The sequence below is a fragment of the Camelus dromedarius genome, chromosome 28, assembly GCF_036321535.1.
Source record: "Camelus dromedarius isolate mCamDro1 chromosome 28, mCamDro1.pat, whole genome shotgun sequence".
Taxonomy (NCBI): Eukaryota; Metazoa; Chordata; class Mammalia; order Artiodactyla; family Camelidae; genus Camelus; species Camelus dromedarius.
In genome coordinates this window covers 20423582-20567760 of record NC_087463.1, presented here as the reverse complement: position 1 = coordinate 20567760, position 144179 = coordinate 20423582, and the positions used below count along the sequence as shown (strand labels likewise).

Here is a 144179-nt window from a genome sequence, read left to right as displayed (position 1 = left end):
TGATCAGCACAGTATTTCCTTAATAACGCATTCCCTCAAGTCACCAGCACCGTAGCATTACAGAGATGTTACATTGATGGTGGTTCCCACCACCCCATCATCCATGCAACTGTACATCACTCCAGTCATGGGGAAGCTCATACGTCATTTGCTGCCACTTTAGTATAGAATATTAAATTAATGCTGCCATGAGGTAATTGAAGGAGTGGATTTTTCCCTCCTATTACTTACTGTTATTGAGGTGGAACACACTATATGTCTGGCTGCAGCTGAGGTACAGTGAGACTTCTGTTCAAGTGTGATAAACCCCCGGTACTTTTGAAACTTTTGAATTTGCATTGCCTCATCTATTGGTATTTGTATCTCAATCAACAAAATGATTTTTAATTTGACTAAAACCATTTAAAATAATTTACCAAACTAGAAGATGCAAATAGATGCAAGTAATATATAAATATTTTTATAGACAGATATTTCATAGGTGGTTAGATTCTACTGTAACTACACTTGTTTTCAGATTTATTGGTCTGCATGTTTGGTGTCTGATATTATTGCATTCCTATAAATATCCTTGAGCTCTCTCCTGGGATGAAGTTAAGTTGCTTGGAAATAGTTTGATGCTTTCAGTGCTTGTTTTTAAAGATTTATGAGGTGGGACTAGAGCTATGTTTAGGATGGGGCTAGTTGTAAACCTTTCTACCTGTTGCCTTATTAATTATGAGGTTTTACTGTCTGGCTGGGGGAAGGAAGGTCTGTGTGGACCCTGGACCTTGTTCCCTACGTTTATGAAAGGATGCTTCTGCCTCTCCAGATCTTAGGGGTTCTCTGTCCTCTGGGATACAGTCTCCTGTGAATCCTACTGACAGTCCAGGGCGTCCACGAAACTGCTTCTGGCTTTCCCCTCCCTGCACGTCTAACTGAAAATGCCCTTGAAGATGTAAGCTTGAGCATGGATAGGGCTCTCCTCATTTGCTTCCCACCTCTCAGGAATCACTGTCCATTACTGCCTGTTGACTAGTGTCTTGAAACCCATTATTTCAAAAAATATTTTGTCAATTTTTTTTCGGTTGTTTCAAGAATTTAAATCTCTTCTTTGTTGCTCCATTTTGCCCGAGCCTTAAGCAATTTAATTAATACCTCTGTGCCTGTACTTTCTGTCTGTAAATTAGAGACAAGGTTAACCTTTTCCTAAATGCTTTCTGAGATTACTAATTGGTTATTATGTGTAAAGCATGTGCAACTTTATCTGATGCTGAGGAAGGGCCAGATAAGTGTTAGTTTGTATTATCATGATGAAAGAAGTATGTATTGTTTGCATTTGTGGGGTTATGTGGACTATTATTTTGTTTCTTCTCGATCTATAACCTTAAAGAAAAAGACACCGCCATAGGAGTAGCGTGGATCTGTGCTACAGTGCTGTGGGTCATGGTGTCAATTATTTCAGCTTGCTAAGCTTCAGTTTCCTCATTTGTTACATAGACACTGAAGTAGCACCTAACTCATAAGAGCGTCCTGAGGGATACACGTGACATTCAGGGCAAAGCACTTGGCACGGTAACAGGCTTTTGAAAACTGGTCGTGATTCTAACGCTTATCCTTAGAAATGAGCTTGTCAAATAAACACTATGAAGGTGCAAAAAAATGACTAAGAAAATTATTTCATTTACTGCAAATTAAACCTGTTTTAAAAACACATTAGGATATCATCCTGTATGTAATTTTTTGTCAATGACTGTTTTAAACATAAATATGTTTTATCAATTCTTGAGTGTCCAAAACATGTAAGTATACTTATGTCCAGAAATTTCTGGTCCTGTCACCTCTTTTTATTATCTTTCAGTTAGTTTGAGCATCAGTCTTCCTGATAAAAGATAAAGAATGCTTCTGCTACCAGAATTCTACAGGTTGATCTATTATCTTAGAAGGGGTGCATCAACAATCTGTGTGGAGAAATCAGCTGAGAGCCTTATAGGGGTTCCCTTGTAACTTACTCTTTGCTTTTCTCTTGCTGATTTCTCTACACAAACACTACAGGCCAGAAGGGAGTGGCAAGATATATTCAAAGCCCTGAATGAAAAAAAGATGCAGCCTAGGATCCTTTATCCAGCAAGGCTATCCTTGAGGATAGAAGGAGAAATAAAGAGTTTCACAGACAAAAAAAAAGCTGCAGGAGTTTAGCAACACTAAACCCATGCTAAAAGAAATATTGAAAGGGCTATTCTAAATAGAAAAGCAGTAGGATGCTACAGAAATGAGAAACACACAACTGGAAAGGTGATAACTCATGAATTACAAATAAAGTAAACATGAAATTATAAAAGAAGACATACAAATCACTGAGAGTGGGAGAGGGAGGCAGGGAAATATAGAATATTTTTTTCTTTCTTTTTTAATTTTTTTAACAGTAGGATGGGTTTGAGATCATGTTACTATCAGTTTAATAAAAACAGTTATAGTAATGGGTTGATAGATTTACAAAAAAGGGTAACCACAAGCCAAAAATTTACAAAGGAGTCACAAAAATTAAATAAAATCCATGATAATACAAAGGAAAATTACCAAACCACAAAAGGAAGAAGAAAAGAACAAAGAGGATATACCAATTCAACTGCAAAGATAAGTTCAAAATGGCAATAAACACACATCTATCATTAATTACTGTAAATGTTAATGGACTAAATGCTCCAGTCAAAAGACACAGAGTGGCAGACTGGATAATAAAGCAAGAACCTTCAATATGCTGCATACAAGAGATCCACTTTAGGGAGAAGGACACATATAGATTGAGAGTGAAAGGATGGAAAAGGATATTCCATGCAAATGGAAAAGCCAAAAAAGCAGGTGTTGCAGTACTGATTTCAGACAAAATAGACTTTAAAACAAAGGCCATAAAGAAAGATAAAGGAGGACATTTTATAATGATTAAAGGAGTGATACATGATGAGGATATTACACTCGTTAATATATATGCACCCAATATAGGAGCACCTAAGTACATACAAGAATTACTAACAGACATAAAGGGGGATATTGATGGGAATACAATCATAGTTGGAGATTTTAACACTGCATTAACATCACTAGACAGATCTTCCAGACAGAAAATAAACAAGGCAACAGAGAAATTAAATACTACAATAGAAAAACTAGATTTGGTGGATATTTTCAGAGCATTACACCCCCAAAAAATAGGATATACATTCTTTTCAAGTGCACATGGGACATTTTCCAGGATCGATCATGTACTTGGGCACAAAAGAAACCTCAACAATTTTAAGAAGATAGAAATTATCTCAAGCATCTTTATTGACCACAAAGCCATGAAACTGGAAATCAATAACAGAGAAATAAAGGAGAAAAAAAGGAAAGCATGGAGATTAAACAATATGTTATTGAAAAAACAATGGATCAATGAGGAAATCAAAGCTGAAATTAAAAAATACCTTGAGACAAATGATAATGAAAGCACAACCACTCAAAACCTATGGGACACAGCAAAGGCAGTGCTAAGAGGGAAGTTTATAGTGATACAGGCCTTCCTCAAAAATGAAGAACAATCTCAAATAAACAATTTAACCCACCACCTGAATGAATTAGAAAAAGATGAACAAAAAGCCCCAAAAAGCAGCAGAAGGAAGGAAATAATAAAGATCAGAGAGGAATTAAATACAATAGAGATTAACAAGACCATAGAAAAAATCAACCAAACCAAAAGCTGGTTTTTTGAAAAAGTAAATAAAATCAACAAACCTCTGGCCAAACTCACAAAGAAGAAAAAAGAGAGAGCACAAATTAGCAAAATAAGAAAGGAAAATGGAGAAATTACAACAAACAAAATAGAAATACAGAATATCATACGAGAATATTATGAAAAACTATATGGAACCAAACTGGATAACCTAGAGGAGATGGACAAGTTTCTGGAAACATACTGTCCACCAAAACTGAATCAAGAAGAATCTGAACACTTGAACAATCCGATCACTAGAAAGGAAATAGAAATAGCAATTAAAAACCTCCCTACAAATAAAAGTCCAGGACCGGATGGCTTCACCGGGGAATTCTACCAAACATACAAAGAAGAACTCATACCAGTCCTTCTCAAACTCTTCCAGACGATTGAAAAGGAGGGAATACTCCCAAACTCATTCTATGAAGCCACCATCACCCTGATACCAAAACCAGGCAAAGACACTACAAAAAAAGAGAATTATAGGCCAATATCACTGATGAACATAGACGCCAAAATCCTCACCAAAATTTTAGCAAATAGAACCCAACAACACATAAAAAAGATTATACATCATGACCAAGTGGGGTTCATCCCAGGGACACAAGGCTGGTTCAACATATGCAAATCAATCAGTGTAATACATCACATCAACAAGAGAAAGGACAAAAACCACATGATCATCTCAATCGATGCAGAAAAAGCATTTGATAAAATTCAACACCCATTTATGATAAAAACTCTCGCCAAAGTGGGTATAGAGGGAACATATCTGAACATAATAAAAGCTATATATGACAAACCTACAGCCAGCATAGTACTCAACGGTGAAAAACTCAAAAGCTTCCCACTAAAATCTGGGACAAGACAAGGATGCCCACTATCACCACTCCTATTCAACATAGTCCTGGAAGTCCTAGCCACAGCAGTCAGGCAAGAGAAAGAAATAAAAGGGATCCAAATTGGAAAAGAAGAGGTAAAAGTGTCATTATATGCTGATGACATGTTACTATATATAGAAAACCCTAAAAGGTCCACACAAAAGCTACTAGAGCTGATTGAAGAATTCAGCAAGGTAGCAGGTTACAAAATTAACGTTCAAAAATCACTTGCATTTCTTTACACTAACGATAAATCAACAGAAGAAGAAAGTAAAGAAACAATCCCCTTTAAAACAGCACCCAAAGTAATAAAATATCTGGGAATAAATCTAACCAAGGAGGTGAAAGAATTATACACAGAAAACTATAAACCATTGATGAAGGAAATTAAAGAAGACTTTAAAAAATGGAAAGATATTCCATGCTCTTGGATTGGAAGAATCAATATTGTTAAAATGGTCACACTGCCCAAGGCAATCTACAGATTTAATGCAATCCCTATCCAATTACCCAGGACATATTTCACAGAACTAGAAAAAATCATAATAAAATTCATATGGAACCATCAAAGATCTAGAATTGCCAAAGCATTACTGAAGAGAAAGAAAGAGGCTGGAGGAATAACTCTCCCAGACTTCAGACAATAATATAGAGCTACAGTCATCAAGACAGCATGGTATTGGTACCAAAACAGACATACAGACCAATGGAACAGAATAGAGAGCCCAGAAATGAACCCACAAACTTTTGGTCAACTCATCTTTGACAAAGGAGGCAAGAATATACATTGGAATAAAGACAGTCTCTTCAGCAAATGGTGTTGGGAAAACTGGACAGCAGCATGTAAAATAATGAAGCTAGAACACTCCCTTACACCATATACAAAAATCAACTCAAAATGGATTAAAGACTTAAACATAAGACAAGATACAATAAACCTCCTAGAGGAAAACATAGGCAAAACATTATCTGACATACATGTCAAAAATTTTCTCCTAGAAGAAATAAAAGCAAGAATAAACAAATGGGACCTAATGAAACTTACAAGCTTCTGCACAGCAAAGGAAACCAGAAATAAAACAAGAAGAAAACCTATGGAATGGGAGAAAATTTTTGCAAGAGAAACCGACAAAGGCTTGATCTCCAGAATATATAAGCAGCTCATACGACTCAATAAGAAAAAAATAAACAACCCAATCCAAAAATGGGCAGAAGACCTAAACAAGCAATTCTCCAAGGAAGACATACAAATGATCAAAAAGCACATGAAAAAATGCTCCATATCACTAATTATCAGAGAAATGCAAATCAAAACTACAATGAGGTATCACCTCACACCAGTCAGAATGGCCGTCATTCAAAAATCCACAAATGACAAATGCTGGAGAGGCTGTGGAGAAAGGGGAACCCTCCTACACTGCTGGTGGGAATGCAGTTTGGTGCAGCCACTATGGAAAACAGTGTGGAGATTCCTCAAAAGACTAGGAATAGACTTACCATGTGACCCAGGAATCCCACTCCTGGGCTTGTATCCAGAAGGAAATCTACTTCAGGATGACACCTGCACCCCAATGTTCATAGCAGCCCTATTTACAATAGCCAAAACATGGAAACAGCCTAAATGTCCATCAACAGGTGACTGGATAAAGAAGAGGTGGTATATTTATACAATGGAATACTACTCAGCCATAAAAACCGACAACATAATGCCATTTGCAGCAACATGGATGCTCCTGGAGAATGTCATTCTAAGTGAAGTAAGCCAGAAAGAGAAAGAAAAATACCATATGAGATCGCTCATATATGGAATCTAAAAAACAAAAACAAAAACAAACAAACAAACAAAAACAAAGCGTAAATAAAGGACAGAAATAGACTCACAGACAGAGAATACAGACTTGTGGTTACCAGGGGGGTGGAGGGTGGGAAGGGATAGACTGGGATTTCAAAATTGTAGAATAGACTACACTGTATAGCACAGGGAAATATACACAAAATGTTATGATAACTCACAGAGAAAAAAATGTGACAATGAGTGTGTATATGTCCACGAATAACTTAAAAATTGTGCTGAACACTGGAATTTGACACAACATTGTAAAATGATTATAAATCAATAAAAAATGTTAAAAAAAAAACAATCTGTGTGATTTTATTGGCTTGAGTCTATCGCATCAGATATAAAGCATTTTAATTAAGGTATTTTGTTTAATTGGACCTTCAAATAATTGTGTGCAATATATCAGACATTGAAATTAATTATAAGTCAATCTATTAAATGTTTCTGACCAAGATTGAAATAGCAATGTTATTAAATGACTGAATCATTATTGCATTTAAATGCTTTATGGTTATGACCTACATATTTAAAAAAAAGTTTCAAATTAGCAAGTGCTGCCTTATTTCATCATTGATTAGCCCTTATAATTATTATGTTCTGAGCTTTCAGAAAAGAATAATGGACTGAAATGCACATCTCATAATTTTTACACTTCTTGTCATTAGGAAGCTTTTTAGGAAGTAATGCTCCCCTGTGGAGGACCTCAAAAATCAACCTGTGTAGTTAAAAAGACATTTTTTCTTTTTTTTGGCCAAAACATTAAAATTCTTGAAAGGGGAAGACCAAAAGTTTCAACTCATTTGATTTCAACAGAACGTTGGAAGTCCATCCCTATATAGTATAAAGCTCCTATATACAATCATTGCAATAATTTACTTGACATAAAAAATGTGCCTTGTATGGAAATATAAGATTGCATACATAATTAGAGACTATTCAGTCACAACTAGAGTTTCTCATAATAAGGCCGGTTGCTGATGATTCTAGTGTGTTCTGATTCCTTAACATCTTTTAAGCAGTCTTTGACTTAATCTTTCTTTTCTTTCTATAAATAAAGATGCCAGGAAAAAACTTTGAAAACTCAAAAATGACTGAAAACAAATGCTGAAAATCAAGTTATTACCAGACCTTGTGGAAATTTCCACTAAGTGAAATATTTGGAGTAAGACACTGGTGAGATATTAAATTAATTTGGTAAGACATAAAGAAAATCATAGAAAAATGGAGTTTATCCCAACAAAGCCATATTGTCTGAACATTCAATAATTGACCAATATAGTTCACTATTAAGCAAAAATGTAAGAAAAACTCCATATAAATTTCTCATTATATGGAAGGAAAAGAGTGACAAAATCCAACATCTATTCATACTGACTTTTAGTAAAATAGAGATAGGATGCAGCTGTTTATTCTAAGAGGACCTACACAAAATATATAGATTTAACTCATTTCTTCTGTGGTAAAAAGTGAATGTAAGAACATCCATTCACATGTCTTCCATTTAGCATTATATCAGAGGCTCTAAGTGGTCCAATAAGGCAAGGGGAAAAAGAAACTAAAATGAAAAAAAAGAAAAGGAAGAAACAGAAATTACATTATACATGGTTGACAAAATTGTGGACTGGAACAACAGAACATAGAAAAGATTATACAGGGTAAAAGTGAAATTAAAAATTTCTTGATACAATTTTGAAATAAAATTAAAATTAGTCTTGATATATTAACAAAAATTAGAAAATGCAATAAAATCTCTTAAAGACTGCCAAAATCTTCAAATACCTAGGCATAAATATAGTGCAAGATATAAAAGAGTATTTCCCAGAAAACTATAATAATATTGAAGAAATTATAGAAAACTCAAAATTTGTGAGTAGGAAGATTCAAAAGTGTGAAGACATTGTTTTTCTTTAATTTGGTCTCTATATGATGCAATCTCAAAAAATGTGAAAAGAAATTATTTTGTATAATTCAAGAATCTTATCTTAAAATTTGGAAGATTCAGCAGGTCAAGAATTGGGGGATATAAACAACAATATATCAAGCCATTACAAAGCTGAATATTTTAAAGAGTTGCAATGGCACAACAATAAATAAATAGATAAATGGAACAGATTTCTTAGCCAGACTGACATATATACGATTGAGTATATATAAGACATACTTTTAGTTATTTTTATTATTCAAATTTATTAAGGCATGTTTTATTGCCCAGATGTGATCTATCTTGGTGAATGTTCCACATGAAACCTTGAGAAGAATGTATGTTTAGCTCTTAGATGGAATATTTTTAAAAATTACTTCAGGATGATTGAAAGGGCTGTTGAGGTCAATTACATCACTACTGATTTTCTGCCCATTTGATATCCTTATTAGAGAACTGGTGTCATTTTCATTTTTTGAATAAAGAATTCTGAAAGGTATTCAAATTAATTAATCATGCAGCAAGAAAGTACTAAAACTTTTGGTTTTTCAAGCATGTATCCACAACCCCCCAAACCATTTTCTAGCCAGTGTTCCCTCTCAGTAGTCAGAAATACATAATCCTCAATAAAATAGCTAGAAAGTATAGTCCAACTTAAAAGCAATTCCACTTCTGGGTATATATCCAAAGGAAATGAAAATAAGATATTGAGAATATATCTGCACTCTCATGTTTATTGCAGCATTATTCACAAGTCAAGCTATGGAAATAACCTATGCATTTAGTAACAAATGAATGGATTACGAAGATGTACACGCCACACACACGCACTGGAGCATATTCAGCCATAAGAAAGGAAATCCTGCCATTTGTGACCACATGGATGGGTCTTGAGGCCATCATGCTAAGTGAGATAATTCAGACAGAGAAAGACACATACTGCATGATATCAGTTACATACAAAATCTGAAAAAGCCAAACAGCAAAGCAGAGGAGAACGGTGGTTTCTAGGGACAGAGGGCAGAGGAACTGGGGAGATGGTAAGAATACAAGCTTGTAACTTTCTCTCACTTCTTTGCATTCTAAAAATAATTTAATCCTGTTCTAGATTTAAAACCTCATCTTTATGTTAGTGATTCCAAAATTTACATTTCCCAATCATACATCATCCATGAAATTCATATTCTTATTTCATTTACATCCGGATTCTACAAGTTGCAGTGAACAAGACAGAACTTTTCTTCCAAACCTACTCATAGCTTCCAGATGTGTGCTGGGGCCAGCTTACAGTGACTTGCAAGAGGCAATTGTAAAAGTTCCAGGAATTTATGAACCATTTGTCATAAGCTGCTTGAAATAAGACATGGTAAGTATATTTACATCACAAAAATTGAGAAACAGTTTCCAGTCAGGGCTCTTTTCATAGAGGGCACGTTGGTAAACGTTTACCGTCAAACCTCGGCACCTCCTAGATTTGCCATTTAAAGAAATAACACATTCACCCTTTCTGCTAAAATTTGGGGAAAAAACAAAATAAAACAAAACAGGAGCCTTCTCTCTCATCATCTCTCACATCCATTCCATTTGCATGTCCTGACACTTCTCAGAGCACGACCCATCTGGGACTCGGCCCCTTCTCTCTACTCCCTGGGGGACGATCACACTGATCGAATCATCGTTACTAGTTAAGCAGTTCAACAGCCTCCAATCTGGTCTTCCAGTCTCCGCTCTGCTCTCTCCTGCAGCGTAATCCCTTTTCATATTGTAACTGGAATGATTTTTAAAAACTCAAATCAGGTAATAAAACCACCCACATCCCTCTCTCTGGTCTGCCATGGCTGGCGACTGTCCAGCTCTCCAGTTTCTTGTCATGCTCTGTCCTGACTTCCTGTTTCCTCACCAACCACAAAATAGCAACAACATGTGTGCCTGCCTCAGGGCATCCGCAGGAGTTGGGCACTGGCCTAGACGAGTCCCTCCACACTTCCCAGGATCGGCACCTTCCGCCCCCTCTGGTCGTGGCTCCAACATTAATCTCTTTGTAAACCCCTATCTTAATGCTGATCACCACCCAGTTCTCATTTACACTCAACCTATTTTACTTACTAACATCTGAGATAATCACGTGTATTACTTTGCATTACTTGTCTTCTCACCACAGAACAGAAGCTCAGTAAAAGCAGAGACAACATCTCCCCTGCTGTCTCACTCCCTGCTCTAACTTCACCTCCTAGAACGGACACTGGCTCTGTAGAGGGCAGCAAATATGCATTACTGAATGAAATCAAACAAAAAAGGTATTTAACATTCTCATTTATGACTACAGATTGAAGAACTCCTGTATTAAGGAATAGTATCGTGGATTCCACTAACCATGAAAAACAATTATTTGTCATACCACGTAAAGTTTATTTCAGGGCTTTCAAGATTATTAAAATTTGGGAAATCTATTTCTATAATATACTACATCAGTTGACCTAATCAAGAGAGATATTATTACAATAATAAATATCTATTAAATGTTACACTGTGATAGTCACTATCTTAAGAAATTTACATGAAATGTCCTATTTAGTCCTTTTTACTAGAATGGTATTCTTACCAACTTTATTTGAACAATACAGAAAGTTAGACATGGAGAGATTGTGTAACTTGTAATGAGGTCATTCAGCTGGTGCAGGTGGACCACCAAAACTTACAGCCTGTTCTTTAATGAATTTGCAACATCTCAATTGATCGAAAAATGTAATTGATAGAAACTAAACACAACTTCTTGCGTTTTTTTAAGTTTCTAAAAATTAGTATATAAGAAAGCTTTATTTATATTTTTATCCTGGCCAAAAACTTACAAAATACTTTTTGAATTTTAAAGGTTATTTTTTCTCTTTCCCATCTCTTGCACCTTTCTGTGCAAGCGTATGTGAAATAATGAACATCTGGATTTATACCAACCAGCTTGAGGAGTAAAACATAAGTGTTTGTCCCTGTCTTTTTATCTTTCCTTCCTCCCCACTCTCTGACTTGGTTCTGGTCATTCTCAGGCATGCATTTTTAGTTTTACTTTATAGTAGATGTATCTAAAAATCTATAGCTCTGTTTTAAACCTTTGGAACTTTGTGTAAATGAGTTAGTGTCACATGTATATGTCTGAAACTTTTTTTTTTGCAATCAGTGTCATGTGTGAGCTTTATTTATGTTAACATATAAAATGCAAGTCTCTTTAGTCTTATTGTTACGGTGCTTCATTAAATAACACAGCACTGTGTGTCTATTCTCTTGTTGGTGGTAATTTGTTTCTAAATTTTCCCTATTAAAAAGACACACCGAACACACAGACATAAATTTACTACATGTATGTTTTTTTCTCCTATATTTTCTTAACTTAAAAAATTTTCTTGGAGCATATCAGAATGTTTTGAATTGTTTTCCTCCCTGTTTTCTTCCACTTATTTTCTTGATTTTCTCCAGGGACTTATTTTGTTTATAGCATTAATAACATGGAATATGGTTGACCCCAACACTAAGCCACTTTATGAAATTTACAGCATAATTTAGTATATTCTATTCTAATTAGAAAATATTGTTTATCTTTCTACTTTGAGATGAAATGTAGTCCACATTATTATCATAACGGATCCTGTGTGGTGTGTATATATATATATACACACACACATACATATGTTATAGATACTGTTTTTAGGACATATATCCTAAAATCAATATCTGTAACATTATATGTGAGCTTTTTTTTTAAATGAAGGAGTTTTATGTTTTATAATTAAGAATAACATATACCTCTAGGGTTTATAACTGCCTTCTAAAATAATATGAAAACAATACACATTTATTTATTAAGTGTAAGTAAATCTTTCTTACATAGGATAATTCTTCACTTGTTTAAGGTAAATTTAAATATATTGACTAAGTCTTTTCCAGACTAAATATACTTTATTCTTTCACTCACTCTGCTTTACCATGATTTCTAGATCTGAAGCTCTCTTGTCGCTCTGCTGAAGTAATTCTTGAGCTCAATAATGTCTTGTCGACAGCAGAACACGGTGCTGGAGTTTTTGCAGTAAGTGTTTGCAATCCCCATGGAAAACAAGCATTGTCTGTGTTCTTAGTACCAGTTGTCTCACGGTCATATAGACTACAAATACATTTGCTTAAAAGTATTACTGAACTTATGGAAACCTTTGTCATTGTGCTTTTGCTTTTTGCTTTTGATACTGAAATTTTAACTATATACATGTTGATCCATAAAGTTATTTGAAGTGTATAAAGAATCTCTCTGCCTGAGATGATTGGGTATTTCAACTTTAAAAATCATGCCTGCTTTTGGGATTCCATAGTAGGATTTTCCTGGATGTAGAAAACATGGCCACTCTGACTCTGGCAACTGCCATGTATATCTCTTTTCCGGTCAGCAGAGGTTTGCTAAGAACACTGGGCTTAGGGTGGTAATTGCTGATAACATCTGGGCTTTTTAGTAATAGCTATCATACCACAAAAATAGCTATTTTTAACAAATGTGAACTAAATCAGACCACAAGGATCTCCTGTTTGAGAAATTAACCTAAGGTGCAGAACATAAAATAGAAAATAATGATTAAAATTGAATCATAAGTTCTATTGGTTAAAGCTTGAAACCATGCCACAATTAAATTATTTTTGCCAGAGACATAAAGGGATGTTTGTGACAGACCTTTTAGACTCATCATTTCAGGGTCTCTGATGACGTTTGGAAAACACGTTTTGCCTGTAACCACTGCTTCTCACTGAGGCATATTTGAAATGCAGCAGGATGTTATTTTTCCTTATTCAGTTCACCTGGTTTTCCAATTGCTTTTCATACCTTGTTCCCTGTAGCTTTTCATTTTTCCCCAGTTGAACCCGAGGATGTCTCAGCACGAGAGACGGCTGCTGATTTGCAGGTTCAGCTATTTTCCCTGTTGAAAGTGTTTTTCACTTTGTTTTGTGTTTGGTTCCTCTTGGCTTGATCTGTTGGACTAAGAAATGATGTGTGGCAAAATATTAACATTGCTTATACTGTTACAGCTTAGTTAACGCAATTCAAGTATTTTTAATAGCAGGCTTGATTAACAACCTGGATAATCACTTAAATTATCAGCATAAAGTTATAATTTAGATTACCGTAATATCGTTGTATCTTCTGAGAACTCAGAATATTACACTTAGATCCCCTGCTTTGCCCTTTTGTGTTATAGACAGTTAGTTAGGCATATAAAGCCTTGCTTAACTGAATGCAGAGCTCCGGAGCACATGGTCTGATTTGTATTTTTGTTAGAATATAAAGCATATTGACTGGCACATTGAAAGTCCTTGATTGAAAACATACACATACACACACAGGCACACACACACACACGCACACACACACATACACACACAGGCACACACACATACACACACACACACATGCACACAGGCACAAGACTTAACCATATGCTTCCTATTGGAGGCTTACTTCATATAACAAGACACAAAGAGACTAAAAGGTAAAAGACAGACTATAGTACAATGTGCCTCGTCTCCACGGCCACCCTACACGGCGTACAATGTACTGACACTAATCAGAAGCTCTTAAAATCAGACAAAGTAGGTTCAGAACAAAGAATATTACCAGGAGTAAAGTGGGCATTTCCTGATGATACAGGGGTTCATTCATGAGGAGGACGTAACTACTAGAAGCACTTGTGCACCTAAAAAACAGAGTTTCATTTCATGTGAAGCAAAGATACTGATATAATTTTTAATAAGAGAAATATACATATATAGTCAAAATTTTTAACATATCTCTTTCTCAATAATTGATAGAGCAGGTAGACAGAAAATCTGTGAGAATACAGAAGATTTGAGCAATGCTATCAAACAATTTGGCCAAATTGTTTTGGACAGAACTCTCTTAACAACGTCAGTAGAATAAATGCACATTTTTTCCCCAAGAGCGTATAGAATATTTATCAAAATGGATCATATTTTGGTCCACCAGTTGAGTCCAAATAAATCTAAAAGGAGTCAATTCATACACAATAGGACATCTGACTACAGTGGAATTAAATCACATGACAAAAGCAACATGGTATCATTTAGCACTAAAAGAAATGAGCCATCAATCCAAGAAGAGAAGTAGAAGAAACTTAAATGCATATTACTGAGTGAAAGAATCTGAAACAGCTACACATTGTATGATTTAACTGTATGTCATTCTGGAAAGGCAATACTATAGGGACAGTAAAAAGACAAGTGTTTGCCCGGGGTAGAGGGTGTGGGAGGAATAAACAGGCAAGCCACAGAAGATTTTGAGGGCAAAATACTCTGTATGTTATTATAATGATGGGTACATGTCTTTATACATTTGTCCAAATCCACAGAATGTGCAACACCAGGAGTGAAATGTAAGGGTAAACTATGGTCTCTGGGTGATGACAATGTGTCAGATTAGGTTCACCAGTTGTAACAAATGCACCGCTCTGATGGGGGATGTTGACAAGGGGGCAGGTATGCATGTGTAGGGCAGAGGATATACAGGGTATCATTGTACTTTGCCCTCATTTTGGTTGTCAACCTAACTAACCCAGCTCTAAAAAACAGAATATATACAAAATCCAACTCTGTGTGCATGTATAAACACACATGATATATAGGTATTCATTATACTCTTTTCATTTTTAAAAAATATTGAAATTTTTAAAAGAAATACTTCACATATTTTATTTTAATTTATGTATGGGTGATATTAGCATTGATTGCATATATTTATGTATTTGCTTTTCTACTTTTTCTGAAATAAATCCATTTTATTTTCATTACCAGAACAAATTTGAGTAATATAAAATTTGCCTAATATTATTTCCAAACTTAGAAGCATGCAAGTAGATAGTAAATAATAATATGGTGAAAAATTACTGAATAAATTACAGTATTAGATAAAAGTTAGGACTTTGGCCACTATAATTTTCAACATTGTTTCTATTTTTATTATTTATAAAAATATTTCTGTTAATTATCTGCAGTGATTTAGTTCATGGTTTAGTATAAAGTAAACATGGGAACTGAATCCAGTTTTAAGAATGATTATGGAAATTAAGAAAGTACAAATATCTTTGCAATTGAGGATGAATATTAGGGGGAATATAAATGCCGGTCAATGTGTGATTCAATTTTGAAAACATTTAGTGTTCATTACTAAACATCTATAATATAATAATACAGAGAAATTTTGTAACTAATTTGAAGTTCAATATTAGTATCAAAAAATAAAAAGTTAAATTACTGTATCCAGACAAAATTAGTTCCACAAAAAGGTTTTTAATGAGAGAATTGTTCTCTGTCTCAGAGTAGTTCTACATACAGTGTTTCACATAAGTGAGAATGGTAGATATCTTTTTATCCTAACTGAAATAGCGATTCTGTCAATGGTCTGATGAATCTTATCACATCTTCTCATTCCCAATAAAATAATTGAATTCATTCAACAGAAACTGACATAGCAATATAGGAAGTCGGGAAACTGGGTTTTCTTCTCTTTCTTTCCTTCTCTCTCTTTTTTTTTTTTTTTTTTTTTCTCTCTCAAGGAACAGAATCTCATCCCTGTCTTGCCACTAAGAAGCCTGTATGGCCCTGAGTCTCTACATTTCTTAGAAAATAAACAAACTAAATTTCACCATCTGTTCTACTGCTATATACCTGCTTTTGAAGGTAATGGGTGTTTTTTAATCAAGCTCCTCTGCTGATTTACGCTGATGACATAAAATAAAACAAACTGGAGAAAATACAAAACAGCTCTTTGAATGAAGTATAGAGCAATTGAGCTGGACAGAATGAAACAACCCACGATCCTTGAAGAAGGGACATGAATTCAGGCAACTCCAACATTCTCCACAAATTTGCCATTCGAGACAGCTGACCATCCACATGCAAGAAAGGGCTCAGGGTCACACTTTCTGCAGTCTTACAAAAATGGAAGAATGCTGCCGAGAGTTGCTAAGGACCTCTGAACTTGAGTAGCGAAGAATGCGGAGAAAGGGAATCAAAGGCAGGTCAGCCTGATGCTCCGCTTCACACTTCGTCTCAAAGCATCTTCAGGTACCTAACGTGTGTGGAGCAAGGGGCTGGGAAGAGAGCATCAGCTAAAAGGCTCAAGAGACAGGCAGGACTGTCCTCGGCCTCCTAGAGCTGAGAAGGGAAGGGAGCCGCGTAAAGCCAGAACCCGCGGAGGAAGTGGTGGCCTAGTTAACAGCCCAGGGCTTCAAAGGAGACCTCTTGAGGCTAAAACTTTACAGTGGGGCAAATTTAAAAATACTGTAACCAGGTTCAGGATAAAGTTTGATTTGGCCCTAGATTTACAAATTGCTAGAAGGTAATTTTATGCTTAAAGGAAGGAAATACCATTATACTAAACCTCTACAATTTTTCATACACCGTACAATTTTCATACAACATATTAAGCAATTTTCACCTTCTCCCTCAGCCAAAGAGCGTTAAAGCTCATTCTCAAACTCAAGTAAAGGAATAGTAGAGATTAGGAGAATGGTAGAGACTGAGGTAAACAATATTTATATTTACTTTGCAAAGGGCACACCTCTCTTTGTGCCAGGCTTCTCAGCAGGGCAGGGGTGGGGGGTAATTTAATCTGTTATGGCAGGAAGTGTTTTGACTCACACCTACCACACACAATGCTCATTACAATACACACCAGCCTTCACCCACCTTCAAAATCTTCTCCCATAGACATACAGTCATTTAGTTTTTCCTTTACTATTTTAAAAAATCTTACTTTTATTCTGCCTCTAAGAGCACACATACTATACTACCTATTATTAATTATTTGATTCAGAACATGAATTTTTTTAACCAAGGATAGTTGGAACAGTAGAACTGAAGTTTGAACTTTTCTCAGAGTAAAGGATTTAAGTTATGCCAAGGAAATGTCAAGAAATCTCCATTTACAGTGTGACTTACTTTGGCCATTTTATAAACTGGCATATTTTGTACCCTCCATTTGACAAAAAGAAAGCTGCAACTTAACTGGAGTGATGAAAGAGAGAGAAGAGAGAGAGTGAAAAAGAAGGAAGAACAGAACAATATTCTGGAAAAGTATTTTGTGACTTGAAGCATTATTGATACAGTGCCAGCAATTGTCAAATGGAATTATTTTGTGTCATCTTGGCAGTTAAGATGAGTGTTCTGACTTCCAAGGAGAAAATTAATTCCTTATCCTCAACTGAACAGTGACGTATAGGGAAAGTGTTGGGGAAAAATTGAAAGGGAAAAAATAATCCGTCTTTGGGAATCATATTTTACCATTTAGGATCCTGTGTCAGAGCGACAAGACAGACGGATGACCGATTAGGAGATAATAATACAGACACATGACCTAATAGCAAAGATGGACGTTTGCTCGATGAGCGATTTCTCTCCCACTAATGCTGACTTATTACAGGCAGAGGTCCCTCTGTGATTCGCTTCACGATGTTGCCAATTGCCCTGACTTTTCAGATATCATTTATAAATAACAGTTTGACCTTAATATTTCAGCAGCGCTAATGAGACTAAATCAAAGATAATACCAATTCACGAAAGGGTATACAACAGGGAATGTCAGAACAGGGAACTTTCTCTGACATATTCTGTTCAGGAAGAAAAAGTCATGACGAGTATAACAAAAAGTTTCAAGTTATATAAAGGGATGCTGAAAGCTTCTCTGGTGAGCTCTCCCAAGTCAACTTTCCTCAGAGATATGGAGGCTCTGGCTGGAGACACAGCATGATACACATGAACAGTGGTCCAAGGACAGGGTATGCACCAGGTGTCCCTCAGAGTTGGCAACCCGGGGCTGCATTCTCTTCCTCTTACTGCAACACATCCTTCACTTCAAATCTCTGTAGAGTCTTGCGAATCTTCTTAAAAATCTAACTTGGGGGAAAATGCACTAGATATTGTAAAGAAATTAAATATGTAATTAAACCTTTTCAAAAATATCCACGATGCCCAGAAAAGAAATGGACTGCAACAGGACTCCAGATCCAGAAAGATTTGCTTGTGTCGTCTTCCGTGTATGTAAGGAAGACATCATCTCAGTCTCTCTCTCAGAAAAGGGGAGAGAAGAGGAAGAACTTCCCGAATCATTTTCTCGATTCAGCATAACTGTTGTACTAAAACCCGACACAGATGCCAAGGTGCGGGAACCACAGATGTAAAACTCAATAAAAATGTCAACAAATCAAACCAAATCTATAAATATAAAAAACATAAAATACCAAAATATAAAAAAGGCGGCTCTTTTATAACCACATCATGATTATGTTTCGAACTGAAAGGTGAGTTAGCACTTACATTTATCAGCAATGTGATTTCTCACATTAGCAGGCAGTAGAAAAAGCATGAACAACTTAATGGATGCCGAAAAAATTTTTATATGAAACAAACTTTCTTACTGCGATAAAGTGTCTAAAGTAAAGAAACACCACTCATGATGGTAAACAACCGAGAACTTTTCTTCTGAACTAACGCTGTCTGTCTGTAGGAAGCGTTCTGTGTCCTTCGAAGTCGTGCCCACCACACAGCACATGCTCAATAGGTGTTAGCTCTGCAACTATTATTTCTGACGACATGAAGTGATTTTTATTACATGATGGAAGTCAAAATGCCCCATTTTGTGTTATTAGGTCCTTATTACTTCACTTCAGACTTCAATACGCAGGGATAATTCTCTATCTTACTACTCTTCCTGTTTACCAAAATGATCTTGTCCAGAAACTTCCTATGAAATAGAATTCCCTCCCCCCCCCCTTTTTTTTTTTTTTAGATTTTTGGATTTGGCAATCTTACAAAGTCTTCCCAATCAAATTTTACAAATTCTCTTATACTAATTCACTGCATGAACTTTCTGATCAATTTTTATTTACCCCAGCCCTCCTCCCAAACCCCACAAATTCTGGCCTTTAATGTCTCATGGTATGTCCCTGAAATGCAGTGTCCCCCTGGTCTCCTCTGTTTGATTCTTGTACATTCTTAAAGTTCCAGATCAGGCTCCGTCCACACAATGACACTAGCTCCTCTGACACACTCGGATCCTGCTATTGTTAGAACTAGAAAATAAATTGTATTTACATTGAACTTGCCACATGCTCGTCCTTACTGTGAATTTGCACACTAATAGTTTATGGACAAAATTTCATTGAAAATTTCTTAAGCCCAAGATCATGAGTCTGATTTTTATTAACCCCCAAGACGCCTATCTGACTTTTGCTTTGTAGATATTGACTGAGTGAATTGTACAGGGTTCTCTAACAACAAATGTCTTCCTCATTTACAGGGCTGGGTCTAGGATGCAGTGAATGTGATACTCACTTTGAGCACAAAATTAAGGGGAAAACCAGAAAAAACACTCCTGTGCCATCAAGAGAAATATGAGGGCAGTACATTTTAAAGGTCACAAGTAATGCAAAAATTCATGATGAACAAAATTCAAAATTTTAAATAAATATAGCATTAGTATAACTACTTTTGCCTTGCCTCAGGCCCCAGTATTGGTCAGCAAGACAATGCTTCTTAACAAGCCAAGAGAAACTTACATATCTGGGGTCTTTTCATCGTTCTTTTAGGCTACTGGTAACTATCAGCTCAAAACTGAAATGACAAAATGACACCAGAAATCCTATGGAACATCCAGATGAATTCAATTTGTAAATACTTTTATACTGTTAGAAAATGAGTTGCAGTGGCTGGAGCTCAGATATTGAAGTCATACAGGCTTAATGCATAATTGTGGCCCTTTTAAAAAGTATTATTAACTGGAAATGCTTGAGAAAATACCTAACATTTAAGATATAGTTTCCTGATTTATAAAAAGAAAAAGATATTAATGTCTTTGTAGGGCTATTAGGAAGATTAAGGGAAAGAAGTAATACATATAAAACAATTGCTGGAAGCATTGTAATAATCTCTAAATTATAGCTATTATGGTTACTATAAGCCATTTGTAAGATAAGTTAAAAGGAGTTCTTTTGTGATCTGTGATAAATCTCAAAGTGCAGACGACTCCTGAGGAGAGGGAGGAAAATTGATCTGTGCTTTTTGGAATTTATGAGCAGCTCAAGGTAAACAGAGAAGCCGGAATTCATCAAGAACCCAAGAATTCTCTAAATGGGTCATGGACATCTGTAGGACTCCTTTGTCCCTTTCTGACAAAACCCTTCAAAGTGACAGACTCACTCCTGGAAAGAACAAGCTGCAGTTTGGATAAGACAGGCTTGTGGGGCAGGAAGGACACTGATGCCTGTGGGCGCTGTGGAGAAAATCTGGGTGAGGAAATTCAATTTTACTCTCTGCAGACTTGGAAAAACAAAATACAACATTTTCAAATCCTTGAGGAATGGTGTGGTCTCTTAGGGAATAAATTTTATTTACAATCTTGTTTAACAAGCAATCACTTTTCAGTAAGCACTTATTATGGGTCAAAAATAAAACAAACAGTAACAAATTCAGTAATAAATTTTTTTAATTATAAAATTCTGATAAGAACGTGTCTATACCCAGGGGCTCACAATCCAATGCAGGAACATACAAACATTAATGACTATAACTCAAAGAACACGGCAAAATCATTTAAACTATCATGGGTGTATAAAGAAAGAACCTAAAAAGATGGAGGGTTCCTTTTCTTAATTTCAATAAGCAGAGTTCAGAATAATGTACTTAATATGTGAACATCTGTACTTTAAAAAAGAAAGGAAAGAAGAGGAGGTAGTAGATGTAGTCAGAATATATAAAAATTTACTTTTTTATATTCACATAGAAAACACAGTGACCCTATTATATAACCAAGAAACCAGTATCATTAGTTACCGTTAGTAGGTAACTACTGTAGGTGGTCACAAGTTCAAGGGTGAAGGTAAAACAAAATCTCCACATAGTCTTTGCCTTTGAACCAAGTAAATGCACTCATAATTCCAAACGATAACTACAAAAAATCTAAATTATAAAAAGGCCTATAAATGAACACAAATGGAAACAAATCAACCTAATCTTATATCAGCTTCACAGCAATAACACAGAAAAAATAATTTATGTCAAGTAATTTAAGGAAAGGTGTTGACTGCACTTTGCAATTGTACTTTCAGTTGATGCATTTGAAAGAAAAAAAAAGTACAAGGGAATTAAAAATTTCACACTGTAGTGTTATTTTTAGTTATATTTTGCAAGATAAAATGTAAGTAATTATTATGTTAATTACATTACAAATCAAGAATTTTGGGTTAGGAGAAAATATGTACAATTATAAAACGTGACAAAAGCACTAAAATGTTAAAATTAAACTGGAACTTTCAGTATGAATTCATGGACTTTAGATATATGTATATATAAGCATTTAGTAAATATAATGTATATAATTATATATATATAAATAAATACATGTTTAAATGTTTATATTATATGTTTATGTATAAAACTTAAATACATATATACATGTATATGTACATTTTTTGGCTCTGTCTACTGAAATTTCTGGGAAGCAACTTTACCTCAGTAATAATAAGAAATGCAAACATCAAGTGGAGATTTCTAATGCCATTCTACATGAAATAAAGTCAGGGATCCTTGAAGAATGGCTGATTCCAGGAGTAAAACAAGAAGCGCACAAAATGAGCCTGGGATATTATACGTGGTGGGAAAAAAGGGAACCTGGTAGCAATTTAGGGAGCTATATAAACAGGATATCTGCTTGAAGGGAATTCCACTATTAAAGTTTGCCAAATAATAATTATTTTATTGGATAAATATCATTGAATTATTAAAAATCCATTAACTCCTAATTATTAATCATGATAGGGAAAGCTAGACAAAACTCAAATGTTATCATTAAAGATAGCTATTAAACCTGTTTACTCCTTGAAAATAAAGAAATTAAACAGAGAAAATTAAACATTGATCCAACTGTCACAGTAGAAAGTCTGTGTCAGGATAACCAAAGGGTATCAGTCAATAAGGGAATAAACTACTTTGAAAATTCATAATTTTATAACTCCATAATTATACATATATGTATATGAGAAAAAGAAATTATTTCAAGTATCAGTAATTGCTTTCAGCAGTGTTAAGGCAATGGTTGATCTCAAAGAAATATCTACACTCCCATGTTCACTGCAGCATTTTTTACAGTAGCCACGATAGAAAAATAATGTACATGTTATTAACAAATGAATATATAAAGAAGATGTGATATATAGCCATAAAAATGAAAAAACATAGTCATAAAAAAGAAAAATCCTGCCATGTGTGACAACATGGATGGGACTTTGAGGGCATTATGCTAAGTGAAATAAACCAGACAGAGAAAGATAAACACTGTACGATCTCACTTACTGGAATCTAAAAAAAGCAAAACCCAGATAAACAGAGAGTAGATTGGTTGCTGCCAGGGGCTCGGCGGGTAGGAGAAATGAGGAAATATAAGTCAAAGGGCATAAACTTCCAGTTATAAAATGAATAAATTCTTGGGATCTAATATTCAGCGTGGTAACGACGGTAAAAAATATTGTATTATATACTTGAAAGTTGCTAAGAAATGCATCTTAAATGTTCTCACCATACAAAAAAAATTGTGGTTATGTGAAGTGATGCATGTGTTCACTAATCTTATTGTGATAATCATTTCACAAAATATATATGTATCAAATCATCACGTTGTATACCTTAAACTTATGAAATGCCATACATCAATTATATCCTCAAAAAAGCTGGAAAAAAACAATGACTATATTTTTGCATGGAGGTCATCCCTAGTGCATTCCAGCAGATGAAATGACTGCAAAACCAGATCCGGGGCCACTGTGTTCATACTCTGTTGTTTTACTCCTCACAGTGGCAGCCTTTGTTTGCATGCTGATTCTCCTACGAGCTGGTATCTTTTGAGTCTGTGTTCCCATCTTTACACCGTTGATTCCTGTACGCCTAGCACAATGTCTAGCTCATTCCAGGAATTCAGCAAGTACTTGCAGATTGCATTGAAGGATTCTGTAGCTAAGCTCCCAGCACTAAAGAGTCTGTTGTGATTAAATGATTGATAAGCTGAGGAGATGCAGGGACAGAAAAGGAGATTCCAGAATCACCACCGTGTGTGCTAGGCGATGCCACATTATTTCCTCTCGCTGGGTTGCCAGAAGGTTGTTTCAGTTGTGATAGAGCTTTGATTCTTCACCCAACTTAGAACCTCTAAATACACTCACTGTGATTATCGTTGAGGTATTAAAAAAATAATCCAAAATACATAAACCCTAACTTGCGCTTTCTCAGACAATTCAAAGAAGCATTGCATCTGCAGATAAAGGAGGCAGGGAATGATGAAGAAAATTCAGAGCACAAATAGAATGTTCTCTATTTTGTGCCTTTCAAATTTGCATATTTACGATTCATCCACTGTGATTTCAAGTGTCACATCTCTTCAAACAAATCTCCACTTCTCTTCGACTCTGATATTAAATTCAGTTCTAGATTTTTGCACGTGTTCCTGTTTGAATTCAGGTTAAAAGGGGAACTCCTATTTTTGTTCTTTTTTTTTTTTCCTCTATTTTGATACATAAAACACACCTGACAGAGCTATACCCTTTAACTGCGAAACAAAAGCATCAACTGCACCCTGTAAATATTTGGACAGATTTCTTAAATAAATATGCAATTTTATCTTTACATCTGGAGGCTTTATTTAATCCCTTAACTGGAAAAAAGTGAAATTGTCATTGTGTAATGCTGATCAGTATAACACTGACTTGTTAGCTATTTTTACAAGTTGTATTTTCTTCTCTCCTGTGCTCACTGGTGACTGGGAACTGAGATATACTAAAGTGTACAAGACAGAAAAACAAGGGTGTAAATCTTAAGTGCATTTCTGAAGCAGCAACAGAGATGATTCTGCAAGTGTGATACGCATAGAAACAGTAAAGGCCTCAATATGTTCAGAGCTCCTTCATCAAGCAGATACATTTACAAAGCATTGGAGCCAGCGGGTTGGCTCCTTCGATATGAGCTGTCTGAATTATGTTGACAATCTAATAATGCGGCTGAGTAGCTAACGGCTGATGCAGGCCTTCAGGAGTTAGTAATGTTGCTGCAACATTTTACAACATTAATGGCATCATGGAGATAAATGAGACTAATATAGTTTGAAAATGATCATCTCTCTTGTTTTAAAGAAAGATTTAAAATGTATAAATATTATATATTTATATGCCTAGGCCTCATCATTCACATCACGTGTCTTAGCAAACTGAGCATTGCATATAAAGTGGAAGACACCAACAGTGGTAGGGAGTCTCTGTGAAATTCAACTTAACATTTTCCTGAAAAGGGTAATTAAGGTACAATACATAATAAAGACTGATTTCAAATTCAAAGATGATTTCTAAGAGAGAAGAGCATGCACATTTTTTCTGAACATTGGCTATATCCTTGTTTTAAAAAAAACCTCATAAAATAATACATGAAAAAGTAATGAAATGTGGGTGAACATGTCGACAGAAATGATATACACGGTAAGACGCTTTATAACCATATGTGATGGCATTTTAAATACAGTCAAAATAATGCTCTGCATAGCACTTCAAACAAATGGTGGGTGATTTTATTTCATTCAATTTTAAACAGTAACATATTAAACTAAAGGAGACTTGGTATAACAGAAGCTCAAGATGATTTATTATGAACTGTTTTGTATTCAATATTACTTCCTTAACATACTTTTAATACATATTAAGAAAAACATCAGCTAGAAATGAACATAAGTATTTGTCATTTATTCTATTTTAATTAGTTTGTCATATATTCTTTTGCAGAAACAAGCATTTACTCTGAATAATCACTTTAACAATGCATTGGCTGCAAGTGAAAGATTCTAAGAAAAAAAAATAGAAAAACATTGTTCAGGCATGAGATAAAGTGACATTTTTGTCTTTCATTTGACACTTAAGAGTTAATGCGTCCATTCATTTTCAGAATCCCAAGTTTCTTTGTTTCAGAGGCTGGAAAAAATATATGTCCAAGGGAAAATAAAACAGTGAAAGTAATAAATCCCAGTGGTGATTTGATGCTGGTGAAGGAGTCTGTGAAGAGCGAGCAGGACTCCTAGCATAACTTCTCTGAACACCCGCTCACTGCAAGAGTCGGGAAGCAGTTCGCAGCACCTAGAGCTCCTTGCGCATTTTGTGAAAACTTGCCGAAATAGCAAGAGCCTTATGATTTACTTTGAGACAAACAGAAAGACATTTACAGGGTCTGGGTCAGCGAGCACTGTCTTATTATCCATGTATGTATCCACTCAGCAACAGGTATTTTGCACCTTCTGTTTGGAAAGCATTTTGATCAGATACAGTGGGGGATTCAGAGATGAATAAGATCAAGTTGATGTTTGAGACAAGCGTGCAAACACCGGCCAGTTCTGTAAGTCAGGCCAGTCCACCAAGCCGTGGCCATTCCATGAAAACAAATTAAAACTGAAATTAGTGGTGGTGTTGTTTTTTCCACATCAATCCCTCCCACCCTTTGCTTCTGCTTCACACCTTCTGGGCCTCATTGTCTTGGCACAGGACTCCTACTTTCTGCACTCTTTTTTAATCTACAGGCGACGTGGCTGTCCCTGTGGCTTACCCACCTTCCTCTGGAACACTTAGCATTCTTGCCTCATTTCTGACTTTGTGTGAACCTTAATTTCTGGTGTCCTTTGCTATTTTAATACTGACAAACACTTTGTCTGGATTCTTTTCGGCACTCGCGACCAGCCTGCCATCACCTAGTTAAAACACCGCCCTACCAACGACCCCCATCGTAAAAGAGGGAATTTGGATTTTTTTTTCAGATAGAATAAAAGTGGATTAAAATAAAATATAATTTGAGGACACAGATGAAAGAGAAACACAACTGTATGTGCACTAAAAGAAACTAAAGTGAATCTTCCAGAGCATAAACTATGTTTATTTATTTAAATTGGAATTACATGCCTTTGTTATGCCATGAATTTTTTATTCTTTACATTTTCTTAACCCTGGTCCATCTACATTAGCTTGGTCATATGGGGAAACTTATTATTTCATATGGAATATAAAAGCAGCATGAGAAATAAGTGGGGATTAAAACAGAGCTGAGTGTGTTTCGGGGAAACACATTTGAGGATTGACAATAAATATTCCAGGAATTTTAGGCAAGTATCAATAACCATAGGCCAAGTGTTTGGTTTTAGCATCCAAAAAATGGAAGATCAAATCTAGCAAAATACATATTTGCATCTTCCTAATTCTCTGGAGGATGGAGTTGTTTTTGAAATCTATGAAAACTTAAATAAACCTATAGTTACAGAATTACCACATTTCTTTTTAATTCCCAGGTGTTACTTTTTCCCCCTGACTGTTAACCATTTCCTGGGGGCCTTGATTCTGGCATCATCATTAAGATGTCTTTGTGTCACAGCACATTTTTATGGTGATAACTTGAGGCCGTCAAAAAAAGCCCCTCTCTATTATTTCCCGTGAAATTTTAAATCAGCATTTTTAATTTTATGCTGATATAGAAAAAAACTTGGGAACAGTGTATGAGTCATATAATAATCAACATTTAATTAGTTATCGAATAAATGACTCATCTGGAGAAATACGATATTCATGTTTAAATATATGCTTTTTATTACGACAGCATCTTGGCTGGTCTTATTTTTTCTTGGTAGAAAAATATGACTTGGTACAGTCATTTATCTCATTAACAAGACCCACAGTTTCTGTCTGTACCTTATCTTTCCATTCCGCATAATGAAACTGGCTTCGAGCAAAGTTGGTGACGGAAAATAAGTGAAAGCAACCAAGGAAGCAAACTGCCACTTCCCTCTCAGGCCCAGGCAGCACGTGGCCTCCAGCTGCACGGTGGCCTGTCCCACTGTGGCACCTCTCCCAAAGTTGACAGACTTTCCTCCTCCCCCGTGAATACACATGAAAGTTTTTTAGTGCTGCAGCCATGAGTAAAAAAGTAGTTGCTTCAATTTTCCCTTCCCATTTATTGATGTCATGGCTTCAAGCACAAAGAATCAGCAGGATAAGGAGAAGAAAATAAAATGAACGCAGCAAGGATTTAATCTCCCTAGAGTCCAGGCAAGTCTATCCTTTATTTCTGCCCTTCATTTCTGCATTCACATTTGAATTTTTTTTATTACCCATTACGTCTATTGATACAGTAAACATAAAGCCCATTAAGAAATATTTATGCACAAAATCTAGGAAGACTTTCTGCCTTGGCTTCTCTTGTTGAACATAAAGAATTTTCCAAGAGAAAAACGTTAGAATGCTATTATACTGCTCTGCAGACTGGGCCCCAAGCTTTGTATGGTATGAAATGTGTCAACGCCATCTATTTGGGAAAAAAGAGGAAGTATCTAGTAATTTTAGGAAAGTAAGCAAAAAATCATTTACTATTTGATATACATGCAAAGCGTATATTGTAAGTATAAATTTTAATAGTTCCAAAAGCTACTTTTTACTATGGATTACTTTAATAATCAGAGGCACTCACTTTGGAAATTTGAATTTCACAAAAAACACATCCTAGACATATGATACGTTCTTTTCACTAACTATCCTTTTGAAGTTTAAAAAAAAAAAGAAGGGAAGGAGAAGATAGTTTTCTTTTTTCTTTTTTTTAAAATTCTAACCACAATTCTGTTTATACCTCAATAGGGTTTACAACATCCAAGAAGACTTTCACCTTTTTCTGTAATAATGCTATTGTTTGTTTGCAACAACAAACCTCATTGTCTCTTAAGAACAAATATGGTATTGACTGACTGACTGACCTTTATGGGGGCAAGTGGAGTGGTTCAGGTTTATGATCCATGGTTGGGTTGGGTCCAGGTCTGCTCCATCTGTCTTTGTGATCTGGGACCCCCACTCATCTACAGGATCCCAGAGAGCGAGCAAAAACATGAGCTGTCTCCCAAGACCTACGCTGAGAACAGATACATCCTTCCCTAGTCTCTGGGCACAATGCAGCCATTAGGCAGCCCGAATCTGTAGGAAGAGGGAGAACATCCCGCCTGTTATGGAAGGAGACACAAAGTCAGTGCCAAAGGGCACAGATGCGTAGTTTCAAAAGACTGAAGGAGTGAAAATGTGGAAGCAAGCATCCAACTCACAACCGTTTTCTAGGGATTTCAGAAAGGCCATCATCACAGTGAGACAAATCCACACGGAGCTTATTCAACACATTTCAATCAACGGACTTCTCTTAAACACTCGTGTGAGGCAACGGTTTTCTAATACGTAGATGTTAGAGTTAGGAAGAAGCATATAAATAAGTTTTTTTTGACAGGTTTGTTCTGAGTTGCTTTTGAAAGTTGATATTCAGCTCCTTTCTAAGATTATCGAAATTTTAGCCATGGGCTCATCATTCAAACCAAATTCTCAGGTTGAGCAGATAAGAACTAAGTTCTTTCATATATGCTGAAAGAATTTTTTGTTATTCATCAATATACTTAAATGTTTCAAATGAATGAACTTACTTTCAATCAGAAGAATTATCTTTTTGTTCTTTTATATGGGTAACATTTATAATAGAATTCCCTATGCATAGCTGTTGCTTCATAAGTGTTTATTTAATCCATAACTATCTTCTTGCCAACAGATCAATACATATAAATTTATAATGTAGGGTATATTACAGTATATTTGAATTTAAATATGTGACATTTTATTATGCAAGACTGTTTATGTATATTTTCTTTTTAAATGATTTCAGAGCACAAAATTATATTTGTGTGTCATTATATTATATAATATACAACATAATTACACATTGTTCATATAACATGTATATTTACTGTGAAGAAATAATGTATATATTATACACAATGTATATAAATACTTATGTTTTGTATAGAAAAATTTTTTTTAATATGAAGAAAAAAACTTGATTTCTAACACTATTTCAATTGAAAAGTAACATAGGATGGTAATTGAAAGAGAAAGATATTTATCTGTTTTTTTCATTTTTGAATATCATGATTAAAACTAAGTTTATTAAAATACGCACTTTAATATTACCAGCAGTGTTTTAAAGCTTTGTGGAATTTTATATAAACTTTAAATGTATTCACATTCATGCATATAGTAGACACATTTTTGATTTGAAGTCTAACTTAAGAGGCTAAAATTTGACACTCTTATAACTGCGTTATAACTGAAACACTGTTCCGTGCATAAGTAAAGCTATTCTTTAGCTTTTGCTTACACTACTGTCCACAACTACTAAAGATTTCAGAGCAAATAGAAAAGTGAAAATTATCTCTTTTTTTTTTGTACATGATGTTAATTTTTTTGCTACCAGGCAAACATTAATGAATATTCAAAAATTAACTTTATACAGTAAAACAGATGTCTACATAATAGGGTAAGATATTATAATCAAATTTAGAATGAAATATTTGGATATATCTTTTATGAAGATGGTAAGAAAACCAAGAAAACACACATGGCCAACCTAGGGTTAAGAGTCAAAAACAGATCCACTTTTGATGGAGGAGGAGTTAAAGTTAGTTTTGGAATCTACCCTAGTCTTTGTCCTGTTGCACTCATCAGGTCTGAAAATGCAATCACTTCCATTCAAAGACTTCCAAAAGTATCATCTGATTATGACATCAAAATCCCAGATCACAATTTACATCGCACCCATCACATATATCAGGTTCAGATGGAAAGGAGACTCGTCCAGTGCACTTTTTCCAGTGTGGCACCTCTTAAACTCTTAATCTAAAATCCCCAGTCTTATAAACTAAGGAACAAATGATCTTTTCACACTTGTGAATAGCATGGTGAGACAATTTGTGGATAACTGTAATAAGTCCTCACATTTTAAGAGATGAAGAATGAGATGTACTTAGCAGTTGCTGGTTCACAAAAAAGTCTGAAATTCCACTGGGCATATGGCGCCAGGCCCATCTGGGGAAGCCGCAGTGTACGCCGCTTCACTGAGTTCTAATCTGTGGGACTCGGTCCCTAGTTCACTGTTTTCTTCTTATCTATTGACACCACCATATGGGATCTTTACTCGGCCTCCCAAGATGTGCCACTTTTTGCTTAAGAAATTGCCAACGTCTGTAGCTTAATAGCTTTCTCAGCAAACTTCCTGCTTGCAGAAAGTTGGCAATTCTGAGGGCCTTTTGAAATTTGATCAATCTTAACTCCTTTTGGTCAAAGCTATGCTGTACACCAGAAATTGACACAACATGGTAAACTGACTATATTTCAATAAATATATATATATAAACTTCTGTGATGATATTCTTTTTAACTTTATAATCCATTTATGACAAAGAAAAAGAACTACAATCCTTTCCGAGCCAGACCTCTCTACTCCCTATGTTTCAACTTTGTGTAATGCCTCTTATATTAGGCATTGTATGAGATATTTTGAAAATATTAATACAAAGCTCTATAGCCACATCTTTGAAATTAACTATGGTGTAAGTCTTCTTCAAGTCAGCCCTTTTACTTCAAGAATCTGTTACTGGGCTTAGAGACTAGAGGTAAGTAAGTTTATTTTCCAACCCAATAATTTATGCTTCCTATGTAACCCTTTTAAATTATTCTTGCAATCTTAACAGTTTCTTCCATAGTTCATCCTTCTCCTAAGGTTCTTCATCATACACAATTAGGAAGATCCAACTGACATTTTCAATATTCTGTCTGGAGATCTCTTTGGAAAACAATCATGTTTATTAGGTAGATTTTCTATCTAAAGAGTTATTGCAGGTTACAGTTCTGCCAACTGTTTTACGACGACATAAATACGTTGTCATTTTTTCCACCCTTCAGAAATAACTTCTGCACCATTTCTCCAGCCTTCTTCAACAGTGTGTTTGGTGATTTTTTATTTTCTGACTATCACCCAGTTCCAAAGCCAACGCCATATGCTTTAAGGTTTATAAAGACAACACCCTTTTATAGGTAATAATTTCTGTGCTGTGCAGGTTTTCTCTTTGTTAAAAAAAAAAACCTCAAAATTTAGTTACTTACAACAGCAATATTATATCACAATTTATTTGGATGAAACAGGCTGCAATGACTCTGGCTTGTCTGCTTTGTTGCTCTCTGCTGGGTTTGCTCATGCCTCCAAGGTGAGTGAGTTAGCTGGAAGCTACTGTCTGGTGTTTGGCAGACTGGCTGGTTGAACTGGGACAGCTCATTATCAGTTCCACGTGGTCCCTCAGTGTCTAGAAGTCTGGTCTGGCTTTATTAATGTGTTTGTCCTAAGATTTGACAGACCAGCAACTGAGTGAGCGCTCCTGTCCAAACACTTGTCAAGCCTCCGTGTGCATCGCAGCTGGGAAGGCTCTAATTGGCCTTTGAAAGTCATTGAGTGCAAGTCACTGCATGGCCAACCTAGACTCAAGGAGCGGAGCTGTAGGTCTCATGTTTTGATGGGAGGGGAAGAATTTATGATGATTTTTAACTCTAACAATGCGTCTTTCTGCTCTGCCTTGTGCTCCTGCCCTCAGGAGGAGGAAAGCTTCTCCCAGATAGTGACTGGTCAACAGGGTGATGGCAGTGGGCTGTTCCTGGCTCAGTCTTAACAGGGACTGTGGGTTTCCATTTGCCTTCTTGCACTTCTCTCATTACTATAAAAAAAAAAGCTTTCTCCAGGTAGTTTCTGCCCCCTTGGCTTGGACTCCAGAATATAAAATATGCACAGTATATTTATCCAACATGCAGTGGGAATCAGTCCAGCTGGGTCTGGAACATGAAGTAGAGAGCCCAGCCCAGCCCACTGTAGCTCAGCCAACTGCAACCAGACACACATACGTGTGAGTGAAAATAAATGAGATGCTATCCTACGCCACTGAGTTGGAGGGTTTTCTAATGAATCAGTGGGTGGCTAATACACACGCTTTCACTCTGATGACCTAGGAGAGGCACTGAAGACTCGGCCTGTACTGGTGGCTTTGTGTCCTTAGATGAACTGAGAATGTTCAGAATGCTGACCTAATTATTTATCTATATGAACTAATATATTTTCTTCTTCATGTTTCGATGATAAGAACTGTGTGTTATGTTAGGAACAAATGGAGTCAATCTGTTTTCATTGCTGCAACTCCCCATGATAAACGAGGAAGGAACCTGTGGCCAAATCATTTTTTTTTTCTTTTTCTGATGAGCAAGATATCTCCAATGAACTCTAGAAAATATCAGCATAGTATGTGTACAATCAGACACCTGCAATGAAAGCAAGGTCACATCTAAACAACAAAAGGGCAAGTTGGGCCAAGTTTTAAAAAGCTTTTATTTCTTATCCAATTTGTGCATGACGATTTTGCCTAAATAACTGCTCCAGTCTCCCTGTTTGGGTGTTTGTTAACACCGGTTGACAACAATCCTTGAAATCAGGGCTTTTTGATGCAACGAAAGTTTTGTTGAGAAAAAGTTAATGGGAACTATGGAATAAACAAGAATTACCTTCAGGATATGCGAAACAACCTCCTCCACACACACGTGCCACACACACACGTGCACACAGACCATGCACTCACACACCAAGACGTCTCTCCCTGGGCAGTGTTTAACCCCAGGAATTACCAAAGGGCGAGTCTCTGCATCAGCTCTTACGTCGCTTCACCATCTGCTGATTCCCATCTACGGTACAGGATTTTTCCCTTATATTTTTCTGTATCAAGTCACACAAAACTTGGTTACATTCCTGACTCAGTTGTTATATTTACTCAGTGCTCTCCATCCTCGTGTCTACATTTTCTCCAGATACGATCATTAAAACATAGGGAATACAAGATTTGCAATAATTATCTCCCTGTTTCCTACTGTAAGGATTGGCACATTTTAAAGGCACTAGGATGCAACCCTTTTCCAGTTTAAAAGGACTCCACTAACAAATTCAACAGACGTTGTTATACAAATTATACTAGACCACACTTGGTGGTGTGCTGAGATGGAGCTCATAAAAGTTGATGGCTTTTGGAACAGAAACGATGCTTTGGGGGTTTGGGCATTGCTAGAGGAACTCCCCACTGTCTTAGAATCAGGCCCTTCAGTGGCTGTTTACAGCTAAGCTTTTAGATTATCTGGCGACCTCAGCCAAATAGATGGTGACCTTTTAAGTATTTCATGGACAGATCGTGGATATGAGAACCCCCCCAAAATTATCCTGGATTCTGTCCATTTGCTTTGGTAGGAAATCCAGAGACTGATAGAGCACTGGGTAAATTTTATTTTCTTTGGATATTTTATTTCTATTTTTCACTTTATTCTTTAGGTCTTGCTCTAGCATTTATTTTTGTGAAATGGGGTGTCAAACTTCAAAAAAGTAGGAGGGAAGGCTAGACAGGCAAATCTCTGAGGTTTCCTAGATGGTCCATGATCCCTGCTGCGCCCTGTAATTCTTGCCTTCATGTAAGTAAAGCTGCAAGTTGCCTTGGTTTAAATATTTGGGTTCAGGAAACTCTCAGGCGTGAATATAAACTTATTGCTCCTGTTTTTCTTTGTGCTCCTCTGACCCACAAAAGGCATCTGGCTCAGCTGTACCATTAGGAATAAAGGGGAATAAAGATTGAACAATTGATTCAAATTGTAGTTTTAAAATTTTTTTATCAATCTTCTTCTCAACCGAGAAGAAATACAGGAACCTGGTGTTGATAGCTCTTAAGAGACATAACAGAAAGCCTAAAATAAAACATGTAACAATTCAAAATAACAATTTTAATTTTCAAAATAAAACAGTTACATACTTTTATAAGAAATAAAATGGCACTTTATATGATCTACATGGAATAGAGAGAAGTAACCAAAAATGAAATGAAATACTGAAGAATAATCAGAGTAGTAGATTCTTTTTTCTTCCTTTTTCTCCAAAATTGTTTGTAAAGCTGCTACATCAGCAATTTTCAGTTTTAAAAAAGAAAAATATGTTCTAAAGATGACTCTACTTTGAGGTTTGTTGAGTTGTTTATTCTGTATCCATGCCAGTGTTAAAATACACCTAAGAAGGCAGATTATATTTTCTGATGTTGTCAAATGTTCCATTTTTATTTTTAAAACAGCACTTTTTAATGCGATAGCTAACGGTTAATACGAGCAGATGGAAAATCATGTTTATTCTGCAGCAGGTTACTAGGATGGACTGTAATCTCAGATCCTGCATCCAACAATTCAGATATTTAGTATCATTTCCACGCTTTAAAAAACGTGCATTAATATGTTTACATGACTGGCTATCATGTGGCAGGTCTCACACATAGCTTATTGCTGGCTACTGACATAACTACAATTATCTATTTGTTTTGAAGCTTTTTAAACATCTCAATGACTCCCCAGCTTTACTCCATCCTATTATGCAACATACCCATCTAAACCATGTTATTTTGGGCATTCAGAGACAATTATAGAATGTTAACACAAACGGGATAAGATGATGAAGGAATGAGAAGCAATCTTTTGATACCCTGCACTTTGTAACTCTTTTTTCAACCTAACCTCAGGTAGACTATAATGGTTACTTCTGGAGGATTGTCAAGGGCTAAGAAGCAAATTACAAAGGATATAACTAGATGATAAAATTTTTTAGAGCAAGAACATTATTGCCATAAAGTAATAGTGAAAATTTTAGTTTTAATTATAGTTTTGTAAAGAAAATACAGACACACACAAACACAGATGGCTCTATTCCTATATTTGAATGGAACTATTTATCAAGGCAAGAAACTGTTAAAGAATTCAGTAGGCTTTCTGCCACTGTGGGAAGATGAATGATGAATCAGATGCAAGGCAGGATTCCTTAATAATTTATTGGGTCATGAGTTATAGTTTTGTTCAATTGAAAATTATTAGACGGGTTTGCCTCAGGCAAAGAGTATAGTGTATGGAAAAGGAAAACAGATTAAGCAAACATTCCATGGGTTTAATCATTTCAAACAGTGTACCGGATAAAGGCCCTGGTGCATTTGTCATTAATTCAGGGGACAATTTTACCTCCACACAACATAATCACAAGATGGGAGTTGTCAGCAAAGCTCTGTAAATGGGACATTCATAATGAATAGTCAGTACATGTCATTACTTTCATAAATGTTCTTCCTCATGAATTAGAGTAACAAACAGTTCCAAAGCCAAAGCTTGTGATTTTTTTTTTAAATTGCAAGGTTTTTTTTTTTTTAAACTCTAGTCACTCATTAAACATTGACTTTTCCATTCATCTAACATTTTTTGAGCCCCAACTTTGCGCCAGAGACACTGTACAGAGCTCATTATAAGAACCACTTTTAAATAAAGTCTTGGTGGCTGGCATTCTGAAGTGAAAACGCCTTTTTCTGGGTTTTCTTAGACTAAGACAGCTGTAAAGTTGCCTAATTTGGCCAAAATAATGAAACCGATGTAAAGGTAAAGTTATAACCCAGTCTTTAACTCATACCCTCTTAATTTTTTGAGAAGTTAGGATATGCGTTTTCTTATATACGACAAAGCAATGCTTTGTTAAACAACTTGGTATACGTAATATTTAGTTCAAGGGTATAAATCAATGTTAAATCAACCTCTAACCAATCAATAAGTAACTGGTTTCAGGATCTGGAGTTTTGCTTTGGGAGATTTTTCATGATGCTCCAAACTGCCGTTCTTTATTGGTAATTCCTCATACAATGCATTGGTTCTGGCAAAAACAAACAGCAATGATAAAATCAGAGCAGTCTCACTAGTTCTATGTCCCTCCCTGATAGTTCTCCAACCTAGGTTTCCATGGACAGGGATGTAGGAATCCCAAAGGAGGAACAGTATGGACATATGTTTTGATTATAATGTTCCTCTGGCAGTGAGTTGTCCAAGAAATGTGTCTCTTGAGGACTGAAGGTCAACCTTCTGCTTGCTTAGAGAGAGACACGACAAATATTTCAGCCACCTGTCACCACTAGGCTTTAGGATAAACTAGTGAGTGACTATCCCGTGTTGGTCAGGAGCAGATGCCTCTTGTCTGGGGCTGTGAGTGGAATCTGGGTTCATTTATTGTCCCAGCCAGAAGGCATCCGCTCATTTTTACAGAGCACTGAGGAGGAAACCCACAAAAGCTCTTATGTAGCATGTTAAATTTTAAAATAATAATTAATTTAAACATTTTTAAAGGTCATCCAATCCCTCTTTTTCTTTCAATTATTTACTACATATTTTGCACAAGAGACTATGACTTGCTAGTGAATCATAACTGAACATACATCCCTCAGGACACGTGCACAGCTTCCTACTGTCAGCATCCCCCACTAGAGTGGTACATTTGCTACAACTGATGAACCTAGATTGATACGGCATAATCACCCAAAGACCACAGTTTACATCGCAGTTCACTCTTGGTGCTGCACTTTCTATGGGTTTGGACAAATGTGTAAAGACATATATCCATCATTATGGTGTCATACAGAGTATTTTCACTGTTCTAAATATCTTCAGTGCTCTGCCTGTTTGTCCCTCTGACCACCCAAAACTGTCAACCACTTATCTTTTTTACTGTCTCCATTCTGTTGCCTTTTCTAGAATGGCACACAGTGGGAATCATAAAGTAGGTAGACTTTTCAATTAGCTACTTTCACTTAGTAATATTCATTTAAGTTTCCTTTATGTCTTTTTGTGGCTTGGTAACTCATTTCTTTTTATTACTGAATAATATTTTATTGGCTGGATGTAACACAGTTTGTTTATCCATTCACCTACTGAAGGACATCTTGATTACTTCCAAGTTTTAGCAATAATGAATAAAGCAGATATGCAGGTTTTTGGGTGGACATAACTTTTCAAATTCTTTAGGTAACTATCAATGGGTACAATTGCTGGATCATGTCGTAAGAGTATGTTTACCTTTGTAAGAAACCACCAAACTGTCTTCAAAAGTGGAGTGCCATTTTGCAATTCCAACAGCAATGGACGAGAGACCCCATTGTGCCCCAACTTCACCAGCATTTGCTGTTGTCAGTTTTCCAGATTTTGGCTATTCTTACAGGTATGTCATGGTATCTCATTGTTATTTTAGTTTGCATTTCTCTGGTGACAGATGTGGGGAATGGAGGATGGTAGACAGGTTAGCAAAACTGTCATGAGTACTGTCATTTACTGTACTGGGCTCTGTCTTCATTAAGTACTCCAATGTTTGCTGTACTTTTTTTTTTGATTGCAGAGTTCTAAAAATGTGATTCTGCCAGTGTTTGCCAGCTAAATGCAGCTTCAGTGAGGGCTTGATTTTTGTAACTCCATATTCTACCATGTTCTATCATATCACGCCAATTCTGTTTTAAAAATAAGTTTTTTGAGTTTCAGGACTTTTAAAACTGTAGACTGGAAGAAATGAGACTATGTATCTATATATACAGGGAGTGTGTGTGTCTGTGTGTGTGCACACACAGGTACTACTATCTGAAGGATGTGTAGCTCAGTCATCCTCCTCATTAGTGGCTATTAAGCTCCAGTGTACATAGAACTGCCCTGAGACACTTGTCAGCTCATGCTTGGCCCCATCCCAGAGTTGTTGACCCACCAGTTGTGTGAGTTCACAGGGATCTGCATGACATATAAGAACCCCATTTGATAATAATTCAGGTGATCTGATGAACATGTGTTAAGCTACACTTCTCTAGATGCTATAAACTTTAACTTCAAAATAATGCTTTTCTCTGCCTGGATTTCTAGAAAACCTAGAGTCAGATTTAGTTCAGTCAGGTGTTATAAAATGAAGATAATATGCATATACATACTTATATATATACATATATGTCATTGATGAATATAAACAGATACATAATGTATGTCCCTTTTTCTGAAGAAGGCAATGGATAGAAAATAATTGTATATATACGTATACATATGTATAGGTATATATAAGTGTATACATAAACATTTTATATATATAATGTTTACATATATATGTGGGGGTAAATATATGTGTGTGTGTATATATATCTATATATGCAGTAGAAGGACAGACTGTTTTCTATAACATGTGGCTATAATGTTCAAGAATTGAATTTTTAATTGTATTTTCAGAGGAACTTGTGGGTTCTGGGTGGATTTATGTTTTAAAATTTTAGATACAGTTGGTAAATCATTTGTTAAAGTTGCATGAAGTTAATTTAGAACGTGTGACACAGATAACCTTCCCCACAACAAGTTCACAGGAGGAGAATAAGAAAGTGAAGGCGATTAGTTCCTCTGAGTTCCTGACTCCTGCATGTGTCTAACAAATGAACTAGCCGTAGAACAGTCCACATGCATCCTGACGCATCATGACAGATCTCAGGGATGGCTACGTTAACATTCTCTTTCTGGATCCCTCAGTAACTGTGCTGAAAAATTAAAGGGAAATGTGGAAAAATCATCCCTTCAGGTTGAAAAGCAAAAACCAAAAACGGATCCTGAGCATCACATTAACAAAACTTAACACATTCTTTTTGATTTCAATAACGTTCAAGAAACTAATATTTCTTTAGTGAGTCAGAAAAATTCCCATTCATGTATATTTCAGTTACTTTTCATAATATACCTGACAATCATTTTATATATATATTTATATACTTAATTACCACCTTTTACATCATATTAAACTTACAGTGCTATATATCAATTACATCTCAATAAAATTGAGAAAAAATAATATACTTGAATTCAATCTAAAAGGCTTCTCTAGGTATGGGCATGTGATTGCCCATTACAGAGAACATAATAGAGAACAGAAAAATGACTGTGAGTCTCGAGAAGATTCAGTACAAAGAGGGGGTTGTAATTTATTTTAGTAGATGTTATCTCTATTTTATATTTAAAACTTAAGCATGGAAATACAGTATTCATTTAGTACTTTTTTTTACGATGCCTGAGGCATTTATTTTGATCACTAGGGAGAAAGATGTACTTCTCAAGGAACATGTAATGTATGATTTCATTCACCATTATGCATTTTCATTTCAGATAAAGCAAAAAGTGTTTATTTCTTTGCAGCCCTACAACCTTGTCCTAAAATCGTCATCATGACATATCTTCCTTCTATGTATTTATTTTCAGCTCAGTGATCTTTACACAAAGGAAAAGCTGCAGAGGAGAGCTGTCCATGGTAAGACGGGCACACAGCCTGTTAGTCTGTACACGATTCTGTGACTGAGCGCGTCATTGTTATTAAGAAAGGAGGAACAAAACTCAAGGGGGGGAATCACACAAACTTGTCAAGTTATAATACATAATTAAACACTTCTTATAAGGAACCAAGACAAACTGTCAAATCTTTCAAGTTTTAAACTTTTTTTTTAAGCCAGAAGAAATTTGATAAGAATATGACAATCTCACTACAATCTTGCTCTAAAATCCCCTCCTTTATGTTTATATATTTTTAAAGAATATAAATTACATCCATGAATTATATTACTTGTGCATTTCTAGACTATAACCAAAGCTGAAAGTGTTTTATTTGAAAATCTCACACTGGCAGGCCCTTTATCACACACGTATGACAGAGTCCTTGACACTTTCAGTCATTTAATGTTGCCTGTATATAGCGCTTTTGATCCTAGTGTATAACATGCAGGAGCATTAAGAACTGATGAAAATGGAGGGGAGGGTATAGCTCAGTGGTAGAGTGTGTGCTTAGCACGCATGAGGTCCTGGGTTCCATCCTCAGTACCTGCATTAAAATAAACAAATAAATAAACCAAATTATCTCCCCACCTCCAAAAAAAAAAAAAAAAAAAAAGAAGTCTAAGGTTCTACTGTGTAGTGCAGGGAACTATATTCCATATCTTGTAATAACTTATAATGAAAAAGAATATTAAAATAAATACATATGTATAAATGAATCACCGTGACGTACATCAGAAACTAACACAACATTGTAAGTCGACTATACTTCAATTAAAAAAAACAAAAAAAGAATTGAGGAAAATGTTGATAAAACGTTAGACGAATTTATCCAGAACTGACATTGCGGTATACCTGTGAGCGTCAGACTTCCCTTCCTATGAAATATTCATGTCACTGATTTGCCTTGTTTTGTCACACAGTGGAAGGAAACAGTGCGAAAATGAAAACAACAAAGGAGAACTACTTTTCCCATCGATCAGAGAGGCCAGTGCCAAGGGCCCTGCGCTGCTGGTGGAGCTGCTGCTGCTGGTCGTGACAGCTGCACACCGTACAGCACAGAAAGCTCTGTTCGCATAACTGAGTGACGCACCGCATCTAAGCCTAGGTCTGGCTGTGAGACTTTGTTTACTTCCTAGAGCTGTGTAACTTTTTCTGGTGGTCTGCAGTATTTGATCATGAGAACCATGATATTAAGGACTGTAGTTTAGAGAAAAGTTAAATAAAAACCTTGGGTAGACTTTTAAAGGAGACACTGGTACTGAGGAACAAAATATACATTGATAGTCCCAGCTTACAGTGGCTCGATTTACAACTTTTTGACTTTAAGATGATGGGAAAGTGGCACCCATTCAGTACACACCATACTTCGGATTTTGAATTTTGCTCCTTTCCTGGGCTGGGATCCTCTCTGGTGACGCTGGGCGGTGGCAGTGAGTGCAGCCCCCAGTCAGCCTCCCAAACGCAAGGGCCAACAACTAGCACGTAGTCAACCACTCTGTGCCCAGACAGCCGTTCCGTTCCTCACTTGCAGTGCAGTATTCAATAAACTATGTGAGCTGTTCAACACTTTATTATAAAATAGATTTTGCATTAGTTTTGCCCAACTGTAGGCTAATGTAGGTGTTCTGAGCACGTTTAAGGTAGGTGAGGCTAAGCTGTGGTGGTTGGTAGGTTAGATGTGCAGTAGCCCCTCAGGATCCAAGGAAGATTGGTTCTAGAACCTCCCACGAATACCAGAATCTGCAGATGCTCAAGTCCCTTATATAAAATAGGTAGAGTCTGCATATAACCTACGCACATCCTTCTGTAAACTTCAAATCACCTCTAGATTACTTATAATACCTAATACAATGCAAATAGTTATAAACACAAAAGTAAATGTAATGTAAATATGTTACATTGCCTGCATTGTAGAAATTCAAGTTTTGCTTTTTAAAACTTTCTGGACATTTTTTTTCTCAATTTTTGGTTCACCATTGGTTGAATCCGCAGATGTGGACCCATGGATACATCGGGGCAATGGTATTAAATGCATTTTCAATGTATGATATTTTCAACTTACGATGGGTTTAACAGGACATAACCCTATCACAGGAAGATCTGGAGAGTTAATGAAAAGCTTCTGCTCAAGAAAGAAAACCTAAAGGCAGTAAAGATGTGAAGTCATCCTTAGAAAGTTGAACTGGCAAAACAGTCTGTTTTCCAGAGGTCTTTTATTTTAAAGTTACCTGGATCTGTGGATACGGGAAAGAAAAAAGCCAATACAATTGTAAACTGAGAGTTGGCATTTTCCTCAAAGAGTAAACATAATACAAGCAGGGCAGATTTTAAGTTAATATTTAATTTAACATAGGTAGTCAGCTGTAGATACAGCCAGTATTGTGGAGGAAAACGCACTAAAGTGCCAGATGCATGCAGATTCTCGCTCTCTCTCTCTTTTTATTTTTTGTGATGTAAAAAATCTTTGAGAAGCAATATTGTGGAAAATGCTTACAGAGTCTTAATTAGCGATATTAGCAAACAGAGCTCAGCGGTGAAATCAAGGAAGAGCAGAGAAAGAACAAATAACTGAACTATTCCCAGGAGTTAAGTTTGTTTTTAAGCTGTTGTAGTTCTAAATCCTCTCCAGTGTCTAGAACATAGTTTCTGTGACTCGTTGAATGAATTAAGTAAATATGCACTGACAGAAGTGGGGAAAGTGCCCGGCAAGCCAGGGGCATATGGACGCAAGCAAAGGAGGAGAGAAGAGTCAGGCAGCTTGAGGTGGTGGTCGACTACAATGGGTCTGTAACTCAGGAATAAAAACAACAAAAAACACAGGGAAAACTGAGCATTGTGGAAGAGCTAGGACATTCTGGTTGGCTAAGTGTTCACAGCAAATACTATGGAAGAGAAATTTAATTAAATATTTTCTATTTAGGATGACATTAAAAACGTATTTGCTGCAAACCTGTCAACTCGGAGGTTTAAAAAAAAAAGCTTGGAAACTGTTCTTTAAAATAAATATTCTGTAGAAAATAGACAAAATCAGAAACTGCTTTGTTGAAGTGAAGGTGTGGGTCCCAGAGCCCGCGTGGGGCCCCTGCTCCTTTCTCACAAGTAAGGATTCATCAGACTCTTGTTTAGAAAGTTCTGGAACTCTCTTGATCACATTTGGCATATTAGCAATTTCATATGAAAAAATTTAATCCTCCATCAGAAGAGTCCTATTAACTTCTTACCAAACAGCAAAGTTTCAGATGTTGAAAGTATGTTTGAAATGCTGAGCTCATTAGAACTCTTTGTATCCACAGACAGCAGACGTCACACACCAGTTCATCTGTGCTTGTTTCAGAGCCAACACATAAATCTAAGGACCAAGTGTGAAGTACAGTCAGCAAGTCGAGTAATTCATTGTAAACAAGAGGACACTGCCCCTAATCTAAAGGGTTTAATGTCCGTGCATACTTGGTATAAATTACACATTCCATAGAACCTTGGTGTTCACTGACAAAATACTCTGCCCTGTATAAGAACCTAGACGGTGTGAATTCTAGGTTAGGCTTTTGTATTTTCAAGACTAATGCAAAGGGAACTACATATATAGATTATAGTAACATCCCTCCCAGCTCTGAGACCGTAAATCAGAGACTTAATAGCCTATTGCTCTATATTACAATTATACATATAGCATTAATTTACTATTAGCTAAAAGGCTTGCCATATAGCCATGAAGTTAAGGGAAAATTTCATTTATATTTTAATTTTAGGTTTAAATAGATAACTCTGGGAATATTACTTAATCTATATTAACTAAGACTGATAATCAATGCCCTTATTTAAACGTAAATACTAATGCATGCAGCAGAATTAAATCCAATGACTTTGATTTTTTTTTTGTTTTCCTGGAGCTACTGTGAAATTATTTGATCCATCTTTCTTAACATCTAGAATCTGGTCCATTAAGACTTTGAAAAGGCAGAGAAATGCTGCATTAAAATTAAAAGCTCATATTCTGAGAAGCAGCTAGCTAAACTTTGAGACATTAATGTCTAGATGTAATATTTTTGTTGTCCATGAAGGGAAATAAGCTTCTATTGCTTTTGACCTTCAGAGTTGTGTTATATGTGTAGTTAAACAAACTCCTGTTTGCCAGTCAATAAACGAGGGTTTTTTTTTTTTTTTTTTTTTGGAGTCAGTACAAGTAATTGCGTGTGTACATGAAATTTTAGGATGGTTTAAACTTCGTACCTTACAGCTATTCCACACCATCCCTTATTATTATTCTACTTTATTCAATTTTAGACAATTACTTATGCATATTTATCCATCTAAACTAATTAACTTCTGCCCTGTTTTTTTAGCTACAAGTTTGCATGACTAGTAGAAAAAAAACCTGCTGCTTTAGGTACTGGTGAATTATATTCTTTATTAAAATAAAGTTATTTGATGCAAATATTTCTCTGACTCTTCTCAGGGTTTTGTGCCATATTTTAATGATTACACACTTTAATATACCATGTCTATGGTCCTTCCAGAGGTGTCATTTTCAGTCTAGATTTTTAGGACATGATGATGCTTGACTACATTTTCTTATAATGAGCATCTAGGAATAGATTTCTACTCCAGTCCTGTAGACCTTGCCACCAATTAGAATGAAAAGACAGAAACCCGGTAAGAATTAGTGAACTTATACTTTGGCTGAGTCATTTCTACACACCTTTTATATAATTGTTATTATTTTTAGTCTGTCCTTTTTATTCCTTAAGATGGGGTATGCCAATTTACAATTCATAACGTTCAGTGTTGTTGTTAACAATATCAAAAACCATCAAAAATTAACTCACTAATTTAATAAACAGATACACTCCACCATGTCATCTCCTTTGAAAAGGTTTCTTTCCTACATAATTCTACATTTATTATTATAGTTTGAGGATAATATGCTGGTAAGGTAATATTTCTAATGTAAGCATAATTTAATTTGTATTTTTGAAGTTTTAATTGGTTTTGGCGTGTCTCTGAAGATTCACAGAGATTTCATAGATATTAAAAATCATGTAAATATTAAGTAATGATTATGGATAATGAGGTATTTTCTAAATGAGGGCTATCAAACTGTCTTAGTAACTGATAGTCATTCTGGAAACAGGGGCAAAAGCTAAAGGACAAGATACACAGTGAAATTGTGCACCTGTGTCATTTCAACCTGATACAGAATTAAAAGAGAGAACAAAACTGAATATAAAATGCTCACTTCACCACTCTCATGGGAGGAATTTGTACGCAGGTTTTTAACGTTTGTTTTAAGAATCAAATATCTATTACAATCAATGATGAGTTTTATGAGAATGAACAGACACACATTTTTTTACAGGGCGATGTTTAGCCACGAACTTGAGACTCAACATTTCTAAGACTAGATTCTTCACATCTTATGAAGGATAAAGTATTGTTTTAGCATCCTTCAAGCTATAGTTCAAACTTCAGTGGCCTGACATTTCTTTTTTTTCCTGCAGTTAATTCATCCCCCAAATAAAGCTGTGATCATCAGAATGACGTGCCACAATCTATATGGAAAGGAATATAAGAGAGCGACCTCTGGGACCACATTGCTGAAATTTGAATCCCAGATTTGTGACCTCAGGCGTTTAGCAGCTATGATCTGTTTCTTCACATTAAAAGTGGGTGCCACTTATTAAATATCTATTCTATAGTGTCATCGTGACTTCTAAATGAGTTACAGTGGGAAAGCTCTTAGAACTCTATTGCACATGTAAACACAACCTCTTGTTAATATTATCCAAACTCAGTAATAAATTTGCAAAGAATTTCACATTTAGGCTATTCCAGAGGCTCTTGTCAGAAGTTAATATGAAAATCATGTACCAGTCTTGCACAGAACTTATATATAACACACACTCCATATTCCACAGTGACACACACACCAAAAGGTCTTTCCAGTCTATTTTTTTAAAAGATTTCCTAACAAAACCGTCATAAAAGTTCTGATTTTCACAATATTTAGGCTATTTCAAAGTATTTATTACATATCTGATATATTTAAATCAATCACAGGAATTTCATAAAGGGTTCATTCAAACAGAAGGAGGCAGGGAAGATCTGTCTTCTAGCTGGAAATTGGATATTTAGGATTTTAAGGTAAACAGTTCATCAATAGATGTTTGGGAGAAAATAATACAATAAAAATTATTCTGGAATATTATCTGTGGGATAATATGAACTGGAGATTATCCTAATGAAAAATGACATTTTCCTCACACTTTTTTATTTTCTGTTTCTGGGATAAATAGAAATGATATTTTGACATCAGCAGTTAACATAATAAAGATATTGCCAGAAAGACAAACTGAAGGCAGAAATGCAATCCTGACAGGAAGAAATTGATTCCAGCAACATACAAGCTGACAAGGTACAGACTTACCTAAAGTAACAGTTATGAAAAATTCAAATAGTAACACCTAAAATATGGGGGGAAACTATGTAACTCCTGTCATATTTCCTGTTTCTCTCTAAAAGTATCCAATGTAATATTTGATTATTTCAATTGACAAACTGGGCTTGATTGGAATAAAAATAAATTTAACTCAGAAAAGGTGGATATTTGTATATTACTATGTAAGAAAATGTAGTCGTCAAGATAAAAATGTTGTACAACAGCATTAGTCAGTCTACAGTTAACATGAATTTATCTTCCACATTTTTATTCTCCATATTTTCTATTGATTTATTTAGTATTCATGCAGGGACCTTGAAAAAAGATTCATTTTGCTGATGGATGTAGGGGGTGGAACTGCATCATTGCACAAAAAATACATTAACTGATATGATAATATAGCCGTAAATGTAATAGGATTCATTACTAGCAAGAAATAGTGCTCTGATGCCTACAAAGTTCTTCTCTGGTTTTCAAAATGTGTATTAAATAGAAATTTCACCAAGATTTTAAACCTATCAGGATTTACATTATAGGCAATAACTAAACTGAAATCAATCATCTCAAAAGGCAAAGAATTATTTCTGTTCTGCTCTACATGATATCCTTTTATTTTTACATGATTAAGATGTAAAACAAAAACAAAATGTCTGTATACAAACACATACATTCATGTCTACCTATAGTCAAACATCTACACACTATTTTCTTTGGCCTACAATTGGAAATACTCCATTGGCAAATTCTGACCTACAGTAAGAAAGTATGATCCAGCTACATTTGTTAAGGTTTCCCAGAGAAGCAGATTAGTGATTGATAGATGATAGATAGATAGATAGATAGATAGATAGATAGATAGATAGGAAGAAAGAAAAAATCAAGAAAATAGATTTATTATAAAGAATTGTCTCATGCAATTACTAAGGCTGAGAAGTCCCACCCCAAAAATCCAACAGTATAATTCAATATCCAAGTAGGGAGGCCTGAGACCCAAGGGAGCCAATGGTATGAATCCTGGTCTACAGGAGATGAGATTAGATGTTCCAGCTCATGCAGTGAGGTAGGGAAAAAAAGGGTTGATTTCTCCTTCCTCTATCTTGTGTTCTAATCAGAGGCTCAAAAAATTAGATGAAGTCTACTCACTCTGGGGATAGCAAACTACTTTACTAAATTTACTGATTCAAATCCCATCCAGAAAAATCCTCATAGACACACCCAGAAATAACGATTAATCAGGGCACCCCAAGGTCAGTCCAAATGACATAAAATCAACCATCACACCAGCTATTCTAACCACTAGACATTTCAAGAATGCACAGATTTTTCTTCTACAATCATTTCCCCAACTTTTTTGCACTGTATTTCTTATTGCATTAGCATTAGCATGAGTCTATTGGGGTTAAGCTCAGTTTTTGTTTCTATGTATATTTTCACCTTCGACTTGAAAGATGGTTTTTCTGGGCCTGCAATTCAGAGAAGACATTGAAGTTATCTCAGTACTTTGAAGATACTATATTACCATCTTCTGGCTTTAATGTTTCCTGTTATGAAAACTATTTTTCTAATTGTCTTGACTTTGTAATTGTTCCCCACCCTCTCCCCCACCCTTTGGTGGTTTTCATGTTTTAAAACTTTGCCTTCAGTGTTTGTGGTGCAAATAAAATGAGTCTATTTGTACATTTTATCTACCTTAATTCAAACAACTTATGCCTTCTGGATCTGTGGAATCATGTATTTTTCAATTCTGAAAATGCTGGTCCATTTCTTTCTCCCATATTGTCTCTCTTCAATTCTCTCTATTCTCACTCTCCTTAAATCCAGTTTTTATTTGCATGTTAGACTTTCATTTTTTGCCCCACCTTTTGATTCTAGCAGTTTCCTCTATGGGAGTTATTTCTAAGAAGTGTTTCAAGATCATTTCCTTTACAACATCCCCTGTGCTATACATTACATCTTTGTGACTTACATATTTTATAACTGGTATTTTGTACCTCTTAATCCTCTTCACCTATTTTACCCACCTCCTAAACCCTCTTACCTCTGGCAACCATTGGTTTATTCTTTGTATCTGTGAGTCTGTTTTTGTTTTGTTACGTTTGTTATATTTGTTTTGTTTTTTAGATTGCACATTTAAGTTAAAACATACAGTATTTATCTCTGCCTGATTTATTTCACTTAGCATAATATGCTCAAAGTCCATCCGTGTTGTTGCAAATGGCAACATTTCATTCTTTTTTATGGCTGAGTAATATTCCATTGTATGTGTATATATATATACAATGTCTTCTTTATCCATTCATCTGTTGATGGACACTTAGATTGCTTCCATATCTTAGCTATTGTAAATAATACAACAATGAACATTGGGGTGCATATATCTTTTCAAATTAGTGTTTTCATTTTCTTCCAACAAGTACCCAGGAGTATTTTATGGTAGTTCTATTTTTAATTTTTTGAGGAACCTCGTTACTATTTTCCATGGTGCCTGCACTAATTTACATTTCCATCAGCAGTGCACAAGTGTTCTTTTTTCCACATTCTCATCAACATTTATTATTTGTTGTCTTTATTCTGTTTTTGTTTTTTTTTTTTTTTCTGGGGTCTTATCTTATTCTTTTGTTAGGGATATAGTCCTCTCTCTTCTCATTTTGCTTCACTTTCTGTGTTTGTTTCTATAAATTAGGCAAAACAGTTATTTTTCCCAGTCTTAAAGGTGTACGCTTGTGTAGAAGTGTCTTCTACAGATATGTGTGACGTCTGACTTTACAGCTGGACAGAGCCTAGTGCCAGCAGGGGCTTCTCCCATTGCGTGCTGGAGCTGGAGCTGGAGCTGGAGCTGGGTGTGGACTGGCGGATGTGCTAGGGCAACTGCACTTTTCAACCTGCCTCTATGCTGAAACTGGAAGCCAGTAAGTTCACATGCAAGCCCTTTAAGAGTGAGTCTTGGCTTCGTACAGCCCTCCAGCTCTTCTGGTCATAAGCCCTGCTGGTTTTCAAAATCACTTAAGGAGGCTCACCTTCCTGGTGCTGGACCACAAGGCTGGGATGCCCAATATGCGGCTCAAACCCCTTGCTCTTTAGGGAGGACCTTTGAGCTTGTGACATCCTCTTCCTCTTTTCAATTGCGCACTAGGAGTGTGAATCCTGACCAGATTGCTTCCCTTCCCCTCCTACCTGTCTTGATTTTTTTTCTTATATTCTTAATTATTAAAGAGCTGTTCTGCTCACCTTCAGGTTATTCCAGGATTGTTCTTCATGTAGTTGTAGTTTCGGTGTGTCCTGGGGAGGGAGTGCACTCAGGGTCTTCCTCCTCTGCCATCTTGATCCCCTCTTCTGCCGTAGGTGGTCTTAAAATATCTCTTTATGAATATCTGGGACTTACAGTTGTTTTATATATTTTAGGTTTGGGGGCATTGTTGGACTCTACTTGTGTGTAGTCTCATGTGCTCTGATTTTTCTGATCTTTTTTCATTAAAATGATATCTGGGTTTTATCTTTCATTGGGAGATATTGATGTTACTGTTCAGTCTATCTCCATGTATTTCAGACAAAACTTTGGGTTAAGGAGTGATATCTGAACATAGATGGGGACCTGGTGTGACACAAAAGATACTTTTATTTAAGTCATAGTGGGGAAAACTCTTTCTGCTGAGAAAAAAATATATTTCCTTCACACTCCATTAAGACAACAAAAAAGGAGACGAATTTAATTTGTAACTTTCTTTGTGAAATTTATTTCAAATTACTCATCCTTGCTTGTAAGCTGAGCTTGTTTTTGTTGGCTCTCTTGTTTTATTCAATGGAAAAAAATATATAAATATATCAGTATAATGGAATTCACAGTTTTTTTTCTGGCATATATTTTCCATGTACTACTTCAGTAAGTCTTGTGAGCGAAGTCTGCTTGCCTATGAATCAGATGGTAAATGCACGCTGCCAAAGGTACACCATGTCCCGCCATGAAATCTTCAGTTTGGAAATGGATTAGTGGTTGTCTCGTTTAATCTTCCGCTAGTTGAAATCGTTGCTCTTTTATGATTCTTTTGAAGCCATCATTCAACAGACACTTCAAGTTAAGTGGACATTTTTCTTTTAAGTGGCAACTCAATAAACATTGTCCAACAAATGCTCTGACAAAATATTTGCCTCATATTTTTTGTTGGTTCTTAACCAACTTAAGCAGTGAGTGATCATATTTTTTAAGTAAATTATTTTAGTCATAGTGTATAAATTCCTCTCCATCTTTAAGTATTTAATGGACATGAAATCAGGACACCTGTGGCTTTTGAGCATTTGAAATACAGCCAGGGAAATGGAGGGACTGAATTTATAACAGTTTTCATTTTGAATTATTTTAAATTAACGTTAAATATCCACGCATAGCTCCAAGAAACATCTGAGGTACCAGAGGCTAGAAGAGGCAAGGAAGGATTCTCCTCTAGAATCTTTTGTGGGAAGTGCATTCCTGCCAGCACCTTGGTTTTGGACTTCTGGCCCCTAGAACTGTGAGAGAGTAAGTTGCTGTTGTCTCAGCCATCAACCTTGTGGTAATTTGTCACTGCAGCCCTAGAAAACTAATACAGATGGCTTCAGTGAGGAATTTGAAACTGGAGCAAGGGGCAAAAAGGGTCAGAAATCAGGAAGCATTCATTCCTGACAGAGGTCCAGGGACTCCATCTAACATCCCAGATCTGAGCGGCAGCAGCCATATCACCCTCCCAGGCTGCCCACGTCCTGCAATTTCACTGACACTCTGAGCCCTCGTCTCCACCGTAGCTGTCCTCACTCTAAGCCTGTCTCTTCAATCTCCCCATGAATGGTGTGTTATCCAACATAATCTATTTTCTGGCTTAGTTTAACCAGAATCTATGTATTTCAGTCACCTACAAACCAAGAACTGAAAACCTTCAATGGCTGTGAACATTTTCCAAAACTTAGTAAGTAAAACTGTATGTATTTTATACTCTTCTAAATAAATAAATAAACAAATATTTATGTGCTTTTTATCTCTCAAAAGTTGAGGTCATACAAATAATGTGTGTCTCAGAAATATGAAGTGATTTTCAGAATAAAGCAAATGAAGAGTTGTCTTGCTGTTTGGGGAAAAGCAGAGAAGTGCCTTCATTTGTACTGAGAATTATGATTGCCATCAGGGAGCCAGGGGTGAGAATGTAAAAGCTGCCACAATAGAAATGTAGATTGAGCTGAAATATTTCTTTTGGCAGCAACTCAATTTTAAAATCATAAACACAGTAATCTGCAAAAATGTCATATATATTTGCATTCTTCTTATTTAACAATGACTGTGATTTAAAAAGCTTATTGCATTAGAGAGAAAAAATATGCTTCACACTGTAAAAATTTAGCATGCCAATAAGTTGTAAGAAGTGTTACTTCACATTATTGTGGATAATTCATATATTTTAAAAGCATTTCTGTCTTATCAGCTAGAATTCAGAAACTGATAGGGCTAACTGCAAATTTCATTATTTTCCTAGTTTAATATTTTAAAAATCAATTTTCATTTAAGTGATTTGATGAACTAAATTGCCCTGAAATATCCAAGAACCTTGAATACATCATTCAGTTTATAGAATATAAATAAACATGTAGATATGTTTTCTTTTCTTTCATATAATCATAGCTGTGGTAATATATTAAAACATATTTTAATAAATTTCTACCATACCACTTTTTCATTTTCAAAAGTAAAGAACTGAGATTAAGTCTTTCCTCTCTTTTTTGTGTTTCTTACATGGTACCTGGCTTACATTCTCAGTTCTTCTATAATTATCTGCATGTACCTCCACCTGTGCAGTGATCTATAATTAGCCTTCATGGGAAAGAATGGGGGATGTTACATTTAGTATTTGCTAACTGTAGAATAGGGATCTCTTTTCCTTGTTTTTTTTTTTTTGTTTTTTTTTTTTCCCCTTCTAGGTATATGGTTGTGTCATGGTGAAATGGTCTTGTTTTTATCTCATTCTAGTGTGATCACAGAATGTTCTCATCTGAGATTGGCGTTTTGTGAAATTATCTGTTTTATATGTAAAACACCCTGGTCCAGCTGTGAGTATCCACACAACCATAAGCTGAGAGCTGCCAGAGTTTATTTTCTTTCTATTTCCTTACCTTCTATTAGCTACATCCCTTGCAAGGGGAGGAATACTCATACGTAAAAGTTGCCATGGAAATGTCCATCTGATTTCCATTCTCATTGCATTCAGATAACATCTTCCATGAAATGCACATGGCCAGCTGTTACAGTTGGTGGCAATTCTCTGTCTCTGAGGGTGGGAGACTCCAACACTCAACACCATGCAATATCAAGTAACGAATGTATTTCTTAGGGGTATGTGCTGGCAATATGGAAGGGACTTGGGGGAAGAACATTCTTTGTCATATAGGACATTTTGGATATTTATCCTTTCATTTTATTCGTGTATTCATTTATTTGCTTATTCACATATTGCTTCTAATTAAGTACCAGTTTTGAATTGTGCTACTTTGGGTAATTTTTTATAGTATTGTTAGTTTCTTTTAGGACAATCAAATCACAGTATCTCTGGGTGTGACAGCCCCACCTCAATTAGAATACTTCACTATAATAAAGGAAATTTCTGTGGTTGAAAACTTATTACAAGTTAAAGCCCTTCTGATGACTTGGGGAAAGAGATCCATGTCACCTCTCTGCCTTTCTACCTTGATCCCCCACTAGATAAAAAGTTCTGTTTCACCCAAGGGACAGCCTGCAGGGGAAGTGGCGATGGTCATGTCAGTGTCATCCTTGCAGTGCTCTAAGAAGCTACACCTAGACTCATAGTTCATCTGCTTGAGGCAGATAATGATTCTGCTGATGCGTCAAAAAAAAAAAAAAGAAAAACAGGAACAAAACAGAAAGGCATATAGAACATTCGGTACAAAGGAAAAAACAAGATTTACAAGTGAGTGCAATTATATATTCAGGCACTTAGAGAATTCACACTTATTTAAGAAGAATAATACTTCAAACTGGATCTTTAAAATTCAGTAAACAGTTTTTCACTCAGTTGTAGTAAAGGCATAAGTCTGAGATTTTTTTCCCTAAAAACTAGACAGATTATCTATAAATTATCTAAGAGAGCAAAGTCACTCAGAGAATCTAACAGCATCAAGACTTCTGATAAAATAAACTGTATGGATGTTGAAACTTACAGACTTGGAGGTACTGATATTAGAGCTGAGAATGAATAAAATAAGGCTGAAAAATTAAAGGAAAACCATGGTAACAATATGGTACCTAACAGACATTATTATTGTTGGATTTGTGAGGGGGCTAAGTGTAATCATTGTGTTTGTGTGTCTAATTTTAAAAGGATTTAAAGCATTTAAGAGAATCCATATAAAGAGCTGGATCAGTGGAAACTTAATTTATTAAATTTATAATCAGTTTTAAATGATTTGGAAAATCTAATTCATCATATTCATATGTTTTTTAAATTGATTTTTTTGTGCAAGTGATATTTGAATATTAAGACATTATGTCTAAATAGTAATGACTTTAACATTAGGCAAATTATTAAAAAGGGTAAATATTTCTGTTTATGAAATTTTTTCAAAGTATGTATTTTTCACATTAGAGCTACTGATTCTTGAATTTGATTTTAGTTCCACTGAATATAGCCCCCTTTTACTTTATTTTGCCATACGAAAATATTCAGCTATTCTTTCAGGTACAGTTTGATAAATTTCAGTCATTTAAAACTTCTCCCAGTTGTTGTCTTTATCATAATTTGTCACTCTATTACCATAAACTCCAGTGGGCATTTTTATTTGTATCATGGTTGGGACTCTATCAAAACGAAAAAAGGGAATTGTCTGAAAATAAATATTTAAAATTAATCTTTCAAAGAATAAGATTTTTAAAAATCAAAACTTTCCTTTTCTAAAAAGAAGAAATTCATTGGGTAATTACTAAGGGGAAGATTTAGGACTTTTTAAGTGCTAGAAAGGGGAAATTGAGAATGACTAAGGTAACCAAGCATTCAAAAATAGCAGTTGGAATAAGACAGTATTAGTCCTGTGTGTACACAGCTGGTTAAAACAAGTCCCTTTGTTCACTGGATAGAAAGTATTTTCATTAAGTGCAGAAAGAATCTGACATCTCAAGGTTACCAAAAGTCCATGGTCCTTATCAGCTTCAGTTTATTAGAACCTGTTGTGAAGAAACATGATGTCAGTTTTGATGTCTCCTGGGCAAGAGCTGCTGTAATTGGAAATGTTTACTTTATGATCTCCAGCCTTTGAAAAGCAGTAAAAGAAAAATAAAGCTATGTTTCATCAGTTACTTGGGTCCTTTATACATTAATTTCACAAAGGAAAACAATATGGGATCTCTGATTTGAGCTCAGAAAGATACTACATGCTTGGAGTGTGGGAAAAAATCCATTGATTGGAAGCATACGGACATTGATGATGGTGGTGGTGATGATGATGGTGGTGGTGGTGATGATGACGGTGGTGATGATGATGGTGATGGTGATGATGGTGGTGGTGGTGGTGGTGGGTGGTGGTTTCTTTGGCATGTGCTGAGTAATACGCACTGTTCTGAGATCTTTGCATATATTGTCGTATTTTTTCCTTGGAGCAACCTTGTGAAGTGAGCGCTGTTATTTTCTCCATTTTGTGGATCATTAAACAAAACATAACAATACTGGGTGGCTCCCCTAGGTTTGTACAGCTGGTAAATGGCAAAGGCTATTCATTAAATCTAATTATATCAAAACAAGAGGATGAAACCTGTATCCAGGGCTGGCAGCTTATTAAGAAAAAAAAAAATCACCCAAGTTTTCATAATACTAATGATTATCAGTAGTTTGTGTGTATATAACATTAATACTGAAAATGTATTTTAAACTATTTTAAAATATAATACCTATGTTAGCTATACTATTGCTTTTAATTGAGTATATATCTACTAAATATGTTTTATAGGCAAATCTTGCTTAGAAATTTTATCATTTGTATAATAAATAAAATGAAAATAATTTTAAAAAATAAAATGAAAATAATTTTAAAAAAACATTTCCCTGCTTAAAATTAATACCGCTTCAAGTAGAAAATCAAAGGTATTAAATTGAGGTCTGAAACTTCCATTGATGAAGAGTAGGGAAAATAATTTCCTAAGAAAAATATCAGAAAACCCCCCATAAATGTATGTGTTATCTGATTTAAAGAAGGACTTTCTGAGTTAAATATGCATGGGAAATTAACACTATACTGTTATTTTCAGAATGCTCTCTGATTCTTAACATAACAATGTAAAATTTGCTTGTGGTAATTTAAGAAATGAGTTGACTTTTCTATTTCAGGTACAGTTATTGCTCAGGTAAAAATAATCTTCTTAACTGAAAAAAGAAGCACAAATCCAGCCTCACTCTCAGAGCTATCAAAATTTCAGGACTAATAGGAAAAATAGTTTAAGTCAATTTGGTATCTTGCTGGGGCCATGTGTTCCGTGGTTTCTGAACTGAGCTAGGAAGCAGGTGTAGAGGGCAGTATACTGCTCTTTCCAGCCTTTAGTAGACATAAATAATCAGAAAATAATATTAACAAATTTATCCGAAGATATCAGGAATCCAGGTGAGCTGGAGGAAGCCACGAGGTTTAAGCCAACACAGCAGGAAAAGTGAGGGGCCTGACATCCACCAGGTGGCGCCTGGCTGCTGTTTCTGCTCAGAGGTAGCTCAAACCCAGCCAGCCACAAAGGAAATCAGAAATGGGAGAAAATCTGGGGAATACCGAGGTGGAAGAGGCAATTATAGAAAAAGAGGGGCTCAGAGTCTGGTGAAATAAAAGTTGTGCCCTCGAAAAGGAAGGGGCACACAATTAGGCTTAAGAGGGAAAAAAATGACAAAATTAGGAGCCCACAGAGGCAGTTAAGCTGTGCTCCATAACTTTAAGGATAAGATCATGGTATTTTTGCCTTTTCACTAAGGAAGCATAGCAGCCCTTCCTGGGATTGAAAATGATAATACCACCCTAGAAACCATGTGATCTCTCTTGAGATCACATAAAAGTATGCAGATGGTGTTTTCTTACCTAAAAACAGTTGCTAATTCTCCAAGTAACAAGAAAACATGGAATTAATTACAATGTCCGATGAAACTGTTAACCTAAAAGTACTAGAAATTGCTTGGATGAAATTCCATGCAGTTAGAAACAAATTAATGGTCCATTTCCAGGTTGGATTTTATAAGATTATATATCACATATAAACATCATATCGGATCTTATCAACAGGGTAACTTAAAGGGATTCTGTGTTCATTTTCTAGGTTAATTGTGCAGACACAACAGAATGGGAATTGGGGAACCATAATGAGTTTTAACTGATGCAAAAAAAATGACTATTTCCAATAAACTTTCTATAACAATAATTGTTAAATTCTGCATTATTTTATGTAAAAGTTAAAATGTCCTTGCAAGGGCTAAATATCTGTAAACTTGTACATACAGTAAAAGACAAGTAAACCCAATTTTAATGGAAATTGAAACAAAATTGTGTTAGTTAAAATACCTTTGAGGAGTTATCCTTTTGGAGTTGAGAATACGGTCTAAAATATTGACATTCAGTACTGCCTCCGCAAACTCATATATTTTCCTAATTTAGTAATGGGCTTCTCTCAACATTCAATCTCAACGGGCATGAATACCGTAGAACAATTCTTTTTCAAGTTATGTAAAACTTATCTCTTCATTCAAAATATTTAAATTGAAGTTAATGGGACTCTCTTTAATCATCTGACTGTTACGTATTGTGTGTTCCTATCGTCATTTTCTAAAGAAAACACTTCACTGTTTAGGTAGTAAAACAAATTTGTAAAACGTAATGTACGACAGACAATTCCTTTACATTTCTTGCACCTTTAACAATGCTGAAGCAGTTGAGCAAAGAAATAGGATTTTAAAGGACGGATTGATGAGCTTTGTGTATTAGTGTTCTCCAGAGAAATGCAGCCAATAGGCTGTATATATAGGAATATATTTATATACATAGGAATATGGTTATTATAAGGAATTTGCACAGTTGTGGAAACTGAAGGCATATGATCTTCCATCTGCAAGCTAGAGTCCAGGAGAGCCAGTGCTATGATTTAGTCCAAGTTGAAAGAACTTCAAATCGGAGCACCAAGGGCAGAGGAAGATAAAGGTCTCAGCTCAAGTACTCAGGCAGGAAGAAAAAGGGGCACAGAGCACCTTCCTCTGCCTTTCGTCCTATGCAGACTCTCAACTGATCAGATGGTGCTGGTGTCCACACGGGGAAAGGAAATCTGCTCTACTGACTTCACTGATTCAAATGCTACTTTCCTCCATACACACCCAGAAATAATGTTTAATCTGAGCATCCAAAGGCCTGTCAAGCTGGCATATGAAATTAACCATCACTCTCTGTGACAAGACAAACTCAAACTGGGCAAGCCACAGCTTTTATCCTAATGGATCCTAATGGTGTGGGGAGGGGGCACACCACAGCGGGCAGCTCTGGATGGAATTCTGATCAGTCTTCATTTACCCTTCCAGCCTTCTCTAGTTGCCAGGTTTGCAGCTTGGGTTGCAAATAGACATTTCACAACTTAGCATAGGCTCCCTTTTTTTCCTGAAGTTCTTTCTGACTCCTCCAGGTAGAACTAGATGCTCCATCCTCCATGGTCCTATGATACCTGTAAGTACCAGTGATGAACCATCAATTACATCTTATTGTAGCCTTTAATCTCATTTTAATCTCTACCTCCACCCTGAGGAATCTCTCAAATATTTACGTATATTCACATACATATTTTCAGTTTTGGGTATTCAGCACTTAAAAGGAATTAATATTTAGTGAATATATGAATACATGAATAAAGAAGCAAAGGAAATTAAGTCACTAAGCTAGCACAAATGAAAACAAAACAAATCAATCAAATAACAAAGGATAATAAGAATAAACTCAGAGATATAGGAATTTCTTTATCAAAAAAGAAATATCTGGAAATTCCCATTCAAGGAAAAGAAAAGAGGAAAAGGAAGTGTTGGCCAAGATGGCAAAGGAAGGAGAATTAGAAATAGAAATCACAAAACCTTCATGAACTGGTATAAATGATGCTAAATGAAGAAGAGCAGAGTGGGCATCTGACAATACATCAGCCTTTGCATTGGTGACGGAGGCTGTAAGTGAGCACATGTGATAAACTGAATGGATGCTACTATCTGTATAAGTTGAATGAAGAAAGTTTTGTAAAAAGAACTCAACTGCTTCTTAATTGCTAATTATAACCCAGAGGGATATTTTGAGATAAATTTTATCTTAGTAGGACAGTTTTAAAGGCTATGCAAGTTGTAAAGGGTTACCCTCTGCTACACTAGATCAATGGAAGACATGACTGGGAATGGTGAACCAGAACCACACATCCTCTCCATCCACGTCCTACTGTTGCCCAGGAGACGCCTGAGCTGCATTACACAGAATAAGCTGCTTTGGGCAAGGGGAACAGGTGGGAGGCCAGAGGGAATTCTGAAGGTTAAAAATTACTAATAATAGAATACTTTCAATATACGAAAAAAAAAATTGCATTTGAGGAAAATTGTCCCTAAGAGTAGATGGGGCCTCCATGAGGAATATGAGTGACAAGTTTCTTTACACTGACATGCAGCCTCTTTGCTCATGTATGAGATCTTCCAGGTACACACACACACGCACCCCCCCACGCACACAATATAGAACTATGAAGCCATGTGGACCTAAATTGAACTCCTGATACTTACTCCCTGAACAAATTACATAATATTCTTCATTTTGCTATCACATTTGAAAAATGCAACATTAGGGAATATCTTGCATGGTTGTGGTGAAAATTAAGTTAAATGCCACATGAAAAATTCCTTCTAAGCACGATGAGGTAATGTGAGTACAATTTATAGCAGGAGCCTAGCAAATATTAAAGCAGATTAAACTAATTCTCCTTCTGCTGCCATTTTTATTGACCCATGAGAGAGGGTAATTTGTCTCACTCTTTAGTGCCCTTTCTCACTTAGAAACCTGAATCCTGAGAAAGAAAAAAATACAAAATTTTATAGCAATGGTAGATTTTTAAATTTTAAATTCAGTTTATGATGAAGAAATGTTGGCACACTGTAAATATATATAAAAAGTAGTCATAAGCAACATGTAAATTGCTTTCTATGAGCCCACAAATCTCCAGTTCTTAATTATATCATGGACATTTTTGTGACAAGTAGAACATAAAAAAAGGATTTATGGAAATTAAAAAAAGGCTTGCATTATTATTATTGCCATAAAAGGCTCTTTTGATCAGTAAAGTTATTTAGTTTCTGAGAAGATTACAGATGAAAGAAGTTAAAAGAACCTGTAAAACATGGTTAAACCTCTGAACCTTCTAATGCTGAACCATTATTTTCACTTACACTAATAGACAGCAGAGGAAATTTAGATACGATATACATAGACTTCAACATTGTAATGAAGCTGAAATTATTCTCATTGTTTCAATGTCATCTGTCAGATTGGCTGCAGTAACATAGAGGAATCAATCGCTGAGTTTTGTCACTTACAGCAAATCTTTGCGCTTCAAATAAAAAAAAAAACAGAAGCAGAAATAACTTGGTGCATTATGAATACAAGAGTTTTTATCAGCTAAATTCAATTAGACACCCTATTATAGGCTGGTGTCCTAAAAGGCCAGGAGAGCTTTTGGCACCAGATAGTTGACTTAATTTCTTTGTTAACTGTGCTATTTTCTATTAATAGTTTTGTTTTCATGTTAAAAATCAATAATCTTGTTCCCAGTAAAATCTTGCTATTTCCACTGTAGCATTTCCACAGCTGTTTGAACAGATCAGTCCTTAGTATGATTATATATTTATGATGAAACTATTTTAAAATAAAAGTTTTAAATTTATGCCGTATAATAATTTAGAATTCCTTAGCAATAACATATTATTTGTACTGAACACATAAAATAATTTCACAACAAAAATATGATAAACGTATGTTTAATGGAATATTGAAAATGAAAACCAGATGTAGCAGTAAGGATAAATTACCTCTCTATTTTTTTTAATCCCTTCATCCATACATGTAACATTTTTAAACTTCTGATATTTGAATACATCTTAAAACAAGTTTCTAGGTCTATCGGAGGTAGCATCTCCCTCCCTCCCCAAAAAGCTATTGTATGATCAATATATGAGCTGTTATCAGAAGCACAATTATTACACAAAATGAGGAATGCCGTTTTAGTAGAGTGTTTCCACTGTGACCCTCCTGGATGGACATCAGCATTCTGGGGTTTCCCATTCCGGAGGTTAAGTATAATATCCTAAGACACTGACCTGAATACTACATGCTGCGGAGAGTTCTGATAATAAAGGTTTTAGGGCAGAACAGATGGGAAGTTAAGTTTAGGATTTAACTTTCTCATGATCAGTAAGACTGCGAGGTTTAATCTGTAACTGGAAAGACCTGAGGGAGGTTAAGAGAGTTAATTGAAACATTAAATTAAAGTAGATTGAGCTATCATTCTTTAATTTTAATTTCTTAATTATAATTTAATTACTGGTATATTATTTTTAAATATTGGAAATTTAAAGAATATGTATGAAGTAGATTCTATAAACTTAAGACACAGGAGAGGGAAATTTCTAGTGGCTTGTTTGAAGACAGCTGTTCGAGGAAAAAGAAGCTTAATGTATGTATGTCTCTTGAGTTTAGAATGTTTCATACATTGGTTACAAATTGAAGCATTTCAAGTAAGGAAACAGGAAGACAATTTTAATTTTAGTGATAAAATTCCTCGTTGCAGCATGGCAAATAATGTTAGTGTAAGAGTTGTGATCGAATTAGGAATCTAGTGTGATCGTGTGTATATACCACAGATGATTGGGTTGTAAGTTAAATAATCAAATGACTGTGCTGTGGATAGAGGAGCACAGATAATAAGAATTAAAGTTGACTACAAATTGGGAAAATACTGACAACAAGTGAGAAATTTTTAACAAGTCCCTTCTGATTGAGAAGGTGCACAGTGGTGGTACAACCAGCTTTGTACTTGTTAGTTCAAGGTAACTGGGTCTCATCTAGGAGGAAATACTGAGGAGCTGAATCCACGTATCTGGATGTGGAGCAAAATGTAGGTAGAGGGCTCCTGACTTCACAGGTCATAGTTGAAGAGCAGGGGTTTGAGTAATTCACGCAGAAAGAGTGTATGGAATTAGAAGAGAAGAGGGTCAGGTAGAAAACTGAAACCATACTCTAAGCATTCAATGTGTAATAGTAAGTCATTTAATTTTGATTTAGATAGGCAAACAATCCTTTCTCTCCAAAGATCTCCATAATGTGTCGGTAAACAGTGCCATGCATCAATAATTGCTTTGTCGTCTCCTTTTACGTTTATTTTGGCCGCATCCAGTTCAGTCTCTCTAGCTTAAATAACTTTAGCCCATTTCAAATGAAATGTTCTTTTCCTCCAAATAATATTTATTTGCCTCATTTTTTTTGCTAGCTCATGCTTTACTTTTTGAAACAATAATTAAATTTGAATTTTTCTATTAGTTTCTTCCATTTATAGAAAACGTATCTACAGTTTACTTGGGGACCTAGTAAAATCCATACTCAAATTTATTTTGCTGACAGGACTTTGGTTTTTAAATTATGATTCTTTTAATTGAGCATTAATGTAGGGTCATACACTAGGCTAGATACTGGTACCTGTACGTCCAGTTGGACGTAAGCAGAAACTGTGATTTTTAAATGAGTCGACAGAGTTCTAAATTATTTTCAATACATGTTACACACGGTTTCCTCTGAAGTCAAATTATGTTGAGGTGCTGTAAATGCTGTAGAACCTGGGGATAAATGATGGTTAAACTCCCACTGTCAAGGTACTCACATTTTGGAAAGCAAAGAGACAGAGATGATGTAACAACTAAACTACTTTTTGCTGAATAATTTATCAGTGCTGTAAAAACCCAAATTTAAGAGTGTCTCAATAGCTAGGTGAGTTTTCTGTCTTATGTTGTACAGACAAGTTCAGTAACAAAGGTTATCAATCACAGAGAAAACACAGTTTTTTACAGTCAGTTGTTTTTTTTTTTCCCTTGGGGTGGAGGGTGATGAGGTGGTGATAAGGGGGTGAGAGGAGTATAAAAATTTTAGGGAAGATTTCCCAACAGAGATCGAATTTGTGCTAGTTTTTGATAAGTGTACACTTTTCCCTGCAGATGTTGATTATGTCTGGGAGTCAGAGAGTAAAAATGTTCTGGAAAAAAATAATAACTCTTGATTCCTGCTTGCAGGACTTCCTACAATTCAGAGATGAAGATCTTTTGGGTATTTGAGACTGGGAAATCTTTGGTTAACTTGTGTTAACATACCTATCCTGGCAAAGCTAAAAAAGAAAATTCTGGTGAGGCACTCGGGGTTGTCTACATTTTGTGGTACGAACATTAGCTATTTCCATGATAGTCCAAAGTTGCATACTATCAGAATTTAGAAGGCAGAACACCACCCTCTAGTTCTAAGCCCCTCCATTAATTTAGCTTCTCCCAACAAATAGGGAGAAATGCAGATGCAAGTCTCAAGTATACTTTGTTTCTCCAAAACAAAGTAGTATATATACAAATATACATATGTAATTATATATTACATAAATATACACATGTATATACATACATACACACATAAATATATACAGCCATTGACTTTTAGTTTCTTTCTCTCCTCAATATCCTGTGTTTCTAATAATCACCAATCGAGACAGCAAACACATGAATTAGCTAAAAGAGAATCAAATCAACAAGCAGCACTCAGGTAGAAAATCCAAAAGAACTGGGAAATGGTAGGAAACAAAGGAAGGAATGAAGTTGAGTCATATTTGAAGATCTGTATTTGACAAGCATGGCACTTGCCCTCAATCCTACAAGTTGCTGAAAAGAGCTAAGTAGATTTGCATGTCGTTAATTTCATTTCGTGGGAAGTATAAAGATATATTAGGAACTGGGATGAGAAAGATTATCCTGTTGCTTTGTGCAAGTTATTCTCTGAAGACAGGCAATCCAAAATAAGTAAATCAAGATCTTATAGGATCAAGAGAAACTTGTGTCATTTTTATAAACAGAACAAACTAACATTACTATATAACTTGAAATAAAGAAGACTTGTAGAATTCTTTGCTTTCTAATTTCCACATCACAAGTAAACACTTGTCAAGAAATATTTGTTATTGTTTAAGCTTTTAATTTAAAGACAAAGTTATTACTCTTAATCAAAATAAATTTAAGCTACTCTCATAAGTCCACATGTGTACCTCCCAATGGCATACCTCACAATTTATTAGTCCTAAGCACAGGAATTTACATGGCACACAAAAGAACAAGTAAAAAGGTGATGGGAGTTAACTGTGAGCTCTCGCATCATCTGCTTCAAGTTCCTTGCCCTTCGAATGGGCAATGGCATCCCACTGTCGTTTCTTCAGTGCTAAACCACCCGCATCCCTTTTACTTAGATTAATGAGGAAAGCTAACTTGAAAGTGAGCTCTGCTTAGAACTTTGATCTGACAAGATGCTTTCCACACAGTGGATTTGGAATTAGCTGATTTACAGCCTGTAATTTTCAGCTACATTATCTACAAAATAAATAATTTCAACTGACTATTTCAAATGAAGCCAGAAAATGTGTATAATTTTATTACTGAATCTGCATAGTTTTGATTCTCCTGTAACATCCTTCAGAGAGTTACCAAGCTCACACTATCCTGACCATTTGTTGAATTTTACTCTTTAGGGAGTGGGAGGAGCATGTTTCCACCATTAAGGTATTCCTATAATGGACACCTACTTGTCGGTTAGTGAAAAGAATTGTGTGTTGTTAAAACTTCAGAATTGTTTCCATGATTGATTTGAGGAGGAAAAGTAGTTCCTACTTCTTTCTTGTCAGCACAGAGGAAACACTGAACTTGGGTGTACTTACCCTAAGCTGACTATCTGGCACAGTCTACTACTTTGTAAATTCACCTGTTTCATCACCTGAACACCAGCAACAGCAACATTATGCCTCAAGCTAACAGTTGTGGGTTCTGACCGGCAGAAGTCCCACTGAGGCAGAATGAATTACTCGAGACTCTGGAAAGTCAAGAGAGCGAGAGGGAGTCGGGGACCAACTCCACGAGCCTCTCAAATGCTCCCACATTTGCTGTGTACAATCAAAGGAAAAATCACTAGCAGCTGTGTGATGGAATGCAGGAATTTAGGGAAGGACAGGATGGGATAGAGATTGTGGAATCCACAATGAGTACAAAGGCTTAGTTTATCTTTAGGGAAGTCATGGGAGAGGGGAACAAGATACATTCTTTAGATACGTTCATTACAAAGCAGACCTCCAGACCAGCCAGTTCTTTGTCTTGGGGATAAAAGACTATCTAAACAGCAGGCACGCCCAGCATTTATAGCTGAGGGCCTGGGTCGTTGCTTTGCAAGGAGCAGAGTGCTATCTAGGACCTCAACTATGCAAGCAAGGCATCGTCTCTGCTTTTTACAGCAAGGAGACAGGAGTGTGGATGCACAGGCGCCTGCTAGCAAAGCAGTTACTAAGCACATTTGTTCTTCTTAAAGGCGACAAGCGGCTGGGGTCTGTTACAATTTGTTAACCCAATCATGGGCTCCCACAAATAAGGAAATGTTGGTAAAACTTAAGACTTCCTCTTGTTCTCCCCCGACTCAGCAGGCGGAATCACGTGTCACTGTACAATTCTGTGGGTGGTTTTAATACGTAACAGCCTAATCACAACCCTCCTTTTACATCCTGAAATTAAATACTAAATTGATGTAATTTATATTTAATTGTATTTCTATTTAATTATACAGTTTATTACCATTTTAACACACCTTGCATTAGATGATGGTATAGAAATTTTTTAAAAAATACAGTTAGTGTATATTGTTACATGTGTCTAAACATGGCAAATATGCACAGCTTCTCACTTCTCATTTCTGCGGCTATTTACAACTTGCTTCTCCATAAATCATGCCATGCTCCCCTTGCCCTTGCCCAGCACTTCAACTTGTTTTGTTTATTTACCTGGACATAGGACATTGTTCTATTCACGAAGCATCTGTGCAATGAGTGTGCCCTGTCTGAACTGAGTTGCTATAGATTTATATTAACTTTACCATTGAACATGGTAATAGTCATAGGCACCCAGATTATTCTCTGATTTCGGATGTACTCCACCCTGCCCTCATGCTGTAGTAGTCCTCTATTTCCCCTAAATAAACTGGATTCATCAATCCAGAGATTAAGATGTGCTCTATTGTTTCATTGGCACAAAGAGCCCACAGTAACATAACGACTATCTCAACTTACAACTCACTGGAAATTCATTATATATATATATATGTTTTGGTGGTTCTTTGGGTAATAAAATATCTAAGCCAGCAAAGCCAAAGTAGCCAAAACAGAAAGCCAAATTTTTGTAAGGATATTAGGAGAAATAGCAAAAAACCAACCAATCAAAAACGCCCGCTCACGTCAGTCACTTGCTTCCCAGGGACATGTATCCTAGCCACACACAAATCACCTGTTCTGAGTATGTACTGTGACATACAGAAAAGAACCTCAGGCCTACAAGCTGTTGCCACATCCTAGTGCCATAGCTGGATTTTGAATAAGCCACCCCACCTTTCATCAGGACAGATCCTGCAGGGTGATAGAATACAGAGGAAGATCAGTGGCTCCCAGGAGTGTGAGGTCATTTATTCCTCACCTCCTTTGCTGTGAAAAATAGTTCCTAGTTAGCAGCAATCGTGTGTGGAATATCATATAAGTGACTGATATATTTTATATGTTCACAGGTGGCCCTGGGAGAAGCAAATTAATATAAGGAGCAAGCAGCAAGGGCTTATTCCAGTGAAGAGAAGCATCACTGCTCCTGCCGGAAGGCATCCGTTATCATCAACCTGCCAGGGGTGCCTGGCTGTTCCTCTGGGAACAGTGCCATCTGGAGAGCTCAGCGTTTCCTATCACTACTGTCAAGCTGGAGCTCAGCGGGTGTCACAGCCAGATCAGCCTCAAAAAGGTTGAGACCGTTTTCTTGAGCCCATGCAGAACTTCCATCCTGCAGCCATAATGTTGTTCTCCATTAGCTACTGATCTTCACTCGGTAGCTAGCAAAAGTCAGTCACAAACCCAATGGATCTTCTTATTTAGATTGTTCTGTATGGCTGATGGCCTTTGTGAGCATTCTCCTGACACACAGATTTATGCCCATTCTTTGCTCACTGTCGTGGGATAATACCATGTAGTTTTATAACTTCTGACTCATAATTCCTTAATATCTGCCAAGGCAACCTCCCTCACCTCCAAAACTATAGCTCTTTATATTAGAAAAGTTTTCGCCCTCAATGGCTCTGTTCCTGCATGTAAAAATTTAAGTAACCTTATCAGGTATCTTGAAAAACCTCAGGGTTTTTATTTCTTCTCTGAGAGCTATAATAGAAAATCTGTAGCTTTATCTATTTATATTTATGCTCAGATATTGATATGCTTTGATACAATTGTAAAGTGTATCCAATTTTGTTAGCTCAGAGTTGCTGTACCATCCTTTCTTACCTCCTTACAGCCCACTCACCTTTGTGGCTACTTCTTAAGTGAACTTCAAATTTTACAAATTTGTGTGTGATCACTTTCCTGCTGGGTCCATGACAAGCACATAAAATTAATATATACCAGTTTCCTCTTTGGTAAGATTATTAGTTCCGTTTATTTATTTTAAATATTAATCAATTCTTGGCATAAATATCATATTTCTCTTATATACACTATTAGATTTGATTTGCTTACATTTTGTTCAAGATTTTTTGTCTATATTGATGATTATAATAGCTCTAGCATTTTCCTTTTGCTTACAGTAAAATTTCCTGCTTTTACTGTTATGATTATGCTCATATCATAGAATAAAATATTTCTTCTTTATTTATTGTCAACAATAGTAGAAGACAGAGAGTACTACTTCATTTAAACTTTATAGAACTTGTCTGTAAAATTATCTGGGCTTTTTTAAATTTGGGAGATAAGATATTTAAACACTGCTTCAATTTCCTTAATAGCTACAGTACTACTGAATTTTAAAATATTTTCTGGAGTCAGTTCTCTTGAAAAAAATCCTGTAGTGTTTTGTTGGTTAGGTTTTGATTTTCCGTTTGTTGGTGTAGCTACTCATAGCATTGTCTTACAGTTGCATTCTCTGTTTTGTGCCTTTGTGTTCTCATCTTCATTCTTACGTTGTTTATTTGTGTCTTCTCTCTTACTTGGTTCTTCACCAGTCTTTCCAAATATTTATTTCTTTTGTTAATATTTTCAAAGAATCAATATTTGGTTTTGCTGATATTCTCCATTGACATTTGTTTTTTTTTTTTAAGTCTCAATTTCTGCTTTCAAATAAACTCTCTCTTCCTAGTTTACATAGATTTCTCTATTGTACATTTTCTAACCTGAAAAGAAGATAATTTAATTTATTACTTGTAAGCATTTATTTTTACAAATATACTAATTTAAAGCTAGAATTGCTCTTGAAGTACAGATTTTGCTGTATTTCATAAGTTTTTTATATAATGTTTTCATTATCTTTTTTTCTTTTTATAATGAAAACTTTATTTGATATAAATGGGATTTTTATATTTATATCTTATTTTTCAACTTTCTCCGTGTACTTTAAACGTGTATTCTCAATTGGATGAACGGAGATTTCTGGATAATTTCTTTAGGTTAATACTTATAACTATGTCTTTCATACATCATTTATTTTCCGTGATTTTCTGTATTTCTGATCATCAATACTCAAAAGAATGTGTAAAATACATACAAATTATACATTTTACCAGTAGTTCTATCAATAAATTGCCTACAATTACTACAATCTCTAGTGAAACTCTCTATCCTTAATGATAGATTGTATCTTAAATATATATTTTGTTATCAAACCAGCTTTCTGTAAATAATTTTTTCTCCAGTGAAGGCATTTTTTTTGCTTTGAAATCAAGGGGAAAATCATCATTTTAACTAAATTAGAAGTAGCTCTGATCAAGACTGGGTTGTAGGTTTAGTTTTAGTTCAACTCTTGTTTTTTTTTTTTGCTTGAGGATGAGATTTGTCCCAAGTATTACTGACTCCTCTCATAAGCAGGACTTTGGACTAGGGGATTTAAAAAGAAGTTTCTACACTCCTAAGAAAAAACTGATCTTTTTCTGTAGCCATGGTAACAATTAACCAAGTACAAGTTTGAAATTCATTTGATTGATTAAACCAGCATCTCAACAGCACAGTTTTCTCACAAGCACAGCTCAGTTATGACAGCCTACGTACCAGTGACACGTGTACTTCTCAAAGTCAGCCAATTGGCAAAAATCTCACTTCAGTGTCTAAACTTTTGAAATTCAGCCATTCAGCAACAGCCACAATCTAGTGATCTTCCCACAGCCAAAGTTCACTCTTAAAACATTCTATCCTCAAAAAAAATCTCAAATTCTCAAACTCCGTGTTTCCCCAAATCCCTGATTTGCTGTGTCTCATGTTCATAGCATATATTTGCTTAAGTAAGAAAAGAAGTTCAGCTTTTTTTTCATGTTTCTTCCTACGTTTGTTAATGTCTCTTCTTCCGATATTTCTACTGAGCACCATGAGGACACAGAGACCTCTTTGCAGATCAGCCACCAGCCTTCTATGCTGCCATGTACTTTGCAAAAGCCCTTTGAGGAAGTTTTAATGGATAGGAATATCTCTACAGATAGGACTTCTGCAGAAGTACAGAAGAAGAGCCAGTGCAGTATTAAAAATTCCCTGTTGTTAATTCATCAGAAGCCTCTGTGTGTGACAGACTTAATCATCTGTCCACCTGTACCCAGATTTGGCAATTTGGCTACAGGTTGGAAAGCAAACATTCATCTCTGGTCCCCTAAGAGGGTCTCTCGTCTTTTTGGGGACGGATCTTTTTTTTTAAGTTCAAGTATGCTCTTGGCTTTTTGAAATTTAATTCCCTTACATTTCTTTGCATCCTCAGATACAAAAATGGTTTACTCATTTTGTCTAGTTATTCCTGCAGGAGCAGTGGATTGTATTCTCTCTGTAAGAGGTATCCTTGTCCTTTAATGGATAAGGTTAGAATTTTATTTAAGTTTTCAAAACGATTGCTAGCTTGGACCTTTTTTTCACAACTAAACTTATTATTGCAGTTTGATTTATTTTTTAATGTCTGTTAAATTCTTTACATTATATTTTTACATGATGTATGTCCTCGCTAATATAATTTTAGCATGTCCTCGGGTCTGTTGTTCCGCCACTACAATTTCAACATTTTCTGCACTTCATCTAAATGTTAAATGGACTTTCATTCTGGACCGTTAGGGCTATTTCCCCCCTTTTTCTTCCATCTTAGTTATCCTTTTAAAGACAATAAGCTATTACCAAGTTATTGTCATCTTTTTTTGACATACATCTTGCAGCATGCTCTGACTTTCATTTCTCTCTTCCTTAAGCGTGTCATCCAAAACAGTTTTCAGTGTGGTTATGTTTACGGCAAATTTGTTGAGACCTTTATGCTAGACAGTATTTCTAATATGCCTTGGCATCTGAATGACAATTTGGCTGGATATTTAACTTGAAAGCCTAAGGCATTTTTTTTCTTAACACTTTCTGACAACTTTTCCAATCCTCTCTGGAGTAGGAGGACTTGCTCATTCGTCATCACTCGGCATCAGAGCACATGTTTTACCTGTAGAAAGAGTCCAGCACCACAGTGCTTTGGAGCAATTCTACAATATTGAAAAACAAAGTGATGATATATACATTCTACTTTTTAAAATAATTCTCTTTCCAAGGCTAATAATAATAATAATAAATATTATTTTCATGATTAGTTATGAAATGGCTAGACTGCTAAACTTTTAGTGCAGTAATGTACATTTTCTAGAATGCAGAATTTATGTGAAGTGCACAAATTTAGGACTTAGAAATGTCCTAATGGAAGCACACTTGTCTATTTACTGTGGCCAATTTTGGGTAGAACTAGACTGAAAAAACCACCTCTGACATTCCTTTTGCTTAATTTTGTTAGCCATAAGATATCCATTTTTGTTAGTCATAGCATATTTCCAAACCAGCAACGAGATAAAAAAGAATAGATAAACAAAACAAAAACAAAAAAAACCTCTATCATTTTAATACTAGAAAGGAAGGGAAAATCGAAACATCAAAAAATAAGATGTAAAAAGAGCATACAGATATTGCAGATAAGTTAAAAATTAACTGGTTGCTTTCATTATAAATCATTTTTCCACCGAAAAGATGTCAATGATGAGCTGTAGTATCTGACAGAGTGACACATAAAGTAAGCAAAGGAGAGGAATGAATCTTAAGTAATGCAATAAAAATGATCAGGTAAATAATCAACTGAAAGTTCTTACAAGTAGATTTTATAAATCAAATAAAAATTAAGGAAGGCGTTTGATGTTGAGTAATAACTATGGCTGTAGAAACAACAGAGAAACACGATACTGGGATCTCAAACAGGCCAATTTCATGTCATTTCTTGGAAGTGACATGTGTGTAAGACTCTGAGCAGAGGCCCTTGGCCATGCTGCCCATATTGGAATCCAGCCTCCATTCTTTGCTAAGACATTCTGGCACTCAGTTTCCGCTTTGGTTCAACTTGAGTGTATTTATATTTGGAGATATATCTATATCTTTATTATTAGTTATTTATTGTATTAGTCAAGGTCCAAACAAGAGATAAAAGCCAAGCAGTACATCGAACAGAGATAGCTCAGTAAGAACACCGCCTGCACCAGGGAAGAAACCAGCCCCTTGTGAAGAGCGTGTGTGACGCTGCGGTGCCGAGAAAGGGCACAACGAAAGGAAGACACTTTGAAGCAGGCTTCCCTGCCCGTGCTCTGATTCCGACTCACTGGAGTAGTAGTCGTGGCCGTCTGGATGGCGATGTAATTACCTGGGTTTCCCAGGCCAGAGGTGGTCCATGGCTGTTGGGCAGGCTAGCCAAGGCTGGTGAGTGGGCACGCAGAGGGAGTCAGATTGCCTGGAGCCACGCACCAGCCAGGTGGTGTGGGGTCTGGATGCACGGCATCTGCGTGGGAGGGTGCCGGAGTGCAGGTGGGCTGAGGCTGGCAGGCAGTGTGAGGGTTTTTGGAGTTTGCTCATTGCAACTCGAAGTCTAGGATGCATGTTTGTGTCAGAGATTTGTGGCAGGGTGGGACCCAGAAAGGTGCCTTCCAATTTCCCCATGGTGCATACTCTCTAGTGAATATAACCCCACCTCCCTAGCCATTATCCTTGCTAAAATCTTTCCTAATAGGAACAACATCGCTCCTCACCCTCTATTTTTTTTCCCCTATGGAAGGTTGTTTATAGCTTGATACTCTATATATCTAGAGATCACAGACTTTGCTGGCACCTTTCATATTACAGTTTAATGGTGGAAACTCATTTTTCAATTGTGTTGTCAAAAACAACCTGACTGTTATAAACGTGCCAGAAAGATCTATCATATTTCATTCTAAAAGATAAAACTCTTGACATAAGATGCTATGTTGTAACGCCCTGCCAGTGTCTTCTCTGACAGCCCTTTAGAATTAGGGCAGCGACAAATGCTGTTGTGACTATGCCAGTGAGGGGCTACAGTGCACTCCTGTCTTCTCCAAACACGAGAGGTGTTGCACTACAGTCTACAGAAGAGGAAGAAAATGCCTGAAACATACCGATTTTCTGTGTTTGTAACTTCTGCATTCCTGAAACCACTAATGGTAATTGTACTATTAGATTCTCCTTGGAACCAGTTACTTAAGGCAGATGTTGAGAAAGTAAAATTCTTTGACCCTTAAAGATGGACTAAAAAGTTCTACTTATATTTTAGTCAAGCTAAATCTAAAAGAAGAGATGAATAGGGATTTAAGACATCTGGGTTAATTTTCCTTCCAACATATGACTTTGAATTAGTCACTTAACTACCCTAAGAACTAATTTTCTTATCCATAAATTGGCTTGATTTCACAGCCTGCAGGATATTTTAAATAACCCTAAGAAATATTCTATATAAATCCTAGTCAGAAGAAGTCACTTAGGAGATTTAAGAAATAAATATTCACTACCATGAATATACAAGTTTAGTATCTTTTACTTCCTTGAACACTTAGCAAGATTTAAGCATAAATACACAGGGTCTTTTAACTATGCTAAACCAATGACAGAAACTAACTGAAGCTGAATTGCTGACAGCAAAGTTGAGAAGAGAACAGAGAAAAGTTTAATATTCAAGTCATTCAATGACTTCAAGGTCAACTGTCTATAATTTTTGGCAATGCTGTGAGCAGCAGTTGTCATCTTCTAGAATCATTCTGGCCTTTGCTGAAAAAATTCTGAACTGTTAAATTCATTTGCATCTTTATAATAATGTTTTTTTCACTAGTATAGTGATTGGATTTATAAAGGATATCCACAGTTTGTTTTTGCGTTTTGTATACTATTTGTACACCCTAGTCTTTTTTGACAACCTTTCCCCTTTTATAAGCATACGATGAATATTACATTCATTTAACAAAAAAATAATGAGTCCTGAGATGCTAAATGACCAGCAGCTAAGTGCTGCAAAGGACTCTACGGCATGCGATACTAGGAGCTCGGGCCTGGAGGTAAGACAATAAATTGTAAGACAATGAGCAAGTTACTTCTTCAGTTCAAGGCCCAGAATTCTCATCTGAAAAAATGGGTATAATGATAGAACTTACGTCACAAGGTCGTTGTGGGGATTAAATTAGAGATCGGCTTGGAGTGCCATTTGAAGTAGCAATGCATCTTTGAATGTTCTTCTGCTAACATTCTTTAAAAATTATTTATCTATTCATCTGTTTAACAGAAGTTTCCCAGCTTCTCACCTGTGCTACGAAAACACAGTCTGCTTTGCAGTGGGTCATTGGTAAGCCACGTGGGAAGAAGTAGCATAGAATTTTGTCTGGTGGCCTTGGAGGCTTTGTCTTCCAGCAAGATGAATCCACAGTAGAGGACGGAACAAAGAACAAAGAAGGCTTAATGTGTAGGATTAGGTATATGACTTGGACAAGTTAGTAAGTTCTTAAAACCTCAGCTTTTTATAATTTAATGGGATAATAATGCTTGCTTCCCATCAGCATTGAGTACTAAGGAAAATAATGCTTTTGCTAGGTCTTCAGAAATACCAAAGACTGTAAGGTGTGTTGATGATGACCTAGTAGTTATAGAGAAAAGAAGATACATTTGAAGTGATTTAACCAGACGCTCTCTTAGATACTTACAAAACATTGTTTTTTCACAACTGAGCTCACTTTTATAATAGCCAAATCAATTCAAGCATTAGGAAGAGGGCACTAAAGCAATTAAGTAAATGTCAGATAAGCTCATCTACTTACTAGCAATGCCTAAACCAATCTGCAAGTGTATTAGATTAGATATTAATGATTTATCACATTACCCTGTTTATTTCCATCTTTATTCTTATGCATAACTCTCTGATCTCTTCATTTGTTTACATATTCATTGTCATGCAATTAAAATCTTATGAGGGTGGAAACCTTCCCCACACTCACTTTTGTTTGGTTCATACATGTATCTCTGTAGCCAATTTGTGTGTGGAACACTATAGGCATTCAGTAGCTATTTACAAAAAGAAAGAAAGAGAGAGAGAGGGAGGGGGAGAGAGAGGGAGAAGAAAAGAAAGAAGAAAGAAGGAAAAATAAAGGAAGGAAGGAAGAAAAGAAGGAAGAAGGAAAGAGGGAGGGAGGGAGGAGGGGAAAGATGATGTTGGCATTAAAATTATATTTTAGAAGAATGTTACTTAAGGACAAAAAAATATATAATGCAAAATCAAAGCACAAACCTATATACAATCACATAATGGTTTCATTTTGCCAAACATATATGTGTTCATGTGTTTAGGCATGTACATATGTATCTAAAAAAATTAAGTTTAATACAACAACCATCAGGATTTGTCACTTTTTGCAGAAGAGATAAAATCATATGTATTAATTTTTCTTTTGTATATAGTCTACATTTTCTAAGATTAGAAAGCCTTATCTTTATAAATAAAAACCAGAAGCAATCTAAGTTTGTATTTGTTTAAGGCTAGTTTTACTTAAAGTTCATCCATTCACCTCAGTTTTACTGCATAGAGATTACGATCATTGCCATTCCTACTCTTTAATTCATATACAGAATATTAAATTTGTTATAATATTAGAAGTGATATAACTGACAATCAGGAACCTTTTGGTTTTATTTGCTAATTTTTTTTCTTTTGTTTTTAAGTGTGACTTCATAGCATAGATTTAAGAGTACAGATTCTACAGCCAGATTTCTTGACTTAGTGAACAAGTTCTATCATTCCCTGGGAGAACTCAACCAGGGGATTATCTGGCCTCTCCATGCTTGCATGCCCCCACACTCGTGAGTTAGTGGATACGAAGCAGGGACAGCCCACCTGCCCCGTCACCTTTCCTACGCAAGAGAAGCCAGACTATCATCTTTGCACAGGACTGAATATGTCCAAATCTCAAAAAAGCGTATTTTTCTTCCCTTATGTCCATTTCCAATTTAAATATTTTTCAATTCAGGTTTGTATCAGTTGTCCACTGTATTTAACCAAACCGGAACTCTCTGAGAAGCACAGCATGCCGGGCTCTGCCTCGGTTACTGCATTTCTACCAACCAATGCCAAACTGCTGAGGGACACTGAAATCTTAAAATCTGGATAAAGATACTATCTATTTTAACATAAATTTTCTTATATATTCTTCAAACTGAAGTCGACACGGCACACTTTATTCATAGTCACGCGCACCCTACATTCTTATCACTTTCAGAACCCTCTCCCTGGCATACACAGTTGGGGGAATGTCTTCTAATATGAATTTGACACTTCTGTTGGCATTTCATATTTTCTTCGGAGTAAATGTGTTTTTTGAATCTCTGACTCCTTACGTGTTGTCGACAACAGCATGGTAACACAGATCTTTTATTTTACGTGATGTTACAGTTCCTTGGTTATGAAAGTTTCTCTCTGCTATATTATATGTTAACCCCGAGACCACATCATATTCATATTTCAATTTGGCACAATAGTAGCACTTTTTTTCACATGCTATGTTGGTGCTCCATTAATGTTGTTGAATAACTGAAATGAACACAAGATCAGGAATACTGACTCTCAATCTAAGGATTAGAGTTGTTTCTACTAACGTTTCAAAATAAACCAAATTTGCAACTTCATAGAGCATGTGTAAGTGTGACCTTCCAAATTTCTGACAATAGTGATGGAGATTAGGTAAACAAGATAATGCAAACAAAGATAATGGGAAATATTAGGTAGAAGATGAAGAAATGGGAAATATAAAAATGTTAAGAAAAACAGCTGACATTAAGTTTATGAAAATAACTTGTCCTGTGTGCATGAATTTGGACACCGCAGCCAACATCATTCAGTAATTAAACACAGTTGCTAATTTAATGTTGGAAACACGGAAGTAATTTATTATAAATAATTAAAATACTTCCCCTATCATAGTCATTTACATCATAATGAGCCAATTATTCTTTGCCATATAAATTTACTGAATCTCAAGGCAAGCAGAGAGGACAGTTAAAATTATAGTCACAGTGAAGCCAGCATGATGCTTTCCCTTTGTAATTTTTCACAATATATTTTGTAAATTATTCAGAATTTTATATAGCCATAATAATATTAGTGGTTAACCATTACATTTTACAACGCTAATAAAAACTATATATAAAATGCACATGGTGAAACGTGTAGTAGTTAAGATGTGGACTCTGAAGTAATTCCATATAGTTTTATAACTTAGTTGTGCAACTCATTCTTCTGCAACTTACAAAGTGACATATAATTTCTTTACTTTAGCTTTCTCATCTGTAGAATGGGAAAATGTTTAGCTCACTGATGGGAACTTTCTGAGGGCTGAAATCAATAACATGCAGAGTTTTTACCTAAATGTCTGACACTACAAAGCACTGAATAAATAGCATTTATTATTATTAGTAATAGTAGTAGTAATATAAGATCATCTACTCAAGAGAAAAACTAAATAAAACATCAGGATAAACAATTTCAAAATGATAATGTGAAATTATACATTTATTCCTTCATTTACAATAGATCACAATAGAAAACAAAGAAACAAATATATGAAATTTAAGAACAAATAATAAAGAGGAAAGTTATCCTCAAACAACCAGAAACCTTCAGAAATTTTCATCAGTACTGAAGACAAAGAAATCAAATTATAGGGAAAGACCATAACTGCTGAACATTTGACAAAGAAAAACAATGTGTATCTTAGAATTAAGTGAAGGGACATTTTTAAAAAAGCAAAAGAAGATCCTCTGGACCCAGAGTTTAGAGGCTGGAAGAAGGATGGATCCTGAGACAGGTAATGAATGCTATAATGAGTGACTTTCTTTTGGAATATATGTCAGGGTCCTACACATGGACTGCCATGGTAATAAGTCCCAAGTTCTTATTTTATTGTCTTTTGTTGATCGCTAAGTGTGGTATTAAACATATGCAAAGAACCAAACAGAAGAAAGTCTATACCAAAGTGTTTTTTCCCCCCACCATAAATATGGCAAATGATTCTGGCTTCAATTACATAGACTGGAGTAAAATCCCACAATAGGATCTATTTTTTAATGTATCTCCTTATCTAGGCTTCATTGATAAATGAGTTTAAAACAGATACCCATATCAGAGCAATGTCTGTACACTCTAAAAGAGATAAAATGATAGGAGCATGATTTATTTTTACAGTGTGTTTCTGAAGACACTGCTAAATGTGGCTCGGTCTTTGCTTCTCTAGCAATTCCAAATGCACACACAGAACTGCGGTTCTGTAAACATGAAATATGAATTATCTTTCGAAGAACAAAACAAACAGATGGTGAATTCACAGATGTTCTATGCGTGGCTTTTTTTAAATTGAAAAATTGGAAATAATTATAGATTCACCTACAGGTTTAAGAAATAATACTAAGAAATCTTATGCACTCTTTATCCAGTTTCCCCCAATGGTAACATCCAAAACTGTCATAAACAGGATATTGACATTGATACCATCCTCCGATCGTATGCAGACCTCCTCTCCCCAGTTCACTTGTACAGATGTGTGTGTATGTTTGTGTGTATTTGTTTAGTTCCATACAGTTTTGTCACGTGTAGGTTTGTGTATCCACCGTCATAGTCAAGGCACCAAAAAATACCATCATTACAAGGTTCCCTAGAGTTCCCTCCTTATAATTACACTCACCCCACCTCCTGAACTCAACACCCTAAACTCTAATGCTTGGCAACTGCTACATTGTTCTCCAAACCTAAAATTTTATATTTTTAAAGTGCTATTAAATAGAACCATCAAGATGCAACCTATTGGGATTGACCTTTTTTCCCCACTCAGTATAATTACATGGAGATCCATCCAAATTAACATGTAAATCCATAGTTAATTCTTTTAATTGCTGTGTAGTATTCTAACAATAAAGGTATCTCAGTTTAACAACACACTTGTTGAATGTCATTTGTTTTCAATCTGGGGCAATTATGAATGTGGTAGGATGAATAATGTCCCCACCCCCAAAATGTGCAACTCTTAATTCCTGGAACCTGTGAATGTTACCTTATTATGGCAAAGATTTTGAAGGTGTGATTAAATTAAATGTTTTGAGATGTAAGATTATTCTGGATAATCTGGTTGGGTCATAAATGCAATCACAGGGGTCCTTCTAAGAGAGAGACTAAAGGAGATCACACACAGAGGAGAAGGATTTCCACAATATTACCGCAGAGGGAGGTGGAGGTTAGGTGATCTGGATGCATGACAGGGAATGCAGCAGCCCAAAGGAAGATGGAAAAGGCAAGGAATAGATTCTCCCCCAGAGATTCCAGAGGGAGTGTGGCTTGCTGACACCTTGATTTTGGCCAAGTGATATCGATACAGGACTTCTGGCTTCTGGAAGTGTGACAGAAGAAATATCTGCTGTTCAAAGTTACCAGGTCTGTGGTCATTTGTTATGGTAGCAACAAGACACTGATACAATGAATCAGTCTACTATAAACTGTAAAGGATTTTTTATTAACGTAAGTTTTAATTTCTCTGGGATGAATGCCTAGGAGTGTAATTCAAGGTTACAAGGAAATTGCATATTTAGTTTTATAAGAAACTTTCAAAGTTTTCCAAATGGCTATTTCATTTTCACATTCTCATCAGCATTGTATGGATGGCCCAGTTTCTCTGCACCCTTGCCAGAATGTAAGGTTATTACCATTTAAAAATTTTACCTTTGTGTTAAGTGTAATAATATCTCATTTGAGATTTAATTTGCATTTTCCTAAACATAGTTTTGAGTGTTTGTTTACCATCAGCAGATCCTCTTCATTGAAATGTCAATGTCATTTGCCCATTTTCTAGTTAGACTATTATTTACTATTATCTTTTGAAAAATCTTTAGATGTTATATATACTGGTTCTTTCTCAAATATGTGTCATACAAATATTTTCTCCAGCCTGTAGGCTGTCTTTTTATTCTCTTAGTGGTAACTTCCACAGAGCATAGTTTTCATTTTGATGAAGTCCAGTTTATCATTTTTTTAACTGATAGGGTTTTCATTGTCAAGTCTAAGAACTCTTTTCCTAATCTTTCCTCCACTGAATTGCTTTTTTCACCTTTATCAAAAGTCAGTTGATTATGTATGTATGGGTCTATTTCTGGGTTATCTGTCCTGTTCTGTTAATCTATATGTCTATATCTGTGCCAATACCACACTGTCTTATCTTAAATATATAATAATTAATATAAGGTTGAGTGATTTCTCCTACTTTATACTTCTTTTTCAAGATTGTTTTGACTATTCTACAACTTGTTAGTTTTAATAAAATTTTAGCATAAATTTGTCTATAGATGCAAAAATCCTTTCTAAGGCTTTGACAGCTATAGCACTAAACCTATAGGTAAGTTTTACTATGTTGATTCTTCCATTCCATAAACACAGTGTATCTCTTCATTTTTTTTAGGATCTGTTTTATTCCTTCCATCAGCGAATTGTAATTTTCAGTGCACAGAGTCTATACATGCTTTGTTAAGTTTCTACTTAAGTATTCATTCATCAGTTGTAACAAATGTACCCAACTAACACAAGATGTTATTAATAAAGGAAACCGGGCAGAGAGGAGGGTGGAAAAGGTATATGAGATCTGTGTGTCTTTCCTTGCTCTTTAATTTTTCTGTAAGCCTAAAACTGCTCTAAGAAATAAAATCTATTAATTAAAAATATGAGGAATGGAATATTGGTGTGAGTGTAATTAGTTATCCCGAATCAGACAACAGCACAAAAGAAAATGCAGTCATAACAATGATCACTGTTATCGTCTTCACATTCTCTCACTTCTACAAGAATACATGTTTAAAGCCAGCGAATCAATGACATAAGAATAGTAATGGAAAGATCTTTGATCTTAGATGTCTATACACAGTAATTATTATGCATGTGTTTAGGCAAAAGGAATGAATTCTCAGAAATAGAATAAATCTTACCTATGACCACTGTATGAGGTAACAGTAACTTGAAGTAGCCCATATATATTTCAAGAGAGAAACAGAGAGAACTTTTCAATGTAACATTTCACAAAAAATGACTTAGGAAAATCATATAACTGAAACCTAAGCTTCTATCTAAATATCTGTTGATTATAAGACATAAAGTTATAAAATTTCCAAATTTCCTCAAAATAGAAAATATGTACCGTAAATGTAAAAAGTAATAAAAATTGGAACGTAAGCTCTAGAATGCTTAAGAAAAACCTTGAACGTTGAGCTAAGAAAAAAACATACTTCATGAAACAGTTATAATCTTTTTTTCTGGTGGCTTATGAAAGAATTTTAGTTTTACATATTGATTTTAAAAAATGACTAAATGTAGTTGCTTATACTTATGTGTTAAGCCACTACTAAAAAGTCAATATGCCACAGATTTTTAAACCAGTAGGGAAAGCAAAACAAATTCAACAAAAAAACAGTGCAGTTCCCAAGGCTTTGCAGGGGACAGTGGGACTAATGTCTTTCCATGTCTTCATCATACTCCAATTAGCCTATTCTGTATTCAGCGTCCTCTTCTGTGTTAAATCAGCTACTACATCTGTGTTTGCTTCCTGTTAACCCTAAATCATTGCTCCCTTTCTAGTTTATTTGTCCTTGTGTCATTATGGCTTTTTAAGACCATTTGTCTCAGGGTATTATTCACTCTCATTTTTATATCAAAATTAAAACCTAATGTAATCAAGTGGCTATATAGGAAAATTATTGACACAATGGCCATAGTAAATAGCTATAAATTCTCTCTAGTTGATATAATTTTGATAATATGTTTATCTACACACATTAGTAAGCCAGAATAAGTAGGGTTTTTGCATAGAAAAATATCAGAGGAAAAACAAGCCTTAAAACTGACGGTAGCCCCTTAACCAAGACCACTCCATATGGTTGTGGGCAAGGAAGAGCAACGCACCTACAAGGTCAAGCACATGACTCTGGCATGCGTGGTGGCCCCTGGAACTGTGTTCACCTATTTATAATTGTGTACAGGTGTACACAACCTTCAGAAACAGAGCGGGAGCCCCTTCTCTGAGTCATGAATTCTCTTTTGGTGTTTACTCTGTAAAAAGCTCTTAATGGCAACATTTTAATGAGGAAGTTTTAGGTTAAATTACGAAATATATCTTTTTAAAATATGATTAATAATGTTGCCACTTGGTTGTTTAATTCTCATAAGCTATCGAAATAATTTTCTCTATGTAACTTTTATGTAATATATTGAGATTGTCACACAGTAAGGGGAATACAGCCATTAAACAAAATGTAAAAATAAGAATCAAATTTATAATGTCCTAAGCATGATACACATATCTCATTGTTAAAATAACAATGGTAAATAAGAACAATAATAATTCCATACATACGAAAAATATCACCATACATTTAGTGGTACTTCTTGTCTACTAGGTAATGTTCTAAGGAATTTATACACACACACAAACACACAAGCACACACATTCATTTAATTCTCACAAAAAACCCATGGAGATTTTATCTTTACCTCACTAGTCACTTCCCTTCTTTTTCCCACTTGTGTGGCGCAGTAAAAGTTCATGAAACTATATTTTAAAGCATCTTCTAAACTCTTAGTACAGACTAGGAGCTAGCGTATTTGTCACAAATATTGTGCACTGTATTTCACAATTCTTTAAGATATCTTGCTAAAAATTAGAGGTCTCTAAATATACCACAAGAAGATTGAAATCACTCAAATAGCACACATATACAGCAGGAACCATCTCACCTTCTCATTCAATTTTGCTTAAGTCGATGATTCAACAAAGTAAACAGTGGCCAATGGAAGCTGAATAAATTCATATTTCTTGATTTACTCTATTAATGATAACATGCTCATTGGTAAACTAAGTCTCATTATATAGGCGCAGTTTCTTAATTACACCATCCATATGATTAAAATTATTTCAAAATAAGTTCTGAGATCACTGAATACTGGTATTGAAGACAGGCCGTTTGCATTTGAGGAGAAATGTGTTTTGGTTGTATTGTGATTTTTCTCCTCCAATTAGGCTAGTCAAATATGGGAAGACTCAAAGGAAAATTTTACGTAGCTAGATTATTAGAAATTAGTGGCTTTTGGTGGAAAATTTTTATTTCTTCAACACTTACACGTGTTTTTAAAACTATAAAAACACATTATTAATTGTCTAAACTCATGCTACTCAGTGGAATACAGTATGTACCTGCCACAAATCTGACATGTCTAAGTGTAGCTCTGGTAAGCAAAATCAATCTCCTCCACATATTTCTTACCAAGTCTTTTATTTCATGCACCCCATTTCCAATTTCTTTTCTGATTTCATTTTTTCACCTGATTTTCAAAGTCCTTCCCTGATAATCAAATCACTAAACACCACTCACTCACTGCACTTCTGGGGATCAGATCTGTCACCGGCTCATATACTTTTTCGCTCAGCACTGATTTTGATTCATGCCTTAGAATGTCAGAGCCTAAAAGGGCAATTCCACTTTCACTTTTTAGAGCCAGTTTCAATATCAACTTTAATTGAGTAGATAGTATTTAATATAGTTCTCCTCCAGCAGGCAATAATCTTTTACCCCAAGGTTCTCTGTCTTATATTGAACAAAAGAATGCTGACTCAGAGGTTTTTGCTTTGTTTGTTTTTACTCTTGCTACCACTTTACCTTGGCTTGAAAGTTTTATCAGTTGAAATATTCATACTAGCCTGAAATACAGATTTTTTTTTAAAAAAGAAGCATTATTTAGTGTATTAAAGTTAATTGAGTTTAATATTTAAACTTCAATATTTTTAAAGTCATAGGAATAGAAGTAGTATCAGTTATAATGCAATCAACTGAATGTTTGTTCCCCCTGAAATTCACATGTCGAATCCTAACCCTCAGTGTGATGGTGTTAGGAGGTGGGGCCTTTGGGAGGTGATGAGGTCATGAGGGCAGAGCCCCCATGAACAGGACCCCTTATAAAAGAGGCCCTAGAGAGCCCCCTTGTCCACTCTGCCAGGTGAGGACAGGTGAGTCTCATCAGACATGTCTTAGTCTTGGATTCTCTGTCTCCAGAAATGCGAGAAACACATTTCTTTTGTTTATAAGCCACCTAGTCTAGGATATTCTATTCCAGCATCCTGAACAGACTTACAGAACAAGATGTATAAAATAATTCAAAATAAATTGAAAGGAATATGTTTATAATATATTGACTACTTAGAAATTATCTGAATACCTATCCATGATCACTAAGTCCAAATTTTATTGCCATATTTACGTATCAAGTAAAAAAATTAAATCTTTTTAAATAAACACATTTCTTAATTCTCATATCAACTCTGCTTTATAAATATGAGCCAATATTTGGTGCATGGCAAGTTAATTAGCATAATGCTCACTCAGAAATTCTGGAAAATTTATTACTTGAAACTGACAAAAATTCCTTAGCTTATTTTCAACTCCTCCAAGCCACTCATCCTCAAGCTTTTGTATGTATTTTCATATACTGTGGTAAAGTGAGGCTAACATTTAGAGAAAAAACGTTGTTAGAAACAGAGTTAAGATGTTAGGTTTCTGATTCTGTGTGTAAGAAGCCTGGAAGTCACCACTCTGTTCCAACAAGTAAAAAGCTGAGCAGGTTGAAAAATCAACAACTCTCGTATCCATGAGAGAGGAAGGACACTGGGGAGATTGCTGCAGCCAAGGTCAGTGAGACAGACAGCAGAAACAGGGGATCGCAGCAGAGACTCATGGGCAGAAACTACCCCAGACGTCAGCTCTGGAGAGGAAAGCCTGAACTGCATTGACAAATTGTTGGAGAATCAGTCTGGATTAGTCTGAGAGTTAACAACTCCAGGGAGGCCAGCCATAGGCGGGTCACCACAACACTGAGAGAGTCCCCCCAGGAGTTCAGCCGGGCTCTCACAGTAAATATCAGAGGAAAAAACACTGGGTTTTTGCATCAGGGTAGGGGGTCAGAAAAAATTTTGAAATATGTCAGTGCACTACGTTCTTCATAACAAGTCCTACCCTCAGAGGATACTAGTTAATCAGAGCCTGATCTGCTAGGTTTTATGAGAGCTTAACTATGCTGGGAGAAGGGAAATACCCATCTCTAGCCAGCTCTAGCCTTTCATATACAAGAAGGGATAAAGTTAATTCCAGCCTACTCTAGCTATCCTATCTCTCCTAAGTGGGGAGAAAAAAAACTGAGAAACACCTGACGTTCACAGCCCGGAGGCATAGACTTAACTGAAAGACTGAGACCTTACCGAGGGACTATAGAATAATTTCTCCTTTCATATTTTACCACCGCATTACTAAAGGCCTATTTCCAGTAGTTCCTTTTAACCAGTACATTATGTCTAGCCATCAAAACAAAAAATAATAACAACTACAAAAACTTGCAAAGCATACCATACAGTTTGAAGAAACCAAGCAAGCATCAGAACCAGACATGCCAGTTAGAATTATCAGACCCGAAACTTAAAACAATTATGATTAATATGCTAAGCATTCTAATGGATAAAGCAGACAACATACAACAGCAGATGGGCACTGTAAGTGGAGATATGGAAATCCTAAGAAAGAACCAAAAAAAAAATCTTTGAGTTAGAAAATATATTGATAGATCCCTCAAAAACTGCAAAGCAAAGTGAACAAAGATTGTTTTTAAAGAACGAGAATATCCAAGGACTTTGGGACAACTATGAAAGGTGTACCATATGTAATGGGGATTGCAGAAGAAAAAGAAGAAGGAGAGAAGGAAGAGAAGAAATATTTGAAACAATAATAACTGAGGATTTCCCCAAATTGACGTCAGGCACAGAACCAGATCCACAAAATTCAGAGAACACCAAATGGGATAAATGTCAAATAAAACTACATCATGGCATATCATTTTCAAGCCACACAAAATAAAACATAAAGAAAAAACACCTTACCTGTAGAAGAACAAAGTGAAGAATGATTTTCAACTTTCCCGCAGAAACCCTAAAAGCAAGAAAAGAATGGATGAAATATTTAAAGTGTTGAGAAAAAAGAAACAGCAACTTAGAACTTAGTACCCTTCAAATGGCCTCTCAAAAGTCAAGGAAAAATAAAGACTTTCTCAGACAAACAAAAATTGAGGGAATTTTGTTACCTGTAGACCTGCTTTGCAAAAAAGATTAAAGGAAATTCTTTAGGGAGAAAGAAAATAATATAGGTAAGAAACTTAAATTTACATAAAGTAACAAGAAGCATCAAAAAAGAAATAAGTGAAGGTAAAATAAAAACTCTTCTATTTTTTCCTATTCTTTATTGACCTAATAGATAATGGCTTCTAAAATAATACTAATAGCATATTTGCTTGCGTATGCGTAAGTACATATTATATATATACACATCTGTATATGTCTATAAATACTTATATATAAGTGAAATGAGCGACAGCAATGATACAAGGGGCAGCAGGAAGAAAGGGATTAGGATTATTTTGTTATTAAAAAGTACTTACACTACCTATGAAGTGGTGTAGTGTTATTCAAAAGTAGACTTGGTTTAGCTGGAAATGTACGTGGCAAAAACAAAGCCAGTTTCATAGCTGGAGACTTTAACACCCCTCTATCAGAAATGATAGATCCAGCAGGCAGAAAATCAGTAAGGACACTGAAAATCTAGATAAAATGGACAAATTTCTTATAAGACATCATCCCTCAAAATCTCATAAGAATAAATTGACCATCTGAATAGGCTTATATCTATAAAATGAATTGAATCAATAATTAACGACCTTCAAAAACAGAGAACACCAGGTCCAGATAAGGTCACTGGTGAATTCTACCAAACTTTCAAGGAAGAAATTATACCAATTCTCTACAATCTCTCTCAGAGAATTGAAACAGAGGGAATATTTCCTATCTCACACAATGAGGCCAGCATTAACATAATACCAATACCAGGCAAAGAGACTGCAAGAAAACTACAGATCAATACAACTCACAAACATAGACACAAAAATTCTTCCTCAACAAAATATTAGCAAATTGAATCTAACAATGTATAAAAAGAGTAATTTACTAAGACCAAGTGAGATTTTTTGCAGGTCTGCCAGGCTGGTTCAATAATTAAGAATTCATTTATGTAATGCATCATATCCATAGGAGATAAATCACATGATCATATTAGGAGAAGCGAATAAAAAAACATTTAATAACATCCAATACCCATTCAAAATAAAAGCTCTCAGCAAACTAGAAATAGAGGGAAATCCCTCAACTTGGTGAAGAATATCTACAAAAATCCTATAGCTAACATGATACTTAATGTTGAGAAACTTGAAGCTTTCCCATTAAGATCAGGTAGAAGGCAAGTATGTCCCCTCTCAGCACTACTTTTCAGTATTACACTGGAGTTCTAGCTAATGCAAGGAGACAAGAAAATAAAATTAAAGGTATATCAATTCAGAAGGAAGAAATAAAATTTGTTTGATTTGCAATTGGCATGACTATCTGCATAGAAAATTATAAAGAACTGACTTAAAAACTCCTGGATCTAATAAGTGATTTTAGCAAGTTTACGGGATTACAAGGTTAATATATCAGCAATGAACAAATGGAACTTGATGTTGAAAACACAGTATCATTTATACTAGCACCCAATAAAGTAAAATACTTAGGTATAAATCTAACAAAATACATATAAAACATACATGAGGAAAACTACAAAACTTTGATGAGTGAAATCCAAGAAGAACTAAATAAATGGAGAGATATTTTATGTTCATGGATAGGAAGACTCATCAAAATGTCAATTATTCACAACTTGATCTATAGATTTAATCCAGTTCAAATCAAGATCAAGATCAAATCAAGATTATTTTGTAAATATCAACGACCTGGCTATAAAGTTTGTGTGGAGAGGAAAAAGTCCCAGAATAGCCAATACAATATTGAAGAAGAACAAAGTTGGAGGACTGATGATACCCAACCTCAAGACTTACTATGAAGCTACAGTAATCAGGATGGTGCAGTGTTGGTGAAAAAACGAACAAATATATCAGTAGAACAGAATAGAGAGCCCAGAAATAGACCTACATAAATATTCTCAACTGATCTTTGACAAAAGGGCAAAGGCAAAACAATGGAGAAGATAGTCTCTTCAACAAATGATGTTGGAAGAACTGCACATCTTCCTGCAAAAAATGAATCCAGGCACAGACCTTACACCCTTCACAAAAATTAACTCAAAATGAATCCAAGACCTAAAAATAAAACACAAAAATATAAAACTCCTAAAACATATTGGTGGAGAAGTTTTTTGTGACTTGGGTACAGTGATGATTTTTTAGATACAACACCAAAGACACAATCCATAAAGAAATAATTGATAAGCTAAATTGACTGAAATAAAAAGTGCTCTGCAAAAAACAATGTCAAGAGAATTAGAAGAAAAGTCACAGACTGGGAGGAAATGTTTGCAAAGAACGCATCTTAATAAAGGACTGGTATCCAACATATGCAAAGAACCCTTAAAACTCAACAGTAAGAAAACAACAACAACAACAAAAACCCGATTAAAAAATGGGCCAAACATCTTAGCATAAGCCTCACCAGCGAGGATATACACACAGCAAATAAGCATACAAAATTATGCTCCACATGATATGTCATCAGTTAAGTAAAGATTAAAACAACAATGGGATACCACTGTACGCCCATTAGGATGGCCCAAATCCAGAACACTGACATCACCAAACGCTGGAGAGGATGTGAAGCACATTTCCTTCTGTCTTTCTGATCTTCATCCCTCTTAAAAGGACACCTGTGATTTTATCAGATCTACCTGAAGAATCCAGGTCAATCCCATCTACAAATCTCTTTTGCCATATAAGGTAATATTTACATGCTCTAGGGATTGAGACACAGACATTTTAGAGGAGCATTATCTAGCATATGTCACCTACTAAAAATAATATATAATATATGATAATAATAACAATAATAGATTTATTTCTGGGCTGTCTGTTCTGTAACATTGATCCATGTGTCTGTTTTTATGTCAACCTCATACTGTTTTGATTATTATATCCTTGTAATATAATTTAAAATAAAAAAATGTGCTCCCTCCAGCTTTGTTCTTGCCAAACTGTTTTCTAACAGTTGCTGTCAGTGATGGTTGCATCACTTGACATCCCTATCAACAGTAAACAAGAATTCCCCTCCATCCACATCCTCACCAACACTTTATATGGTCAGTCTTTTAAAGCATTCTAATTTTTAGACTTTAAAATAGTTATACAGAGGTATCTGTATGGTTTAATTTGAATTTTCCTAACGACTACCAATGCTGGCAATCCTTTAGTGCACTTATGTGTTTCCTTTGCTCATACTTTTGTTGGGTAATTTTTCTTATTACTGAGCAAGTGAAGATTTTTCAGAGTAACTTCTTTTCTATCATTTCCTCAAAATCAATGTCAAATTTCTAATTTTAAAAAGTTAATTAATAAAAACTGACAAGTTATATAATATTCTTATGTATGAAGAAATATTCACATCCCACAAATGTCAATGATTTGAGCCTAGCTTGGAAATTCACCTCGTTCATAATTTGAAATTCATAGTTATTAAATAACTCTGACCTGCTTATATGTCAATTATGCATGTATTTGATAGTGTCTTTCATTACCTTGAAATCCCCAGTAAAACTCAAGCTCTGGCTATGACATGCTGGGGCACTGTGTACTCAGAATAAGAGGTGGAGATCTTTCTAATTCTCATATTTTCCTAAACACTGCACATAACTTTTTGGATTTTATATTCCATTGAAATTATTTATTTTTATAGATTTTTTTCATCAATCATCTCTTCTTCTTCTCCATTTACTCACTGTTAACTCTAGTGTACTATTTTAAAACACATATTGAATCAGCCATAAGCTAGTAGTTTAAATTTGGATGCATAAAATATAAATCTAGGAAAAATTATAATCATGTCTTATCTACCATTTTTGAGATGTTTGGGAAACATTGAACAAGATATATTTTATTCCACTCATCATTATTAGTTGTCACTCTGAGAGTAGCTTTTCATAAAATAAGATCTGGCAAATATTTTTTGATGAATTAAAATAGGATACAATTCTTGGCAGTATTTTCACAGAAGTACTTGGTGATGATGAAAGATTGCTACCTAAATCAGCAGAATAGAGATAGTGGTCAGTTGGAAGATTAGTAATTGGAAGGGAAGGTTTGGGTCGCCTGAGGAATATTTAATGATAAATTAAACTGTAGGTTAAACATATGAAATAACTTCAGTTGAGGATAATTTCTCCCTCTATGCTCTATTGAAAATTACAATGTTGAGACATATTATCTAAGATAGGTGAATATTCAAATATTTCCTTTAGAAAGCACACATTTTTTATCACGCACTTTCTAAAGGGGGGAAGAATAGTACTATTTTCATCACGTTTTCTTCTTATTGCAAATTACAGAGGTCTTTCCTCTACATGCTCTTTGCCTATAGAACAAAAGTAGAAATGGCTTTGATTTCACAGCCCTTTGGAAGACACTCCATTTCAATGGAGAAAAGATAAGGCACTTGCTTTTTATCTTTAAACTGTAATTGAAACTGTTAGTACACCAAAGCAACAGTGTATTGCCAAAAGCACCCTTCTACAGCGGAGCCTTTCTACAGTGAAAGCACCTTGCACTTGTGGAGACAAAAGCAGTATTTTTCGTTGTCTAAAATGTTATAATGTATAATGGTAATAGTGATGTTTCTAAGAGTGAACTACTGTACTATTTCAACAGTGTGTGATGTATTGAGTTCCAGATAAATAAATTGCACTCCTTGTCCAATTTTATGAAATACTGAATACATTATAGAAATGAAAGAAAAGACTGCTAAGTTACTGATAATATGAATTAAAGCAGGACTTCGGGCAGCATTGCATGCATCTAAAATTTTTATTATTTTCTACCTTTCCACAAAACAGTTGTCAAGGAAGGTTAATCCTTAGTTTAAAAGTCTATGGTGTTCGGTATACTCATGTCTTAGTAAAAAGCTTGATCATAATCATTTTTACTCTGTGTCATTTTAATATCTATTTCTACATGTAAAACTTGGGTTTAAATCTTAAAATTTTGAATAAGCCCTGGGCATTATGCATAGATCATGCCAACTAAACATTACTATATTTTACCTAGATTTATCAAAACAGGATTCTGACTGATTTATCAATGTTAAATAATTCAATTTTGAGGCTTTATTATATTATTTTTGCTTATATTGTCAATGTAGCTGTGCACAAACCAAAATAACAAAAATATATTTTTGTATCCACTTATTCTTCTGAAATAAAATTCCCAGATTCAAATAACAAAATTATTGGTCTCATGGTATTTGTTCTCACAGAGGACATACTTCAACTTGATAAACATACCAATAGCTGTGTGATTTAAAACATAATAATACAAAGAACTAGAACCTGGTGCATTATGCATGGTTTTGATGAAACAAATGGCAGTGCTATAGTCATCTCAATATACCCCTCACTGTAATGTGTTTGCTTATGCTGTATTCACAACTACATATATGTGAAATTAATGAAGCTTTGGGGATGCAAGCTGAATACCTAATATTTTATATGATATTTTAACGGAACATATTTAAAATGTTTAAGCATTTGTCATTTTTCAAAGGTAGTTTACAGATAAGTTTATTTTTCCAGTTTAGATTTCTGAAAATTAGTGAAATTTACTTCTGTATAATGTAAGAAAGTCACAGACAACTAGGTAGCCTTTAGATTTGCTGAAGATACTTGCAGTAAAATCCTTACCTTCCTTCTATCAATAGTATTCATATTCCAGGCAAAGGAATACTTTTGAAAGAATTTACTGGAAAAGGTGATTTGAATAGATAGCCATCCAGGTGACAAATTAACCCTTGGTATAAGCCATACCATTTAGGCTAATTACATATTTAAGAATTTGTAAATATGGTATTTTTAAGTTGTTATGGCTGTCATAGATTATCACCGTAGAGCATTATTTTAATACAAAATTTCTGCATGTACACTATAAATACTGAAATGAAGAGGAAAGATTAAAGGAATTTGATATTGGTGTTAATTATGGTAATGTTATAGCTCCCCGGTTAATCTTATCTTAGAACCTTTCATCAACAAGTCCAAGTAGAACTGTTATCAGGTATATATTATTTTTAGGTAAGTGAGAGAACATTTAATAATGTGAAGCAATTAATTCTAACCTACTTATATAGAAGAGGGTTTTGAATTTATTTTTACCAATTTTCTTCCAGGTTTACAGTCAGTAAAATACATTTAATGTCATCTTTTTAATACCTAATGTTACAATTCTTAGACACATCTAGATTCTTACTGCAATGCAAAGACAAAAATAAATTTTCTTAGAAAAATTGTACCAAGTGCTGTTGCTCTGTGCCTTATCAAAATCCTAGTGGATTTTGTTCTCCATTTTAGGATATAACTATGCAATTTGTAAAACAAGACATTCATTAAAAATTGTAGATGCAAAAGTCTTTGAATTGAAATAAAAATTCTTTTACCAAAAATAACTGGTATCTTGAAATCACTTTTACATGAGTTAGTGAGTGGATAAACACAATTTAAAAGATAATAGACATTACTGAATTATCTGTATTTGTCTACTTTTATTTATATGAGAAATTAATGGGTTCTCCCTATTGACTCATCAGACATATAACAAAACATTCCTTTATGATGACTGGATGCATGGGGTACTTCGCCACCATCAATTGGATTAGTAACAAGTGCAGTAACAAGACATTCCATGTTATTACATGACTTGTAGAAATTGATTTTTATTTTTTTCTAACTATTTTTAGACACATACTGACTATTTGAAAGAAAAGGAAAGAAGTAAGGAGAAAGGAGGAAAAGAGAGGGAGAAAACAATCCAAAAGAATTATCTTAGTTTGGGCAATTACATTTTAGAAATAAAATGTAACTTGAGGAAGCCTTCCAAGAGATAATTCTAACTTCAAAGTAAAAGTTTCTTTTAGAAATGGTAAGTCCTATACAGAAGAAATTATGTTCAAAATTCAAGGTACTAGAAGTGAATCATCACAACCAAGTCCTACTCTTTACATATATATGTGTATATATGTATATATTTTTTGATTGCCCTACTTAAAAAACAAAACCAAAATAGCAAAAAAAGACAAAAAACAAACAAAAAAAACAGGTCTCCTACTGTTAATCTCATCTCCATTAAAGTTTTACCTGTAAGCATTTGCTAAGATTGTTACTTAAGTGTTGTATCACAGGAATAAACCAATAAGCATAATCATACAGCCTTTAAGGAAATAGGAATTATGAAGAAAATTACAGTTTTAGTAAGGAGAAGAATTTAAGAATACAGAGTGCTTCTGTGGAGCCTGGCAGGGTTAAATATTAGAAAAATGAGGCTTTTATGAAAGCTGAAAGTGGAAGAAATTTGCTTATGTTTGGAGGTAACAGAGAAGTATATTTATGTGTGACAACGAAGAAGAGCCTTCATGTGTAATTATTTTTAGAAAGATGCAAGAGACAAAGGTAATCTAATTCTTAAACGTTCTCCCAGGAGTCTTGTCTAGAATATTACAAGAATTTACCTTAGACTTTGCCTTTGATGAACATTTTACCAACTCAACACACTTAAATTTCTCATTGGGTGTCTCAATGTACATGAGTCATAGACTTGGCAAAGATATTGTTTCAAAAGAACTAATAATCATCTCAATCTATTAGTCAAATCACTTTTGTTTTTCAGGTAATTCAAGTTTCTTTCTTGAAAATACTTCATCTCTTCTTTTTTCTCCTTATACTCTTACATACAGTTAAATCTAGATCACGTTTTCTTTCTTCAAATTTATTATGTGTATTATATTTGCTCTTTTACACAGGGTTTGGTTTGTTTTGTATACAGTAGTTGCTCAATAACCATTTCATCCCTTCAGTGAACATTCTGAGTACCTATGATGGGCTAGGCAAGGTGCTGTTTACTGATTCTACCATAATGAACAAACACTGCAAGTCCCTGAACCATGCAGCCAATATAATGTTGGATTAAGGAGTTTAAAACAGTGATGTGAGTTTTTCAGTTTTTTTTTTCTTTTTGGTCATTGCTATTTTCAAATTTAATCTTTATTCTTCCGTTATTTGGTTTATTGCAATAGTTTCCTCATATGTATTCTACCTAATTGATGACATGTTATAATTAACATTACATTAAGAAATATTTTGTTTATTTTTGCACGTATTATCCAGTCACTTTTGGCCTTATCATTCTTATGGATCTCAGAAACTATATTTCAGACAAAATATTCTACTCATTGTCTTCATTATGAGAACCTTTTTTTTTTGTCTTCTTGAATTCCCTCTGCATGTTTCAATAACTCTTTATCATAAAAATATAACAAAATTATAAAAATAACAATACTTAAAAAATATTCAGTACAAATGGCTCCATAAAGCTTTTTAACTTTTATTTTAAGCTCAGTCTTATACTTCTCTGTTTTTTTAAACTACTAATTTATTTGAGTTATCTTTTAAAGTGTCATATTCCACTTAAAAATAGCAAACCTCAGGATGAAAATATTGTGACCTCACACATACACATATTTAATTCTCAGTGATCAATAAGGTTGGTTGATTTAAATTAAACAAGGTATAATCTACTAATTACCTAAGATTGATAGTGCAAAGGACTGCTGCTCTTTAATAACAGTCTTGTAACCCTATTGTATTTGACAGTTTCTATTGTTCTTACAAATTTTCCATAATCATATAACATATATAATAAAACGGTCCTTATGCGTGATGGCTTTTAAAGCAAATCATGAAAATGGTTATTTTTGCACTTAGTTCTTGGAGAGTTATTCCTTTGAAGATTAGCATCAAATATGATTCCTCTTAAAATGCAAATGATAGTATTGATTATTGGAATCTTTCGAACTTTCAAGACCTAGTTCAAAAGTCATCTTACCTATAAAATATCTGAGGTATTCCCAATAAGCAGTAAAATATCCAACATTGAAAGGCCGGCCATTGCCTAGTCTATTTTAAATATATATTTTTACGTTATTTGTGTTATTGCACATTACCTTAAGGTTTAATTTGGATCTCTTCTCCCCTAAGAGACCTTGTACAGGTTTGGCTGAATGCCTGCCCTTTCTAATTCTTTAGAACTCAGTGCCAAATGCTAGTAAAAATTCACTGCATTGAATGGAAAATATCTGTTAATGAATATGTCTCTAATAGATGCAAGCATTTGGAAGATGTTTTATTCAACTCACTCTCTATTTCCCTACATACCAAGTAGTTTGGCACAGGGAAGACAATGAATAAATATTTGCTGACTGAAGTAATCCTTGAATTATATTCTACCTAATTTCTGCTTTCCAGGTCTGCTTTAGGTTAAGAAGACATCATAAAATTTCTTAATTTGCCTTATGTCTTCAGTCACAATGGTAATACGCACAGTACTAACGTGGTGTTACACTGTTTAACTTTTTACGCTAGACTATCAACTACATAAGGATAGAGACTATTTCTTTTTCTAAAATTCCTGACACAAATTGGTAACAAACATTTTCTGAATGAAATTAAGTACATATTCATGAGATGATTGAACTCTGTGTCTGATAATGGACTGTAAGACACCTTTGCAGCAATGCTGTTCATGTTTGTGTTTTCCATGCAAAAAAGTAGAACAACAAAATTACCAGTTGTAATAATACATTAATTCTGTGATTATATGTTGTTGTAAGTGTGAAGCAACATCCAAATATCAGGATTTGAGGGCAGAAAATGAAAGTTTCAGGGAACTCAGTGTCTGGCCTGAGAGTGGTAAAGACTTCCACTTAAGAAAGAAAAAAAAAAAGTGAAGCAAGAGGAGAAATCCTGAAATAAAACGAGTAAACAAAAAATGAAAATGTTGTGTCCTGAGTACCTCTGATTTCTTCTTAAATAGCATTACATATAATGCACACATGATTTATATAGGTTATTTAGTCTTTTACTCATAAAAAGAGAATATATTTAATATCCTTAAACTCATTTATTTTCCTTAGTATTTTTCACAAAATAAAAATCTCAAACCTATTTGTTTTGAAAACACAGTAGGACTGAAGTCAGTTTAGCCATCCAGCAACACTGAACCAGCCACGGCCAACGATCAACATGCCTCGGGATATGCAAGCAGCTGTCCGCTTGAATAGGGTGCCAGTGTTGGACATCGACTGCAATCGATTGGTGGGAGGGTTTTGTAAAACATCAACCGTACACTTGATAATGTTATTTCTTATTGTGTCTAAAAGAAGGCTGTTTCCACTCACAGCAATATCCTGTTGTGTTTCCCAATCTCATAAAATATCAAGATGAAGTGAGACATTGATATCTTTATAACGGTAAGAGGAAGACATTCACAGCAAATGTACACGAAAATTTGGGGGAATCAAGGCTGTCTTTTAAGAATGACCCAATGTCTGGCAGCAAATCCATAAACTGACATTTTTGTGTGTGTGTCAGTGTTGTAGCTTCTTGACCTTTAAATTCCAATATTAGCAATGTGGATCAATAAATCTTAGTGATGTCCTCAATTAAAATCACTGTGTCCTTAGCATACTAACGACAGAACTACCACAAACAGTTTGCTGTAAGAGCGGTCTGAGTGAATGGAAGCATTTCACTTTATGCATAATTTGATTATCTGTGCCAGAAATGGTTAAAAGTAAAGTTAATCACTCAAATCAAGTTAGGAAACAAATGTCCTATACAAAATGCAAACTTGATGGGATTCCAGAGTGTGCCTTTGCCAAGCTATACAGTGAAATTTCACTTGGTTTTTCAGAGTTGATAATAAATAAATATGCAGTCAGACTAATAATACATGTATTTATGAAATCATAAACTCAAACTTTTTGTTTCACATACCTCTAAGGTGAATTCATTTATTCAACAAATATATAATTAATTCCAACTATTTGACCAGTAATATATTGAGTCTGTGGGGATAAAGATGAATAAACCTGTCTCACTACTTTAATTGAGAAATTCATGGATCCTAAACTATTTTGTAAATTGTTATGATACAGTATGTTAGGCGTTGTACAGAGGGAGGTTTTAAGTTACTGTGGGATCACACAGGAAGAAGGATTTTTTAAAAATACATAGTGGTACAAGGTTTCATAGAGAAATTGACTCAGAGAAGACATTTAAAAACAAATAATATTTCAAGAAGCTCAAGGGTGGAGGGAGTATGTGAGGATAAACAAGGAGTGTGGAGAAGATACTCATATCAGCATAGGATATGTTCCTTGGAAGCCACAGGTGGTAGAGAAGGTGTGGTAACTGGCAGAATATTAGGCTGAATAGACTGACTGGTTTTGATATTGGTCTGCCAGGTAGTATCTTATAACAGTCAGAAACTATCTACAGATTCTAAAGAGTATGGATGTTGAAGTCAGACAGACCAGAAACTCTAGCATTAAAAGAAGCATGTCCTAATGGCTAAAATTAGGCCAAACTTCCTGGGTTCAAACCCGGACTCTACCGTTTTGCAGAAGTGTAGGGTTGCTTAAATGAGTCCGGAATGATGTGTGCCTGCTGGGCATGCAGTGCTTCTCCCTCTGCATCTAGCAAGCTGAGCTACAGCACTGTGGGAGACTGTGTTATTGTTCCCTATGATTCACTCCCTTTTCTGCATTAGAAGGTAATAGATTCTCACCCACTGTCAGGGACTTCAGGGTCAGTGGGATGTGAAACAAAGTCACTTTTATCGTATCCAAGCAGAAGCTTTAGGAGCTATTACTTATTTCCAGCTCCCCTATTTTCTGCCACCCTGAGCATAGTAGATCTTCTTTCCTCTAAAATCTGGAAAAAAGACTTCTAGTTCAAAGACAGAGTCACTGCAATTCCACAACTGACAGATAACCTGAGGGGAAAACTGACCCTTCAAAATCAAGGAATAGTGAAGCTCTTAATGACGTCAGTCACCTTATATTTTACAAATTTTCACGGACCATAAATACCCTTAAATGAACTGGCTTGCAGCCTTATTCAACAGTTTGTTTTCACTTTGGCTATTATATTTATCAAATCTGTTCAAACTCATGTTTCAATTATTCATCTGGTTTTTCCTGGCTAACCTTTCTGTTTCTGCTTTTAGAAATACTAGAAAGGCTTTCCTGTCTTCCTCCTACTATTTTAGCCAAAAAATTATGGATTTGGAACGTGTCTGAGAAATGTTACTTATATGATCCCAAGCAAAACCAGTACTGCGCATTGATGAGTTTGAATGAGTAAAATGGTATGTTATTTGGAAGTTTTTGAATGCTTCTAGGACACATAAAATGAATTGATACGTTAATATAAACTATCTCAGAAAGTCAAAATATAATTACCTGAAAAAACATAAGTGGTAATATAATTACAACTATTTTAATCATATTATAATATACACATAAGAAAGCATGCTATATTTTAGTTCAAAAATATAGAGGTAAGATTTGCATATTAAAATGTTATGCTTACACAATTCAAATACCATTTAAAACTTCTTCAGTGTAATGAGTCTAATGTTGCTTGTTTCTTAAATATATACTTAAATAATGAAATTTGCATCACATTTTTTGACTCCTCTTTAAATTCTTTGATATCTAATGTACAGTTCACTTTCTTACGAACATGAAATGACTTCCTTGCCTGGTATCATGTGCTGAGTATTGAGCGGCTTACTCATTCACAAGCAGCTGCACAAGTTCAGACTACATTCCCCTCATGAGAATTACTGCCCAATGGCTTATTTATATGTGGTGAAAAAGACTCTTAATACATAACTGCATCTCATCTTGCCAAAAGTTATCTTCCTCAGTAGAGTCTGGTAGCACAGTTGCGCGTTCAGTGGCCAGATTACAAAAGATTGTATCTGTACCATCAGTGTTGGATTATAAGACTATTGGGGTGTTCCCAGAATTCTGTGGCAGAATTTCCAAATTGCAAAGCTAACAGAAGTAGCTAGAAGAATCCATCTTCCAAAGTGTGGAAAATATGTTAGCAAAATTTTAACTTTTACTGAAACAAGCTTACAAAAACTGACAATTTGGTATAAAATAATAATTTATGAAACACAGGACTTGTCAGCACTGTTAAGATGTTACAAGATGCTTCCCAAAACACATTTAAAAATTACTTCTAGTAATATGAAAAGTGAGAAAAAGATCCTTAAAGTTTTATTCCCTAAAAGGAATGGTGTCAGTTTACTATATCTAATTTTCTTTTTTTCAATTTTAAAGGCATTTATGGTATCATTGTATAGTATGCCATTATACACAGCACTGAAAATGATAAACTGCCATCTATGCTTCAGTGTTTTTCAAACAATACTAAGAGCACTGAATTGTTTAAGAAATTAGGTTTGTCTTTATGAATTACTAACTCAATTACTGGAAGTACTATACAGTAGAAATTGTATTTGGGGATACTGTAAACCTTTGCCTCTACTGTTTTAGGATTATTAGAAATGCAATGCCAACGACTTTGTGTATTTGTGACTACATGAGACTATTGTTAATAGACAATTATACATTACTTAAATATGAATTATAAATAATAATGGTGGCTTCTGCTTCTCAATAACTGAAACTAAAAATCTTTAATTTTTTTGAAATCAACATTAAGCTACCTTGACGGAAAAGATCACCCATCTATTAACATCTGGAAAATATCCAAAACAGCTCCACAAATTGATTTGCCAGCAATGACTTCCCAAAGTAATCTGATTGAATTGAAAGAGAGAAGAATTAAAATGAATGAAGGAAGAGGTGAACTATCTGTGTTTAATCTCCAGTTTCATCAGAAATCGATTAACTAGCTGACTTTGGGTCCAAAAGAATTAATTATACTCAGTCTCCAGTATAATTAACAACACTATGGCCATCTCCCAAAATATTCATTAAACAGTCAGGAACAATATGAAATTCAAATTAAAATTGAAAAAGAGATTAAATAGAAGTAGTCATCTCTAAAAAGAATCATACTACATCTGAGATGAAATCATTTGAGCAATACAAAATATGGAAATACATTTTGTGTTACATTTAATTATCATTAATTCCAGCACTGCAAGCTGGCAGCTATTTTAGGCTCATTACAAGGACTAAAATGGGCTAGAATGTTAATATGAATCTATCCTCATTGGAATAATGGTAATATGCTTCAAAGTTAAAGAAAGTTTAAAAATAAAGTTCTGAGTTTCAGTTAATTCCTTACATTTTCAATTAGGAATATGCATTATACAAAAAATGCTGATAATACATTGATTACCATACAGTAACAAATACATAAAATAATCCAGCAACATTTTTTTCTCAGAAAAAATCTTTTTAAAAAATATATATGCTTACTGTGTTTTTTTAAAAAGTTTTTGTTTTTGTGTTTGTTGATTTAAATTAAATCTCATGATATAAAATCCCTATTGTTTAATGAGTCAAATTTGAAGTATGCATCCGAACTTCTGGAGAAATATTACTGGCATATTTTGTAAAATTATAGACTATTATAGTATTTGGGCCTTACTATTTATGATTTCCATATCTGGTTGCAGACATATAATTTTTTCAGATAAATACTGTAACCATAAGGATGATGTATGTACATCTGAAGTCATATGTTCAGTAAGTTGCAAAGATACTTCAACCATAGCCAGAGCTGTTCAGAGTAGTCTGCAGTTAAAATGTAAAATTTCAATATATGGAAAATACTAGTGTAACATATTTTAAGAATTGATATCTTATGTTTTATCTCTGTTACCAGGAATCAGGTTTTGACTGTACAAGTTCTGGACATGGAACTGACTGTTCATTACAGGAATTATAATCATACATGTTTTATAGGAAAATATATTTCACATATGAAAAATATATGTGGTGTGATAGTTAATAAAACATTTTAAAATATATCGTTGTTTTATTTTTACAAAAAAAATTAAATCATGCTCTTCTCAAAGGCATAACCAAAGTTAGGTTTTGTAGTTTATATCACTTATATACAGAATCCAAAAAAATGATACAAATTCTATTTACAAACCAAAAACAGACTCATGGACATAGAAAACAAACTATGGTTACCAAAGGGGAAGGGGCAGGGAAGGACAAATTAGGGGTTGGGGATTAACAGACACACACTTCTATATATAAAATAGATAAACAAGGACCTACTGTATAACACAGGAAACTATATTCAATTTCTAGTAATAGCATATAATGGAAAAGAATTTGAAAAGAAAATAAATATGTATTATTTATATATATAAATATAAAACTGAATCACTTTGCTGTACACCTGAAACTAACATTGTAAATCAACTACACTTCAATAAAAAATTAAAAAAGAAAATTGCAGTTTTGAAATGTGTCTCTGTGTAATGTGATTTGTGTATGTGATTTGCATAAACTTTGTGAAATCCCTTTTAAAAGTCCATTACTTTCATTTTTAAATTCAATATATATTTGAAGGATTCCCAAATGGATTCCGTTTTTTTAAAAACTGTGAAACAAAATCTTAAAATGACTGGATTTAAAAACTGAGACAAACTGTAATCTGATTTAGCCAGGATTATTGATATGGTGCAATCAGTCCACATAATTGGTAGTATTTACACAGAAAGAAACCATAACTAACTTCTTCAAATAGAACTGGGTCAGCCGCGGGAGGCTGGAGAGGGATCCGAGGAGGTGAGTTGCCCAACTGGAAGAAGGCGCGAGGAGCCAACATAGAGCAAAACAGCACTCTATTGCAGTACAAGCGGGTGGCGAGCCCCCAGGTGTACGCACTTGTCGTTTTCATCATGCCCGTGCATGAGTATTGCTCATAATGCTTACTCATGCTATTGGCCCATACCTATTGTTCATAATGCCTACTTATGCTACTAGCGCATGTGTACATTTACTTTTTACCTCACACACATGCAAGTTATTGTGAACTCTGACCTGGGTTCCAAGGCCTACTCACTTAAGACTGCTGACAAACTGTGGGAAAAGGAATGTACATATAAAGATAATTTGATGGCCCATGGATCCACCTGTGTTCTAAGCAGTGACAGTGTATTTTGTAATTTATGGAGCAAACCTCTAAGTTACTTTGTTTTCTGAGCAATAAAGGAGAAATTTAAGCTATTTCTTCAAGTCACCAAGAACATGTCTTCAAAAACAGTTCAAATTTTAATTTCAGATAAAGAGGAATAATCTGAAATGAAGTTGGCTTAAAAATAAAACAGAAAAACTGAAAATTTGAAAACTAGGGGTTTTAAAGCAAGGTATTACACAAAATCTAGGAGAAAAACTACTTAGTTTTGAAACAAGAAAATATGAGCTAGATGTAAGAAGCAGTCTAAACATACATACTACCTAGAATAATGTATAATTATTAAACTAAACTGAATATTTAGGATAAAAAAATCTGTAAAAAAATGAAAATTAAATAAATCTGTAGACCAGAAGAGGAAAGATGTATTGAAACTAATCCAATACTCTGAAAAGAAAATGAGAGGCCTGGTCTTAAATTTCAACCCTTACATTAAGTTTCATGTTGGATTCTAAAATGGGCTCAGAGATTCCATTAATTCTTCAAAGCAAAGGTTTATTTTTCTATCAAAGTATTGATCAGATAGGCTTAAGAACATCACACCCTGTTTCAAACAGGGCAGGTAGAGCATTTGCAAAATAAAATTATATATATATATATAATAAAACATTTTTTTGTCTTGCTTTTTTAAAAGAACACCCCAAAGCAACCTAACTTTAAAGCATTTCTAAAAGATACATAGAAAAATATATGGAAAATGATGTCATTTTCTATCCCTATTTAAGACACAGCTATCATACCAAGTCAAGGGCACTGAGCATATATGGCCCTATTTTTTAAAATAAACCATATGTGCCTGAATGAAGAATGTAATGGAAAATGCACATTTTCATCTAGTAGTTGGTGGCTAAATGCATCTGCTGGCACCAGCTACTGTTGCCAGGGAAATTGTTAAAATTTTTAATTTAAGAATTGATTTCCACATGAGACAAATTTATTATGCTGTTTAGCTGGCTGAATTCTCAATTTCTAAAATTTTAACCAGAGTTATTATAGTAAGTATTTAAATCACATAGTAGCTGAAGTTTTATAATATATAAAATATGTAAATGCAGTTCCTTTATATAAAAATATGATACGCTTTTGAATTATACACATATACAAATGAATGCTTTGTTGTGCATTGAAATTAGAAGAAACTTCGTAAGATCTTGTCAACATGCAAAAGGGTCATTTTTTACTATATGGTATAGTTTCTGAATAGATCCACTTTGATCAAGCCTAGAATTAGCAAGTGATAGCCAAGCTAATGCAGGAAAAATAGATGTCAGGTGTGAGAAGAGCTTTATCCCAGGCTTCACTTGAGCCCCTGCAATGTGCCCCACCAAGTGTGGGTCCTTGGTTTCGCACAGGAAAGAATTCAAGAGCGAGCCACAGTTGAGTAAAGGTAGATTTATTTAGAGAGATACATCAAAAGGCAAGAGAAAGGCCACGAGGTATGGGGGTTGGGTGCTCAGAGTAAAAGTAGGTACATGCTCCATAGACAGAGTTGCCAGTTTTCATGGGCTTAGTGGCTTCATATGCTAAAAAGTGAAAGGACCAGTCTAACTAGCCTGGGGAAGGGGCTGGGATTCCCAAGAAGTTGGCCATTTCCCACTCCTTGACCCTTTTAAGCTAGCCTTGGGACTGTCATGGCACCTGGGGGCGTGTTATTCACCCTGTTAATATATTACAATGAGCATAGAATGAAGCTCAAGATCTGCTAGAAGTCAAATCTCCCACCACCTCGAGCCTCAAGGCCTCCTGGGGGTTGAATCTTCCACCATTTTAATGTTAACTGCTGTAGCATTCCTTGAATGGCCGTGCCCTGCCCCCTTCCTGTCTCAAAGTTAGGAGAAACATCATTTGACAGCAAAAAAATCACTGAAAGATACATTCTGGAGCATAAAAACAAATTTAAAAGTTTTCTACTGTACTATGCAAAGGAACCACTAAACTGATTTAACTAGTATGAATTTCTAAACATCTTTGAATGCTACAAAGCAGTGGCTTCTCAGGAACCTATGCTGCATAATTATGAAATATCTCTTCCATGTCATACTTTACAGATTTCACTTTAAGTGTGACTGAGTCCTTCCTTAGACTGCCAAATTGTAGTACACAGATAATTCATATTTCCAAAAGTAATTCATGGATGGATACAATATATTTATTTTAATAATTAGTAAAGAAACTTACAGTTTACCAAGAATAGTGCTGAAAAAATTCCATCTGATAATCACCAAAACGTCAATACAGATGTAAAACCGATATGTGAAAATTACTTTATAGATTGAACTCTGGGCTTAGTAGTCAACAATTAGAAACATGAAGTCAGAGGTTGTCTGAATTGTAGCAAATGAATCTGAGTCAAATACCAAATACCAGAATCAGGACACCGATTTATTGTACTGGGGGAGCAGACAGAACAGACTGAAAGAAAAGTAAGTCGAAGGCAGATTACAGATTTAGAGGAGCAAAGCTGAGGTCAGAAGAAATCTGCAGCTCAATCTATAGTTGCTGTATCGACTGGGTTTTATCTTTGTAAAGTCAACACACATCTTCTAACAGGAGGTGAGAACAGCTGGCAGCCTTTCCCAGCCCCTAAATGAGTGGATCATGCTGTCGGCACACTGCAAATACCACAGCTTGCAGTGTCAGCGGCTTTCCTTGGAGTATCCTCAACATCTCATAAACTCAGCGAACACTGAGCTGGCTTCATAAAACTTTGTGGGAATGAAACCACTCCCCTCTGAAATGGCAGGGTAGACTTTGTGCTGTGCAACAACAACAAACACAACATCAAAATCAGGACGGCACCTTCAGCTACACTTGAAATTCAGTTTAACATCCATTTTCTTGTTGTTCTCAGTTGACCTTAACTTCTAAGTGTTGGTCAAATTTTTCAGTCAAGAAGTATTTCCTCTCATGATACTTGAGACATTAAGTATTTGATAATGTTGTTAGAGACATGGCACAATGTACCTCAGGGGCCAGCAAACTACAGTTGGTGGGCATAATTTTTTAAATCAAGTTTTATTGGAACACTGTCACGTCCATTTGTTTACGTATTGTCTCTGGCCACTTTCCTGCTAAAATGATGAACTTGAGTGTTTACAACAAAGGCTGCTGGGCCCCAAAGGTGGAAATATTTACTAACTGAGTCCTGTGAGAAAAAGTCTGCCAACTTGAGTGTAGAAGAAGAAATGTTAGATTTAGAATCCAGAATGTTGAAAGTAAGGTAATATAAATAATAAAGTAATATTATATTAGTTTCAAGTGCAGAGCATAGGGCACCTGAACTATCATAAATAAACTATAAATCAATAAAAAATTCAATAATATGTTTGATAGCAGCTAGTTGATTATCCTAAAATCTGAACTCAAAATATTGAATCTTTGGCTCTTGTCTGTTTTGGGGTGCGGATAGGAAGAGTTGGCCTCGTTGCTGTGGAAAGGAGCGTCTTGCGGGTCCCCAGTTATACGCGTCTGCATTTTACTTCCTGGTGCACGATTTGCCTGTTGCCCATGATAAGGTACAGGAGTAAGTCTTCCACCCACTTGCCTGAGATACATTCCCTGTAATCTGACCTCTACCCTACTGCTCACACTTGGCCTTTAAGAAAGTATAATTACCAACTTTCAGGAAAACTTACTTGTCCTTTCGTTTTCCCCTCAAAATCTCTGAATATGTAAGAGGACATCAAAGTATACTGTAAATAATAAATAAATCAACAACAACAAAGAAATGTGAGGGCAGATTCAGATGTCAGGGCTGATGTCTTGACTCTCAGACAAGAAATTTCCAAGTATTATTGTAGTCGTATCAGACAATCTTTTTAGTATTCTACCTTAATTTCAATTATTTGTTAAAGAACACTGATCTTTAAATCATTTAATGCAATATTTATGTGAAAAAAGACATGAAGAAATAAAATACCAAAAGCGCTTATTTGTGTGCATGTCATATGATTATTAATTTTCTTTTAAATTCTGTACCACTTGATAAGAAGAAAGACTGTACTGAATTTTTAAGATATGTACATAGAAATGTACACTCTAGAATAGCAGTGGGAAGAATACAGATTGTTAGTAAAGAGTAAGAGATACAGCTATTTGTTTGGCTTTTAAAAATGATCAACTTTTGAATGTCAAAAGGATAATTCCACCATAGTTAGCCTCAGTCAATTTCTATCACTCATTGCATGAATTATGTCAATCACTGTAGACTGCCCTGCATTAAGGCAGAAGTGTTATTGACTAAAGTTCAATCATTTTGATTCACTTTATACAACTGGTTTCAGCCTGAAAGACAAGTAATAAACTCAGCTTAAAAAAAAAAACAACTCAACAATTGATCATTTCTATATAGCTTATGAATTTTTGTGAATTACCTGAAAATTTCTGAGTTAAATTTATTACTTTATCATGTCTGAAAAATTCTGGATGATACATTAAGGGAGAATTAATAAAATTATACATTGAAATCATTTCCACAAGTTAAAAGGGAAAACTGAAGAGAAAATTTGGGATGCAGCTTTCATTTTTAATCAACCTAGCAACAGACCTCAGGTTAGGATCAGTGATACCATTACTCGTCAGTGTATTTGCTCACCGGGCCAATTGAGCAAAGTGAGTAAAGTCAGTATTTTTTTAAACTTTCCTGTATAGGATATATTTTATTGTCTCAAAAATCCTCCAAGGACATAACCACATGTGATTTCACGAACAATGATATTTTTGACTCATAAATTTGGTCATTACCAATTCATAGGGCTAACGAACACTGGAAACTAGGTGCAATGTTCAGCCAAACCATGTTAAAAAGGAAAGAGCAGAGTGGAACTGAGAGTGGTTTGACCACTGGCAAAAACAAACCTGGCAAACATTCAAGTTGTATTACGGATGGAAAATTGTGCTGTGGTGGGAAATTGACTGTTGTCGTTGCCTCAGCATTGACTCTAGCATTAGACAGCCTTGTGTCTGATTCCCTATGTCTAGAAATATGGAGATTCTACTTAACTGCCCAACATGTTCATTTGTAAAACAAAGATACAAGGTCTCATGTCATAGCTTTCTAGTAAATGGCATAATAGATGGAAAACTCTTGGCACAGTGCCTGGGACATAGAGTAAATAAATGTGCAATATATCAGTAACCATGTTCCATTTAATTCCTCTGTTTTTATATATGCAGCAAATAGTGAAGGATGAATAGCTTGAGCTTAAAATCTATGTTTCTCAAGCAAATACAGGTTTAGAGGCACATGCTTCTGATTAGCTGATAAGAAAACTTGTATAGAGTTTTAAGTGGCTACTTAGCAGTCTAAGTAGGTCTCTGATTTAGGGAAGATAGTTTATCATTTTTAAAGAGGATAAATTAAACTTTGGATCTTTCTATCAAAGACTGCCCTTGAAAAACTCATCAAGGTAAGTAGTTTTGCAAGGAATTAAAGTCAGAGCCTGAATTATAGTGATTTTGTAACCAATAATGTACTTTCTGAAGGCTCTTATTACTTCCTAATTATATATTTAATGCCAATAGGAGTTGCAAAAGCCTACTGAGAAAGAAGTACGTGATCTATAAATAGTAAAACTATATCAATCACAAATTAAAAGCTATTTAGAATGCAAATGATGTTATGCAAATTAACATCAAATAACTTTGACACGCTGTGTATTAACTGACATATTGGTTTTATTATATTTGTAGCTCTATAAAATAACTATATTCAGAAGTATTTAAAATAATATTGTTTAAAGTATTAAATAACATCTGTTTGCATTAAATAAAAAATAAACTAAACCCACGGCATCTAATCAAAGGTTTATTTTATTGTTACAAAATTAAAAGTTTTGGCAACTTTATCTAAAACTTCCTGTAGATCATAATATTTTCTAAAATTCCCCCTATTCTGCTAAAATAATAAATAAAAAGCAATATCAATGCCTAGAAGGAATGATGGAAATCAGTCCCACCTTAAAGACCTATGGAAGGCAGGATGGTACCCAACATATAGACTTGCTAGCACATGACATAACACACAGAATACAGTTCACACAGGGCCCGAGCCATAATGAGACTAAATAAATGTTAAGTATATTCATAGTATTTTTCTGTTTGAATTCTCTGATTATATATAATTCCAACAAATGGTTGAATTCATATCTACAATATCACTAATAAATTCACCACAAAACCAACATGTCCACACAGGTAACAGTGGATGTAGCTGCACAAACACAACCAAGATGTAGCCTCACTTGCAGATGTTATGCTGTGGTATCTTTGTTGTGGTATCCTCTATAGAGAACGTTAACATAGTCTCAGGGATAAAACTCTATGCAGTCATCTCCATAAATTTATCCTTTGTAGATTTATAAAACCTTGTTCCCCCCCCAAAAAAAAATCTTCCAAAGGGAAAAAACAAATACACAGAAAGAAATCCATTGAAACGTATGCTTAAAAACACAAGTTCAGTAACCCAAGAAAGATTTGAACAGCATATTACATCTTGTTCACAACGTCATATACGAGTTTCTCTTCGTATCCATTCGCAACTCTCCATTCTAGAATCCCCACATTCCTAACAAACATCTCTCCTTGTTTCAGTGGCTTAACTGGCAGTATGACCCTGAATCTCTCACTAGGTCATTCTGAGGCCAAGATTATTGCACTTGTCTTTTACCATCAAAATTGGACAACTGAGTATCAAGAACATTCAAATGAACCAAAATGGTACCAAGCATATGCTTCTCTGTCTCCAATGTGTAACAGCAGCCCTACTCTAATTAATGAAGAGCATCAGTTAACCCTCCCAAGATGATGCTTCCTGCCTGCTGGTCCATTGGCACAAGCTGTTCAAGTGTCCAGTGGTCATCTGTATCTTATGTGAGAATGAGATAGTTAAGATACTACCCTTTAAGAACACTTGTGTGCTTCTACTTGCCTCTTAATATCTTGGTCTTTGCCATGGAGCTTTCCACAGAGATGCTCCCCTGACCCCAGGCTGAGCCCCAGATTATGAACATTTGCAACAAACTTGAGCCCAGACTCAGAGAAGAGCCAAGTCCGTATGGATCCATGACATGAAGCAGAACTTCTGGAAAGAGTATCAGGGGAAAAGGAAGTGTGGCAAGTACTTGGAGGAGAACAATGATCGATACTAATGAACACTCTATAAATTTGGAGTTGAATAAATATTTTTTAATCATATTCTAAAATATGACAGGGAATATATATTGAAACAAGGATTGATTAAGTAAATTTTTAGAGCACTTAGATTTTTGTAAAATACTATGTTAAGTCCTGAGAAAGGCAAAATTTATTCCAAGTCTAAAATGGTAAGTTCACAAGGCACATCCCAAATCTTAAATGAATGCAAACAACAGAATGGTCAGTTCCATACAAGATAAGTATGTATTTTCTCCAATGTTTTTCTTCTTATTCCCCAACATTTTATTTTTTTCCAACACAATAACCTCTATAACCATACAATGTCTACAATGCTTGGGAAACAACACCAACGACAAGAAGACAATTCAATCTTCCCATCCCATCACTGTCTCTCTCTCTGTGACTGTCTTTTTCTGTCACTGTCTCTCTCTTTCTCTCCTCTCTTTCTTTCCCCTTCCCACCATTATAGGTAAACCTGATGTTGGACGTATTTTTAAAGGATTTAGATTAAGTACTGGCATGTAGCCTTGATTGTCCTTTTTTTTTTATGTTGTTCAAATGATGGATTATGGATGTGCTACCTGTATCTTGCTTTCTGTGGACTGTGATGTTTTCCAGTGAAGTTTAAAAATAAATAAATAACAAGGAAACTTTTAAAAATGCATTGTCCTATTGCTTTGGGGTTTGGAGCAATCATAGTGAAAATGCTTTGCTGGCTGATTTTGTGTTATGGACTGGGCTCTTTTCTCCAAGCACAGCCATAAAATTGCTTTGCCATTTTTTTCAATTACCAATAAAAACTGTCAAAGAGCCATGCTCAAAAGTGAGTTGTTAGCTGAAGTCAGCTCTTTTATTCATATTTAGAGGACCCACAGTACCTCCAGCATTTAATATTCCAACCAAGATGTAAGCATCCAAACAATTATCTGCTACTCTAATGCCACATAATGCTCTAATTATTTTTATTCATCTGTTCCCAATGTAGTCCATTTAGACAATTCCAAAAGGAGAAATATTAATCATTTCCAATCACAGGTGTTATTGTAGGAAAAATACCTGTAATGCAACAAATTACCATAGTATCTGAAGCACAGCACGTATGTAAGCATTTGTCAATCTAGTAAAACTGTATTCATTAAGACACAAAAGACTTTTTGATTAGTTCAGTGGAATAAAGTAGGGTATATACTGCTAAATTACATGGTATAAAGGTTCTCAAATGACAGGTATGAGTGCATATAGCATCTGTTCTTAATCATTAGTGTTGGTGGCAAAAATGTTGTCACTTATGACCGGTAGGATTCAAATAATAATGCAAAGAACAGGGAAGAGCAGTGCTAGATAAAACAACGACTTTACAGAGGAAGTGAAAACCTGGTGATGTGCCATTTACAGGACTAAAGGGAGTAAGTGTTGCTAGCACAAAGCCTGAATGATTTCTTCCCTGAAAGAACAACTCATGAAATGCATTGGACAGTGTCCTTGTCTACTCGGCATATATGTGAACTGTACTGTGATGACAAAGAATGTCTTCTGCTTCCCTATGAATTTCAAAGAATCATCTGGATGCCTAGATGAGGGAAGGCTCCTGACACCAATTCAGTCTCCATATTTTCAATATGTGGAGGCCAAATACTATGTTTGTTAAACCATTAGTCTTACTCATTTATAACGTGACCTGTGATTTTGCAAAAGCAGGAAAACCCACGAGGCCAAAGATACGTAGGGTAAAATGCCATTTAAAAGCAAGGGCAAGCTTCCATGGTTGTGATTAATTTTGTCTCCATCTGTACTCTGCACAATGAAACTTTCGTGCACCATCCATACAAATCAGCAAACATACAGTGTTTCAGTGAAAAGAGCAGAGGCTTTGGAACAAAGCAGAATAAAGTGCAAATCCTCGCCCGCCCCCTGTCAGGCTGTGCAACTTTCTCCACCACTGCAATAAAGCTAACAATACATATTTTACAGGATTCTTGGGTGAAAGGAAAGCAATAACGTGAAAATTTCTTCCACACTCTACAATGATTGGTTCCTTTTCCTTTCTCTTAGTACCTGCATACAAAATAAATGTGATAAATCTACTCTAACTGTAAAATTAAGAAGAAGATGCTAGTAATTTAAAAACTTGCTTTAAACTTGCTATGAAGTTTAGCACTATTTTTGATTGGGAAATACATTCATAGATGTTTTAAGAACAACTAAGTAAACCAGGGTGAGCTTGTGGACCGATACAAAGCGTCAAAGATGATGAAGTTGTTCAGCATAGAAAAGGAGCATAAACTGGAGGATCTCGGGAGATCAAGAAAAAAGTGAGTGAGGCGGGCAACAGAATGAATTGAACAGAGTTGATCAGTCAACATGTTCCTGAGATGTGTTCCACTGCAAACCACAGCATTAGTTCTTAAGTGGACTTATAATATATTATTTTCATATGTACAACATAGGGATTTGATATTTTTATATGTTATACACCATACAAAATTATTATATTATTGACCATTTTTCCTCCACTGTACATTACATCTCAATGACTTATTTATTTAAAAATTTATTTACATCTTAATCCCCTTCACCTATTCTTGTCAGATCTTATAAGAATAAAGACACTATTAAATAAAGTGCATATATAGTACAGGGATAGAATCAGTAGGGTGCAGACAAATAGTTAACAACTGGCCCTCTGATGAGGAGTGAGCATCTACACACGTCTACACGTGATTTTACTATATGTTCGACTAATGTAAAGAAAATGTACCATAAAATTTACAAATGCTAATGAAGTATTACTGCGCTTCATAATAAACTCATAAGTCATTTTTTTTCCTGAAGAATACATTCACTGGTTTTCCCTGAACGCTTGTGTCCAAGTCTGAGCAAGAGTTGCAACTGACAAACAAGGGTAGCAGTGACAGTCTCCTTTATGTTAGGCAGTAACATGAAAATGAAAAGTGAACCCAGATGTTCAAGTGCATCTCATTTGTTAATGATGTGAACAACTTTCAAGTACTGGGAGAATAGTTTCTTAATTGTTTATGCTGTTTACAATATAACAGCTACAGATACACACATTTTCAAGTGTAAGCTTAATTAAGCACAACTTCTTAACATTTTCTCCAAAACATTTTAAGTGTAGATAGTTAGCAAAACAATAAATCAAGTGTGGTTTGTAGTACTTGTTAAGCTCTGGGTATATATAGGGACATTGTGGTTGATTTCCAGATAACTAGCTGATGTTACTGAGTGTAACATCGAGGGAAAAAAGGCACATTAGCATTATTATTTTATAGTATTGTACCATGCAGACTCACAAGACATAAATAACCTCAAGAGTATACATAACATTAGAATGCAACAAAATAATTAAGAAATTATGAGTTTTGAGTATTTATTAGCCTTCATTTTAACATAATTAATTGGACTTTAAATTCATATTATTTAATTTTTAATAATGGCTGTTTTGACAACCAGCTCACACACACAAAAAAACATAAAAACTAAACAATCCGCTCTCTCAGACTGCCACAAGCCTGGCCTGGTACACTACTGGACAGAAGGAAGACAAGCAGAAACATGCTTCACAGACAACGGCAGAAACAGTAACTGTGATCTGGAAAACAGGAAGGACTGGGGAGAAAATACTGCCTTTCAACATTTGAAGGAGTTCATGTGGAAAACGAACTGTCCTGATTCTGAGTCCAGGGATTTGTTTTTCAATCAATAATGCAATTTAAGAAGGATCATCTTCAATTTGATATAAGAACCAACAGAGAACATTTAATCCTCACAAACGTACTGAGGACAACTCGCTGCAGCTGTGAAACGCAGCAAACTTGGACACTGTCACTTCTGTACTTCCAAGATGAAAAAAGCTAAATGAATTGAAAACCAATACCTTTCCTTGGAAATATCAGAGAACCAAGTTCACACAATGAACCACCACCACAAAATCTGAAAAGACATAGGAATCCAGAGAATCACAGGGAGACCTGCTTCCCTAGGGCAGAAGTCACTGGAGCCCTAAATTGACAGGATGCTTAAATGGCAAATTTTGTGGATAAAAATGAAAGGAAGAAACTATGGATGGCTACAGTCTTAGAAGGATCCCCACACTGTTGTGGTGTTTTCCTCTGTGAACCCACCAGGGTGTCACTAAGTTAAAAAAAGAGAGAAAACACCCTATGTCTCTGGCAGGGGTGGGAAGAAGGATGATAGTGTGGAATACACCCAGGGCTCCCTCCGTAACAAAAGCCTGCTTGCCAAGGAAAGGACCAAAACCTGATTTCAGCTCTGGGAGACATATCTCCACGCTCCAGCACGTTCCAGACTTCCTGCCTCACGTGAGGGGGATGGAAGGCAGGAGCCACGTGACTGCAGGAAAACTTAGGGAGGACGATAGCAGCCCAGAGACACAGACCCATTACAAGCCTGAGAATTAATCATAATATTATAGGTCACACTCCTCCCCTACAATTTACCATCTCATCTGCAGGCTCCCACATGATAACAGCTGAAAGGCATAGCCTGTTTCTGAGGAGGAATACTTAGAGAAGCCCATAGTTAAGAGGAGAGATTAAAACAAGGACATTAAAGAAATATAAAGACTATGGAAACTATGGCTACAGCAAACATTTAAATGAATCAAACACGTTGCCAGATTAACATAAAACCTCACACTACAGGCCGATTGAACTAATTTCCTATTACCTGATACAGTAGCCCACCTTCTAACCAAAAATTAGAAAGCAAGGTACAGGTAAGGAGAAAGGGTCCAAATAGACAAAGCCTACATCGGAACAGGACTAAGGCACAGCGCAGGTGTTAGCATTATCCCGCAGGGAATTTGAAATAAATGCGGTTGATATGTTAAGGACTCTAATGCATGTTGACTACATGCAGTAACCAATGAGTAATGTAACCACAGATGTGTAAAGAAATAAAAAAAAAATGCTGGAAATCAAAAACTCTGCAACAGAATGAAAAAATGCCTTTGACGAGCTTAGCAGTACTGCACACGGCCAACAAAAAAAATTAGTGAGCTTCATGAGAGGACAATAGAAACTCCCAAACTGAAATGCAAAGAAAAACACTAAAAACCCAGTACATTGAATAATTGTGGGATAATATCCAAAGGTGTAATACACATATCAAATCTAACAATGTCTAAAAAAAATTTCACAACATGACTGAGTGGGACTTACTCCAGGAATGTGAGGTTGGTTCATTGCGAAGAATTTGATCAATGTAATCCACCACATTAACAGGCTAATGTAGGAAAAGCATATGATAATATCAAAGGATGCTATTCCCCTAAGACAGAGAAAGGACCAGGATATCCCTCTCACCAGTCTTATTCAACATTGTACTGGCAGTCCTATCCAGTGCAAGAATGCAAGGAAAAGAAGGAGGTTTTACAGTAAAAGACAGAAACTTTTACAAAAAATTCACAGGTGACATGATTGTCTATATAGAAAATTCCAAAAAATTACCAAAAAATGTTGGAACTAATAGCAAGGTCGCATAAAACAAGGTTAATATAAAACATAAATTAATTCCCTAAACACAAACAATGGACAGATGGAATGTGAAATGTTAAAAAAAAATCATTTTCAATAGCACCAAGAAAAAGAAATATTTAAGTACAAATATACAAAATATATACAAACTATACATATGGAAATGGATGAAATTCTGATTTAAAAACTTAAAATTGTCTAAAGAAATGGAGAGGTCTTCCATGTTTATGGATTAAAGGATTCAACATTATCAAGAAGTCAGTTCATTCCAACTTGATCTACAGATTCAATGTAATTCCAATTAAAATTCCAGAAAGATATTTTGTAGATATTGACAAACTTATTCTACAGTTTGTAAGGAAAGTCAAAAGACCTAGAGTAGCCATCAAAATATTGAAGACAGGAACAAAGTTGGAGGACTCACACTGACTGATTTTAAGACTTACTTTAAAACTACTGTGATCAGTCCAGAATTTTACTGGACAAAGAACAGACACATAATTCAATGGAACACAACAGAGGCCCAGAAAGAGCCCCATATAAATAGCAACAATTGTGCTTTGACAAAAGATCAAAGGCAATTCGACGATACTGGATATTCTTTTCAGTAAATGGTAGTAGAAAGTTTGGATGTTCATACGTGAAAAAAAAACATCTAGACAAGGATCTTACATTTTCACAGAAAATAATTAAAAATGATCAAATACTTAATTGTAAAATCCAAAATGATAAAGCTCCTAGAAGAAAAGATGGGACAAAATCTGTATAACTTTGGGATTGATGACACAAGCCATGAAAAATGAATTGGTGCTTTTACGTTTATTAAGACTAAAAACTTCTGCTTGCAAATATCACTATTAAAGACAAGGCACAGATTGAGGAAAATATATTTGCAAAATACATATCTGAATAAGAACATATATCAAAAATACACAATGTTTTAAAAACCAATAATAAATTTAAAAAAATTTAAAATGGACCAAATATAATATAGATGGTAAGTATAGTAAAAGATATGGATTATTATTTGCCATGAGAAAATTTCAAAATAAAACAATAATGAGCTATCACTACACAATTATTAGAGTGGTTAATGTCCTCATACCTGACAACCTCAACTGCTGTTGAGAATGCAGACCGAGAGAAATCACATTCACTGCTGGTGGAAATGCAAACTGGAACAGCAACTCTGGAAGGCAATTTGGCAGTTTCTTACTAATTTTTATCATATGGCCTAGCAATTGTATTTTGAGATATTTACCTAAGTGATTTTTTAATTTATGGTCACACAAAAAATCTGCACCCAAATAGTTAAAGAATTTTTTCATAATCAACAAAAACTAGAAGCAACCAAGAAGTTTTTCAGTAAGTGAACAAATTAGTACATTTGCACAACGTATTTTTATTGTGCAGTGAGTTCTTATTTGTATTGTACAATGAATTATTAATGAGCTATCAAGCAACAAAAAGATATGAATGAATCTGAAATGCCTATTGCTAAGTAAAATAAGCCAGTCTGGAAAGGCTACAAACTGCATGATTCCTATTACAGTCCGTAAAGAGACACTACAGATCTCATAAAAGAGCGGTGATCTTCCCGCATTGACAGGAGAGTTTTAAGAGGTGAAATAAGAGGAATTCTAAAGAAACAGTCCTCTATAGCACAATGTAATGTACTATATGATGCGGATGATTCTAAAGGAATATGGGGGCTAAGGCTGTGGTGAAAAATAGCTATTCTCTTGAAAAACTTGCATTTTACCTTTATATTCAAAATGATTTGCTTTTTAAGTGTGTGGATTAACTCTTCCTGTCCTCTTGAATAAATTACTTTTATTCTAAAAGTCGTAATAAAAATCAAAATAAGTACTTCTCCCTGTTCTGCTTTGATGCAATAGTTTAGCACGAACATTTCAGGGTAGAGTTTGACTAACATCTGGATATTTTTGCAGATTTGCCTTCAGGGATGTATTGCTGAATGGCTGCTATGAAAAATAAACACATAACTTTTCTCGTTTGAAAGAACACACTAGATTTGTTTTTTCCCCCAAATAGCGAAGAAATTCAGCACAATGGAATTAGGCAGATGTCACTTATTCAATAAACATAGTCTTAACCCCCTTCTCTAGGAACAAAGGAATGTAAAAGGTGGTTCTTCATACATGTTTGTCATATCCCTTTAAAACTCTTAAAGCTACAGTTCATTTGCACATAGACGTTTAAAAAAAAACTTCAGGGACTGATTTGCAGAACGTGAGAGACAATAAGAAAGCCCTTGAACAATAACTAAAATACCAGCTGCTGATTTTGTTACCAGAAAGGTTCACACAGACAATAATTTCTCATCATACATGCTTACTTCCCATTACTTTTCTCCCTGTGTTCAAATAAATGTTCAATGGATAGCTCTTTTTGTAATTGTAATTTCTTAATTAAGTTAATAGAGACAAGTACTGTGAATGTGCATCTCATGGTGTGAAGAAAATATCACCCACCAAGTAACACATCCCCTACTGAGGTGATTAAATTAACAGAACTGTAATTAAATGAACAGAAACTGTTGGTTTCAGAAGCTTTCTCTTGTATAGTATTTTATAGAGTGATCAAAGGCCCTCTTTTTTTTTTCTTTAAAGAGTTGTTTTTTTTTTAAATTTTTTAATCTTGTTTTTTTTTTCGGGGGGGGGGAGGTAATTAGGTTGGTTGGTTGATTTATTTATTTACTGATTTATTTATTTTTAAATGGAGGTACTGGGGATTGAACCCAGAACTTCGTGCATGCTAAGCACGTGCTCTACCACTGAGCTATACTGTTCCCCTACAAAGGCCCTCTTAAACAGAGAACTTATACTGCCTTAGTATTGAAATAAACTCTCCAATAAAAGTTATTTTGTTAACATTTATTTACATAATAGTAACTGCTATAGAAACCATCCTAGAAAACCTCTAAGATATATACTCAGAAATAAGCCATGCTCGATGAGGTAAAAGTAAAAGGACATTTATATCACCTGACAGAAACGGCTGCAATGCAATCTGTGTAAAAAATTGTGAGGTTCTTGAATATTTGATAATAAATGCTTTCCAAAATGATTGTCTTCCATCGTTTTGCAAAATACTGTATTTAATGATAGTTCTTTTGATAGAAGTTCATTGAGAAGAGGCTATAGAATCAAATACGTGGAAGCTTACAGAGTTTATAGAAGAGATTAAGTCATTGTCTTTCAGGTAAGGTGAATGAGGATGCTTATTAATTGAGAGCATAGATTACTGTCAGCAATATCTGGCTTCAAATACTGGCCCTGATGGCTTTTTCTGCTGAGATCCCATCGGACATGAGCATTTACAAACAACCCCTCTGCCCTGCCCAATTTGTTTTCCAGCTGGTACCCTCCTGTCTATGGTGGCCTAGATCCAATAGATCCAACAGATACAAAAATGTTGGTTATATCATTCCTCACTGTGAGCAGCCAACAGGGAGAGAAGTCTCTATTTTTGCATCTATTTCATCCCTTGTCCCATGCCTCTCACTGGTCTTGCAGACTTGTGATTATGTTCTTAGTTAACAGTAGACCGGGTTTGCCACTACTGAACTGAACGAACTTGGGTAAATCACTTAATCTATCTGACTTCTGTGTGTTCTACATGTAAAAGAAAATAATAATTATGTCTTAATTTGAGTTCCTCCCACCAAAAATCTTAAAGAGGCTTTTGAGTAGGAATTTTATTGAGGAGGAGATCATAGGAAACAGGAATGAGGGAGTAAGGAGTGTGAAACAAGGAATGAGAAACGACCAACAGGAAATGTTGTAATCGAAAGGAGTTCCACTTCACAAGACCTCTGAGAAACTTACATCATGCTTCCCAGAATCGTCCAGTAGTAGAACGGGAAACTGGGAAATTATCTACTAGATTTGCTACCCTCGTTACTTAAATCTCACTAAGCTGAAAGACACTTGGTGTGTGCTGAAGAGAGAAACTGCCAGGGTGCATGTGTGCTCCGTAGGAACCGTGTGCCACAGCGTTCATTTTTATTGTTGTTATTATAATGATGCTCATTTTTATTATTCTACAACGAACTGCACGCTTCGAGACAGTTTATCATCTACTCATTCTCTCACATAAATTGAAAGCAAAAGACCTTTAATCTGCCAATTTATAACCTCCCTCATATACAGACTGTGCAGGATGTGAAGGAATGGATACAGTTTATGTCACTTTCTTATTACCGGTGGTCCTAAAAAAAAAAAAAAAAAAAAAAAACCTAACAATTCTTCTTTAATTTCCACTTCAAATTGGCTGTGGTAATCACCTGCATTAAATTAGTCTCATTTAAGTTTGAAGAGCATCGTATATCCTGCTTGTCAAAATACCTATATGAAGTCCTCTAATTACTGAATAAAGTGCTCCGCCCTCCCCTCCTCCTTTCTCTCTACTCCTCCCTCCCTGCTTCTTGTACCCGTCCCCAGCCCTGCACTGGCTCTGTGCGAGCTCCTGTACCTCCTGGCTACACTGTTATTGCCTAAGTGGTGTTGTCTATCTTCTACTTTCAGCCTTGAGCCTCACTGTTGTTTCCCTTTTCCCTCTCCTACAGTACAATCTGTCATATGTTTTTTAAGCTATTTTCCCTCTAACTTCTTCCTTCTGTTAATTCATGTTTTTCATTCGACTGTTTCATTCCAAATATTGTGCAAAACACAGAGTTTTATCCATCAAATATGGAATACTCACTCTCTGTTTAATTATACTCCTTTCCTGTTTTGTTTTTTTTTTTTTTTTTTGGACAAGTAGTGGACTAATTGCTAACCTACTTTTTTTTTCTTTTCCTTCTGGTATTCTTATAACATTTCATAACAGTTTTTACACACTGAAGGAAAAATACTTAGACATGATTTATCTGATATATATATATAGGCCAATAAAGAAAAAAAGGCAATGATTACAAAGTTTGAGTGTTTCAGAATTAATAGGTGAGCCAATTTTACTTGTACGTATTTATTCCAGTGTTCTTGCTTAATTTTTTTGCCCTTCATTGCATTTAATTTTTTCTTATGGATACTTTTCATGTTTATTGATATTTGCCTGATGTAAAAGAAAATAGTCAAATCTAAATTATATAACGTGACAGATTTGTATTTCACACCCATGTTAACACAATTCTAAGTGAGATATAGAACATTTCTCTAGCATTTTTTATAGTTAAAAAAAGTAGATATATTCAAATAAATAATTGCATAGTGATATAAACATTATGTTTTTAAGCCTTAATGATCCTAATGAAGTCTTGATCATTCAGAAACTTTATCCAAAATTTATGCTCCAGATAGTAGTTTTTTATATTAACTTCCATTTAATTTACTCAGATTTCAAGCATTAACAGTCATTTACTCATTTGAATATTTTTCCTTTCAGATTCTAGAAATGTGGAAACTTCTTTAAAAATTATTTTCATTGAAAATACTCAAGGTTAATTTTTGATATATCAATGCCAAGCTCACTGTTATGAACATTTATTCACACATACATGATAAAAGGTAATTATTTAAGATAGTATTGTTTACATTTATTGATTAGAAATTTTAAATATTTGTGCTTTTTTCCGTAAAATACATTCTGTACGATAGTTATCCCATAATGCTACATATAATGTTGCTAGCCTTTGTACAAGATGATTTTTCTAAAAACCCTATCTAATCTAACTTTAACACTTAAAAAAGTGTATTGTTACTTCATTACCCACTCCCACACACAAAAAGTCAATTCTTGGCAAAGCATCCAAGATCACTTTTTGCCTGGCCCTCAAATTAGAACTTCTGTCTTCTCAAATCTCAAACAAATATACCTAACTTATCAACTGAAATAAATGTTTTTCAGTTTCCAGCACATTTTGTTTTCTTCTTTACATGTGTTTACATTTCATTTGCTGCTCCTTTGCCAAAGATATGCTTTCCTCTTTCTGTGTTTCTCTTTCTCTGTCTCTTATTTCTTTCTCCTCTGCCTGAACGTAAGATCCAGCTAAGAGGTTAAATTCTCTATGTGGCTTTGTTAGACAACTCAGTCTGCCACTTCTGTCTGAGCACCCATGTCTTACACTACCTGGCTCAGCTGAACATGTCCAGTATTAAGTTACAGTAATTTACTTACCTGACTGCATCTCTAAGAGAATATGAAATAACTAAGGGAAGGTCCTCTGTCCTAGTCATCTGCATATTCCTAGATGCTGTTGGAATGCAGTATATTGGCTGAATAAAAGAACAAATAAGTGCATCCCTGGGTACAAGTGACATAGGCTGACGTTTCCCAGTGTTCTTTCTTGGTGGAATTTTCTACGTGGAACATGTGTTTCCTTCTGGATTTTCCGTGTAATTTTGAACAAAATGTGTATCTAACCATGAAATTGTTTGTGACAAAAAAAAATCCCTCATCTAAAATGGATCATAATAAAACTCACTATTTTAAGGATGAGAGAAGCAGATTGGAGCTGCAACATTTTTTGCATAACATTCACTTACAGATTTGTTTTCTAAGTATTTGAATTAATACAAAATGTCCCAAATGATAGGAGATTAGGTTCTCCACATTAGCTAATCCTTTGTGAAGTATCAGCATGCCCAAATGTCGTTTAGTTCAAATCAAAGACCTCAGACGTTTGGCAAAACACAGCAGAAGGAAAGCTGCTTTCATGTGCTAATGATTCAATGTGTTATTCACGATGTGTCACTCACCCTGGACGCTGATAACAACTCTAGAAGAGAAAACAGTTATTACACTTTGTTTCATTGAATTTCCATGTTTTATTTCAAAAGTGAATATGAAAGAAAGGAATGCTAATCTTTGTTTTTGGAAAACCAAAGTTTCAGGGAAACAATAGATTTTTCTTTTTTTCTTAAACCCTTTCCAGATTTCTAAAGGATATATCACTGTTCATAGAAGTATGTGTTTACACTCTTAACATGATCTTTGCTTTCACAACCAGTTTTATTGAGTGAACAAGTCTAATGCTATACTATATACCAATTTCTACTAATAATACATACATTTTATTGAATGTCTTCTATACTAAGTGTTTTGTGTGTATTAGGTGTGTATTGTGACCAATAATAACACTTCTTAGAGAACCGACTCAGAGTGTACAGAATTCCCAGCAGTCACACACACGAAAATGTACTGAGAAAGGATTTAAACCTGGCCCCTCTTTCAACATCGATGCATTAGTTGGGATGGGCTAACTTTTACTGTAGACTCAAACAACTGCTCAATCTCAGTGAACAGCAAAAAGTCAGTTTATCTCTTGCTCATGTTATAAGTCCCGTGTGGGTCAACTGAGGGACTCTGCTAAGCCATATGACAGATCTCCTGTCACTACAGCAGCGGGCAGAAAATATAATAAAAAGCACTCTGGTCCTTCAAGTTTCAGCATGTAAGGAGCACATTTTGTTTAAAGGACATTGACTAAAGCAATTCCCATGGTTACCACAAACTCTGAAGAGTGCTGGAGAGTTCAATTTTTCCATTAGCCTGGAAAAACAGAGCTGTAAATATTTGTAAAACTGTATTGATGACTGTGCACTGTGTTATGTCCCAAATGCATTCAGAAATCCTGTCCTATTGCTAGCATAGTTTAAATTACTATATAACATATATATACTCGTATAAACCTGACACAAAATAAAGCATCTGATAAAGAGTGTGTGAAAAAACGTATGTGCAATATACATTTCCAGTGCTTCCTGGTAGCGGCCTTTGAATACTCTGTTCCAGTCTTTCTATTTTATCCCCATTTTAGTTCTCCATTTGTTAAAAGTAAAAATTGTTTCTTATTCTCTGTTCTCCACATTTCAAATAAGGCTTAAAAAGTGTTGCCACATTACCTGCCCTGAAGTTCCGCTTGTTCCTTTCATTGTTATGCATATAACTTTCAAGCACCTCATTCATAACAGGATTGGTTTGAGCGAGGACTATAAACCAGGCACAGACACATGTTTCATACGTACTGATTTTTTTCAACCTGGCTCCAGCACTCCCGCAGAAGACTGGTGCCTATGTTTTCTGAAATCCTACTCCCCTGTGGTTTGCCAATGAGATAAAGTCACGTGTAAATTGCAAGGTGGAAGTAAAGAAGAAGCGGTGGTCGCTCACACTCACACACAGCTGCTTACTCAGACATGATGGTCCCCGTTCGTCGCCCCAAGGACTGCTGTCACAGTCAAGGTAGATTTCACAGAGCTCCCCAAATTCCACCTAGTTGTCCCAGTTTGCTTACCAGATGACCCCTCTCCATGCTCTTCTAAACTCTCTAGCTTTCCTGCCTGCACTGATGTCACCGGATGTCACTGATGTTCAGTGATTGTCCCTATGGCACTCTACCCAGCCCTCTGCGAACTTCTCTCACAGCTCCTCCCACGCTCCTGTGGGTACCTCATTCCCTCATTTGGCACCTGTAATATGTGTTTTCCAGACCAGTCACAACTTGGTACACCAGCCACGTCATTTTAGCCCAGCATTGCACTGTCTTCCACACTCAGGCACAACCATATTTTCTTCTACCTCTTTTTAAACAGGTTACACTCAAAATGGAATATTTACTGTGCAAAAATTCATATTTTCCTCTACTTTACATCCCAGTTCTGGTTATTGGTTCTGCCCCTGGTGATGACTTTCCTCACTTCCATTTCAATTTATAGAGGTCTTACTAATTTTTCATGACCTATTTTAAATCCCTTATTCTTGGTATTTCCATAGTCACTTCAGATAGAGGCAATGACTCTCTTTAGATATTCATAAATCATCTCACATACCTTCTTTCTCTTTTTCATTATCGTGTTAATCTTGTCCTTAAAATAATCACATACATATTTAGTAAGCATAAAAATGCAAAGTAGGATTCAGGATTTCTTGTTTTCTTTCTTTGCTTTTCTGTTTTTATTTTGTTTGTTTGTTTGTTTGTTTTTTGGTTGTTGCTTGGTTGAGATTTTGGGAGTTGTTGTTACAGTGATTTAGAGTCCCGATTAATGAGAAAAATGTTTGAGATAATAAAATAATTTTGATACTACTTGTCGCTTGTATGATTTATCTCTAAACAAGAAATGTTTTGTGGTGACAGTAATACAAATTAGTTGTAAAAGGGAAGAAAGCAAACATTAAATGTATTCAGCCTTTTCACAAGATCTAGAGTAAGTGCTGAACTTAAATTTATGCCTTTGAGCATAAGAACCCTCATCTTTTAACGGAAGTGGCACTTAATAGATCTTAGTTTAGTGACCCCCCCAATAGTACCTGACACTTGTGATCAATAATGAATCTTTCTCAAAAGACTCTTTTCTTTACCTTAATAACAGGTCTTTGGTCAGTCATTTTCAACTTTTTTTCACTAGAATTCTCTTTCCCTCGTAGACACTAATGACTTTAATGATCATTTATCCATACCCTAATTGTAATAGGCTATGCTTTGCCTCTGTTCTCCCAACATATATATTTTGATGACTCATATCTCATGAATGTCATGCAAACACCTTAAGTTAAAAAGGTCCGTGTTGAACCCAGACATGGTCCTACTCCAGCAATACTCATTTTAGTAAGGAGCATCAACATACAAAGATGTAAAATCCACTTGTACAAAGGAGTCCACCATGGTAACTTTCTTTCCCCTCACTATCCACTCCCCAAAAATAACTAATGACTTCCAAAATCATATAAATTTCACCTTATAAACATTTCGTGAAACCTTCCATTTTCCTTCACCTTTAGTAGAAATAACCTTGTTTCTCCTGAAATACCACAATAGCAACAATTTTTTTCCCTGTATCTGTCCTTCCTCCTTCCAATACATCCTTCAACAAGTGAGATCTTGTGAAAACGCACATGTAAACAAGCCTAAAATCTATAGAGATGACTTTTCAATTTTATTAAAGAAAAATCTGAATCAGTACAACAGCGTCACTGTTTCTTTACAATTTTTGCTTCCCCTAATTTACCTGATCCCTCACTGGCTTCCCACATCTTCCCTTTTTTATTGTACTTCAGTATCACTGTTTCAAAAGAAATCCTTGTCTGTTTTAGCATCTAACAATTATGCTATGATATGAACTTCTGCAGATCCTCAGTGCCACCTTTGTCTGTCTTTACCAGCTAACATCCAGTTCTACTTTCGGGGTGTCTTCACCACTGTTACTTCAGGGCAGCCATTTGTGACCACCTCCTTCTCACCAGGTCAGAGCTCTAAACTTCTGAGACAGGCACGCACCCAGTTTCTGGAGAAATCCTTGCTGAGGAGTGTTCATACTTACAAATACAAACAGTAAATTCTAAACATAAGTTACTTTTAGTTTTTACGTTTTGGACATACACTTGTAAATATGGCATGTATACATACATGTGTATAGATATGTATGTTATATAAATATAATTATATTTAACTTCTTCACATGTAAAACAGGGAAAATAAAAATTACTTGTTGAGGTGAGGCCAACCATAGGGGTTGAAATTACAAGTCAGGAAATAAAAATCAGTACTTGATAAGAAGAAACTCTAGAGACAAGGAACATAGTGCAGTTAAATCATGGTTTGGCGAGACCAGAAGTAAAATTCAGGAAATCAGCGTCTGCCCTGTTAAGAATCATTTTCTATCAAAAACATGTGTTCAAATTACGTTAAAGAAAGGAGGTTTTAAAAATCTGTCTTGGAGACTGTTATGGGGTTAAAAACTTCTAGGCAGAGGAGACTGTATTTACACAACAAATATGCACCCTTCCACAAGTTATATTTATTGTATAGCTCCTTTCATCCTGAAGTGCTTCACAAATTGATTTACAAGCTCTGTGTACTGCAATCATTTTCATTCCTGAAATGCACCTCATCCGTTATGCATACATATATTGCATTTTATGAATTTCGGGATGTGGCATAATAATCCCCAAATATCACTTTGAGTCTGAAATACTATTTTATGGCTTCATGAAAACAACATGACAAATTGCTTACTCTGGTTTCTGTGACAAATCTGTCTTTGCAGTAAGTGGGGCTCTAATTGAAATGTACACTTCAACTTGCAGGCAGCAAAAGACAAAAAAGTATCAACTGGGGGCTCATGAATGGGTGATGCATTAGTTAGCAGGAAATTTATTGGGTTACTATTGTGTCTAGAAAACCTATTTAGGTGTTATACGGGGGAAATAAAAAGTGCAGCCTCTGGCCTTGATGGTCATACAAATTAATTTGCACAGACAAAACATTTCCACATCTGGATTTCAGTACTGTTTTTACATAGCATGTCAGCAGATGAGAGCAACCATGTGGTTTAAGCTCAGTTCACAAGTGCTGAATTAATGCCGTGAGACTGAAGTAAGCAGAGTAGGACTGACTTAGATTCCTGAAGGAAATAAATTTGAACTAGGTTTTCATTGGTAGAAAGGTTAAAACACTCCTACCACTTACTGGTAGATTTATTAACACACACATAAGTATACTAGTATCTTTATTGTAATAGCACTGTAAAATTAGTACAATTTGTGTATTTTTCATTTGTTACCTCAGAAGATGACTCATTTGGTGATGACTCAATTCTATCAATTAGCCATACATTCAAACCATCATTTATTGAATACTTTATATATGTCAGAAAATCTGAAAGAAGTCAGTGATATATTTGGAATAAAAAACAATCTATATCCTCAAGAGATGATTACTATTATTAAGAAAATATGTTTTTATTATCTGATGACACAGATTTAAACCACTAGTATATTTAAGATCTTAATAGCTGAATAATGGTCTATCCCTGTTTGTATTTACAAATGTAGATGTAGGCTGAATTGTGCCCCCCACCCAAAGTCATATGTAGAAGTCCTAACCCCTTGTACCTTAGATTGTGACTGTATTTGGAGACAGGACCTTTAAAGAGGTAATTAAGGTAAAATGAGGTCATGTGGGTCAGCCCTAATCCAATATGGCCGATGTCCTTAGAAGAAGAATAGGTTAAACACAGAAAACACACAGAACATGTGAGGAAATAGTGACAAGACAGCCATCTGCAAGCCAAGGAGAGAGGCCTCAGTAACCAAGCCTGAGGTCACCTTGATCTTAGACTTCCAGCTTCCAGAATGGTAAAATACATACATAATGCTGTTGTTGAAGCCACACAGACTGCAGGATTTTGTTTTGGCAGCTCTAGCAAGCGAGTACAGGAGATTGCATCAGTATGTAAATGAACTTCAGTAGGATCAGTTTTTCCAGATCCCTATGCATTAGATTGTTTTTTCAGCAATTGACAAAGTATGATAGTGATTAAATTCTTAAATTGCATTTTTGAAAGTGTATTACTAACAACACCCATCCAATATCATGAAAATATAGGTAGAGATACCCTTTTAAAAGCTGTGGAGGAAATTTTAATATAGTGTGTTATATTTTCAAATTGATTTTCATTATGAAACTGGAAGTGCATAGCTACAGATACAATAAATTACATTTTAAAATGCAGAGAAAGGAAACAAGGGAGCCCAGGACCAAGTCAGAAATAGGAGAAACCAGGAATGTGGAATGTGTGAAGAAAACAATTAGTAAAATAAATACCCAAAGAAAACATGAATGTAGTTTCTATTAATATCTATGATTACTTTCCTAAAATAACTTTAGGAAAGCAGATGATAGAAACAATAAAAAGATAAATTTCCCTAGATATATTTTACTTCCTAAATGCATTCTTCTTTTATTCTTTCTCTGCCTGTATGTTTATTTTGAAAACATATTTCCTTTTCTTTACAATTTCCTAAGTATACACAGAGCTCTTTACTGCTACATGAACATAAATATGATTTCAGGTATTATGGGAAATTTGATATGTCTGCCATCAAATTTATGAACATCAGTATATTGTTTTATATATGTTCATGAACAAAAGTCATGTGTATAATTACACTCATATATATACTTATATATACACAGTATAGAGCCAAACATACAGCACTTTATTTTGTGAAATTTATAGTTCACTCACTCAGTCTCCATTGTTAGGCTATTAAAAAGTTGTTCTTATAGACCATTGGAAGATCTTGCAACTTTCAGAGGCCAAGTTCATGCCATATATTTGGTCATTAATATAGATAGCTATAAACCAGAAATTATACCTATAAAATTAAATTTTATATTACTAAATTGTTTTTTAAACTTTTCATTATTGAGAACATATTGTGAAGAATATTTATCTTCATCTGCTGTTTTTATATTTAGTCATAAATGCCCTCAATATGAAAAGATTATGTCCATGAGCTAAAGAATCATATATAAATTACTGTGTTGGAAAAATTAGCTGAAGATGATTTAATTAAACAGAATGGAAGCTTTAAGCTTTATGAAATATTTGTGAGTTTTAACAAAATGTCTTAATTATTGAGTGTTTTAATAAATAAATATGATAAAAGTAGTTCTTCTAGACTCCTGATGGAACTTTATTAATATAATTTTATATACAACTGCATATATTTTTCAGTACTTTATAAATTACTATTTTTTTCTAATTTTGATGTTAGATGTATTTGGTAGATTGTGCAACTGAAGGAAATGAGTGTTAGAATTGTGAACACATTATACCTTATTATGTATCCAAGACGAATTTGTGCTCTGACTAAACAGAGAACAAATTTTAAATTTATTAAATGGACAAATCATATACTTTGAATTTTATCAGCTATAAAATACATAGTATTTATATATAGTATTATATTTATGCTTTTACTGCCACTTTATCCATAAATGTGGCTACATTTTAAGAAGTGTGTGATTCCAGACCACAATATCTTAGACCAGCCAGCATACTTGTGTTCATAGCTGACCTTTGGGCCATCAGTTCTCTGCCAGGACCTGTCATTTACCAGGAGGAGGCTAGTATAAGTTCCTACATGACAACAAAAATATATACCTTCAAACAAATTAGTAAATCCACATGAAAAGTGGGCCAAGGTGCACGTTCTCGGAAGTCAGAAAAGGAGAGGTACTCCAAAAAAACGGTCAAAATATGCGATAGGAGAAAACTCTAAGGGTGATCATTTGAGTTGAGCTTCAAATAATTTCTGAAGCTTTTAAAAGTTGTTAGTTTCTTAGCTTTGCATACTAAAACCGTTAAACGTGTTGACAAGTGCAGAATATACAACACTAAGAAGGATTCTTATTTCTTTTACAGCCATGCACAGTCTTCAAGTAATAATAATGTCAGAGATTATTTGCATGAGTATCTTTTTACATGTAATTTCAATTTCAATTTAAGAATATAAAAAATGTGATATTTACGGCTTCTGAACACAAGTATTATCCTTATAGTTAGGATTGGTGATTCACCTGTTTTGCATTAAAAGAGCCATGCCAGGTGGTTAGAGCCATAGAAAATTCTGAATTGCTCATTGCTCATGTTCCGTCAGCTAAATGAGTTGTGTCTACTGTGGATAAAATATAGTATACATTTGTGATCTGCCTCTACAAATATTGACAGTAAGAAATATTGAAAACAATACCAATTCTTTGAACTTACTTAAATAATAAAGTCTAAATTTATATACAATTTCCCTAGTCCATATATAGTTTTATTCATGCCCAATATTGTATTTGTTCATAATAGCAGTCATATTACATATGACAAGTATCAACTACTTTCTTTTACAGATGAGATTCCAAGGTATGTAGGAGCAGAAACAGAAAACTTGATGTTCTATGTTTAGGCTTCTGTTTTTCTTAAAGTCAGTGGTAATTGACTAGTGAAATTAAAAATATTCCCTGATAAAGTCTTTTAAAACATAATGATTGAAACCTATCTGGGACAGACTCAGAGGAAATTAAATTTAGTTGAGTGAAATTTAAGTCTACAGTGGATTCTGATGCACATATTTGGCAAAGAATCAACATTCTTTATAATGCTTTATATTTTATAAATGTAATTTGTATTTAAAGTTCTTTATAACTTGTTTATTCCTTAAAATTATATGATGAATTAAACATCAAAATGATTCAATAACCATGCTTCCATTCTCAATGAAAATAATTCAATTATTTTTTGAGCAGTTCCATTTGTCCATCAGGTATTCATAAAGATTTCTCATCTTTCTGGAGAAATCACAATATAGATGTAGTAAACTAATAATGAACACACTAAATAATATACTTGAATATTATGTGTAAAGAATCCTATATTGTGAATACTTTGTTTACACACCCACAAACATGTGTAGACAGTTACCATTTATAGATATGCGTAAATATATATCCTCTATTCATATATTTTACTTATAATTCATATTTCACAATATAGGGAAGTAATTCATTTTCAAAGTATTAGCTTGCACCAAGGTAAAATTAATTTCTTTTTAAGAATAGTACTTTCAACAAGAGGGATAAGTTATATCCATTCACATAACAAGAGAAAATTTATCTCAGATGTAACTCAGTGAGTCCAAAAGGTTTTTTAAGCTGTAAAAATTACTAGTTTCCTCAACTTCCTGACAGGCTTTTATAATGAGTGGTGATTAAAGGCCCATGGAATGAATGTGAAGGATAATAGGAAACATTAGGTGTCTAGAAGAGGAAATTAAAGAGAAATGGAATTGCAGAGATATCAAAAAGGAGAGTGGATAATTAGAGTGAAGGCAAATAGCAAAAACTGAGCCAAGAAAGAGGAGATGACATATAAATTTAGACAGAAATTGCTAGACTGTCCTTTCCATATGAAGACAAAACTCATTATTAATATGAATTCTGTGACTGAGTCTCCCCTGTTAGAAACTAAATGAGTGGTACTTCTCTGTTTTTAAAACATGACATCTCATTTATGTCATTTAAATTTTCAAACAAATTATAGAAAATTCAGTCAAAGTAAGAAATGTTCATATTACAAGTTTTAATATATTTTATTCTTACTATTTGTTTACTTTGGTCATTTGAAGTCAATCTTTATGTGTGTCTAGCTGTGTGCCGCTAACTGGCCAACACAATAACGTGAAAAATAAGGCAGGGCTGATGAGTCCTAGACATTCCTATTTCAACCTTTGCCAAATGCTTCGTCTTCGCAGCTGGAAATGGAGAAGTGCACTCCATCACTGGTTGTAGATGGAAATAAATAGATAATGATCTGTATAATCTACTCACTTCTTTTGGAGTAAGCAAAGATATATATTATAATTTTCCAAAGTAATTTTCTAGAACTTATCCCTGAAAACTAAATCAATGGAATTCCTAAAACTCTTCTACGAGGTGTCTCAATCATGACATAATGGAAACATTGCCTTAATTCATCCTGCAGACAGAATTAATGAGAACTGAGTTTTCCTTCAAATAATTTGCAAGAACCTGGGGCTTGAGGTATTCATCAATTGAAAAAGTGAAGACACTTTTCAGAGCAAATTTGCAACATCAGTGACTGGGGTTTGCAATAAATACTTGAAGTGTATCACACAGAAGAGTGATATAAGTGTTTCCTTTCTAGAATTTCTAGTTCATTGTAGTCAAAGCTTTATATAGTCTTCACCTGTGACAGGTTCTTCTGAAAAATGCAATTTTTTAAAGTATGAAGCAGTTGTTTCCCAGTTATTCCAAAACCAGGTAAGCTTCTACCTTAAACTTATAAATCCATCGAACTACATTTCCTTTGACAATCAAAAATAATCTACACGGGATAAGTGAAAAAAAAATCTGGGCTTAATGTTCAAATCTTAAACCAAAAGTCATACCTAAATTACGCTATTTTCCTTAAAAATTAGACAATTAGATAAGTATGACATTTCTCATTAATCATACTGTCAGTAGTGATGACACAGTTCATCTTAGAAATAGATGTTTTTTCCCATTAATTTTTGCCAATAATATTGACTGTGAGTCTAAGTTTGAAAGATATTGTATAATTTATGCTTTTAGATGTGAGCATCTCACAACATAATCATTAGCCTTATTCTGACTTATAATCCATTAAAGTTTGTGTTATATTGCCAGAAAGTGACCGAGGAAAAATGAACTAAATGTACTGAATGCTTTCTTAAGTATTTCAGGCATCTCCTTTATGTAGATAATGAATCAAAAGATCAGAAAGGAATACTGGGTAAAGACAAAGTCAGGCGAAAACCCCAGCTTTCAGTCCTCAATATTTATATGCTTTATATTTCAGTATTTATATTCTATATTATATATAAGAAATATGTATTTATATTAACTCAACCACATTACATAATTTTCTGAAGAGTTACAATTAGATGCATGTTATAATTTATTAACCCTTATAAATCTCTTTCATATAACTCTTAAGCTCATTTAAACACACTTAGCATATTAATGTTATAACTTTCTGAAGTCAAAGACAATGTGTTTCATATCTGTATCTGTACAATATTAGCATAGTACCTGAAATATAATTTTGTCAGTGGTTGGCTAGTTATATGTTTTTATGACCTGTTCTTGATGCAGAGGGTTTTCTTTCATGCTAATATTTACCCAATTTCTGTTCACTTTGTAATACTGAAAAGTCATATTTTAATCACTAACCCCCAATTATTGTCTGCTTACAAAATATGAAAACTATTTGCTATTTGCCATCTACTAGTTATGAAATTTATTTAGTAGCAGAATTATATTTTTTAATTTGAAATTTGCTTTCTGTATATAACTGATATTTTCTTGAATAACTACTTGAAATTATAAGGTGATAACATTTGCTTACTGTAAATTCCATATTTGAAAACCATGAGATCGTTGCATCAAGTGTATTATTTGAAATAGGGAAGAATGAATGACATATCAAAATCAATTTATTTCTTTTTTTACATTCAGTTAAGAAGTATCACAAGAATTTACTCATGTAAATATTTGAGAATATTAAGATATGATAAATACTTCTCTAAAATCTCATAAATTTCATTAAAATTTGATGCAAAAGCTTGCAAGAAGTAGAATGATTCACCTTTGTTTGTGTATTTGTTTAAAAATCATATCACTATCAAACCCTAACAAGTCACTAATTTATTGTTGAATGCTCATTTTAAGGTAGTAGCTAAATATCCAGCCAATATGAATTTTTAGTATTTATTACAGTATTTCTTAAAAGCTTAGTGGATATTAAGAAATATCTATTAAAATATATCAGTACTTCAATGACTATATTTGTCAAACTTAAAAATATATATCTATTCTTCTTTTTATTTTTAAAATGTTTACTTTATTCCATATAACACAGCTAATATCATTTACATCTGAGGAAGAGATGGCCACAAAACTGATTTATAGTAAAACACTAAGTCTTAAGAACTGTAGTCCAATTTTATCCATGTTCTGGCACCCCTAGACAAGTGTATCATAACGCAGAGAATGGATATTACTACTATATTTTACTCAAGATAAAAGGGAAATATCAATAAACTTCAGAAAGTGGTAAATTCACCTGTCCCTTAAAATATGAGTATGCAATTGTAACAAAGCCATAGAAAATCACTTATAAAATGTAATTTTATTTTATGTTACTCTGCTGTCATGTAGGACATAACGTTTTCACATGGCTTTTGGGGGACTCCAGCCAATGATTAGCAACACACAATAGTGGTCCAACTCTCCAAATAACAATAAATAGTCTAGTGACTTTTACATTTATTCTCCGTGCTACCATAAGCCATTGTACAGACGGCACAGTGAAGCTCTAATGACCTACCTAAACTCTGTCAGCTTATCAAACATTATCAAAGGCCCCACAAAAATAAAATAAAAATGGAAAAGCTATCAACTTAAAATTCCACCTCAGAGTGATAAAACTTTGAGCCTAACATAATGCCCCCAAAATAGGTTTGAGTCTTGAATTTTGCAGTGTTGAAACTTTATAATACTGAACTCATAAACATTCTTTTCATGTAACATGGAGACTTTAATGTTAAATATTCTTTATTTTGTAAAATAAAAGAAATAGTGTGTACTTCTCAGGTTTTGTCACATTTGACTGTGGTTACAAATGACACACAAACCCCATTAGTTTACAAGGGAGGTATTTATAACTCAGCCAAGTGCATGTTCTGCTGACAGAGCTTGGCTGCGCTCCGCACATTTCCTTTACAGCATCTAAATTGCCTAATACATTTTTAAGAACATTATGATTGACATACCACCCTTTCAAAGTGTACAATATAGTGATTCTTACAGTATTCACAGAGCTGCATCATCATTACCATTAATTTTTAACACATGTTCATTTTCTGAAAAAAAAAAAAAAATCCTCTGCGCCTTATCAGCCACTCCCCATCCCTCAGGCCCTGGGAACAACTATTCTACTTTGTGTGTACATTTTACCTGTTTTGAACATTTCATATAAATGTAATTTATGGGCCTTTGTGACTGACTTCTTTCACTTAGTATAATGATTTTATGGTTCACCCATGTTTTCGCATATTTAAGAACTCCATTCCTTTTTCTGTTTGAAAAAAATCCCATTGTATGAGTACACCATATTTTGTTTATCCATTCATTGGTTAAAAGACAATCAGTTTTCCATTTTTCAAATATAAGCCATGGTGTGGAATTACTGAATCATATGGTAACTGTGTTTAACAATTTGAGTCATGGGCAAATTGTATATTAATTTCTTCATACCTCACCAAATGTGGAGTGGTCTAGAGAAACTGGAACACTTCCACACTGTTGGTGGGGATGTACGGTGGTGCAGCTGCTGAGGAACACAGTATAGAGGTTGCTCAAAAAATAAAAATAGAACTACCAATAATCCAGCAACCCCCCTTTTTGGTGTACACCCAAAAGATTTGAAATCAGCATCATGAAGAGAGATCACACTCATCGTTGTTACAGAATTATTCACAATAGCCAAGATACGGAAACAAACCAAATGTCCATCAACAAACAAATGGATTTAAAAAAAGTTGTATATACATGCAATGGAATACTATTCATCCTTAAAAGAGAGGGAAGTTCCACTACTTGTAATAGCATGGATGAATCTGAAGACATTATGCTAAATGAAATAGGTCAGTCACAGAGGACACATACTGCATGACAGCACTCATATGAGGCATCAAATAGTCAAACTTACAGAAGCAGAAAATAGAATGATGTTTTCCATGGCTGGGGTGGGGTGTGGGGGGGAATAGAGAGTTATTCAATGGGTATAAAGCTATACAAGATGAGTAAGTTCTAGAGCTCTGCAGTAGAACATAGTGCCTATAGGTAACAACATGGTACTGTACACTTAAAAATTTAAGAGCATAAATCTCACATTACATGTTCTTATTACCAAGGGGGGAGAAAGGTAAAGGAAATCAATTAAATACTTGGAGATCATTGATATTTATTACTGTGATTTTGGCTATGGTGTGACTTGTATATGCATAGAGCAAACTCATCAAATTGTATACATTAAGTATGTGAAGCTTTGTGTATGGGAAAAAATTGTATTTCAAGGTGGCTGTACAATTTTGCGATACAACCAGTAATAGATGAGACCTCTAGTTATTTCACAGCCTTTTTTATTTTTATCTTTTAAGCAATCCTAGTGGGTATGAAGTGTGTTTCATGTGGTTTTGATTTGCATTCTCCTACTGACTAATGATGCTGAACATCTTTTCACGTGCTCACAGGCTATCTGTACATCCTTTATGTAGTGATTTCTATTCAAGGCATCCAAGGCAATTATCCATTTTCGGCAGATTTCTTTCTTTTTTTATTGAATTGTGGAATACTTTACATATTCTGGACATATGTCCCTTAACAGACACATCATTTGCAAATATTTTCTCCAATATGTATGGTTTTTCACTTTACTAATGGGTTCCATTGAAGTACAAACTTCTGATTTTGATGAAGTCCATTTTATCTATTTTTTTTTCTTTTGTCACATGTATTTCTGGTACCATATCCAGGAAATGATTGCCAAATCTAAGGTCAAGAAGATTTTCACCTATGTTTTCTTTTAAGATTTTTATAATTTAACTCTTATATTTAGGTTATTAATTTAAATTAATTATTTCATGTGGTATGATGTAGAGGTCAACTTAAATTCTTTTGCATATGGATTTCCAGTTCTTCCAAAACCGTATTTGAAAAAGACTATTTTTCTCCAGTAAATTGTCTTGGTACCCTAGTCAAAAATGAATTGACTATAAATGTAAGGGTTTATTTCTAGAATTTTAATTATATCTCATTGATTTATATGTTCATCCACATTGTCCTGCTTACTTCCTGTATCTTTATAGTATGTTTTTAAATTGGGAAGCATGTGTCCTCCAAATTTGTTCTTATTTACCATTGTTTTGGCCATTCAGGGTCCCTTGCACTTCCATATGAATCTTGAGATCACCTTGTCCATTTCTGTATAAAAATCCAACTAGGACTTTCAAAGAGATCAGATTGAATCTGTTGCTCAATCGGGAGAGTACTACTATCTTAATATTAGGTCTTCTGGTTGACGAGCATGGAATGTCTTTCCATTTATTTAGATCTTTAATTTCTCAGTGTTGTTACATTGTCAGTGTACAGTCTTCCAAAATGTTGTTACTTATTTTTAAGGATTTCGTCTTTTTTACCTTTCAGTTTTATTGAGACATAATTGACCTGCAGCACTACACATGCTTAAGGTGTACAGTACAATGATTTGACTTAACATTTTTTTGCAAATGGCAAATTTTCATTCTTTTTATGGCTGAGTAATCTTGCATTGAATATATATACCAAATCTTTATCCATTCTTATCCATCTATCCATTTATCCATCTACTGACGGCCACTTAGGTTGTAAACAATGCTGCAATGAACATAGGGGTGCACACAGCTTTTCAAATCAAAGTTTTTATTTTATTCAGATATATACTCAGGAGTGGAATTGCTGGATTAAATGGCAGTTCTATTTTCAATTTTGTGTTTTACATAGCAGCTGCAACAATTTATGTTCCCACTATCAGTACATGAGAGTTCCCTTTTTACCAGATCCTCAATAACACTTGTTGATTTTTGTCTTTTGGATAAATAGACATTCTGACACGTTCGTAGTGATCTCTCATTGTGGTTTTGGTTTGCATTTCCATGATGATTAGTGTGTCATCTTTGGAAAAATATTTATTCTGTTCCTTTGCCTATTTTTAATCAGGTTGTTTTTGATGTTGAATTTTGTGAGTGCTTTAATTTGGATATTAACCTTTTGTCAGATATATCATTTGCAAATATCTTCTCCCATTCAGTAGTCAGTCTTTTCATTTTGTTGGTAGTTCCCTTTGCTGTGCAGAAGCTTTTGAGTTTAATGTAGTGTCTTTTTTTTTTTTTTTTTTTTGCTTCTGTTTCCCTTGCCTAAGGAGACATATTTTAAAAATATTGCTATGACCAATGTCAAAGAGCATATTGCCTGTGTTTTCTTCTAGGAGTTTTATGATTTCAGGTCTTCTTGTCTCTGTCCCTGCAGGACATCTACAAAATTGGTTGTATTGGTATTGTCCTTGTGGTCTAAGCAGAGACTGGTGTTCTCAAATCTGGCATCGTGGTCATGTTTGCTCCAATCAGTGTTACAACTGAAGTAAAATCTGTTAACATGCACCACAGAACTTTGGGTAAAGCTTTTCCTGGGGTCATTGTGGGCTTCAATGTCAAAGATGTTCGTCATGGCAGCATGGCTGGAAACAGCAAAAATGACTCACCAGTTGAAGCAACTGGCTTCACAGCTCAGGTGATTATCTAGTACCGTTCAGCCTAGGTTAGTGCTTCTGTGCTCCTGCAGTGGACTATCAGCTCACATTCCTTGCAAGTTTGCTGAGTTGGAGAAGAATATTGATCACTGTTCTGGGAAGAAGCTGGAAGATGGCCCCATTCTTGAAATCTGGTGATTCTGCTTCACTGATGTGGTTCCTGGCATGCCCACCTGTGCTGAGAACCTTTCTGACTATCCTCTGGGTTGTTTTGTTGGTCATGTCATGAGACAGACAGCGGCTGTGTGTGTCATCAAAGCAGTAGACAAGAAGGCTACCAGAGCTAACAAGGTCACCAAGTCTGCTCAGAAAGTTCAGAAGGCAAAAATGGATGTTACCCGTAAACTCTGCTATGCCAGTCTTAGTTATGGAAGAAGAATCTCAGGACTACTTGTGTCAATTGGCCATTAAAGTTTAATAGTTATTAGTGGCAAATAAAAACAATGCATCATAAAACCTTCAGAAGTTAAGGAGACTGTTTTGTTGGGAATTTGATTTGTGTATGTGTGTGTGTGTGTGTGAGCACGCGTGCACAGGTAAGCAATCCATTTTTAAAATTAGTACTTTTTAATAGAAACAACTTGACCAAAAATCTTTGACAGAATTCTGAGACCCATTAAAACAAGGTTTAATGAGAAAATAAATAGATAAATTAAAAAACTTCCCTTACATTTTCTTTAAACCCTTTTTCTTCAATATTCTATTTTATATATGTTACCAGATGAATATCTGATTATACTATGTGTATGGGCAAAAATCAGATTCCTTTAGTCTTGCTTTCTTATTTTAATACTTAGCACAACATTCTCCCAAGTATGTGCTTGATAACACACTGCATAATAACTGGCACATAAGTGATTTTACTAAAGATGCACAACAATCACATATACTAAATTACCATGGAATTAAGTAAATGAGAGAGCAAAAGAAGTTAAAGCCACAACCCAAAGCCAGCTCTTACTCGGTCTTTAGATTTTATTCAGAGTAAGGAAGGAAACCATTGATGGGATATGAATAAATAATAACTGAATTAATAAATAAAAATAGGCCATGCTCTGATTCACTTAAAAGAGATTTTATAACCACCTTTTCAAATAAGAGGAAATTGCTATAATCTGTTGAAAGATAATGATGGTTTAGACTAGGATATTTAAGGAGGAAATGGAGCAAGCAAAATAAATACTAGATATATTTCTGAGGTAGAGTCAAAACCTTGCAAATGGTTTAGGTCTGATGAGACAGAGTCAAAGATATCTCCAGAGTTTTGCCTTGGCAGCTGGACCAAATGGAGCTGACAGCCCTTGAGACAGAGAAGTCTAGGGGAGGGACACACTAAATTGGTTGGAAAGGAGATTTGAGAAGTTTGAGTTTCTGCCTCTTTTAATACATTCATGTAGAGGTGATAAACTGGACATTAAGGCTTAGAATTTAGGGAAAGGTCTGGGGTAGTGTTATTTGGTAGCTGCAGTACCATAGATGGCTGGATTATCAAAGTAAATGCACACAGATAATAGATCTAACTCAGCATCAAACTTTCTGAGTGCGTAGTGCAAGATGTATGAAACAAGTAGGGAGAATTGCAGCCGCACAATTCTTGTCTTGGAAGCTGCATCTGGAAAGACTTTCAGATAGCCACAAACTCAACAGATGCAGCTTCCAAGACAAAACAAAAAACAAAGCAAGACCATGCCTGTTTCCTATCCTGTGATGAGTTCTGATTTTGGAGGAAGAGACTTACACTAACTATGTGTATGGGACAATTTAGCTCAGAAGAAGTAGGTCTAATACAAGGTTTCCTGGTCTCTATGCTCCATTAATCAGAGGTAGATAGTCCATGCAGCTAACTTCTATTCTCCAGTCTGCTTTGTCCTATACATCTCTGCATTTTAGGTTTATTTTCAATAATCATTGTAGAGAAATGGTATGTCATGCTTTAAAAAAACCATTTTTAGACAAGAACTTCCTCAGATATCTTGAGACTATAAATCCCACTGGAATATTTACAAGTAGATTTTGTTGAGATCAGCATTGCCTTATGTATGCCCAGGAGAAAGGGAACCATTTACAGACCTGCTGTTACCTCTTTTGTTCATGAGTCACCAGCATGCAGATGATACTTGCAGCAATGGAATGAGTCGGACTCACATAATAATGTTTCCTACTAGGGAAGAAATATGTGCTGCAGTATCTGCTTTCAGGTACTCTTATCTGGGTGCAGAGTAGAGAAAACATTGGATTCAACAGGGCTTGGTTTGCAAGATGAGTAAAACTGAAAGGAAATACACACACATACACACACACACGTCTGTGTATGTGTGTATGTGTGTGTAAAATTGGTGGAGGGGATGAGAAAACATATCAAGCAATAAAGAACTTGCTACTAATTTTCTTTGTTTACTTGCTTGTCACATATCCTGGATACCTCAGACTCTAATTATGGAGATCCTCAGTAAGACATGGACAAGTAACCTCAAACTATAATTGGAACCTAATTATGTGAGCCCTCAAAAGAATAAAACAGGGAAGCTCAAACAATAGAGAAAAACAGAGTGCGTTTACATTGGATGGAAATCTCTTATTTCATGAGACAGACCTCTGGAAGATCACAATTCTTAAGATTCGTACTATTGACCAGAAAATTTAGTTTATACATCTTTCTGATTCTAGAAGTAGATTGACTGTCAGTCTTCATTTACGGTAATCCTATGAATTATCTTTTTATATAAAAAATATATAGTATCTAATATTATAAATACATATATACATAGTGTTTATATATATACCCCAAATATATATACACACACACACACACATATAGATATCCTCTTAATATGTGTGTGTTAGAACATCGTAAAGTCTACTTCGTAAGACTTGCTTGCTTCCACTCTCAAAGAGATGTCCTCCTTTTGAAATTTCATAAGATAAAATTTTACTACTGTGAAAATTAGCAAATCAGGATAGAAATGCTCTTGCTAACTATACCTTCTCTGCCCTGTATTGTGTATTTTGTTTTCCCAAGTCAGTGTGGCTAAATTTGAAGGCAAAATTAAGTTCATGTATGCCAAGTCCGTTTATCTCTATCATATATGCAAAGATCACTGGACTTCATGAAGATTACATTTAAACTAACTAAGAAAGAAAGCTTTGTTATTGGGGATGAAAACAATATGTATTTTATTTCAACACTAGGTTAGGCATAATCATATGCAACAAATGAGAAATTATATTATAGTCACCATTTGTTAAATGTTCTTGCCCAGGACCTCATTTTGGTTTTTCTCTACATGATGAGTCATACCTTCCATAGGTAGAATCAGAGAGTGGTGTTTCCTAGGATGTTTGAAAGTTGGAGTAAAGACAGAGTGTGCTTTCGGCTCTCACAGCTGTTTTCAAGGTGGAGGTTAGTGTTGGGTCTGTAGCATCTTTGGCAGAGATGCTGCCTGTGTGGTATCTGGCCCTGGCCTTTTGAGTATCTAGGGGTATGCAGTAGATCAAATTATTTCTGTTATGAAAGTTGTGCTGTTTGGACATGAGTAAGTCCTGGCTTTGTGTCACAGTTTGATATCCTGACCCTTCCAAAAACTGTCAGCCGACAAATAGCCTGTAATAAGACCCTTTCTGTTAAAGCTAGATGAAGTAGATTCTGTAACTAAATTTTGGCAAAGACATAATAGTCACATCCATTCAATGCTGAGCAATTGGCAAAAATACTTAGCCATATGTGGCAAAGGTAATTGTCTTTGTTTTTGCCTGGTGTGACTTTATAAACTGTGTCCAGAGAATTGGTGCCAATAATTCACTCTTGCACATCCTGAAATGTACTTGTCCTCTGTATGCACCAGGATGACTCTTCCTTATCATTTCCCCTTGAGTTTGTTCACATTCACCTTACATACCAAAATTTATTAACTATATACCTAAGATGTGCCTCTTATTTGCTCTGTAAAATGTTTGTCTCTGAACATCTAACTTGTCAAGGTGTTTCCCCATTTGTGCAGGGCTGCAGCTCACCTCACAGAACCAGCTGTTCCCTGGACACTCAGCAGGTGGCCAACTGTCTTTGTGGTAAATGTAGGCTGTGTGTTAGATTTCCAAATTTATTTACCTACTAGTTCCAAGTTTACACATTTAAGCAACATCTCTCCAGTTCTCTCAACACCTAGCCATGGGGAAACACCATTCTACTGTTACTTTGTTTTACAAGCTTGGCTTTTTTAGATTCCATCATGCAGCACTTTTCATTTTCTTTCTGACTTATCTCATTTAGCATAGTGCCCTCAAGCTCCCTCTATGCTGTTGCAAATGACAGGACTTCCTTTTTTCTCATGGCTGAATAATAATACATTGTATAAATATACACAACTTCTTTATCTAATATCATTTTGAAAAATTTAAGAACTACTAAATATAAGTAAAGGTGTAGAGCCAACATCAGTGAAGTAAGCCAGTTATAAGTACTTGGAGTAGAGGGATTTCTTTTTAGACACAAAAGTCTAAATTATTATAATGAGGCTTTATCTCACACTAGTCAGAATGGTCATCATTAAAAAGTCTACAAATACCAAATGCTGGAGAAGGTGTGGAGAAAAAAGAACTACATTAACCTATACTGTTGGTGGGAATGTAAATTGGCGCAGCCGCTATGGAGAACAGGATAGATGTCCTTACAAAAATAAAAATAAAGTTACCCTATGATCCAGTAATCCCACTCCTGGGTATGTATCTGGAGAAAACTCTAATTCAAAATGATACATGTACTCCAGTATTCATAGCAGCTCTATTTATAATAGTCAACACATGAAAGAAACCAAACTGTCCAGCAACAGATGACTGGATAAAGAAGATACGATATACAGATAGATAGATAGATAGATAGATTTATAGATACACACACACACACACACACACACACACAATGGAATAGTACTCAGCCATAAAAAAGAAGGAAATAATGTCATTTGCAGCAACAAGGATGAACCTAGAGATTATCATATTAAATGAAGTCAGACAGAGAAAGACAAATACCATATGATATCACTTATGTGTGGAATCTGCAACAATGATACAAATGAACTTATTTACAAAACAGAAATAGACTCACAGACATAGAAAGCAAACTTATGGTTACCAACAGGAAAAGTGGGGGGGATAAATAAGGAGTTTGGGATTAACATATATACATTACTGTATATAAAATAATAAACAATAAGGACCTACTATATAGTACAGGGAACTATATTAAATATCTTGTAATAACCTATAATGGAAAATAATCTGAAAAAGAATATATATATATGTGTGTGTGTGTGTGTGTTTATAACTGAATCACTTTGCTGTACACCTGAAACTAACATTAACAGTGTAAATTATACTTCAATTAAAAATGATTTAAAAGTCTAAATTATTGACTAGCTAGAATTAGTGGGAAAACTTAGGATCCCAGAATTTTCCTCTGTAAAGTTAAAGCACATTTTCTTAGTTGACGAAACTGCTTCATAAAAGCTCAGTTACATGGTGGCAACAAGAAGGGAATAGGGTTGATACTTTAATATTGAGTATTTAGAATTATGTAAAGTATATAGTAAAAGTTAAGAGTTATAGAAAGATTTTTACTTTATCATCCACCCTAACACAAAGAAATATATTTAATGGCTAAAGCAAAGAGAAAGTATATATTAAGGTTTTTAGAATTATAAACAAATCTCAAGTAACTTGAAAATCTTGACAAAGAATGTGTGATAATTTTTCCTAATAAACTTTCCAAATCCAGTACTTGATTATATGCAAACATCCCTAAAAATGTTTTCTATTTCCCCTGGCAAAAGTGCCATTACAAAATAGAAAGTCAAATCTGAAGTGAATTGCATTGCTTTAAGGAATTCAGTTTCTATTGTATGTAGTGACATTGTTCCTTTGTGTAGGAGGTGGGAGGAGTAATTATCTTAGACTAATTTCAACTCATGACAGTTCAATTAACCAGAGAATATATGAATTATAGTGTTAATATCTGTGGGGAGAAAACAAAGTAAAAAATGAACAGTCTTATTGTTGAAAAACCAAAGGAAATACCTCTTTGTGACAATGCAGGTGGCATAATACTGCATACAATCAAAGTTTTAATGTACGACATTTTGGAACAAAAATGAATTCTGTCACATATGGTAGTTCATTGTATTATGATCTGCTACTCTCTATGGTGTCAGTAAACCACATTTCCAGATGGCAGAAGTAAATATGGACTCCCCATGAAGAAAAAACACCAGGCAATTTTAGTCTTGGCATACTACATAATTGTTGAACAACAAACAAAATGAGAACAAAGAGACATTTTTGGAAAGTTTATCGATTGCTTTTATTGTTTCCTGACTCAATAAGTAACACACGCTCAAGTGGGATATTTTGGAAAATGGAAATATTTGGAATTCCTGGACACATAGTAGACATGAAAGAGAAGATTTTTAAATGACCTCTAATTACACAATACAGAATATATGTGCATGCATGCGCATGTCTGTTTGTGTGTGGTGTCTCTGTAGTATATTTAGCTCATTTGTATATATTTATCATAAATTTGGAACATAATGAATATAGGATTTTATCACTTAAATAATTGCTAAATATCATATCATACAATACAGTGTTTGAAAATGTAATTTAATAGTTAAATACTATATGATTTTTTGGCAGTGTAAGACTGTAGTATCTTAAACAACCCAGTAAGGAAGATAAGATTATTATCTCTATAGATGTCAAAATGAGATAAGTTACACAATATTACACAGTTAGATGGTGACAGTCTTTTTCACAGAGGTAATTTCCTTACTAACTAAGCTATAATATATCTTGAATGAAGTTGTATAACTAGGTCAAACAATATAAAAATTCTTGAAATAGGTCCCAAAGAGATATGTGTACATTTTGTATAACCAATTAAAAGAAAGTTAAGAAGTATTAAAAATAATTTGAAGAAGTTTAACTTTTTTTAGTTCAAACAGTCATTTTTATACTTGCTTTAGAGAGAGAAAAAAAACTTTACTTAATTATTCATTTATCATATACTATATCTGTAGTTTTTTTCTTAAACCTTTTAGGAGCTAATGATATAATAGAAATATTTCTACGTTTTTTCTGTTTTGCTTATTCTAGTTATTTAATCTCAATACTTCTTTTAAAATAAATTTTATTTTGGTATTTTTTCACATGAGAAAAAATTTAATTTGTTATTTGGAAAAATTACCAATTATTCTCAGTGAATTCTCCTATTGTCTCTATGTTTAAGAAGTTCTTTTACATTTCAAGTTCTTGCAAGAATCTCCTCAATTTTTCCTATTTTTTTACAGTCATAGTTAACCATTATTTATTTCAAAATTATTTAGCTCTGAAGCAAAAGCTAATTGTTGTGTTTGTTTCTAAATGGTCAATCACTTGCTTTCACACAATTAATTAAACAATAATTTTAGTCCAAAAATTTCTACTATTATTTATTAAAATAGAGAGAATTTTTTTTTCTGAGCTATTTTTCCTGTTTATTGTTTGCCTGCTATTTAAACTGACAGAAATAGGCCTTTAAATACTTTGATATATTATTGGACAAAAATCTCAAACTGTTTTTTTCTTGTTCTATTTTCTTTACTATTTACCCAGAATTCTGTATATAAAGAACATTCAACAAGGTTATAATTTTTGTTTCAAATGTTAAGCATAATTTAGAAAACTCAAGAGAAACGCCACTGTGGTACTCAGGGTTTTACTCTGTTGTAATTTCTTCCCTCATAGTGTTCTAAGAGTCCTTCTTTTATTATATCTTTTATTTTTAGAAAACTTGCTTTAACCATTCTTTCATTGTTTAATGTAGTTCCCAGTATATGTAGAGGAAATATTTGAGAAAATATTATTATAAATGGGAGAGGGTAAAGGGACCTAAATTGAGTTTTTTCTACATTGCACTAGTAAAATGTGACACCAGGAGACC

General features: G+C 34.8%; 1 pseudogene; it reads left to right on the top strand.

The window, feature by feature from the left end:
- The first annotated feature begins 37332 nt into the window (after positions 1-37332).
- Positions 37333-136618, top strand: LOC116149715 (elongation factor 1-alpha 1-like; annotated as a pseudogene).
- Positions 136619-144179: the final 7561 nt, after the last annotated feature.